This window comes from Gordionus sp. m RMFG-2023, chromosome 5 (genome assembly GCF_954871325.1).
Source record: "Gordionus sp. m RMFG-2023 chromosome 5, tfGorSpeb1-WG-v2, whole genome shotgun sequence".
In the NCBI taxonomy this organism is placed as follows: domain Eukaryota; kingdom Metazoa; phylum Nematomorpha; class Gordioida; order Chordodea; family Parachordodidae; genus Gordionus; species Gordionus sp. m RMFG-2023.
In genome coordinates, this window is record NC_088779.1 from 23206357 (window position 1) to 23326481 (window position 120125).

General features: G+C 26.3%; 5 protein-coding genes, 3 long non-coding RNA genes and 3 other non-coding genes across 12 annotated transcripts in view; 2 read left to right on the top strand and 9 right to left on the bottom strand.

The window, feature by feature from the left end:
• LOC135929576 (coiled-coil domain-containing protein 12-like) overlaps positions 1-7925 on the top strand; it is an 8009-nt gene extending 84 nt beyond the window's left edge. The window contains exons 1-5 of the mRNA XM_065466228.1: positions 1-100; positions 178-254; positions 479-552; positions 7529-7640; positions 7711-7925. The exon at positions 1-100 is cut by the window's left edge and continues 84 nt beyond it. Of these exons, the coding sequence (XP_065322300.1) occupies positions 1-100; positions 178-254; positions 479-552; positions 7529-7640; positions 7711-7769 (422 nt within the window). The 3' untranslated portion in view covers positions 7770-7925. The remainder of the gene's footprint in view (positions 101-177; positions 255-478; positions 553-7528; positions 7641-7710) is intronic.
• A 2756-nt stretch (positions 7926-10681) lies between these two features.
• Trnah-gug (transfer RNA histidin (anticodon GUG)) lies at positions 10682-10753 on the bottom strand. Its single transcript has one exon. It is a non-coding gene; the product is annotated as a tRNA-His (tRNA).
• Positions 10754-14483: 3730 nt separating this feature from the next.
• LOC135929424 (uncharacterized) lies at positions 14484-33790 on the bottom strand. 2 transcript variants are annotated; one of them, XM_065465994.1, is made up of 10 exons: positions 33543-33790; positions 32046-32335; positions 22659-23750; positions 22234-22292; positions 21527-21910; positions 20847-20999; positions 19337-19501; positions 18583-18700; positions 16992-17206; positions 14484-15007 (listed from the first exon to the last, which is right to left on the bottom strand). In XM_065465994.1, exons 1-10 carry the CDS (start codon positions 33701-33703, stop codon positions 14630-14632), a joined length of 3015 nt encoding a protein of 1004 aa, XP_065322066.1. In that variant the 5' UTR covers positions 33704-33790; the 3' UTR covers positions 14484-14629. The 2 variants fall into 2 exon arrangements, with proteins under 2 accessions (XP_065322066.1, XP_065322067.1); XM_065465995.1 differs by having other exon boundaries at positions 22665-23750; positions 33543-33788.
• A 14021-nt stretch (positions 33791-47811) lies between these two features.
• On the bottom strand, positions 47812-47884 carry Trnaf-gaa (transfer RNA phenylalanine (anticodon GAA)). Its single transcript has one exon. It is a non-coding gene; the product is annotated as a tRNA-Phe (tRNA).
• Positions 47885-48830: 946 nt separating this feature from the next.
• Positions 48831-48903, bottom strand: Trnak-uuu (transfer RNA lysine (anticodon UUU)). The gene has a single exon. It is a non-coding gene; the product is annotated as a tRNA-Lys (tRNA).
• A 1935-nt stretch (positions 48904-50838) lies between these two features.
• LOC135930541 (paraplegin-like) lies at positions 50839-68018 on the bottom strand. The gene is made up of 15 exons (XM_065467351.1): positions 68003-68018; positions 67705-67960; positions 67403-67663; positions 66701-66921; positions 66222-66355; positions 63778-63880; positions 61883-62029; positions 61419-61560; positions 60778-60969; positions 59897-60130; positions 58699-58925; positions 56685-56859; positions 55329-55501; positions 54018-54095; positions 50839-51074 (listed from the first exon to the last, which is right to left on the bottom strand). Exons 3-15 carry the CDS (start codon positions 67482-67484, stop codon positions 50886-50888), a joined length of 2097 nt encoding a protein of 698 aa, XP_065323423.1. The 5' UTR covers positions 67485-67663; positions 67705-67960; positions 68003-68018; the 3' UTR covers positions 50839-50885.
• Positions 68019-79208: 11190 nt separating this feature from the next.
• On the bottom strand, positions 79209-81229 carry LOC135930017 (uncharacterized). The gene is made up of 3 exons (XR_010572706.1): positions 81132-81229; positions 81005-81058; positions 79209-79398 (listed from the first exon to the last, which is right to left on the bottom strand). It is a non-coding gene; the product is annotated as an uncharacterized LOC135930017 (long non-coding RNA).
• A 9173-nt stretch (positions 81230-90402) lies between these two features.
• LOC135930426 (uncharacterized) lies at positions 90403-93466 on the bottom strand. Its single transcript, XR_010572763.1, has 3 exons — positions 93373-93466; positions 93262-93321; positions 90403-90601 (listed from the first exon to the last, which is right to left on the bottom strand). It is a non-coding gene; the product is annotated as an uncharacterized LOC135930426 (long non-coding RNA).
• Positions 93467-95021: 1555 nt separating this feature from the next.
• Positions 95022-95964, bottom strand: LOC135929659 (uncharacterized). The gene is made up of 3 exons (XR_010572628.1): positions 95886-95964; positions 95773-95832; positions 95022-95055 (listed from the first exon to the last, which is right to left on the bottom strand). It is a non-coding gene; the product is annotated as an uncharacterized LOC135929659 (long non-coding RNA).
• Positions 95965-103572: 7608 nt separating this feature from the next.
• On the bottom strand, positions 103573-112406 carry LOC135930526 (epimerase family protein SDR39U1-like). Its single transcript, XM_065467326.1, has 8 exons — positions 112342-112406; positions 112267-112300; positions 112149-112221; positions 112063-112105; positions 111786-112018; positions 111154-111443; positions 111031-111076; positions 103573-104464 (listed from the first exon to the last, which is right to left on the bottom strand). Exons 5-8 carry the CDS (start codon positions 111994-111996, stop codon positions 103779-103781), a joined length of 1233 nt encoding a protein of 410 aa, XP_065323398.1. The 5' UTR covers positions 111997-112018; positions 112063-112105; positions 112149-112221; positions 112267-112300; positions 112342-112406; the 3' UTR covers positions 103573-103778.
• A 5544-nt stretch (positions 112407-117950) lies between these two features.
• Positions 117951-119384, top strand: LOC135930260 (uncharacterized). The gene has a single exon (XM_065467040.1). It carries the CDS (start codon positions 117951-117953, stop codon positions 119382-119384), a length of 1434 nt encoding a protein of 477 aa, XP_065323112.1.
• The last annotated feature ends 741 nt before the right edge of the window (positions 119385-120125 follow it).

Genomic DNA, 120125 nt, shown 5'->3' on the forward strand with positions numbered 1-120125 from the left:
TAGCAGATGAGGCTCGCAAAAGAAAACAAAAACTGTTTGAATTAAAGAAGAAAAAGCAAGAGAATAATGAGAATTCAGAAAATTTAATAAAACACAAAAAGTAATTATATATTAGTTAATGATTTATCTATATTAAATTGTATTTTTATTATTCGTGAAATATTTATTCAATATTAGGCCAATATTTCGAAACTATGCTCCAACTGATACAGAATTACAATCTTCTATGCTTCCCAAAGTCAAACCCTCTGCTCGTAAAATTTTTACTCTCAAATTATTTCATCATGTTTCAACTGAGATAAATTTATTAGTTATATTAATATTTTTATTTGAAATATTAGAATTTAGATTCATGTTTACCTTTAATTAAATTTATTTTTTGATTATGAGATTTGTTGTTAGATGTTTTAAATTATAATAAACAGTAAATTTAATAAATAGCAATGGCATTTATAATATTTTTATCTTTACTCAAAAGTTGATGAAAAAATTGAAGAACAAATTTCTCTTACAACTCAACCTGAAGAAAAATTAACTAATAAAATTGAAATGGTAAATAATTGACTTGTATAAAATATTAAGGTAAATGATTTCTAATATAGTTAAGAATAAATCTGCTCTTTTATGTAATAATTATTAATATAATTAATATCACCATTTAATAGAGCATATAATAAATTGCTGGATGATAAAATTGCCCATTTATGATTTTTATTTGAGAAGATATTACATTAGCTTTCATATTATTGATTTTTAATGATATCTTAAAAATTCTATACAAAATTGTAAAATTTCACAGATAATATTGTTAAATATCTCAATTTTTTAAAATGGCTCATTCATTATTTTAGTAAGATAGTATAACCTATAGAATCCTTGAAAAATACCTTATGAATGTAATTAAAAAACTCATTTTCTTCAATTACTATATCTTCGTTGTCTAAAAAACTTATATTCACTTTTTTGCTTTATGTAATGTCATTTTTAAAATAAAAACAGTTTAAATGGATGATGTTAATTTTTTCAGTAACTCAGGTCACAAATTTAATATTAAACAAAAAAAAACTTGGTTTATAAAGATAAAAAAGTATTTATATATGCATTCTAAAAATTGTGATATCTTAATAAATACAAAATACTTGTTTTTAGTATTTAAAATGTAAATACTACTTCCTAAAATATTCAAATAAATACCAATTACAAATACAAAAGAGTATTTTATTTAGTATTTTAAATACAAGTATCAAAATTTTATTTACGGAGTTCCAATTTGGAAAGTGAATAATTTATTTGTGAATGACTTAATTATTAGGTGTTTAAAAACAAAGTTGCTGAATGTTTCTCTTTGTAGGCACACTTAGCAACATTCAGTAGCATTTTGATTTATGGTTGTGGGAAATGAATATACCTAAAACGAATTATTTGTTATTCATTCGATTCGTATTTTACGAATACGAATAACACAATTATTCGATTTGAAAGTACGATCGAATTCGAATAAGGAAAATATATTATTTGTCGAATAATTTTTTTTTCTATTATTCGATCGAATTATTCAAGATTATTCGACTAAAATAATTTATAGTATTATATTAATAAATGTTGAAAAATAATTTTATAAATATATGTATTAGATAATTAAGAATTACTTGAAATTATTCTTATTTAATAAAATTTCCTAGTGGAATATTGAAGAAGCATTTTATATTTTAAAAATTTTTAATAACTTCATAATCCAAAACAACTTCAAAAAATTCTTTTATGGACGAAGGTATTTATTTTATGGAATTAATAACACATACACAATTATAATGAACTAGTAGCTAGCCCGTCAAGAATGACGGGCGATGCAGATATTTCTCCTTTGTTTGATGATGGAGAAATCATAAATTTTACTTTTTGCCTAAATTTTTACCACTTTATTTGTAAAATATTGCTAGATGTGAGTATTGTATTTTTAGATTGCATAGCTTTTTGACAATCTATTATTCCCTACAATTATTTGTACTCATATACAAGGTACTAATAATATATTAACTTTTTTAAAATAATGTTGGGGTAATTTATAAATTTGAACAGTTTTTATATTAAAACCTATAAATCCAAATTATTTTTGTAAAAAATATTTTATAAGTAAATGTGTATAAAATTTAATATACGTACATGTAATAGTATTTTTTAAACTTATATTAAAATTCACTAAATATGTATTATCATTTTGTGATAAATTTTTTAAAAGCTATCATCTCATCTACATTTGGTGAGTATAAACTCCTAAATATAGCTATTGTTTTTGAAGAATTGGTTGTTGTCAGATATGTCATATACATGATATAAATATTATATTTATTTTTCTACATTATATATAAATATATTATATATGTATGCTTCTATTTTATCTTACTAATAAAATTTGTTTGTCTTTTATCCATAGTTAAATTTTACAAAATAAATTTTATAATCGATCTTTTTTAATTTATTGTTAAATAAAATTTTCGAATAAATCGAATAAGCATTTTATTATTCGTACGAATACGAATAATTCTATTATTCAATTAGAATCGAACTCGAATAATGCAATTATTCGATTCGTATTTTTATAGGTATAGAAATGAATATCTAAATATTTTTTTTTGAGTTTTAAAGAATATTTTACACTATTTAAATTTGTTACAATGAAGTTACATGATTCCAAATTGATCTTAATTATGACCATAATATTATTCAAAATTTGATTGTTAACTAAATGCCTCTTGTGAGCAATTTTTTCTTATTATAAATGGAATCTATAATTTTTTTCTCAGCTTCAGCCTTAAAAAATTATTAAAAAAATAACATTATTTTCATAGAATAAAGATAGGAAATTTGAGTAAAATTTACTGGTTTATATGTATTTCCATTCTGATTTCATGAAAAGAAAGAAAGAGATATTAAAAAATTTTAAAATTGGTTTTAAAGCTTTTACTCAAAATTTCTTATTTTATATTTAGGAAATTTTATATAATATTATCATTTGAATTATCTTTCAATATTTTTCATCATATTTTTGAAGTATAGGATTTTTTTTATAAATTTCATTTACATAATCAGGAAAAAAAATGGCTTAAAATGACATTTGTGGAATCGTTAACAATCATTGTTGTTCATAATCAAGATATCTTGGAGTTGATTCTAATACAAAAGATTTTACGATTCTCACAGATATTTGTTCTTTTCGATAGATTTAACAATTAATTAGTTAAAAATCTCATTGTATTTTGAATATAGTTATATCTTCAAAAATGTTGATAATGAATGAATTTCATATTAGGACGCAGCCATAAGCACGAAGTTAGTCAAACTTTTGAAAGCACTAACTTTAAGACATAGGGCCAATAATATGTAATACTTTAATGGAATTTTGTTTTCCTCTCGCAAATTTTAAAACTTAGGTCATGACATGACATCCATTTGGAGATTATCATTACACTTATCAATTCTATTTTACTATATCCCCTATTCTTTTGATTTTCTCATTCTTGTTTTAAAAAAAATTTAGTCTAGTATTCTACTTATACACATCAAGCTATGAGTTATTTATAAAAAGCGATTTTTTATGATATTTTTGGTCGAACCTTTCTCCCCGTTTACTCTTTTTAAGTGATGTTAAATCACCTGACTTTCTCGGACTCCAGAAGGGCCTCGCCAAGTTTTTATCCTGAAAAAAAATACTTATATTAGGGCATATCTCCAACCCTTTAGGGTTAGGGTCTTAGTTCTAAGAGTAGATAGCTGTTTTAGTAAATTCTAATGCACTTACCTCCTTGTTTACCTTGGTTCAATTATTTTGAGTTAGATTTTAGGATTTATTATTTTTTGGACCATCTTATACGCGTGTTAGATTGTTGGGTATACCTTCATTTTACTTTTTAAAATGACGGAACGCCTGTTTGCAGAAAATATTATGTTAAATAAGATTAAATAAAAACATTTAAAATTTATATCCCTTATTTTTAAATAGATTTTTATTAACCATAAAATTTAAACAGTTGATTTATATTATGGTATAAAAAATCGAATTATTACGTTACATAATATAATTAGCTTATATATTATAAAAAAAAATCATTTTTAAATAAGCGACGATGTGTTGTATTTTCAACTTTAAATCATTTTTTAAACGCGTTTTTTTCAAATTTATAAATCTAGCATGTCTAGAAATAACTACCCTATGAATTTCAGACATTTGTGTTAAATTAGTTTTAAAGTTCAAAAATTTATGAATAAGAGTCGGTTTTCTAGACATGCTAGAATATAATTTCTGTAAAATCATTTTTTTAAATATAATTTAAAAATAAACGAACTTAAAAAATGATTTAAGTTGAAAAATAACACATTAAAACACCTTATAATAGGATCACGACTCGCGACATGTAACAACTGTTAGATTAAAACAAGAAGGTATCTAGGTTCAGATTTATATTTAATTATAATCCGGACCTTAAGCCTAACCCGGGTTCAGGTAGAGCTTTCAACCTTGAACCAAACCTACCTCTTGTTTTTTGCCTTGAACCGTAACTGATCTAAAAATTTTAGCGGGTTCGCAAGCCTGAATTTATACTTTTTAATAAAATTCTACTCCCTTTTACTAGTGAAGGTCACGGTCCGGTCTTTGTAAAAAAAGATCGATCCAGACCGTGGTCCTAAATAAAAAGACCGGTCCAGGACCGGTCTTTTTATTTGTTTAAAAAACTTTTTTTTTAACCTAATTTAATTTGTTTTATCATTTTATTAAATATAAGAGTATTATATAAACAATATAAAATTAATTATGAATAATATAATAATTAATACAAATATTTAATTTAAATAAATGCTAATGTCTTTGTTTGTAGAACTTCCTTGGAAGGAATTAGAAGAGGGACTTAATGGAGGCGGTAGATCTATTCCATTCTTTAACCAAGAGCTCATACACATCAAAGCTTGTATTGTTTGTTTGAAAGCCTATTCCTTTTTTTTAGTGACAAGATCTCCTGCTTTCGAAAATATTTGTTCATAGGGGACAGATGTTGCTTGAATTGCTAAAAAATTTCTAGCTGCTAATGAGAAGACTGGAAATCTATATAATAAACTATATTGACTATTTAAAAAATATAAAAGACCTTTCACTATTGGCTTTCCACCATACTAATATGTCATCCTTTAATGAAACAAGAGGTTCATTCAAATAGGTGAGAAGTTCTGATATATTTTCTTCAATGATTTCTGACGATATATAATCCCCTTCTGAATTTCTTTTTTGGGATAAAATTCTTTCTAAAAACTAAATTCATTGATTTCCTCTTGGCACAAATGTTTGAAAATTAGGATTTAATAAATAAATATTAAAAATATACCTGAGAATCCGTTATTCCTGTATTTTTTTTATTTTCTATTTTCCTTAAATATTTTGAAAATTTGGTCATATACTCAATTCTATTAAGAGTATTAGGCATGTAAACTTGTTTTAATCTCGGATCCAATAATGTTGAGACATATGATTCATAGCAAAATAATTCTTTGAGATATTTCTGCATTTTAACCAGCATGTTATTAAGAATTTCTTTTCTTGTATTGTTATTATCCTTTTTTATATTATTTAAAATTTCATTATTTATATTCTCCATATATAACATGGAAATCCCAACTGTAGGATATTTGGATCCTGATAAATCAAGTGTGGTTTATAGAAGGGCCTTAGAAAATCTACAGCCTCTTTAAGGTCTTCTTTTTCACACTCAGTAAAGAAAACCCCTTTAAGTTGTTTGTAATTCAAAAAAGTACTTCTTCTATAGCATCCATGTTCTAAAAATTAAATATTTTTTAAAAATAATTGGATAAAAATGTAAATACCTCATAAATTGTATTCATCATTAAATAGGAGCTATTCCATCTAATAGGGATAACCCTTGTTTTCACATATTTGTACATATGCTTGATTTATTTTGGGTGATTTATTTATAGAAAAGGCTATGTCTCTACACTTTTCTAGTATAGTTGTAAAATATGATAAACCTTCCTGACATATTAGGTTTAGAATATGGGCACAGCATCTAAAGCCTTTAAATTTTTGTTCCTTATAAATATTCTGCAAAATATCCATGCTTTTTAGGATGTTATTGGCATTATCTGTAGTACAGGCCAGTATATTCTCCTCCAATTGATATACATCAATTCTTCTTTTATAGCTAAGGATATTTCTTCAGAAGTATGAGGAAATGGGATATGATTTATATCAAGTAAAATATTTTTTAATGTAAAAGAAGAATCAATATAATGTGCAGTAATGGCTATAAATGAAATTTTATTTATATTGCTCCACATATCTGTGGTAAAGCTTATTAAAGAATTATTTTTATTTAAAATATCTTTTAGAGAATTTCTTAGTTTCTCAAAATTAGCTGTATAAAAATTTTTAACTTTGTTTTTTGACCAAATTGTAGCAGTTGAGTTTAAATATTTGATTAAATTATGAAGATCTGAACTTTCAAAAGTCTTCATTGGCAGAGAGTCCATTATTACCCATTTTATAATGAGTTGGCTCATATGATCTGTTTGGAATTTATCCAATGGTATTGAAGAAAGTGATTTTGTACTTGTGGAGGGCATATTTAAATTAAGAGTAGATTGTGTTTTTGAGATATTTTCATTTTCATTATTAGAAGTATAAATTTTATGTTTTATCAAATGTCTGCTTAAGGTAACTAATTATTTTATTAAGAATAAGGTTAAATTATTTTGACAATGAATTATTCAGACAGTTTCTTAAGAAAAAATAGATATATAAATAAAAACCAAAATATTTTAATAATAATACTGCTTATTTTGATTAATTTATTGCTTAAAAAATTATAAACAATTATTTTGTTACTTGTTGCTGACGATATGTTAAATTTGGTATTACAGTGAACACATATTCTATGTTTTTTATTAGGACTATAAGTAAAATGTTTCTTGGACAAACTTATGGTTTTCATATTGTAAAAAAAAAATTAACAAAATCTAAAATAACACCTCTAGAAAAATATCATAAAATAAAATATACAAAAAAATTATATTAATTGAATAGTAACCTAAACTTAAATATTAATAAAAGACCGGTCCGGACCGCGGTTCGGACCGTAAAAAATAAAAAAACCTGAACGGACCACGGTCCTCAACAAAAAGATCGGTCCGGTCCCGGTCTAAGACCGATAGGACCGGACCGTTGACCTTCACTACCTTTTACTGAGATAGTGAGGGGGATGAAAGAACTGTACTTTTTTTTACTAGCTTAGAATAATATTTACGAAGACTTGCAAATTTGCTAAGGAAGCTTTCTCCCCCCACCCCTTCCCCTTAGTGAATTGGGGCTATCGGATAACCTCTATTTTGCAAATATTTCTTAAATAATAAAAAAAATATTAACTTGTGCATTTGATTTTAATTTTTTTTAAATTGTAAGGTATTATTTTTGGTCGGTTAATAAAGCTGTATTATTAATTTTTTTTTCTACTAATGACAATATTAGAATTTATCAACTTTGGCTCCTAGGAAAATTGATTGGGATCTTAAGAGAGATATATCCAAAAAATTGGAGAAGCTGGAACGAAAAACCCAACAGGCTATATCCGAACTTATTAGTTTGATATTATAATTAATTTTTCCTTTTAAAAAATATTAATTTAAATTTTTTTAAAAATTTTTTTATAGGAGAACAAATAATGCAAACCAAGGATCTCTCCTCTATGCCCGATATGGATACTACGTGAGACATAATGAAGGACCAAATTTTTTTTTAGATAAACATTTTTATCTATTTTATTTGAAAGCAACACTTTATATTATAATGTAAAAAAAAATAATAATTTTGAAATGTCCTATTTTAATGATAATTATTATTTAATTAAAATGCATAACAGATACAAGTGTTATTGTTAAATTAATTAAAAAAGAATGTTAAGTAGATTATAGAGAAACATAATCTACATTATCAGAGTTATTAAAGTATCACGACGATAATGAACGATAGTATTATCATTGGTATGATATCTTTTTAAATTTATAATAGTTATTTCTCTATTTTTCAATAAAATATATTCACATAATATTAAAATTGTGTATTTGATTTAAAATAATTATCCCAAATTATTTATAGTTTTATTTTTTTTAATATATAAATTTAGAAATATTTTTATAAATTATTTATATTTTCACATAATACATCACAACTTATTAGTATAAATATTAAGTATTAAAAGTTGTTTATTATAAAGTTAAATTAATTAATCCTAGTTATTTAACCTGTTTTATCTTAATAAATATTAAATTACAAATTATTTGATGAAAAAAATTTAGATAGCATAAAGAGTAAAAAATTTGCCATTTTTAATAATTTTCAATATTTTATTTATTATTAAATATACTTACCATTCCTTCCAGCTCAACAGTTTAGTGCCTTTAAATATGTTTTTACAGGAGAAAAGATATCTCCTTAATAAAAACTTTGAAAATGTTTTATAACAATAATATTTAGTGATGATGTTAATTTGTTAATATTTTATATAAAATATCTATTACTATTAATGTATTTGTTCATTATTAATAAATTATTTTTAAAAATGTCGAATAGTATAGATGATTTTATGTACTATTTCCGACACATTTGAGGGAAAAGCATTTGTATCAACTGACTTGTTTATAATTTAAATTCATTTTAATACTTTGTAAAAGTATCGTTAACACGTCTGTATATTATATTTTAATACTATAACTAATTTTATAGTTGGTATTCGATATTTTATTAAAGATAAGGGAAAAAGAATTGGGAAATATTGCGAATTTTTCTAGTCAACATTATATTATATAATGGGAGCGTCATACGAGATGTAATAAATATTTAAGGGATGTTGAATTTTACATTTAAAACACATTGTTTGGGTCGACTTCTAAAAATATAAATAAACTTTAATAACTCCATAGGTTTCAATTATATTTATTTTCCAGATTTTTTAGTTTAATATTTTATGTTAAAAAGTAGAATAATTCCTGATATATATAATATTCCCACCATTACAGTTCCGATTTTGAACTAGGATCCACTCAATATTTTTTGTTAATATATATTTCGACTTGTACTAAAAAACCAAATTGGCAGCGGTATCTTTTTTCTAAACAATTGGCTGGTAGCGATACACCAAATTCTTCTTGGCTAAAAACAATTTTTTATAGTATTTGTCAGTTTATATGTAAATTACAAATCATAATTATTATAACATAGCAATTTTATCAGTTTAAAATAATTTGGAGGGCGTGAGTATAATAAATATCTTCTAGAGATCAAAATGAGCCAACCAAGCTATATAAAAATATATTTGCTGAGTGTGCTTGTGTTTGGAACATAGAATTTTCTAGCTAGAAATGAAATTTTGCACTCTTGTTCTAAAAATATTCAAATTTCTATGTTGCTTTGAGTTTGAGGTTGGGGTAATCAAATATGATTTTTGGGCTGGATTGCCTATTGGTATTGGGGGGGGGGAGTACGATGTAAGATCCGCATTCGAATTAGAAGGGGATAGATAGTTGTGGAGATCAGTGGCCTGCAAATGAATTTTTAGGCCCGGCCCTGAGGGAATTTAGAAAATGCCTGACTGCTTAGTTTCAATTTTACTAAAGTTGACAAGGCCCTTTTTTTAAATACAAGGCCTAAACCAAAATATATATTGTTGAACACCAAACAACTATTTATAATCTTGGGAATTAAAAACACTACTTTATGAATTAACACGACATGTAATATCAGAATACATTAAATATATATACAAATAAAAAAAAATTCAGACATTACTTGGGCTAGACATTGCAGATCTCTGGAGATATCTTCATTAGTAGGGGTAGTTTTGATTTCCTTTCATATTTTGCCAGTTTTGGTTTGAATTTTATTTGGTAGGAATTACATACAAATCGTTATTGGCCTAGGAGGGTATTAAAGTTCCTGCGAAATAATTTTTTCAAAAGTTTACAAATTTTTTAATTAATTAAATTTATGTCTTACCTTCATAAAAAATTATTAAGGGTGAACAACTTTTGTAAATTTATTTTACGGGCTGGACTAATTTATTTTTGGAAAATTTTTTATGAGCGAGTGTGGCCAGACCAGGTTGCTATACTGAATATTGCAGATAAAATGGTTAGTAGTGAAATTCTTTAAAATATCTCATTCTAAAATATTCACAGTAACTCTGCTATGTTGTACATAACGTTAAGTTACAAAGAGATAGTTTGTTTGCATGTAAATAAACTGACTGTCAATATTATCATACATTACCGGAAAATCATTCTAGCAATGGGTATGGTATGGTATAGACACAAACATCTAAAATATAAATTTTAATTATAAAAATAAGCTATTAATAGGACTCAACCCAAGATGTCTTCTATACAAGCAATAAGTCATAATATTTTTCCACCTAGAAAAATTATAGCTCACATTGTATAAAAAATGACTTATTTAAATTATATGGTGATATAATTGTGTTTGCACTTGGATAAATAGTATGATAATATAAAAAAAATTGTGTTTGTACCTGAAGGCGCATAAAACAATTTTATATATCGAAATGTATATAATTAAATATGTACTTTAAAAAAATAAAATTTTATGTAAAAAAAAATTATAAAAAATTGCCGTGACCAGGATTCGAACCTGGGTTAATGCGGCCACAACGCAATGTACTAACCACTATACGATCACGGCACATATAAAAATTAACAGAATTATTGTTTATATACAAAATAAATAATTAGTAACAAACATTTATGTAAAAAAATATTATAATATACAAATTACTTTGAATTACTTGTATCTGGCATAAATTTCATGTAAATAATTATTTTTTATATATAGCAATTTATATTAAAAATATGAGATTTATTAATTCGCTTATTAACAATTATTAATAGTTTGTATTAATCATAAATAAATTTTAATTAATCCCAAAATATATGCGGCATTAATATTTGAGAAGTCAACTTGAATCCAAAATATTATAAATTTTAAGGTGTTCAATTAAAATCTGCCATACGAACCCAATTTTAACAATATATTAAGAAGTAAAAAAATAGTAATCACTACATTTAAGAGTGAGAATGATTGTTTTTATTATTCCTAAGATGAGGCAATTGTAGTTTGAAGCGAGATATGTATTCTGTTACACAAAGCAAATGAAAAAACCTTGACATAAAAAAAGTCTATATATTAATAGATTTATTTATTTAACATTAATAAATTCCAAACTTATACTTTTATCTATTTTCATATTTATATAGTCAATCTATCTAAATCACAAATAATTCAACCAATTTCACCAAAATAGGCTTGCGCTCACTCAATGGTTAAAGGACACCTTATTTCTTCTAACATTAATTAACGATATATAGAATTAAATATATGGATTGGCAAATATCGTGGAAAGATTTTTATCAAGCTTTTCGAAAAGATCTTATAGCTTGTATCCAAGATGCAAATCTTTATCTTAAACAACTTTGTACAAATGATATTGATACGTTAAAAATAATTTATATTGGTTAATTTAAATTGTATTTAAATATTATTTTAAAATTTAATCCGAGTTAAGATATTTAAGATAGGAATGGTATATGATGTTGGTCATATAGCAATTTGCTAAATTAAAATCACCATACTACACCCATGATTCTCAAAATAAAATTAGGAACTAAGTAATCGGAAAGTTAAAACAATGATGCTACACATGGATAATAAAATTGCAAATTAAACATATTAAATAAAAAAAAATTTAAAGTCAACCAACATGAACATATCAATATAATAATTATTGCAGTGTAAAGAATGCCATAATTATAAGTGGCTGTGCAAACCCGTTAACTAATTTATCAAACATCTAAAAGTAATTTTTTTAAATATCACATTTATATTGATATTCATTTCATATTCAATATCATTCGTTTGCTAAATATAAAATTTTTAAAATATATTTAAAGTATTAAGTGCTGATGAAATGATTATAAAAAATCATCTAGAATTGACAAGAAATATTGATAAATATATTTAAAATAAAAGAATAATAAAAAAATCTCTATTCTAAAATATTTTATTTATGTTTTACTGAATGTAAAAATTACATGAATCATCATAAAGTATTACATAAAATGAAATGGCAGAAAAATTAACTCAATAAACCCTAGTTTCAGAGTTGTTAACGCTCCTTTTTAAAAGTAGCTAGCTCTCGCTCCCGCTCCTACCTTCTCAAAAGGAGCTAGCTCCCACTACTTCATTTTTAAAAGGAGCTAGCTCCCGCTACAAGTAATGGAGCGCCACTCCATAACCACTCCTTAGATTTTTATTTTTTTAGAAGGTACGAGAAACAAAATCATATTTTTTATCAAAAGCTTTTATTTATATTAAATGATCTATCAAAATATTTATAATCTTTTATTAGCCTTTAAAAATAATAAATTTTCTAAATTAGAATCTAAAAAAAATCCATGCTTCTCCCCTATGACCTGTTTTGCAAGACTAAATAAAGCGCTCCACAGGAACACTAGAGGGGAGCGGGGTATTGTATTTTATAAAGATATTTTTTAGGTATAAAAAAAGAGGTTAAACAAGTAATGAGAAAATATAAATAAATATTAAAATATATTTTAAAAAGCATAATATCTAACAACGGCTCAACTATAATGAATTGCCCAAAAATAATTATAACCATTTTAAAATAAATTATTCCAAAATAAAAAAATCTAGTTATCATTTTGTATTTAAAAGAAAGATTTTTTTACTTTTAAATGCTTTTTTAGATTGATGCTGCTCGCTTTGAAAATGAAGCACTTTTACTTAACCACAAAAGGCATTTTGCCCTTAAATTTGTTTGATCATTTGGATCAACATCTTTTAGAAGTTTAAAATATTTTTTGTATGATGTAAATGGAAATTCAATTTCTTCTTCTATAATCTCTCCATAATATCTAAAACTATTTTTTATTATATATCTATAAAATGAATATTAATATGATTTACAAGATTTTCCAAAAAAATTTCAATTATAACAATGAAAAACTTGATGTATAGTATTTAAAATGATTAGATGAAAAACCAATATAAAACTCGGCTCAACATTTATTAATGTATAAATTTAAATAAAATAAAATTTCATTTTTATTGAATTTTATTTTACAAACATTATTAATATTAAAAAAATAATTTAATTTATACCTTAAATTTAAAGGAGCGGCGCTTCTCCACTCCAGCCCTAAAAGGAGATAGCTCCCGCTCCTAATTTTTAAATTTGAAAAAATGTAGCGGCGCTCCAGGAGCGCCGCTCCGCTCCTTAACAACTCTGCCTAGTTTTTAAATAATAAAAAGAAAACAATATCTCTGGAAAAAATTAAATTTCCATTGACTTCGTTTGTTGTTAAAGGGATGTATATATTATTCTAAGTTGAATACTGATACATTTCGATTTTGATTATTTAAGCTTTTAAAAAAAGGTATCTTGTATCTTAAATACAAAATTTTAAAAATTAGTATCCGGATACAATTTTCTGGAAATTTCTCCAACCCTGACTCCACAACATGTTTACAAATTCCTACAGGCTTTTGCCCAAAATTCCAAAAAAACTCTTAAAATAATTAATCTACATTACATCACATATTGTTTAACCAACAAGTACATCGCATATAGGTGTTACAATCATTGGTTTAAGAATCTCATAAGTCGTAAATCAATCCTCTATCAAATAATGTAATATGAATTCCACCCCTAACTAACTATCAATACAAATATCTCCACTCATGATAGGTTTGTAATCTGTCAAATCGATCTAGTTTCTCATATATCTAAGCACAAAATTTAAGAAACAAGATTTCATCTCATAAGTCTCAAATGTGTTTTATTTTGATCTAAATACAACAAAACTTTATTCTTTTAAGATTGTGCCCAACATAATGTTAAAGTGTTAAAAATTTTAAGTTTCCGAATTAAATTTATTGATGTTTTGGACACATGTTAAAGAAATATGTAATCCATAAATAAATGAAGTTTCTATTCTAAGGAGTTTCAGCCTTCCCTTAAAAATTATATAATTGTGCATTCATAATAGTCAATTTTTTTAAATTAAATATGTTTTATTAAATGTAGGACCCGACTTTCCAAGTGCGAGGGATTGCTTTACATAATTTAGAAATAATTATTAATGGAAAAAGGTATAAAGATATTTAAAAATTTAAAAAATAATTTTTATTAAATCAATAAAGATCATAAAATTGAATATATTGATATATATAGGATTTCAAAGGCACCGTGGTGATGAGCAAATATAAAAATGCCTAAATATAAAATCTTATAAAATTATTATCTACAATAAATAAAATATAATTTTGTATAATATTTTAATAAATTATTAAACTATAAAATTAAAAAAAAAATTTAAAATTAATTGTTGTTGCACTCATTTATATAAGAAGGTTAAAATTTAATTGTTAAAGATAATATAATTTTTTATAATTACATTTATCTGAGTATTATAATTTAAGCATTAACAATTATTTTTTATAAATTAATTTGAATGATTTATACACATAATTTCATCCTATTCATGTTAAATTATCATTCGTGAGGCTCAGGTTAGATAGGCTCTTTAAAAGCACGTTTTGGGAAACGAAATTTTTGAGTTTATATTTGATTTGTTTTTTCAAATGCGATATTCCTCCATTCATTTGACGGTCACTTCGAATTTTATTGTCATTACATTTTACAGCTTCATTTGTTTTTATGCTATAATCATGATTCGAAACGCCTTGAGTGTTGGATATATTATAGTTATCGTCCTTGATTTTGTAAGGATGTGGATGTCCTATTGATTTTTGGCGAGTCAACGAATGTTTAAAACTATTTCGGCGCATCTTATTATTGTTTAGAGATTCGGTGGAAGAAATAGACGAACTTTTCGAAAACTTCCGCGTGTTTTTAATCTATTATTTAAAAATAAAATAGCAGGTTTTTTAATATTTAAAATTACAATAACAATTATATAAAATTGAGTTCTTAGATCATGACCTAAATTAGTTGGGCAATGACCACATGCGACTACAGGAGAAAATCTATTTATTACACTAAGGCGTTTTATTTTTGGCGTTTAAAATTACAATAACAATTATATAAAATTGAGTTCTTAGATCATAATCTAAATTAGTTGGGTAATGACCACATGCGACTACAGGCGAAAATCTATTTATTATACTAAGGCGTATTAGTTTCTTTCAAATTTGAGCTGCTATGTTTTTAAGAAAAACTCTAGCCAGCTAAAAATTGGCTAAAGAAAAATATAGTAATTACACAACTATGCCTAAAACGAAATAATTCGATTCGAAAGAATAAGGAAAATATATAATCTGCAGAAGAATTTTTTTTTTATCTATTATTCGTATAATTCAAAATTATCAATTTGTAAATATCGGAAATTATTCTTAAATATTCAAAATTATTTGCAAATATTCGAAATTATTCGTAATTTTTCTTATGTATTTAACATTCTTGTGAAATTTTTTTTTTTAACTTCTATTTTCAACAGCTAGAAATCACTTTTTTTTAAATTTTAATTTTGAAACGAATATTTGAACAACAAATCGAGTAATGTTTTTATTATTCGTGCGAATATGAATACAATTATTTGATTCGAAAATACAAACCGAATATAAATAATGCAAATATTAGATTTAGTGTTTATCAAAAACTAATATTAGTACTTTGCTATTAAAACAATAAGAGCAATTTTTATTTATTTTTTTCTTAAAATGAAGAATGATTTATTTCGTTAAATTAAATACTTAGGGATCTCTGCAAAATCGAAAATTATTTTTTATTTGTGGTAAGGTCATAATTTTTTTTTTCTAGTGGATTGATCGGGTTTAAAAATATTTTTGCTACAATCAGTTATATCAATAAATCATGCTTTGATTCAGTGAGTGGAAATATAATCAATTTGATTTAAAGAATATTATCAAAAATTATCGCATAATCACGTGACATTTTACTACAAATAACGTTTAAATATCACTTAAACTTAATTATAGCCATTTTATAAGTAAAATTATTGGTCTTTTTCTATTGCCAAAAATTATAAATAATATTAAATATTTTATCAATTTATAAAAAGTATTTTTTTTCATTAAATGTAAATTTTAATAATAACAAAATATGTAAGGTATTATCATTTTAAAATATTTTAAATGTTGGATCACCCTTGATTAAAAAAAAATAAATAATACGAAATTATTAAAATTAACAAGTATTTCTGGTCTAAGCAAATAACCTGTTTCCCAAATTTAATGGACCAGTCTAAAAACATTCTTTCTTTTGAAGATAAAGAATCTGTTACACCAAAAGGTTAACTAAAGGCGAAAGATGATTTCTTTCTTATTATCAACAAAAATTCTATTTTAGAATCTCCACCACTTAAGATTCGTATGGAAAGGTGAAAACATTATTTTATTTAACATTTCTAATTTGTTTCGTTATCTTTATTAAAAAAAAGAAATCAGTCTTTGTTTGACACAATCTGTTATGTTCGATAATTATTATTTTTTGCAATACATCCAAGGATTTTGTGATTAAAATTAGTATATAGATCTTTTGAGGCTGATTTAGCTATTTGGTAAATTTTTTTGTCAATATTTTTCCAGTTTTCTACAGGGTAGGTAATACGGAATCAATTTTATGTTCGAGTCAAATCAAGTCGGGTTTTTTAAAAAATCAGGTTGGGTCCGGAAAATGTTTTTCCCTCTAAGGGTCGAGTCGAATAGGGTGGAAAAAATTCGTTTTTTGCAGGTCTCTGTCTTTTTAATAAATGTAGCTTATTTAACACTTAAATTTTATTCACATCGATTATGACACTATCTTTATACACAAAAAAAATTGAAAGATGGCAATGATCGCTATGTATGTAATTTCTTTTACCTTATATTGATGTTTAATCATCGATTGGTCGTCCATGTTAAAGTAAAATGGAACCCGCCGCGATTCTAAGTCCCTTTGATCGTATTCACTTTGAAAATCGGGTCGACATTGGTCTGTGTCAAAATTATGTGGCACGTGATGTTTTTTGACAATATCCATTTCCATCGAATTTGTCGGATGATTTAATTGTAAATCGTAATTGGAATCATCAAAGCCTTTTTTATAGTTGGTTCATCCGAAAATTAGGGAATTAAAAAGATTTAAACATATGAATTTAGCGGGCTAAAAACTCTCATTCAATTATAAAAATGACTCCAAAAATTTGCTTGTTCTCATAAATATCATTTTAAGCTAATATAAATTTCCCGCTACAACCTCCCCCTCTTCTCCAAAAATGTATACAATATCAATATAAACAAGGATCTGAAAAAAAAATTAATGTTAATTATTATTTTTAAAATAACGACTATAATTCAATTTTTTTATAAAAAAACACAAAAATTATTTTTATAGAAATTATCCAGGGCATATCCAAGATTTTCCGATAGATGGGGTGGGGGGATGATAAAAATTTTTTTGGGGGACTTTGCTCCCCAAATCTCTTATTACCTGGCATTCGGCAGGGTCCCTCCTATATAAAAATTCTTATATATTATTGATTTTTAGGTGGTCTTCATATAATCAGAGTTAGGTTCGCTGAATAAGCCCTAATTCTAAAATATGACAATGTTTTGTGCTTAATCAGTATCTACTTTAACCAGTGTAATAGCCAGTATAAAGGAAAAAATTATTGATAGTAAGATTTTGGTCAACATAAAGATTAAAAAGTGTCTGAAGGCATTTATTCTGTAAATTTTATCAATGCTTAGAGCTTTGTTATTTTTTCTTTTCAGTTTGTTAAATAAATTACGAAGTAAAAATCTCATTAAACAAGATAGAACGAAAATTCTTGAAGCATAAAAGCAATTAAAAAATTTAAATAAACGAAATATCGAAAATAAGTTTTCTTATTATCATTATAAAAAATTCTATTATCTTTTAAAATATGAGACTTGATGTGATGTAGCTTTGATACTTTAACATTTAATAGCGGCATAAAAAAAGGTAGTCAAATTAAATTGTGGCATATCTGTGCTTAACATTTGATGAAATAGGAATAAATTAATAATTGTTTCATCATAATGAAATTGACAAAGTAGATTTTTTTAAAAAAGGAAATGACAAATTGGACAAGTTTTTTACAAAATAATTTTAAAAATATATAAATAATCAAATATTGTAGATCAAATTATTTATAAATAAAAAACATAAAAATAGTTGTTTTTATATTTTAGGCATTTATATTCAATTTGGTAAATTAAAATTTTTTCATTTTTTCATGAGGGGGGGGGGGTTGAACCCTTAAACCCCCGTGCCTACGTCACTGAATATAGTCAAGGGTCTTACCTAAAGACCTACTATAAAATTTATGGAGAAACCTCCAACACCCCTCCTCTCCTTGACAAAATCCTGGCTACGCCTATGCATGAAAAAAATAATTAATTGTAGTTTTAGAATAGATATATTGGATAATTATGAAAATTTTTATTACCTTTAAATTTTTTGCTCTTTAGAATTTCTAACCCATGGATAGTCTTGATATGTTTCCTCAAAGAACTAGGATCTGTGTACCGTTTATCGCAACCTTGGATTTGACAAGCATAGGGTTTCTTCAATGAAAAGCAAATAATAATGAGTGCTCATAAAATAAAAATATAAATTAACAATCTGCAAAGCCCGGCCCGGTCGAAAGCTTTGCCCGCGAGCCCGGCAGAGAAATTAGTGCATAAAAAATTTTCGAGGGCCAGATAATTTATATGTAAATATCAGGTAGGCCTCGAAAAATCTCTGATTTTTGGTAAAAATTTTAAATAGATTTTAATATTATTTTTTTTAATTTCAAGCTAATATTTTGATTACTATTAATTAAAATAGAAAATTCATTAAAAAATTAAACAATTTATTTATGATATGATTACAAAGCACAATATTTGGGATCAACTTTTCGTAAAAACTTTAACGGACCTTAAAGTTTTTACGGGTCGAACCGGGCCAGACAACTTGCTCGAAAATATTTAACGAACCAAAGCGGGCCGGGCTTTGCAGACCTCGAATATAAACTAGCTAATCCTTAGAATAACGAATAAGATAAGGTTAGTTTACGCGTTATTCGTATAAAGGTAAGGTATTAGTTTTCTTTTCATACATCACCAATAAAAAATAACTATTGTTTTGTGGAAATTTTAAATATTGGCTTGTTTAAATTGTCTTTAAACACTTTTATAAAAATATATATATATATTTACAGCGGTAGAATGTGTTCTATTTTGATGTTTAGCTCTATCAGATGCGTTGGTAAAGGCTTTGACACAACCTTCCACTTCGCAATGATATGGTTTTTCTCCGGTATGCGATCTAATATGGGTTTTCAAGTTTTCGAGTCGTGAATATGCCTTAGAACAATTTGGAAACTTTTTTTTTTTAAAAATAACAATTGTATAGAAATGTATGGGTGATTTTCTTTCGAAAAATAATAATATAAGCTTTATTTTTGTTCCAATTTCTAGTTTTCAATACTCAAATATATTCAAGTTTAATACATTTCAAGAGCCCCCTTCTTTTTCTTTTTGTAAAAACATATGCGTGGCTTATAATTTTTTTAGAGCAAGAAAAGAAAAATAAATTAGCCCCTTATGAGCTGAGTGCCATGAAGTCTCTATAGATATTTATTATATAATAATAATCTTACATATTATTTTAGTTAAAAAAATTTTTCTATTAAGAAGCTGTATCAATAAATAATATGGAAAAAAAACGATCTTGTAATAAGTAAATAATGGCCATTCCAGGTTTGGCTAAAAAAATTTTTACCTAGAATATTGGGTTAGCCATTTTAAAATCGAGCCGTTTAACAAAAATCCAACCGTAAACAATAAGAAGTTCGAAAAAAAATTTTTAAACCAGAACAATTTCTATAAAGAAGTATATAATTTTTATCACATCAACTCATCAAACATTGACCAAAAAGACTTATGATATGCAAGATGCAACACCCGAAAAAAAATTTGGGGCCGGAAAAAATGTCAAGATGTCTGTTGTAAACGGCTCGATTTTTTAAAACGGCTAACCAAATATTTTAGCCAACAAAAAAAATACACAAACCTCTAGATTTTGTTAATAGATGCCCAAATCTTTCTGCCATCTTTGAGCATCTCCAGGCTTGCCTAGTATTTTTTTCATCTAAAATATTGGGTTAGCTCTTTTAAAAAATCGAGCCTTTTAACAACATTAGCCCTGTCCGCTTTGTTAAAATAATATTTTCTTCTATTGGCTTATAATTTTAATGATGACATTGGCGGCAGAAATAGGACATATTTTGTAAAGTAATTAGACTTATTGATGAATTCTGATATTCGATAGAAGCCATAATCCATAAAGTATCTGGTTAATTGTTTATTTTGGTGATTTCTACTACTGCAAATATTTCTGGTTAGGTCTTACATTTACAAAAAGCGATTTAAAAATCGGGTCGGGCAACTGTAGTAAAAAAATTGAAACCGGGACGGACAAAAATCTATGGACTTCAAAGATTCTTTGCTCAAAATTTTTGGAAAAGATTTTTTTTTCAAAACTCTGTTTAAAACTTAGCTTCATATTTCAGGTGATTTGTAAAAAGTAATAAACGAAAATTAATTACTTTGATGATTTGACCTTAATTTCAATTAGAAACTTTAAAACTACTGTGAAAAAAAAACATGATTTTTGGGGGTTTTTTTTCATTCCCATTTTATCCATTTTCAAAGAAAAGTAAATTACCGAACATTTATGGGGCTTTTCGCCAGTGTGTTTCCTCATATGCACGATTAACATGTATTGAGCTTTGAAAGGTTTTCTACCCCTCTCGCAATCTAGCCAAAGGCACACAAAATTCTTGTTTTTGTTCATCCTGATGTGGTATTCGTTTATGTGCTATATATATATTTTTTTTAAATAATTTATTATGGTATTAGCTTATTTATATTCAGAGTTAGGGGAACATAGACTAAAAATGGTTCAATTTCATGTTCCGTTTCCGATTTCTAGAGATTTATCCCGGTTCCAAGAGTTCAGGTGCTATTAAAAACTCTTGCTAATAATACATAATTCAAAATTTCAATTTTTGATTAATCCCTTAACAATAATTTTACAAGAATTAAATCGAAAGCCCTATATGTATAAATAAGTTTTTATTTTAAATAAACAAAATCAAACACTTATTTGTAGCTATTCAAATTAAAACATTTAATTTCCGTTAAGATATTAGACATAGGTCTATGCGAAACCGGAGAGGTTCAAAATACATTTTTTTAAACAATTGTATAGAGTCGGGCATCGGGCCTGTTTTATAGAATCTCCACCTTATAACAGTGAACATGATACTAAGAAAAAAATGGTCGTCAAATGGTCACCTACGGGTACCTTGGATATCTTATATGTTTTTAAACGACATTTATTACGTGAACGAAATGGTCCAATCTGAAGAAAATGGTTTCGCAACGTTCCCAGCAGCATTTTCTTTCGGCGAAATCATTCTCGTCTGGATATTTTATAGTAAGGGGGCATTCTTTTGTCAATTCCTTTTTGATAGATTTTGTGGTATCTATTGCTACTTTAGCTCTCTTGCCACCACCATTCGAACTATCGATATTTAGTTTGGTCTCCATCTTTTCCTTTTTTTTACTTCTCAATTTTCCCAATAAATCCCGTTTAAAGGTAAAGAATTTATTTCTAGAAGGATCCTTTGAAGAAGTTATCACGTTTTCTTGTTCGGTTTGTTTAGGTAACGGTGAAACATCCACTGGATTATGTGGATTGAAAGATTTATCGATTTCTATATTAGTCTGGGTGCCAAATATCATAAATAATTTTAAGTCTATCTACTATTGCAAAATTTGTCATTTTTAAAGTAATATTTATAAAAAGAAATACTAAGGCCATGTTCTGATTTGTCTTATTTCTAAAAAAAGGCTGTTCACCGTCTATATTTCCTGTAAAGTGCCTTTAAAAAAAATGGCTATTTAACCAAAATAATTGTATAATGTATACACTTTAAAACAAATAACCATAAATAGAATGTCCCAAGTTCAAAATCCGTTTAGCCTAAGTTTTAAAATATGACGAATCAAGGATATACGGCCTTATAAATTTAAAATGAATTATTTACCAAAGAATTTTTGAAAGAACGAGGCTGTATAGATGTCGTTTGAGGGATTGAATTTTCATCTAAAAATTAAGTATAATATAATAAAGTTATAGAAGGTTTAAAAAATTTTTTTATTTAAAATCGTCTGTTGAGAGTTTTTTGAAGTGGACTCAAGAATATAACACATGATTTAGGCCTCATTTATAGTAAACGCGTAAGCGATGCAATATTAAACCCTGCGTTATTTACAAAATCGAGCAAATAAATAGGTATAATTTATAAATATGGAGAGATACGATGAAGACGTTAAAAAAAAATTTGAAAAACGCGACTTATATTTCAAAAATTATTATCACTGTGGAGAATCAGCTGTGATTTAGATTAAATACCGCACCGCTTGAACAAAACGCGTTTACCATAAAAGAGGTGTTATTAATAAAATTAACTTTCACTTTCCATTCCCCGAGTCCTTGCGATGTCCTCGTCGATTTTTATCACGTGATCGTTTAGCATATTATTTTCGGCTCCGTAGTCACCACAACAAACTTCACGCTTTTGGTGGAAATTTGCCGGAATGAATCCCAAAGGATAATTATTATTATGATTTAAATAATTACGATGTTGTTGTTGCATCAAATGCATTGCACCGGTATCGGAATAGTTATTGATGTCGAGTGGCAAAGACCCGAAGGATCGGAAGGAGGAGAATGAATCGAAAGATGAAAATCTTCCGTTCCCTCCGGCGTAGAGTCTAAGCAGGGATGAAGAACGGCTCTTGCGCTGGCAAAACCAGTCTTCTATAGAGAGTCTCCATGAATCCTGTGAGCTGTCCCTAGAGTCGTGGTTTTTAACGTCACTTATGTTTAAAAATGGAGGGGGATGTACTAAAAACGGATTATGCTGAATGTGACTGGGGGGAGTATTTATGATTTGATTATTGGGATCAAAATGGTTATTATTATCACGATAATGGTTTAAAGGCGGAGGCGATGGCTGAAAATAATACCAATAAGGGTTTTGGTGTGGGGGAATCAAATGTCTCGGATCCATTGTCGGCGGATAATTTCTTACGTGATGATTGGGTGCTACGTAATTTGGATAAATAGATGTGGGAACTGACGAGATGTTTTCTTGAGATTTTATTTCAGGATTGTAGAGATCTTTCGATATAGCTATAACTTGAGGGTATAACGAGGTTGGTTCTTGCGTGCATTTCAACGTACTACCTTTATCGGTAGCTGTAGGAAGAAGCGATGATATGGAATAATCGGAAAACGAGGAAGAAAGGGCCCTTTTAAGGCCAGACGTTTTGTCAAAAGGTTTGTGTGGCAATGCTTCGGTCGGAATTGCTAGGCTATCTGTCATCAAAATAGTGTTTTTAGCGCCATAATATAAGGGATTATTGGAGGTATATGGGAAATGTTGTTCCATGGGGAATGAGAGCGAAGTAGGACCACCATAATGGGAAGAAAAATGATCTATTTCTTTAGCATCCTGAGTCGTTTCATGTGTAGGCTGGATATCGTGTTTATAGATGTCTATGATTAAATATTAATCATTAAAATAGAATTACCTTGCAATATATTAAATTATTATTTATGCTAATCAAACAATGTTAACAAACCATAGTATTAAAACACATTCCTAACATATGAAATATTTATCGAGTAAGAATGTTTTGACGTTTACCCTAGGTGGTATATTACCAAGGGGAGGGAGGAGCAAAGTGGCAAAATTAATAAAATGACCAACAAAAAAATATTTTTCACATTAACCTATTTAGCATTCAAATAAAGATCCTTGAATTAAGATAATTTGTCATGAAGTCAAATTTCTTTTATATATTATTAGGCTATTTTTAGATTAGATAATTAATATTTACATAATATATGTTAGGGGCAATGTGTTTTTTCGGGCAGTATTTTATTTTTCAACTTTAAAGCATTTTTTGAGGGTTTTTTTTAATTTAAAAGGTCTAATTTTATCGGAAATGTATTGCATCATTTTTGTTATCCTACCTTAAGAATTTCAAACAATTTTGCCATGAACTTTTGAGCTTCGTTTTTTCAATTTCCTAAATAAAATTATAAAAGATTAAAATGTAAACGGTTAATTTGCATATAATTCATAAGATAGGTATTCTAAGTAAGCATGCTGGAATACATTTCCGGTAAAATCAGATTTTTAAATTTAAAATAAAAACGCGCTCCAAAAAATTTTAATTTGAAAAAATAACATTGCCGAAAAAAAACAGAATGCAGCTAACATATATATAAATACAAACCAAATTATCAAAATATTTCTATTTAGTTAAATTTTAAAACGTATTAAAAATTTGGGGTTTCGAAAATCGTATCAGCTAATTTTTAGGACGAATAATTTTAAAATTCTTAATTAAATACTCAATTTTTTTTATGAATTTTTTTATAGCACCCTAAAAGTTAAATCGATCTGTGTTATAGCGTGTTCATAGCATTTGATCCCTCCCTATCTGAGGCAAGCCAGTACAAGCTAAGAGTTAAAAAGATGGTGTAGTTGGCCAGCACGGTTCCACGTCTTTATAGAGAAACCATTATAGAGAATGTATTTTATAGAGAAACATTTATAGAGAAAACAATTATAGAGAATGCATTTATAGAGAATTGTTTTATAGAGAATGTTTTATAGAGAATGTTTTATATAGAGAATAATTTTTATAGAGAATTAATTTATAGAGAATGATTTTATAGAGAATGCCGTTTATAGAGAATGGTTTTATAGAGAATGCCGTTTATAGAGAATGGTTTTATAGAGAATGTAATTTATAGAGAATGATTTTAAAGAGAATTATTTTATAGAGAATGTCCTTTATAGAGAATGACTTCAAAGAGAATGATTTTATAGAGAATGTTGTTTATAGAGAATTATTTTGTGGAAAGTTATATTGTAGAAAATTACATTGTAGAGAATTATTTTGTAGAGAATTATTTGTAGATCTTCATTTTATAGAGAAATATTATATATGGGACAATTATAGAGTTCAAAAACTTTATGCGGGATTTGAAAAAAACACCCCCCCCCCCCCTTTCAACAGAAAAGTTTGAAAAAATAATTAGTCGTAATGATACGAAGAAATTTAAATATTAATGATAAATATACTTGCTTATAACCAGATCTATCTACCAATAATAAAAGGACACTTAACCATTCAAACAATGTTAAACAGGACCTTTTACCACAGGGTAAGGGGTTATAATTCAAGTTAGACATTGAAATTAAAAGGGGTAGTTTGTATTTGGAATTCCGTTTTGTTTAACAAGTGCAAAAAACCTATAAAAAACATTTTAAACTTTTTAGATTCATCTTTCTCTAAACTGATAAGGAGTTTACGGCTTGTAATAAGAAATTTTCATTTTACTAAAATCAATTTAGAGAAAAAGGTGTATTATTTTAAATTTTGTCGATGTATAATTTTTAGGTAAGAGTTTGAACTATCATTTTGTATTTTGTAAATTCAGATACAATTATTTTCGGACCTATGACGATTTTGACAGAAATTGATCCAACCACCCCCTGGTCTTCCCTGCCTACCCTGTGAATATTAGACAGTACTCTAATGATCTTTTAACTAAACCTTAATTTTGGTAAGGCGATAGTTTAATGGGTAATGTTTTATTTTTTGTTATTATTTGCATTTAAAATCATTAATTGAGTGCGTTTTATTAAATTTAAAAATCTGATTTTGCCAGAAATGCACCTGAATAAGTGTAGAATACCCACCCTTAATGTTGCGCAATCGGTTAATTTTAGGCAATTCCAAAACGGTTAGCCAAGTTTTTAGATTAAAAAATCGGCTAAGCATAATTAGGCTTAGCATAAAAATAGCGAAAACGAATAGTCAAAAATTAGGCATCGGCTAAGGAGCTCCGTTAATCACTCGTCATATATCGTTACATAATAAATTTATAAAATAATTTTAATAAAGGCTAGGCTTAGTGTTGCATAACGCTGACGGGCGATTAGCCTAGCTCCCAGTCCCTACATTTTGTCTAATTAGTTTTAGGCGATTTTTCGGTTAACCCAAATTAGGTTTAGCTGATTTTTAGGCTACTAACATTACTTATAAATTTCAGATTAATGTAAAGTAAAATTTCTTCAGAAGTTCAATATAAAATCTTCTGAAATTTATAGGGTGGGTATTCTACACATATTGGAATGCATTTTCGGCAAAATCAGATTTAAAATTTAATAAAACGCGCTCAATTTATGATTTAAAATGCAAAAAATAGAACAAGAATACCCATCAAACTATCGCCCTTACCTTAATTTTTACTAAATTATATAGATTTTCATTATAAATTATTAAATACAAAAAATTTTGGCATAATCGTATGAAATTCCCAGGGTAGATTCTCTTCGGAATAGATTTGGTAAAATCAGATTTATCAGGGAAATTAGAAACGCGCACTATAAATCAGAGACCTACAGGCCCTTTGAATCCGGCCCGGATACACGGACTGGGCTGTATTTTAATTTTTTTAAATATACCCGGGCCGAGTCTAAAATTTTATTTTTTTAAATACACGGGCCGGGTCAAAAAAGCTTTTTTTTTAAAAACCCGGGCCAGGCCATATATTTTAAAACCAAATATTTTAAATCACCATTATTATCTAGGCAAAAATATATAATATATTTTTAAAAAATCGGGGCCGGGCCATGCAGATTAAAATAATGCACAAAGCAACTAAATATTGACAAAATTTTCTAAAAAAATTGGCGTAAGGCTGGCTTTGTTGCTAATAGTTTTTTTTTTAAATTGCTACTCTACTAGTTAAAGCAAAGCACTAATAGAAACTAATGCATATATACATTGTATATAAATATAAATTTAATTATATAATTTAAATATATAATTTAAACATTTAAATTAATATTGTGAGACAATGCCCTTAGGTAATCTAACATGGGCCTTGAATAGTAATCTTCGACTATTCTATACACCCGTTGAGCTCTTTCTATTAAAAATATATTTAAGGATAATTATTTGGAAAATCTACTCAATAAGAGGCTAAGGATATTTAATCTGGAAAATCTACTCGAGGAGACATGGATAGGCAAAATGATAGCAATGGAGAGGAGATCCCCATTGTTTAGTATTTCATTATGGAATTGCTATGATTCCACTCTGATGCGAGCTCCAAATACCAACAATGCAGTAGAAGGTTGGCACCGGAGTTTTTCTTCCCATATAAGTTCCCATCATCCAACCATTTGGAAATTTATCAAAAGTATGAAATATATATTATATTAAAATATTTTAAAAATCTTATTTAATTTTTAGCTCTCAAAGATGAAGATAGCCTTAATTGCTATAAATTAGAGCAATATTCTTTGGGACTATTGGCTCCACTCTCAAAGAAACAATATCGGGAAAGAGCTCAACGGGTATATAGAATAGTCGAAGATTACTATTCAAGGCCCATGTTAGATTACCTAAGGGCATTGTCTCACAATATTAATTTAAATGTTTAAATTATATTTTTAAATTATATAATTAAATTTATATTTATATACAATGTATTTATGCATTTGTTATGAATAAAAATTATATATTTTGGATTATGGAACAATTTTGAATTAATTTTATTTGATCGAAAAAATTTGAAAATTTGAATAAAGAATTTATGCAATAAAATGTTAAGTTATTAAGATTATTACTAACTTAGTAATTATTTATTTTTGTGAATAACTTAATTTTTCCAACTTATCTTATTGCTTTCCAAGTGATGGTGTAGGACATTGCTTTTTTGGAAATTTTTCTTAAGCCTACTTTGATGTTTTCCTTTTCTAAATGTATTTGATATTTCGCATCAAATATATATAATAATAAAATATTCTTCATTGTAATTAAAAAAAATCTCAAAGCCTCTTATTGAGTAGATTTTCCAGATTAAATACCCTTAGCCTCTTATTGAGTATATTTTCCAGATTAAATATCCTTAGCCTCTTATTGAGTAGATTTTCCAAATAAATATCCTTAAATATATTTTTAATAAATTATATTAGATTAAATCTGATTTAATAAGTGCCAAAAAAAAAAGAATTAGACGGTAAATGGTCATATTTGAGAAAATTTATTTCTTAAAATAATTCATTTTCTATAAAATCATTCTCTGTAAAATTCTTCAATATAAAATTATTAATCCTTCCCTATAAAATAATTCGCACTAAAACAATTCTCTGTAAAACAATTCTCTGAAAAAATATTCTCTATAAAATCATTCTCTATAAAAGAGATTCTCTATAAAATCATTCTCTGTAAATGGATTCTCTATAATTGTTTTCTCTTTAAAAGTTTCTCTATAAAATAAATTATCTATAAAATCATTCTCTATAAACGAGATTCTGTACAAAATCATTCTCTATAAACGAGATTCTCAACAAAATCATTCTCTATAAATGAAATTCTTTATAAACGACATTCTCCATAATTGTTTTCTCTTTAAAAGTTTCTCTACAAAATAAATTCTCTATAAAATCATTCTCTATAAACGATATTCTTTATAAACGACATTCTCTACAATTGTTTTCTCTATATTTGCATTCTCTATAAAAGATTCTCTGGTAAAGACGGGATACCGGCCAGCACGGATATAAGGGTAGGGTTGATATATATATATCAAATAAAAGGTGGCCTCTGTTTAGTTAATTAAGCTACGTTATATAATATGGACAAAAGCTAAAATTTCTACCCTTTTTAAAAAAATTATTGTTAAATTTTTATTCTGAGCCTTTATTAGTGTTGTTAAATGACTCTTTTTGAGACGATTTTTAAAAGGCTAACTCAATATTTCATCAAGAAAAAATAATGCAAAACTGCGAATTCATATATAAAAACCAGCGAATTCATATATACAGTGTTGTTGATGATTTAATGTAACATATTGACGATTAAATTTAAACCCATTCATATAAAATGTTAATATTTGCAAAAATAATTAAAATATAGAAAAAGAAGCATTATTGAAATTTCTTTTATTATTGTTTTGTTGTACATTTGTAAAGATTATAATTATATATGCATGTGTTTAAATTAAATCGTCAATATGTTACATTTAATCATCACAACACTGTAAAAACCAGCGAATTCATATATAAAAAGCTGTGAATTAATAAATAAAAAACTGCGAATTCATATATAAAAACCAGCGAATTCATATATAAAAAATTGTGAATTCATTTTAAAAAAACTGCGAATTCATATATAAAAAACTGCGAATTCATATATAAAAACCAGGGAATTCATATATAAAAAAGTGTGAATTCATATATAAAAACCAGGGATTTCATATATAAAAACCAGGGAATTTAAATATAAAAAATATAAATTCAGTTTTTTATATATGAATTCATTATTATATATATAAATTCAGTTTTTTATATATGAATTCAGTTTTTCATCAGTTTTTATATATAAATTCTTTTTATATATGAATTAAGTTTTTTATATATAAATTCAGTTTTTTATATATGAATTCATTATTTTATATATGAATTCAGTTTTTTATATATGAATTCAGTTTTTTATATAAGAATTCAGTTTTTTATATATGAATTCAGTTTTTTGTATATGAATTCAGTCTTTTATATATGAATTCAGTTTTTTATATATAAATTCAGTTTTTTATATATGAATTCAGTTTTTTATATATGAATTCAGTTTTTTATATAAGAATTCAGTTTTTTATATATAAATTCAGTTTTTTGTATATGAATTCAGTTTTTTGTAAATGAATTCAGTTTTTTATATATGAATTCAGTTTTTAATATAAGAATTCAGTTTTTTATATATGAATTCAGTTTTTGATATATATATATTCAGTTTTTTTATATATGAATTCAGTTTTTGATATATATATATTCAGTTTTTTTATATATGAATTCAGTTTTTTATATATGAATTCAGTTTTTTATATATGAATTCAGTTTTTTATATATGAATTCAGTTTTTTATAAATGAATTCATTATTTTATATATAAATTCAGTTTTTTATATATGAATTCAGTTTTTTATATATTAATTCAATTTTTTTATATATGAATTCAGTTTTTATATAAGAATTCAGTTTTTTATATATAAATTCAGCCTTTTATATATGAATTCAGTTTTTTATATATGAATTCAATTTTTTTATATATGAATTCAGTTTTTAATATATAAAATCATTTTTTATATATGAATTCATTATTTTATATAGTTTTTTATATATGAATTCAGTTTTTTATATATGAATTCAGTTTTTTATATAAGAATTCAGTTTTTTATATATAAATTCAGTTTTTTATATATGAATTCATTATTTTATATATAAATTCAGTTTTTTATATATGAATTCAGTTATTTTATATATGAATTCAGTTTTTTATATGAATTCAATTTTTTTATATATGAATTCAGTTTTTTATATATGAATTCAGTTTTTTATATATGAATTCAGTTTTTTTATATATGAATTCAGTTTTTTATATATGAATTCAGTTTTTTATATATGAATTCAGTTTATATATAAATTTAGTTTTTATATATGAATTCAGTTTTTTATATATGAATTCAGTTTTTTATATATGAATTTAGTTTTTTATATATGAATTCAGTTTTTTATATATGAATTCAGTTTTTTATTTATGAATTCAGTTTTTTATTTTGTACCATATTCGTTTATAAGTGATGTGTTTTTTTTATATTACCATTTATATTTTTCTTTGTTTGTACGATATTCGCTTATATCGAGCCTGTTTTGATTTTATCCTCATAACTGGTTCTAGCCAGTTTTCGAGATTGCGAGCACATGTAATATTTTATTATGGTTGTTGATTGTAAAAGGGGTACTATATAAAGTCCCCCCTAAAATGAATTAATGGCATTAAAAAATTCTACGTCGTAAATTCTTTTTCTTTGACATATGCGTGTTACGGTAAATTCCCGTTTGATTGTTGACACGATAAACCTCCAGCCAAATCCAGTCCCCTCTATCGACCATCCCGGACCCACTCCGTTAATATCTTCCCCTCCCCGATGGTTCATATATAAAAAACTGTGAATTCATATAAAAAACTGCGAATTCATATAAAAAACTGCGAATTCATATAAAAAACTGCGAATTCATATAAAAACTGCGAATTCATTTATATATAACTTCGAATTCATATATAAAACCAGGTAATTAAAATTTGAATAAAGGAGGGAAAATGTTTTTGTCAAAAATACCAAAGGAAAAAAAGGCACTTGATAAAAATACCCGCAAATTTTAAAAAATTTCTAAAATTAGGGTATTTTTTTATGGAGTACATAATATTTCTGTCCTAGATTCTGAAAATTTAGATCCGCGTTGGCTTTTCTCTAATGATTTATATATATTTTAAAAAAATCCTAAATATTGAAATTATAAATGGCAGTAACAAATAATTATACCAATTTTAAGCGAGATACATGGGCTACTGCGTAAATGTTTTTTTGATATGTCAATAAACTTCTATATTACCTCCTCTCTCATATCAAATCAAAATTAGCAAAAAAATCAAATTTCAATCTCAATCTTGTGTCATGCCCTCTCCCCCCGAGTAAAAATTCTTAGTTATGTCACCAGTACAGAAGGATATTCCGATTTTTTCACAATGTGGCAGGAAGGGGTTGTCCTTCTGGTAAGTTTTACATGGGATTTGGACTCATATATAGGGTTTTAAAGTTCAGAGTCAGAATCTTAATTTCCTATCTCCTTCCCTGGCTATGCTTATGCTGTTTCGATCATCCTCTACTAATTTATTTATACTTAATCAAAATAATAATCAATAACCTGACTCCACCATCTTTTGGAAATCTAAAACGTTCCGGTTCCTAAAATCTTTGAGGGGAAATTGATTTTTTCGCGATTTTCTAGAGTATTTCTGGAAAGCATTGTCATTTACACAATGACCATGATGAAGATTATTGTTGATACTCTGCCCAGTATTTAGATATTTAGGATTAGGATCAGGATGGCAATAAAACATAGCTTGGGGGTGATTGTAAGGCGAATACGATTGATAATAAGGATAAAATGGAGCCATTCTACCATAGATATCGTTTTGAGGTGATCCCAACATTCTATATTTATAAATATATATTTTGAATCAAGATTCGTAAATTAAAATGCATCATTTTCCATAAGTAACTTTTATACTTTTGCAAATTTTTATTAAAATAGAATTATAAATTATGAAGATTTTTTTGTTCACTTTTCAAGATTTTCTTTTTTTGCTCTAAACATACAAAAATAAATTATTTTGAACATTCAAAAAAAAAACCATTGTTTTAAAAAATGAAATAATACAATAATTAATGATATAATAAAATAAAATAAAATAAAAAGAGTTGGAGAGTTAAGAAACATAAATAAGCAACTTAAAATATCGAAATAGGATTGTTAGTGTAAAAAAAATGTAATGATTAATTTATTTTTATTTTATAAAATACAGGCCAAAATTATTTATACATTCTTTTTTTCTCGAGCTGATTTCAATGTCCTAAATAAATATTCTAGCCAGAAAAATATTACCTAAACCTCGAAATTTTCAAAGTAGATGTCCAAACCTTTGTGCCATGCCATATATGAGCAAAATCTTCAGGTTTGCTTAATATTTTTCTGGATAAAATAGTGAGTTGGGCGTCCTTAAAAATCGGCTCAAATCGAGCCATTTAACAACAATTTTTATCGATTTAAATCTAAGTGTATATAATAGTCTGCCAACTATCCTTCCGAGCTCGATACACTAAGACCCCGATAGTCTGGCAAGAATATCAAAATTTGCAAGCACCCCAGGGGATCTCAACGTCATTCATAAGCTCAAGGGGAGATAAAGGGTACTATTTAGAGCATGTCCGTTTCGGATTTTATGGTAACTAAAAAAATCTTCAATGAAAGATTTTTTTAAAAGTATAAAGAAATGTGGTAAAAATCAAATATTTAGTTTTGTTGATTTATTTAATTGAACAATCATTAAATAAGTGGGATTGATAAGGAAGTTAAGTTAAAGCTAGTTTTACCCAAACGTAATTGTAATATATAATTTTTAATTTATATCCTCTGCATTAGAATCGAGTCTATAAAACAAATGGTTTTTATTATTTTATCTGCAATAAACGTCGATCGTCTGACAATATTCTAACTTAATCTAAATGCAGACGATCATTTAAAAAGGGAGATGGGATTAGGTCCTAACTGACCTGGGGCTGACTCGATACCAAACAAAGAATTTATATTAAATAAATTATATAAAATTAACTTCTTTTTTTCATTATACAATAAACTAACCCATTTATAGGAGGCGAATCCACCATAAAATTAGGAATATTGCGATAACAATTGCCAGAATCGGGGTTAAAGTTGTGGTAATTAGGAGAATAAAATTCCTTAGATCCTCGAGGAAAATGGTTATGATGGCCCATAACTGAATAATATAAATCGTTCATCATAACACTCTATACATATAGATATTATTATTTACAAATTAAAAGCGTCGCACAGAAATAATTTTTTTTTTAAATATATCACTTAGTTGTCATGTTGTCCAACAACCATACGTTTATCATTTTATTTATATTAGAGCATAGCGACCTTTTGGGAAAGTATAAAAATAATTGGGCTGAAAAGAAAAATAAATGTCGGGTTATTTTTAACTATTATGAAAGAAAAAAGTATTTTATTTTTAACTAAAAATGTTAGCTCGTTAGACATGTTAAAAATTTAAGAATATATTATAATAAAATTAATAAATATTTATATTTTTAAGCAAAACTTAACGAGTATATTAAAATGAATTAAATAGGATACTCCTTCGCCTTCCTCTAGGGATAAAGTTTTATTTTATTATATTTTTTTTAAAAAAAAACATCTTTATTATAAATTTTAAAAATAATATAATAATAATAATAAAAAAAAATTAAATTTTGTCTGTAAATTTTTGTTATTTTTAAAATTAGCCTAAAATTCTCGGAAAAAAAAGAAATTTATAAAACTTATGTCTCACTCACTCAAAAGCTCAAAACTCAACACTAGGAATATAATTTTAAAAAAAATATTTATAATTTAATTTTCAAATACTTCATCCACTTAAGTCAACATTTGTTTATTTCTTTCCTTTTTTTAAAATCTTTTTCTATTCTTTTTCTGTGTTCTTTTCTTTTTCTGTGTTCTTTTCTTTAATCATTTTTTTTTGTAATCGAATTATGCGAAAAAAAAATTTATTTTGCCCTTAAAGTATATAAATATTTTTATTTTAAATTAGAAAACAGGAATTTTATAGAATAATTTTTATTTATCATTAATTCAAAATAAATTTTTTACAACCCTTGACAAACAAAATCCTTTTTTTTTGTGAGACTTTTTTGTTCCATAAAATAAATTTAAAGATAAAATTTTTAGTCAAAAGAAAAGGATTATATTTTTAAAGAATTTTTCCCTTTTATGCATTCCACATTATATTTGCGTTTTTTTTTTGAGAAATATTGACCCAAAACTGTTCTAAAACTAAAAATTTTTGAGCAAAAAATCTTATGAAAAATTGGGAATTTTATGTAAATTTTATTTAGATGAAATTTGATTAAAAATTAATTTTGAGAATTCTTAAAAAATATTAAATCTTTGAAATTTTACCAGGAAAAATAACGTTTAAAATCTCTGAAAATTTAAGAAAAAAAATGTTTCTACCACATTTTTTAATCTTCCATTTAAAAAAAAAGTTTATCGCGTGTTTTTCAATAAAGTTATAAAAGTTTTGGAATTATTTTATGTTTTGGACGTAAATTTAAAAAATTTTTTTTAAACTCTTTGATGATTGGATTGAATTTAAAATTTAACCAAAAAAGTAAAGACAAAAGATGGAAAACAATAATAAATGAAGAATGAACGAAAAAAATGGATTTAGTAAAAAAAATAAAAATATTTATATCTTCAAATAATTATTATTTTATACAGATGATTTTAATATTTATGATCTTAATTTTTTTAAAAAAATATTAATATTAAAATATAAATTATATAAATCAAAAATAGCTTTAGATTAAATGATAAAGATAAAAAAAAATTGTAATCATTCCTTTTATAAATTATAAATATAATGTACTATGCAAGAGATTAAATAATTTTATATCTTTCAAGAGTTCAGTTTTAGCTTCAGTTTTGAAATTTTGAAACATTAAAAGAAAAATAATCTTGTAAAAGAAGCAATTAGCAACATAAAAGTTCTATATTATCAGATATAATATTTTATTTTATAATTAAATTAGATGAATTAAATATTGTATTATATAATATATATTTGAATTAGGTCTTAAACTGAACATATTCTATATAATACCTTCCCTTACACCTCTTTCTACCAATTTATGAAACATTTTTTATATACTTTTTTATATCAAATTATCAATTTGAGACTTTTAGTCACTCTCAATCTCAACCACATTCTCTAAACAAAATATATAATTTTTCCTTATGTAAAAGATATTAAATATTTTTGTTATTCTTGAGGAGACATGGATTCTTTTTCAATAATTACTATTTTTAAATTTATTATCAATCAAATAAGATAAGCTAATAGCCATTTTGACTAAGGATTCTCATTTTCATTGGTTATTATTTGTTTGTTCTAGTCTTTCCATATTATGTTTTATTATATAAGTTCGGTATTTGCAATTAGTTATATAATTTCACTTAACATTACACTTTTTTTTAAGTTTTTTTTAAAGAAAATTTTGGGGCTAATTTAAAAGTTTTTCTCTAAAAATGGAACGATTACTCTCAACTAAATTTAGGCGCTTCGAGTTTTGCACCATACAAAAAAATATATAAAATTTTAAATAAGCAAAAAAAATTTAACTTTATTGAGTGGCCCAGGTCATTAATTTTATCGAGATTTAATTTATTTGATTTTTAGCAAAACTTAACAAATTTACCACTTAATAATTATTACAAAACTTGTTTAAAATTTTTAATTATAATAAAATATGGTTTTTATCAATAAATTATTAAAAGAAATCAAATCACATACACATTTATTATTTAAAGAAATCAAATCACATACACATTTATTATTTAAAGAAATTGTATATGTAATTATAACAAGAAGTCTACATGGAATATTATATATCTCAGTTGTTGAAAATGGAACTTTAATTTTTTTTAAATTGTCAATTTTAATTGTTCGTCCATGTATATATATGTGGAAAAAACAGTTGTCGCGTAAAGTAAAATATATTAAAAAATGCCTTAAATTACAATTAACTTATGCAAGAAAGCAACACTTAAATTGCAGGCGGCATTTTACAAAATTGTTCGTATCATCGCTTCGCCGAAATTTTATTGTTTTATCTGTTACAATTTGTATAAACAATTATGCTAGAAAAAAAAGATGAACACAAAAAGAAGCATACTTACCCATAAATATTCCCTTTTATTGGAAATTCAAAAAGTTTTTTTAAACAAAATTAACATATGGTCTTATTTTTCATAAAATAAAATAAAAATTAACAAAATTTTTCCGAATAAAAAATAAATATAATGTATTAATTTTTATGAAAAAGAAACGGTTTAACTTTAACGAAAAAAGTGCCATGTGATTTACTTCTTCTTATCTTCTATTTTAAAATATTGGGTAATAAAGTTTAATAAAGGGATAATTTATTAAACATCTCAGAACTTCATAAAAGATGAAAGGTTAGATTAGGGATTTAATTAAATTAGAATTTTTTTAGTTTTTAAATATAAAAACTATATTTTATAGCTTAGTTTTATTTAAATTAATTTTTTTTTAAATATTTTGTTAATGATTTAAAGATAACCAACCATAAAAGAAAAGCTTCCGGAAATTTTATAAATATTCTTTCCCATACTATAGGAATACTTATAAAAGAGATGATAAAAAGAAATAGAGGAAAGCGATTAAACTCTGTATTGCATGTAATATTGCAATACCAAAAAGAAATAGTATAAAGTGGTCAAACCATATGTTTTCTTACGGCTATTATGAATTGGAGAACTTAAATGTCCTAGACAAAAATATCTAATAAAAACACTCAAGGATTAAAAAAACATCGGACAAAAATACCATAATTTTAATAAATATGGTTTTTTTCAAAAAATTATTTATTTTATACTTAGGTTTCAAGCTAAATAAAATATAGAATATTTTAAGCGATAAATTTATGATAATACGATACAAATTGTTCATACATATACTTTAGTGTAGGAGGGTATTGGTTAGACCTGTGCGCCGATGTATCAATCGACGGCGGCGGCATTTTTTAATTTTTTCATCAGCATTCGACGGCGCACTGATTTCGCTGCCGCCTACTAAATTGACGGTGGCGCGATATTTATTTTAAAAAAAATTTTTAATGAATTTAATTTATAAATTAATGTATATTAAATTTTTTTATAATTTATTCGGTAGCTCTTTTCTTCATTTCTTAAATTATTTCCTGTCTCAATTAAATTTATATATCTCATTCTCAAAAGTCGATCCACTTTTATTAAGATCAGAGTCACATAAACAACATATATTAGTAATATTCTATGATTTTTATTATATCAAATTAAAATATAAATTTGGAATGCAAGCAAAATATAAAGTATGAAATATAATAAATCAGAATCAGATTTATCAAAGTTATAATTGTCATGAATAAATAGTATTTTATCAAGATTCGTAAAGAAGTACTTTTTGCAATTAATCCAGTAATGAAAAAAATACTCGCTAAGTGTAGTGGTTACAGATATATACAGTCCTAGCTAAATTAGCAATCCTATGAAGTTCCACTCGCTTTTTCTTCCAAAAGGTTAATGCATTCTCTTCAGGGATATTATGTTGGCTGAGCAAAATATGACATTCTTGTTCTGGATTACTAATGTTATTATAATAGTGGCTTGGAAGGGAATGTTTACGAGCTATTTTATCTATATAAGAACTGGATGTTTGCCCATTATCTTCAACTTAAATCTCACTCTGTGCATTTCTATCATGCTCTAAAAGTTTTAAATGTTTAATTGAGATTGCAATGATGTCGTAGAATTCGAATTTAAATATTCTGAAACAATTTTTAGATTTTGAAATCTGAATTTTCAAAATAAAGCTTAATAAATGTAATTTAATAAACCAGTTATAAATTTAATAAAAACCTAAGAGCCATTTTTATCTTTTATATTGTTGCTACATCTTAGTGTTGGCTTTAAAAACATTTTTAGACTTTTAATGGATTTATTATTATTAATTTTTCTGATATTTTATTAACATTTACTAAGTACCGAGAAAGGTTACTTGTACTTATATTTTTACTAAAAAAATTTATTTCATAACTAAAATAAATTATATATAAATATAAGTCAAATTACTGTGAAAATGGATTATGTTTATCCGAATCTTATTCATCATTGTTTCCCCAATTTTAAGCTAGGTTCACAATAATTATAATCAGGCATTTTTGTGCTTTTCTTATTTCATTCTACAAAATAAGATTTCCAAAGTACCTCTAGACATAACTTGATTTATGATTAGTAGAGGGAGTTGTTATTTCATAATTGAATATAGGGTTGTTTAAAACATGCAAGTCCTTAAAAATATATGTATTGTTTGTTTAAATGAAATATGATTTAGGAATGAATGTAAATGCTATACACTATTTTAAACGTCTAAACCACACATTTATTCATAAAAAACAGAATCTAAACAGTATCATAAACGATAATATAAATTACTATTAATAGGTAAACACATAACCAATAACTGAAATCTTCACAATCTCCTCCATTCATTGTTCCACCAGCTGGCATCATGTGATCTCCCATTTTCTCTTCTTCCCCCAAGGAAAATTAATTATTCATGTCATAAAAATGACTGACATTTAGTATATTATATTAAATTTATTTCTTCTTTTTTTCTAACTGCTACAACACGCCTTTCACAAGCCCAGCGTCCCCCTCTCTCTCTCGTGGAATTGTATCGAATCGCCCAGTTGAATTTTATCAACTTTCGGTACGCCTTGGAAAAGTTCAGGGAATTTGTCGAATCGTCTCCCTTTATGATGATTTATAGTATAATATCTCCGATACATTTCAATATATAATCGCTGGAAAACATATTATCAATAATGACATTTACATCGTGGTGTTCGTATTTATAATCTATGGAACATTAATACTGACAATGTAATATCAGCGAAACATAATAATTCATTCATTTTTAAGACATTTGGAAAATATAAGTTATAATATACATTATTCGGGGTCTAATTAATGAGAATTAGGAAATAATGATCTTACATATAATACTGTAATGTGAACAAATGGTCTATGTGTGAAATGCAATTTCAACACATGTAATTTTCCTTCTGTCATGTAAAAAAAACAAAGCTACATTTTTTATAAATATCTCCTAAAATAGATAAAAAAACCCATTTTTAGGTATTAAATAATTGCGAAAATTTTTCGAACAAAGATTTTAAATAAAATTACAAGGAACATGTATAAAAATAAATTTAATATTTTATAGAGAGGAAAAGATATACGTAGAAAATACAATATTTTCCATCTAGGAATTACTCAGTATCCTAAGAAAAATATACCATTTCTACCTAACTCTGCCATCACAATTAGCACAAATTCACAGAAATGTAGAATGCAAAGTAACAAAAATTGAGAATATAATGGGCTATATGGTATATATGTAAAGAATTTTTAATATATTCACAATATAAAATAATTTGAATCTTTTTCCTTTTTTTTTAAATAAAACATGTTCATAATATAAATAGTAAAATGTGATGTGCTAGATAAACAAAAATGTAATACAAAATAAATTTACAAAAAAAAATTTTTTTTTAAACTCTCTCAAGTATTTAAACTAAACAATATTTCCATCTTAAGGCCTACCCATCAACACACGGCTGACCTTATCTATCAAAATATTTTCCTTTTAGTATAATACATGCAAACAAAATTTTTATAAAATTTTATAATTTAAAACAAAATACATTAAATATAAAGATTTCCTAAATTAAAAAAAAACTAAGTACCATAATTTCCACCAATACATCATATAAATATCCATGTCACATTTACATATATACATCAACAATATCAAACTTATACCAATATATCATACAAATTTATACCAAATTTATATATATCAAACTTATACCAATATATCATATAAATTCATACCAAATTTATATATATATATCAAACTTATACCGATATATCATATAAATTCGTACCAAATTTATATATATATAACAAATTCATATTTTGCCCATATATCATATAAATCCATACAAATTTATATATATATACCAAATTCATATTTTGCCCATATATCATATATATCATATAAATCCATGCCAAATTTATATGTATCTCAAATTCATACATTAAATCAAAAATAATTAAATATAACATATGTGTAGTACACATTACACCATATTTCATAAAAATGGTTAAAATAATATATCAACCTTAATTGAAACTGGATTACATAATATAGTAACATTAATTAATAATAATCTATCCCACACATGTCCATCCCTTTAAAAACCCACAATGCATAATTATATAACAAATACTATATGACCAAAATCCACTTCTATATATTTCCATAAATCCCCAATATTTAAATATATAGCAATCCTTTCTGTCCTGCATATCTTGAGGTCTAATCTTCCTAAGACGGAATACCTATAACACTATTCAATAAGTCGTAAGGCCTACCAAATAATAAGACCATACCTGCTGTCAAAATTGGATGTACAATATACATCTAGACATATAATATAACCAATATTATTGTCTTAAATTCCTGATCTTATTTTCATATTCCGGCCTAATACTCATTACATACTTTCTATATTGGGCTTTATAAGCTAAACATTTAAAAAAAGTCAAAATTTATCATATAATATATATATATCACAAAAATTTTGTTTTACCTTTAAAACCGAATCACTCTAAATCTTCCAATCCTGGTCAGCTGGCAACAATTTAAACGTCCAAACTACACATTTATTCATAAAAAAACAGAATCTAAACAGTATCATAAACGATAATATAAACAGTACTATTAATAGGTAAACACATAACCAATAACTGAAATCTTCACAATCTCCTCCATTCTTTGTTCTTCACCAGCTGGCATCATGTGATCTCCCATTCTCTCTTCTTCCTCCGAGGAAAATTAATTATTCGTGTCATGAAAATGACTGACATTTAGTCTATTATATTAAATTTATTTCTTCTTTTTTCTAACTGCTACAACAACTATTTTATTATATATAGCTATAGAATACAATTCATATTTTCATTTTATTAAATTCAAATTTAAATAATAACAATTTAATATTCAAATTTAAATAATAACATTTAATATATAAATATAATTAAACAGCATTCTAAAAATTATACATGCCGCGCCGCCGCCATAAAAATAATCGGCGGCGAGCCAGCTTGCGCAGCTGGTCTCAATCGGCGGCTTTTCAGGCGTAAATAAAATTACGGCGCTGCAGGCATGAGCCGGCGGGGCACAGATCTAGTATTGGTCCGACTCAAAAAAATTGCAGTTACAACGGCTGTTATATTTAAATATATAATCTCTTTTTATAAACAGTGATCAAATTTGACAAATTATTAATTAAAAAAATTATGATTTAATTTTATTAAAACCTATTTTTAATATATCGTAACCCTAACCCTTTAATTAACCCACATCTCTTTAACCTTTAATCCCACTATTTACTTTACTCCGGATAAATTTTAATAATCTATCCAATTTAAAAAAAAACTCCTTCAGTTGAACATTCCTTTAATTGAGCTATTAACAATATGGATATAAATTACTAAATTTTGTTAAACCATTTTTGTGCTGGCTTGCTACCATTTCTATAACCTTTAGCTCACTAGTAATACTGGGGCTGATTTGCTTTCCGGAAAAATGCGCCCTGCCAATGGAATGCACAAACAAGGAATAATTAGGTTAAATTAGCTTAGCTTACCTATCGAGACTGGGCAAAGACTTTTGGCGGCCCTCTAAAAACCCCTCATTTAAAAAAAACTCACTTGTCATTTTCAAATAAAATTAATAAATAAGAAGTTTATTTTTAAAAAATACGAATTTGTTTCGTTTTTATTTACTAAAAATTGAACAACACGTTCACGTTCAACGTTCATTTACAAAAAAACACCTTCATTTCAAAATCAAATCTATAAATATTTTAAAAATGCCAGAAATAATATCATTTAGCCTTTGGATTTAATTACTTAATTTTGTATATAATATAGGAAATTGTGTATATGTGAGCGGCAATGTGTTTCCACTGCAATGTGTTATTTTTACAACTTTAAATAATTTTTACTAGCGTTTTTTTTAAATTTAAAAATCTGATTTTACCGTAAATATATTCCATCATGTTTGGAATATCTAACCTATGAATTTCAGATAATTTTGCCATGAGCCTTAAAACTTAATATAATTTATATTAGTTTTTTTCAGTAAATGTTTATATAAATTATAAATGACTCAAAATATTAAAGTTAAAATTGTCTACTATTTATAAGATCTGCGAGAATACATTTTAGGTAAAGTCAAATTTTAAAATTAAAAAAAAACGGTTAAAAATTTGAATTAAAGTTGAAAAAATAACACGTTGCCGCTAACATATGATTTGGCCGACCCGTGTTTTAATTTTTTTTAATATACCAGGGCCAAATTATTTTTCTAAAATACCCGGGCTGCGCCTAATATTTTAAAACCAATTTTTTTTAAACCAAATATTTAAATACCACATTGCCAATATTAACTATCAATATTAAAAATGAATATAATATATCTAAAAAAAATTCCGGCCAGGCCTGAAAATATAAAATCCGGGCCGAGCAATGCAAATGGTACCTATGCATGTTTCTGATAAAAATATAAAAACAACAATAAAATGTGATTTAAAAAATGAATTATATTTTTTAAATAATTTTTATTATGTTTAATAATAGTTGCTTATCAAAATATTTACGCCTGATAAGAAAAGAGAGCTAAGCTATGTACATAATTAGAAGGGAATTTTCTGCGTTAACAGTGCGTTTAACAAAAGATAAAGATGAAATTACCACCCCCCCCCTTTCCCCCCGTAAAATTTAATCAATGCGAATCTTATTTCAGAAAATTTATTTAACAAATATTTAAATCTTTTGTCTAATAATTTATGGTCGAAAAAAAAAACAAGATTTCAGAATTTACATTTTGCGCTCAAGCTTCTTTAGTTCTATTTCTATCCGTGATCCGTGATATAAAGCGCTCTGACGTTGAATAAACAACAGAGCTACGCTAGGTATTCCTCATTTCCATCTAATTGGAACATAAGTTAATTGGGGTGAAAGTTTAAAAAAATAATATGAGGAGCCCTCTACACCAGACGTCCATAGGCTTTAAGAAAAAGAGCCGGGCAAAAAAAGAGCCTATGCCCAAAAACTGCAGTATAAGTTAATTACTTTAAAGGTGGGTTATGGCTGATTTTAAATTTATTTTTTTTATAATTAAAGCTATGAATTTATACTAAAAAAAAAATTTTAAAGAGCATACCAATTTTATTTTTACCAAAAAAAAAAACCATGTCATCATTTCGTTTTTCTCCCCTCTACCAGGAAACACTGATTCTCCTGTCAGAAAATAACTGACATTTTATATATTATATTAGATTTAATTCTTCCTTTTTTTCAACAGCTACAACAATCTTATTAATCAGTTGACTTGAGTTTTTTTTTAAAATGGATTATTCAATGATTATGAATGATAATGTTTTTTACACTTTAATTTTATATAGTTAAAAGATATATTTTGCGAATTTTATTTCAGCATTTATTAAAATACCAAAATAAAAGTAGAAAAATTTAAATACTTGTGGACTTTAAATTATCTAACGATTTCTTTAAAATAATTTTATTTTTTATCATCTCTGTCGTAGATTTGTCGTAGATTTACATTATATTTAATTTTTTTATAATATCTTATGACAATCAAATAATTTATGCGTGACAAATATCAATATTATGTCAATCATAATTAATTAGAATCTATAAGGGTAGGATTTTGAATTCCAATGTCATGGATAAATTACAATTATGAAAGTGTAAATTAATGTTATTACAATATGTGAATGCGTAAATTATATATTAATTCATGTACTATCTCAATTTCGTTTTGTGGATTTCTAATCTAAGGCAATTCGAGGTTAAATGCTGAATGTAATGTATAATATAAAAATTAACTATGAAATTACTATATCAAATTAGAATAAAAAACTAGTCAAAAATGGATGCATGGTAGAAAATATCTTTTATCTTTAGGAAACTGGCAGAGCTGCGATTATTTTAAATTTTTCAAAAATTTGTTTAAACATAAAAAAAACGAACGCGTTTGTTAAAAAAAATGAATACTTTCAGGTTCAAAATTTGTCGAGTACCATCAAAAAAGGTAATTTTAGATAATGTTGGCTCAAAAAAGGTAATTTTGAAAAAGTTTCGGGCCGGACTGGACTTGAAAAATTAGGCCCGATACAGATCACGAATTTAAATATAATTTATGTAATATTTTCTAATTTTTTAAAAAAATTATAATTTACTTCTTAAAATGCATAAGACAAAATTTGTCCACCCTTGTTGTAAAAATTTAATTTTGGTAGACCTAGGCGGCTGCCCCTACCGTTCCCTCATTAGAACCAGTCTATTTTAGCACCTTGGATGCTCCAAAATATTCATGAAAAAAATTTTATTTTTTAAATATAATGACTAAATTTATATAAACCCTTTTTTAATTACCTATTCTATTAATCCTATGCCGAGTGCTAGTGTTGATATTTACTTTGCGTATCTTTCTATCTTAACCTTAAACTACCCCCTAACATGGTCCACAAGCTTTGATATTAGGCTTTAGGCTGTAGCGTAGTTTGATAAAAACTAATGAATACTTATTGGTTGATTCGTGCTGATCAGCAGGATTAGATGTTATTAAACCACATTTTAATATTTATTAACCCTACCCCCGTATCCGTGATAGCTTTCTTCCATCTCTTAACTCTTAACTATTTGATTACGCTAACCAGCTTATAAAAAAAATGGAACCCAAAACACGAGATAGTTAAGATGTATTAACCTACCTTTTTGCCCATTATATAACTAGGATGCTTCAAAATATTCAAAAATCCATGCTGGATAATTACCATGTCTGATCTTTTGCTGCTGTCTAGTTTTAGAAAAAGTGGTCTCGAACCCGACCTTTCACTTCACTGATGGTAATAGAATAATATATTTAAAATAGTTTTTCTGGGTTTAAAATATAAAATGGCTGCCAAAATATTTGAAATGAGGATCAAATGCTTTTTAAAAAATTAAAATGGTCGCTAATATATATAAAGATATGTATATATATATTCTATCAAAAATTAATCGTGGGTGTTGACATTTAGTTTTGTTACCAAATTTTATTGCACCCTTTTTTTGTGTATATTAATATCTTTCTATTCGTAATCCTAACCAAGCGCAAGGTAGCTCGGCTTTAGACAGTAGCCTGAACCGCGCAGTTTGGTAAAAACTAAGATATTTATTGGCAACGCTGCTCAGCACCCCTAAGTATGTAATAATAATCTAATAATGAATAAAATTATAAAATTTAAAAAAAAGATGATCTAATCCGACCCGCCTAAAAAAGACCAAATCAAACTTGCAATAAAAATTAATCACAATAATTTTACCCAGTATGGGATAATAGGTGGGTTGATTTTATCAGGTTGTCCGGTTTTAATGACTACTTTGGACATATGTGTGGCTACGATTTAATAAAAGAATACTTTTTGATAAATGTGTAATACCTTCATCGGGTAATAGATATTTCGAATGAAAATATCTTTTTAAAAAAAGTTTCGCAGTTATCTAAAGATTGAAAATTTACATTCGGTGAGTCGAGATGTTCATTGTATTTAATTGTATCACAAAAAAGAATGCCTCGCTGGAATGTGATGAATAATATTGGGGTTAGGGTATTTTTTTGGTCCTATTTATTTGGTTATTTAAGAAGAATTTATTTTGATATTTATAATAATTATAGAGGAAGTGGGTCTTTTCAACACTGCCAATGGATTAACATCAATAGATGTTATGTGCATAGAACAAGATAAGATTCTCTCATCTTAGGATACGAAGGTCATGAATTTTGATTTTATCAGAATTACATTTTGAGCTGTAACATTGTTGGATTGAAAGACAAAAGATATTCGTGGTTGATGGATTTACAAATTTTTTTTTAAATCTAAATTCGATTATAAAAAATATAACATTAATTACAAAAAAAATATATCTAGAATAATAACAAAACTTATTATTTAAGTTAAATCAGTATGATTTGAAGATCCATGTATAGAAATCAGAGACCTTCACGGGCTGGATTTTCTAGGCGCTGGGTTAGAAAAAATTTTAAGTTGGCTTGGGGCTTAAATATTTTTCATTAAATTAATCATATTTATAATAGTTGCTAACTTAAAAAAAAATATTACAATACTCAGTATTGCTAACATAATGATCCCCTAAATATACTGAAATATTGTCGATTTTCATTAAATACAATAAATGAAATTTTTAGATATGGGCTTGAGAAAATTTTTTGAAACTATTATGGACTTAGGCCGGGCTTGGGAATTTTTATATAAAAAATAAACCTAGCTAGGCCTGGGCAAAATTTACGGCGAGCCTGGGCTAGGTCTGATCAAAAAATCAAGGTCTATAAAGGTCTCTAATAGAAATACAGTTGGATTAGCAAATTTCGATGAATATTCTTTGCCAGGTAAACCCCTTCCTTTGGGTCGCCTGTGATTCCTTATAGTTTTTCCCTGTTATAAAAAGTTTATGGCTTGTCCAAATGAACCATAGGTGTTTGATACAACCTTAATTAACAGTAACTTGTTTAAATGGATGTATTTATTAGTTTTAAGTTTTCTGTTATTGTGATGGAGTTAGTAGAATAAGATTTGCAAAATCTAAGCGTGTTAATTCCAAGCAAGGGGTATACATTGGTTTCATAGGATTACGGTTATCATGGAACTGGTTTGGCAGAGTTGTAGCTTACCATACCATATGAAAAGAGACAATATGTGTAGGATGGTGGTTTATTATTAAACTCTATTTTTTAAAAACAATAAAACAAAACTAGTTAAGATAAATTATTTCCTATTTTTTGGTCACAGGAGTAGATAAAGAAGTATGTAATTTAAAAAAATAGGTTTAACCTTTATTTTAATATTTGTCTTCGCCCGACCTTCATTGATACCGAGAAATTTGATAAAATACAGGATTTGATTTGGTATGGAATTAAAGATTTAGTCAGAATTTTATTTTTAAAAACATTAATTTAATATTAAAATGACTTACATTAAAAAAAAATTTTTTGACTTTAGACGCTACCCTATATTGGCTCGTTTCAATTTTAAACAGTTTAATAAAAAAATTAATTAAGGTAAGTTGCATATTCAAAAAAACATTTTTAAAAAAATTAAAAAATTTTTGCCGAAACCCGGGATTGAACCAGGGACCTTTAGATCTTCAGTCTAACGCTCTCCCAACTGAGCTATTTCGGCAAGTTGTAATTTAGTGTAAAATTTGTGTTTATATTTCATTAATATAATTGATACAAAATTAATATTCGAATTTCTTAATATTATTTAAAATATGGTAACTAATTACTTCCAAAAAATAAGTTTGTTATTAATTATTTTATTATCGATATGATGCTGAAATGGTTATGCTTATATGTACAGTATCAATATGATTTGTTGTAAAACATATCAATATGATGTTGAAATGGTTATGCATACAGTATCAATATGATTTGTTGTAAAACACTTTTATATTTTATATAAATTATCAATATGATGTTGAAATGGTATGTTATAAGTACAGTATCAATATGATTTGTTGTAAAACATTTTTGTATTTTATATAAACTATCAATATGATGTTGAAATGGTTATGCTTATATGTACAGTATCAATATGAGTTGTAAAACATTTTTGTATTTTATATAAATTATCAATATGATGTTGAAATGAAATGGTTATGCTTAAATGTACAGTATCAAATCAATATGATTTGTTGTAAAACATTTTTTTTATATTTGTAACAACTTAAAATATTGCTTAACTTGCTGTAATTATTTTATTTTAAATGTTATTTATGTTTTTTTACAATAATTAGCAAATCAAACAATTTTATAAATAAGTTATAAATATATAGAAATGTTTTGCAAAAAATCAAACACACACTGTAAACAATTTTTGAATTGCCTAAAAATATGCTCTTCTCACTGCAACTATAAAAAGAATTTTTTAATGCTACAAAAATTAATGTGCATATACCTCAAATTTACCCTCATTAAATTTTTTTGTTAATATTATGTTTTGGGAGAGATACAAAATATTGGAAAAAAGAAAGCAAAAATCAAATCATCCATGGCATAGATTCATATTTTGAACTTAATCAAAATTCCTAATTGCAAAAAAAATTATACCCTAAATTAAAAAATAACGCCCTGGTTGGGGCTCGAACCCAAGACCGTTAGGTTAAAAGCCTAACGCTCTACCGACTGAGCTACCAGGGCTTGTAGAATTTGGCTAATAAATTATTTTTATATCTTACTTTTTATTTTTTATCGAAATATAATTAATAAATTCATATGTAAACAGGGTTGCCAGATATTTTTCACTCGAAAACGTGAATTTTTCTTTTATAGGCCCATATAATACCCCCCCCCCCCCCAATTTGCGTTCAGCTTATTGATATAGGATACTTATACTTAATGTTATATGCAACAAGATTTTTAATCTGAATCTATATTGAATTTATAATTAATAGTAGTAACTTTTTAAAATTCATCAAATGCGGGAATCTTCTAATGACAGGGCTAAGATTAAGATATTTCCCTATATTATCTATAATATCATAGCCTTATTTCTATATATTCTATATTTTCTACAAACATCTTTGATTCATTTTTGAAAAGCTAAGATATCTTTTGATTGTAGTTATAATAAAGTGCTAACGTTAGGGACAATGACTAAATATGTGTCTAAAATTAAATATTGTCATCTTTTTTAAATTGCAAATTGGTATACTGGGAGAATTATTCAATGAATGGAAAGATATAGTATTATTGATAAATGATTATACTGATATTTTATTTAATCATATGTATTGTTACTAGGCTCTCACTGTGAGAGTCTCACAATGAATTAAAATTTAATGAGATTTCATAAATAGAGTAATGTGGAAAGTCATAATCGACTTAGATGAAATGGAAACTAATATATAATATTCTTATTTCATTCTATATTATTGATGTGGTAATTATATGAATTCAAAATTGATAAGATTACAAAATTTATATCTCCTTTTATAATTATAATTTTACTACTCACTACTTTACCTTCTTCCAAAATTCATATTAATTATTAAAAAAATATAAATGTTTCTATTTATCCTTCAATTAAAAATAATCTTAATCTTTTTTAATAAATATTCTTGATTTTCCTCATATTAAACTAACTACATATTAATAAATATTCTATGAATACATCAATTTTTTTTCTTTTTTAAAATTACTACTTATAATCACTTGCTTTTATTAATTCTTTAATTTAATTATAACCACTATTTACTTTATATATTTATTCAATTAACCTTGCTTATTCCTAATATTTTTTCTTAAAATTTATTTATTTCACTCCATATTTATTTTTGCCACCACACTTTTCTTTTACAAATTATTACAATTTCTAAAAAATGTTCTATTTTATTTACTTTTACTCTTTTTATTTATTTTTACATATTTAATTTTCCCAAGACATATTTTTCCATTATCAGAATTTTTGTTTATTTATTAGTTTATACCTTAATGTATTTTCTTTTGTTCACCACTTTTTATTTATTCTTATTTTTAATTTCTCTATCTTATTATATATTTACTTGAATCATTAAAGCTTAAACTAAAGAATTTAAAATCAGCTACCACCCACCCTTAAAGTAATTAAATTATATTGTAGTTCTCGGGTATAGGCTTTTGTTTTGCCCAACTCTTCTGTTATAAACCTATAGACATTTAAACAACACTTCTCGGACTGTTTTGGTACGTGCGGCTAGCCCTCAACGTGTGAAGGGCTCCTCATTTTCACCCCTAAATTAAATCCAGTTTGATGAATTTGAGGAAAATCTAGCGTAGTTCTGACGTATCACGATATTAAATATTGATCAATCAATATAATTGGTTGGTTGGACTATTAACAAATACTACATTTTTTTAAATATCAAACATTATTAGTTAAAAACTTTATAATTGTTTTTAAAATATTTTGAAAAAATTTAAGCGTAAAAAACTGATTGAATAAAAAATTTGGTATGAAATCGTGACATCTGCAACCTTGCATATAGCTCATTTTCAAACTATTTTTTATTATGCTACCAAACACATTAATACAAAATGATTTTATTTATTTCACACTTAAAAAAGTATTCATTTACAATTATTCATTTTGTGCAATTAATACAAATAATCATTACATAATATAATGAAATAAATATACTATCTTAAATCTTCACATTGATATCTTCATTTTCGATTTTATTCCCATTTGAATAAGGTTTGACAGTCAAAACTTCTGCAGTTAATATATTTTCTAGGTTTGCGGGTTTCTTTTTAGGATATGGAGGTGGCCCTATCAACTTTTCAATATCTTCATACGCAAGGGTTTCATGAGCTAGAAGGGCTTCTGATAACTATATGCAATAAATTGTTAAATACTGATATTTATTTGCCGTGGACAGTAAAAGGTTATGATTTTAAAAATTTAAGCCAGGCTTAAGAATTTATAGAAATTACATGGCCAAATTAAAACAAATTTAAATTGCATGAATGATTTAGCCGATTTTTTCAAAGAGCCAAATAATTATTATCTAAGTCTCAAAAATATGACAAAGAGGTTTGGCTTTTTTTTAGTAAAATTTTGAGGCTTATCTTTTTGGGCCAAATCTTGATTTAGCAGTTTTTTAACATTTCACTCTGAGTCTGACCAACCTAAGACATTATCTTGTCGGCCTTTGATTTTAAAATTATAATTCAAACTGGAACTCAATAAAATATATTTGTTTTTCTAATGTTTAAAAAATTTTCTTTTCAAGAATAACATTTATATCATACTTTCTCAATAGTCCAATAAAAAGAATTTGAGATCACTAAAATAAATTTTAGATTGGATTGCTATATTATTATGTTTAACAACCAGGGTTGGGAATAATTATTCACACACTGTAAAGGTTGGCAGGGAGTAAGGAAGATAAGACAAAAAATTTTTATTAAATAAATATATTTAAAAAATATTTAACTACAATTTAACTAAAAAACTATAATAAATTTATCCTTTATATATACAAAAAATCTATTAAACAATTAAATGAAACTATTAAGTAAAGTTAATATAAATGGTCTTAATTTAATGAATGTAAGATACAAAAATTTGCGCTAAATAATAACCATTATAATAAAATAATAATCCATGTTCAACATTCCACCCTCTACAGGAACCCCGCCTAGGTTCTCTTTAGACGTAAATCTTTAGTGTTCAAGGAGTTTCCCATCTATTTCGATCATAAAATCTGTCATAGTTTCGTCTTGGTAAATGATAGTTATTTTGGTTGTAAAATCTTATCTTGCCTTGCTCCCTCCAAATCTTTAAAAAAATGGTTTAGTATGTGATTCGATTTTGTCATCCTTCTGTTAATTATTATCATAATTTGTTATTGAATAATTTTAGAATATATGTATTATTGAATAAGAATCGCCGAATAATCGAAATAGATGGAAAACTCCTTGAACATGAAAGATTTACGTTTAAAGAGAACCTAGGCGGGGTTTCTGTAGAGGGTGGAATGTTGAACATGGATTATTATTTTATTATAATGGTTATTATTTAGCGTAAATTTTTGTATCTTATATTCATTAAATTAACACCATTTATATTAACTTTACTTAATAGTTTTATTTAATTGTTTAATAGATTTTTTGTATAAAGGATAAATTTATTATAGTTTTTTATTAAGTAAAGTTAATATAAATGGTGTTAATTTAATGAATGTAAGATACAAAAATTTGCACTAAATAATAACCATTATAATAAAATAATATTCCATGTTCAACACACACAAATAGCAAATAATTACTAATTATTACCAATTCCATTCCTTTTTTTAAATGGTAATTACTAATTACATGTAATTGTGATTTAATTACAAAATTAAAGCAGGATTTGATAAAAAATCACAAAAAATAACGAGAAACTTTAATTAACAGCATATAATATAATTATAATAATATATATTTCTTTATTACTTTTTTATCTTTGAAAAATATAAAGATTTTACTCGTTCAATATCAGAGACCCTACCCTAAAGCCCTGGTCTAGACCGTATTTTATTTATTTTTTTAAATACCCGAATCGATCAAATTTTTTTATAAAAAAAAATACCCGGGCTGGGCCATATTAAATCGCCATTATTATCCGTAAAATTTTTTTAAAAAACCCGGGCCAGGTCTGGAAATATAAAACCCAAGACATGCTGGGCTGAAATTTTTTTTTTATAAAAAAAATATCTGAGCCAAGCTTATTGACAAATTAAAATTATCTTTATCTGAATGAAAGATCGTATAAAAGGATTAGGAGTTATCGTCTGAGGAATTTATTATTTTATGTTATGGCCAAATTGTTTGCAATTATTACGCGTTTCACATAAAACTTAATTATAAATGTATTAGTATTTTTAATAAATTATAACTAATTCCTTATTACATGCCTGAAAAAAATAATTAATAATAATTAATCCCTTTTTTTTAAAGTGGAATTAATTACAGTTACTAAATACAAATGTTGAATTGTAATTATAGTAATTACATATGTAATTAATTACTGATCAACTTTGTTTGCAATAATCATCAGTCTATTTATATAACATTCATAATACTAAAGTTTTCAAAAAAACGAATCATGAAGATAATCGAATAATTTAGCATTCGCATTAGGCCATTTCCAGGCAAAGCGTTTTTTTCTTAGCGGTTTGCTAGACATGTCTCCAGCAATTTTTAAATTTATCTGTTTTTATTAACAATTAAATGGCGTCTGAGGGAATAGTCTAGATAACCGGTTTGAATAAAATTTTCTGTCTGGAAATGGCCGCTAAGGCGACTTTCAAAATGATCTATTTCGATAAATTGTTTATTTTAATTTATTTTCCATATTATTATAAATTTCAGAGACCTGCAGAGGTCATTTGCACGGCCAGGTCCGGATTCTTTTTTAAAAATTTTAAAGCCCGGGTATTTAAAAAAACGGGCCGGACCTGTAGGTCTCTGATAAATTTCTCAAAAATTATTTTTGTGTTGAGAAATTATCAAATAAATGTATATTTATTCTTACGATCTTTATACACATCATCATAACCCCTCTTTTCCTCCTAATCCAAAAGTTTAAGTATGATCCTCTTTACAGTAAGCGCGATATGACTCTACATAAAGATGCCAAATCGCAAATACATAACTATTTTTAAAGCGATATCTTATCGCACTATTTTTGCGCCTACTAATTGCAGCCTTACTACTAGATTAAATCTCGTAATTGAATTAATAAACAAAGAGCATAAAATATTCATTCATAATCATGTACTTTAAACCTTGTTAACTTTGTCTATATTTTCTTTCAACACCTTCTCTGTATGATTAAATGCTTTGACCAATAAATTTCTAGCTTCCTATTTAAATTATTTAACATATAAAAATAAATTTAAACAATGAAATTCAAAATATTTGTTTTATTTCTGATTTAATCGCGTGATTGTTATAGAGTTCTAACTGCGCATTTGGTCGAAATTAAGTTACAATGAAAATCCCCCTATAACAATGCTCTATACCTAGCCAAAATTTCCCATGTGCCCGCCCCTAAGGTAAGGGAGGAGAAAGGTAAATTTTTTGTGGACTTTGGCCAATTGGCGACGCAGATTATAACGTTGCATAAACAATAATTTATTTGGGATATAGTTAATCGAAATAAAATATTGATTTGTTAGTTCAGGTGGTGTCGTGTCCAGATATTATTTATATATATATATTTAAGGGTGATATTTTATTTAAAATTAAGCGTCGGGTGTGTATTAAGTAATCACATAACATGTAGCCATATAAATTTTGAGAAACGTATGCTGCCAAATGTTATAAGATTCTAAAAATCTGTATATGCTGAATTTATGAAATTATATCTAACGTTATAATAAATTCATAACCAAATTAATTTTACCATTAATCCCTTTCCTATAAATTTTACAAAACTATGCCTTACCCTTGCTCATTGAATAGAATAAAAAATCATTAAATACTTATATATTTTTTTTTGTAGGCATTAATTGCGTTACTCGGCGTCTTCACAAAAAAAATATTTTGGCGTTAATATGACTAGACTCCTCTCCCAATTTTTAATTTGGCCCCACTCCTTAACAGATATATGGCAGTAAATAACTCTTAGACCTTACCCCCCCCCCCCAATCATATATATAGTGGTGTTACTATTTTTACTATAATAAAACGATATTTTTCTTTTAGAAAACTTCGATGATTTTTTAATTATTGGCCTCTAAAAAGTGTTGGTCTTGTTGACGGTAATTAATTAAGCTACTATAGTAAAACCAGATAGCACGGCGTTATTTTTTAAAAGTCGCTCTCCAAAAGAAAAACTCATTGCTGTGAAATGTTAAAAAAGAATCCTATAAGAATCATACGACAATAAAAAAAAATAAATATAAACGAAATCAAAATCTAATCCATATGTCCAAAACGGTTTTTTTCAACTTATAATTTTCATTAAGCTCTGACATATTTTCAATGCAATTGATAGACAGTTGAATCAAAAATAGATTAGAAGAGATAATGAGAAGTAAAGAGCTAAATAGTTTTGGCCATATGGTAAATGAGAGTTTAAATAAAAATTAAACTTGATCGATAATATTCCCTAATCTTTTACTATAGGGTTTAGGAGCGAACTCGGATGTCTCATAATCATCGGAAAAAGATTCGAAGGACAAAGAGCCAACTTTTTCATTCATCCCAAATTTTTTTATCGTCGAGTAAGCTAATTTGCTAGCCCGTTTTAAATCATTTTCCCCACCTTAGTTTAAATTTATATATATTTTTTAAAATACAATTTATCCCTAGTTCAATAATGTGAGGACCCTGCATTCAAAGTTAGAGCGAATTTGCGGCAGAATGCAGGGTTAAGATCTGCAAAGTTAGGCCCGGCCCGTACATGGCCCGAAGCCCTTGGGCCTAATTTTATTTAAAATAAACACGTTCGGGCCGGGCCTAATATTTTTAAAAAAAATTCGAACCGGGTCGGGTCGGACCTTGGAAATTTTTTTAAAATGTATCTAAATTTATCAATTTTATATTGAATTTTTTTATGTAAAATATAAATATTTGATTTTATATATTGAAACTAAACGACATATAACATATGTCTTTTATTTTGAGTAATTATAAAAATTAATTTCTATATTTAAATAAATTCGGGCTGGGCCGGGTGTGTAAATTTTTTTAAAAAATATTTCGGGTTCGGGCCGGCAAATTTTTTAAAAAAATTTTGGGTTCGGGCCGGGCCGGTAAAACTTTTTTAAAAAAATTTCGGGCCGGACTTGAAAATTAGGCCCGATGCAGATCACTAGTTAATCTATCGTTTGCTTATTCTCTTTAGCTGAGATTTGCCTGATGAAAAGAAAGAAATGACAAAAATTAAATTTAGTTATAGGAAGGTAAAATTTTAGTGGCTTTCCAATGTTAAATTCGATTGCGCGTGGATTAATTATTTTGTAAATCGGAGTGAAATCACTAACCCAAACGGATATTTTCATCTAACTAGACATTAAGAATTAAGCAAATCAATTATTACAAACTTCCTCGATATATTAGCTTATAATTTAAGCCCAGATCACTTGCCCGAGTACAAAAATTAATAGCCAAAAAATATTATCTCAACCTAAAGATTTTCAGAAGAATAGCTCAACCATGAGAGAAACCTAAAAATTTTTGGCAAAAACTTTAAGATTGAGCCCGATTAGCTGATTTCAACACTAAGTGGGTACAAGACTCATCGTGCATTCACAGTTAGCGCTAATTATTATGAATGCATAATCCCTCATTCACATTAATGCAAATTAGAGGCCGAAATACAAATATAGAGCATATTTATACAATTAGCTACCAATTCGCGCTAACTATGAACGAAGGATTAAAGGAAGTTTTATGGCGGTCAATTTAAAAAAGAAGTAATTATTATATACAAAAAGTATTAATACTGTTAGTGATCTTGCCGAGTATCAAATTCTCAGCTACCTTTCCGGCAAGATTCTGGCAAATTTTTTCAAATATTTCGTTTTCGGTGTAAAGAGTTTTGTCGGAAAATGTAAAAGGGGAGGATAGGTGAGTGTAACCGGATATGGCATCTTTACTGATTCGAGGTACTATCGAAACCTTAAAATGTGCGAATAGAATAGTAATGGCTTATTTATATATAGATTATAAATACTTGTATCTTAGATATAAGTAACTTTTGTATCATATCTAAGATGTACTCTATATTTTTTTTAAAGAAAGAAGAAAATTGATACCCTCTTTTAAAATTAATTGGTAGCGAAATACATTTAAAAATTTCCGTGAAATAGGTTCTAACTAGTAATTCATATATAATATTTATGTTTAATATGTTGCGTGATTCCCTTCAGAAGGTTTATTTATTGCCAAATATGCCAAAATTAGAAAATTTTTGAAAAATAGTGTAATTTTTCAAGTTTTTATTGTTACTCTTTTTTAAAAAAAGGTGGATATATTAAAAAACAAATAAAGCGAAATTCTTTAATTATAATTATTTTTTTTAAAAAATCAACAGTTGTCGTATGTAAGATGTATAAAAGTTTATATAATAAATTAAGAAACTGGGGTTCAAAATTTTAAGTTTAAAAACGGCCAACTCAATATTTTATCTGCGAAAAATATTTACCACAAGCCTGAAGAGTTTTTCTCAGAGTTGGCACAAATGTTTGGACATAGATTATGCGAAATCTCAAGGCTTAGACAATATTTTTCTGGCCAATAGAGCCCTTCAAAAATGCTAGGCAGAGGTGTCCAAAACTCAGATATGTTGGCTTATACTTTCGATCAAATTAATTTTTTACCTTTAAAAATGACCCTAAGAGTTTAATCTAAAATTGAGTGGTTTATAATCCGTGGATCTTTGTAAATATTTAAATTTGTTTTCAATTCACTTTCCATTGAAAACGATTCACATGTCGGTAAGCCTTTCATGGGTCATAGTAAACCTTAAATAAGTTTCTTTTAAAATAATATTTTAAACTTGAAAAGCTTACTTCTTTTTAACAAGGAGCGAAATATATTTGCGTAAGAAAAAAAATTAACAGAAAATAATATTTTTTCATTTACTTTTTTAACTTAAAATTTTTTTTAACAAAAAATGCATGAGGGAATAATTGGAATTAAAAAAGGAATTGGTAAGGTATTGAGTATAAGGGATGACTGCTTGATGAGAGGGCATGGGAATTGTAATACACAGTAAGTTGAGAGAAAGGACCTTGTTAAGTCCTGCAGTCTAAACATCGAGGCACGAACGGAATGATAAAAGAAGCGTCCCGGTGCTTCGGGCAAATGCCAATAAGGCTCAAGCCCTGTGCCGGCGCGGGTTTTATTTTTTATGTGCTTTAAAAAAAAGTATGAAGTCGGAATTAAACCTTAAACCCTCGGATCCGGGTTAAATTTAGAAATCGGAACCCACTTTATAATTTTTTTAAGAACCAGAACAGGAAACCATTTAGGCTTTAAGTTATGATCTAACACTCTTCGATTTAAAATTAGTAATTAAAAATTAATATTTATTTTTAATAAAAAATAATATTCAATTCGTATATAATAATTTTCTACATTTTTACTTATTTTTTTTAAAAAATATTTATCTACTCCCCCCACAAAACTTAATTTTCTTACCAGAGTTTGAAAGAAAAAATCTTTCATAAATTCTTTGAAGATTTTTTTTAAGCCCACTTTAAAGATCTCAAATTATTTTTTGAAAAATTTGCATAAACATTGTAAAAGATTTTTTTCCAAGAAAATAATTGGGATTTTAGGTTAAATTTGATCAAAAATTTTGTTTGAGCAATATCTAAAAAAATTATTTGAAATATCAAATTCCATGTATTTGTCTTTCTTAATAATAATTTAGTTTTCATTAGCTTTCATTAGCTTTCTTTGCTTTTTACAAAAAATTCTTTATTTCATCTTTTTAAGGTAAAAAGAAAAAACCTTTAAAACAGCTGGCAAACTAGCGGAAAGCCACACAAAAAGGGCGTGCCCAGTCTCGTGAACAGCCAGAGATCGTTTTTCTTCGTTGGTTATGGTAGAGGTTTTTTTAGAAGACCCGCTAATTATTCGATCCAAAGCGTACTGCAAATGATAACCAGATACCGTTTTAGCCCCCAAACGGGCCGCAAGTAACGCGGCTTCATTGCAAACGTTCGAAATATCGGCGCCTTGATATTTATAGAAGATTAAAAACATAAATATATTTTATTTTATCTTATATGTATAATGATAATATTGAGTAGTGGTTTTAAACGGTTTGATTTTTTAAAAAAGCCTGGGAATTTTGCTTATAGAGCATAAAGTTTGGACATTTAACGAGATCTCGAGACTCGCGTAATATTATTTTGGCAAAAATCTTAATTTAAAATCGGGCTAAATAGAGCCGTTTAATATCATTAATATTGAGTGCATTGTCAATGTAATGTGTTATTTATTAATGTTTTTTAGAAATTCGTGTTCTTTTTTGAGTCATCAATCTCTTATAAAATTGATAGTGCATTAGGAAGGATGATTTTCATATTAACTGATTAGTTGGATGAATACTCAAATAATATATATTATATATTTTTTTAAAAGAAATACCCTCAACTTTAATTTTAAAAATAAAATAATTGCCGTCAATTGTGAGGAAAAAAAAATCGTGGATTAATTTGGCAATCTCTACCAGAGACCTGCAGGCCCGGCTCTAAGCCAAAGTACTTGGGCCGGGCTGAATTTTTTTAAATGAGGGCTGGGTTGAGCCGTTCAAATGGTACCTCTGCAGGTCTCTCATCTCTCTACCAAGTGGTTTAAATATGGAAAATTTATATAACGAAAGAATGATTTGGAAAAAGAAGAGTTTTTTTTGGATGACTTGATATCGTTCATATTTTTAAAAATTATACTTCCTCCAAATATATAATAATAATTGGTGTAATTTTTAATATCTGGAAAACAACATAAATGACCTTAAATCGATTACGAGTTATACCCAATAGAATGATGTATGTAAGTTTACTTTGCAAAAAATAAGAGTTTAAAAATAAGATGTTTTTCAATATCTTTTATTTACATCCAAAAAATTTGTTAGTAAAATATTTATTTAATGCGCTGGTAGTAAAAAAAAAGATAATTGATTAAATAATAATGATATACGTACCACTCATTCCAGGGGTCATGGCGGCTAAAACGGGGGCGAATACGTCAGGACTTTTGCCGCTATCTAGTTTGAGGCCTTTCATGGCCAATTTGAAAATATCTACCCGCTCGGAATAGGATGGAAAGTCTACCAATATGTGCCTATCGAATCGACCGGGCCTTAAAAGAGCCCTGTCTAAGATGTCGGCTCGGTTTGTCGAGGCTAATACTATGACGTTTTGTTGGGTGTTTATGCCTTATAAAAGAGATACATTTTTGAAAGAAATGAAGAAAGGATAATCTAATAAGTAAGAAAAAAATTGAGGGCGATGACATTAATACCAACCTAGACTAACAATTCATTCACTAAAATGCATTAAGAAATGTACCCATTGAAAAACATTTAGACGAAATTTGAAAGACATTTAAATAGCGAGCCAATCACTAAGGCTGACTTAATGTATAAACACTTTTAAGTCAGTCTATGTTTGAATTAATGTCATTGTGGAAGGCATAGGCGTGCCCATTTTCTTGTAGGAGGGGGCGGCACTATCAGTGCCATAAATTTTATTTGGGAGGAAGGTCTTTATCCATTTAGTAAGTTGGCTAACGCCTATAGTTGAAGGTGTATTAGCTGAGTTAAGTCAAAGAAATCAAATTTAATTTCTACTTATTTTTGTATTATTTTGCAATCAAAATACCGAGAAGAAAAACATAAAAAAGAGAAATGTGGTATCAAACGATTTGAAAAGGGTGTCTATTATGATCATGATACAAAAAATTCTAGATTAAACTAAATTATTTTTCCAAAACAATTTATCCCTCGTTAATTTAATTGAAAGATAACCATGATTTTCAACTTTTAGATAATATTATTATAAAATGGTAATATCGGGTTTAAACCATCCATCTCGACTAGCAACTGATTGAGGGTCTGTTCTTCCTCTCCGTTCGAAGATCCATATCCCGAACCTCCACCTTCGGTTGCGGAACGCTTGCGACCGACGGCGTCGATCTCGTCTATATAGACTATGCAGGGGGCTCGTTTGCGAGCCTCTTTAAATAGATCACGAACGCGGGCCGCACCTAGTCCACCTTTATTATTCATTTGAATAAATTAAAAATGTTGTCTAAAGTCGCTTAGACGGAGTCCTTGATGTACTTAAATCCCCTAAGCTTACCTATTTTTATTTTGTAACTTTTAACAATGATGGCAATCATTTTAGGACTTATAAATCTAGAATGGTAGTGATTGGCGTCAATGTTAAAAGGTACAAAATAATAGTAAGGAGTTAGAAATTTAGTATATCGAAAACTCCAATATATAATATCGTCACCCGAGAATTCGAGCATTCCATATCCTTTATTTTGTCAAAAAATTTTTTTTAACATAAATCTATTTATTTACTTAAAAAAATCTGATATATTTATAAAATAAGTAAATCATACCGTTGAAAATAATAGAAACTTAATTTAGAGATAAAATGAACTAATTTTCAGGCAAATATATTGCTATATTTGGTTTTCATAGTTGTTATTATAACCTATCATTTCAACGAACTCGGGTCCAGCCATAACTAGGAAAGGTACATCAGCCTCAGTAGCCGTAGCCTTGGCTAAAAGTGTTTTACCGCAACCCGGGGGCCCCAATAGCAAGGCTCCCTTAGGAACTTTGGCTCCTAATTCCTGCGGAGTGATTTTATATATTATATAAAATGGAAAATAAAGTGAGTAGTTTTTTAACAAAAAATTTCGCGAAAAATAAAATCCTAATTCTTAATTATGACTGAAAACTAATTTTGAATAGAGTAACTAAAAAATAATAATATATATATTAAAAATTAATTTCCAATTTCATTCACGTGGTATTACAGTACAGAATCAATTACCCTGGGTTTTAAATATATTAAATAATGTTCCCCCAAATCATTCAATTCATTGGGGGAAAATAATTATGGGAATTACGGTAAGCTAATATAACAATATTTATAAATAAATATTTACAAACTTGAAATCTCTTAGGATTTTTCAGGTAATCTACGAATTCCATGATCTCTAATTTAGCTTCTTGCAATCCTGCCACGTCACTAAACTTGATACCTCCGCCGCCTACCAATGGATCGACCAATTTAAATTTAGCTTTAGTTAATTGACTCTTAAATAATGTATTTTTAAATAAAAACACATTATAGAAAAAAATAACAGAAAGATATATTTTTTTTAAATCAAGTTATGACCAGATAAATGACAGAAAATATTTTTTCTTAAATCAAGTATTATTAACCAGAAAAAAAGAAAAAAAAGTTTTCTTAATAAATGACGAAAGAAAATATATAAAATGGCAATATAATTTGATAAAACACTTAAATTTTTTTAAAAAATAATCTATCTTTATCCTGATTTTAGAAGTTTATTAACTAAAATAAGCTATTACAATTCAAGATAACTTTAAAATAGGTGTATAGACGTGGCCAGTATGATCAATATTTTAGTTATGATATCCCTTTAGTATCATGCAAAATGCTTATGATTCGATATTTTATCAATATGATCCTTTTTTTTTGGTACATAATATTGAAAATCTTTGATACATCTCACGACTAGGTTATTATCTTTTAAAATTTGTGACCTACCTTATCAGAAAATTTTGATATAAAAAGCACACACTATCTATAAAAAAGTTCTATACTTTTTTGTAGAAAGTATAGGCAAGCCATCTCCCTTTTTTGAAATCAAGACTGCTGAAAGTGTAAATCTTTGGGTTTTTATTGATATATTTCTAGGAAAATCTAAATCTCATAACATAAGTGGTATATTACATATTTTTCAATATCAAGTCAATGCCATCACTAATGATAATGCCATTTATTGATTAGTAACTTGCTACTTATACAATACTTAGCAAAGAATCTTAAAGTCATGTGACTTACCCCAAACTAAAAGTGATATGAGTGTGTAAACCTATAAAAAATATATTTATGTATATTTTCTATATTAAATTTATAAACGTAATTGAAGGTTAGATATTCTTAAATATCCTAAATGATCTAACATCTGAAAAAAAGTGTGTGGCAAACTTACCATGGAAATCTAGAAAAGTTTCAAGAAAATAACTCCATTGTTGTGGAACATGGGGTTACGAATCAGTCTCAGCTTTTTAAATATAGAAATGTAGCACTAAGATGTGATTATACAACTAATGATTGAATTCATGGATTTCCTCGAGAATAAATAGGTCAGCAGATGAGAAAGCAACACATATAATTGAACAGTCTGACTTCATTTTTATAGATTGTATAAAATACAATAGTAAAATTATTTTATTATATCCAACATCCATTTTATGTAAAATCTTGCTCAACAAACTTACAGACGTCTCTGGCATAGCTGAAAAAGATAAAATATTACCTTATTGAAATTGTATTGATGAATTATGTAGCTACAAAAAAATAATATCTTTTTGTTTGCCATTTATATATTTTCCTTTTTCAATGACGGAATCGTAATTTTTAAAGCACTTTAATGTATGATCTCCTAAAGTATTAGTAATCATTTAAATAGAAATGCTATTAGTTAGTAAAATTATTTCTTAACTTTGTTATTTTAAAAAAATTGAAATTCACCACTTTTAAAAAAAACCATTTTGGGGGGTTTCCTAAATTTCTGAAAAACTAATTATCTCGTATAATTCATAGTTTAAGTTAATCCATAATAATTTTCCTGAGATTTCGGGAGATATGGTACAAACGAAATTTAATCAATAACCACAACTATCGATGGTTTATTATGACCTCTTTCTTTCTTTCCTTCCTTTTTATAAATAACAAAATTAAAATATTGTTTAATAATATCGAGAAAAGATATTATAATTAAATTAATAATTGTAATATATATTTTTTTTACCAAAAAATCGCTTCCCAAGGGTTGTTTAAAGCGAAAGTTTTTGCGGAAAGAAGAAAGCAAGGCTCCAGCAAGTACAACGATAAGTAGTAAAGTGAACCATCCGCTATATAACCATTTTGTAATGTAATTATGTTAAGAAGTAAAGTATTATGCTCACGATACTGCCATAGAACTTAATTAGATGTTAGACCGAAATTTATAAAAAAATATTCAATAGGTTTCTGAGGCAGTTTTTATTAGGGCCCCATCTATCCACAATTTTTTCATCGATTCCAATATTTGCCCACATTTATTTCAAACGGCACCGATGCCGTTATTTATATTGATTTTTCCCCATTATTTTTGAATAGAATATAAGATAATGGAATAATAATCCTTTTAATCAGAACATTATTGACTTATCGTAACTCTTAAAAATTAAAAAAAGTCTCTGGCTGTGTCCTAGGTAGGCTTAATTTGGATACTTTGCTTTTTAGTATAGACTAAAAAGTATTTTAACAAGCACCCTATTTTAGTTTGTCTTAAGTATTTGTGGCAATTGCTATTTTTCGTATTTTATATTCTCGTTTTTTTGTTTTTTTTTATTTATTTTACTTTTTGGGTATTTAGCCGATATTAATATTTAATATTAAGCCAACCTAGAACACGGCCTCGAAGTTTTAAAATTCTAAAAATATGTCTATAAATTTGTAGTTTAAGGTTTTTATTTATAAGATATATTTTAAATAATGTATTCGCTTATTAAGTTGTAGCTCTTTAGAGAATAATTACACATATAGTTCGAATATTATTTTTTTAATGATGATCAGAATTTTCACTTATCCATTTTATCCTTAATACAAATAAGTATAAATTTATATGCTATTCATATTAAATTTTAAATTTTCTGCATAACAAACTATTTATCTTTATTTGAATAAAAAGTAAAAAACAAATTAAATATCAATTAATAACATAATATAGTAATGAAATATAAAATAATTAAAATTATAATAGGATAATTTTTTTTATAGAAATAAGAGTCTCAAGTTTATGTGATAATAAGTGTCTCCTATGAGTGATCTATCTATATCTAGTGTTGTTAAGTGGCTCGATTTGAGCCGATTTTTAAAAACGGCTAACTCATTGTTTTATACAGAAAAATCACAAATTTTGGTCATAGATAGCCCATATGATTGGAATTCTATTAGCGAAATCTCGAGGCTTGGACGATATTTTTCTGGCTAAAATATTGAGTTAGCCGTTTTAAAAAATGGACTCAAATCAAGCCGTTAAACAAAGCCATCTTTACCACCGGCTGTGCGGAAAACTGATTCTGACGGGACCTTCGTTGGAAGAGATGCCAAATACTTAGGTGCAAGGTTTGCCGAAATTGGAAACCTTTAAGCATTAACTAGCCAATAACCAAGAAAATCGATCTGAGATAAAATATTGATTTCTTTATTAATTAATCAAATTTAAATTCGCATGATTTTTATTTACTTTAAGTTTTTTTTTAATAAAAAAAACAATAGAATATACAATAGACAAAATAAAAATACACAAAAATTTTGGGTAATTTTCTTTTATATTTCTTTTATCAATATACATTACTCCTTCTATAGTTAAAAAATATATATATTCAAAAAAACATTAAACATTTATATTTAATAAACACACTTTTTTTATAGGAGTTATGAAGATTTATTACGAGAAAGAAAGGGAAATTAGTTCAAAAATGAAAATATGCATAAAATCGATAATCAGTTTTAAAAAATCGGCTAATCCGATAATCCGATATCCTTTTAAAAGTCCAATATCGGCGCTGATTCGATACCGATATTTAATATCGGCACAACCCTAGTTTTTATGTAAATACAGTTGTATGGTAAATCGCAATTTATTAATTTAACTGGTATAATTATGGCTTATATTGAAATGGAATTATATATTTATCTCTAGGACTGTATCGATATTAATTATGGAATAGGGGCATATATTAAACGTTTTTTTTTAAATTATCGGATCTTGTCAATATTTATTAAAAAATTGATCCGATTTTTCTAAAAATTTAATATTATTTTTAAGTTATATTATCTGCAACAAGGATTTAAACAAAAATCAATATAAATATCGGTATCGGTTTTGTGGTAATATCTGAAAATGTCGGATTGGTGAAAATTTTAAGATCTTCACTGCCCTATTTATTTCCTTTCTATTGCCTTGACCCACCATTTCTTCTTATAGGTATGGTGCAATATTTGCCAGGACAGATTAAATATTTAAATTGATTTATAATGATTTTATCTAAATATATTTTTAAAAAAGAGTTATAAGAATGACTTTTTTTCGGCCTTCTTTGTTCAAAAGTGAGTTAAAATTATTAGCTTTAGTTCATTTTATTTATTTTAACATTTTTTTAAAAATAATCTAAGGCCATTTCATCAATATTTTTTTTATAAAACCTTTCTTCATTGTGTTCATAGACAACAGGAATACTATTTTCAGGTTTGATCCCCATTTGATTTTCCACTTTTCTTAGCTTCTCTTCGAATTTATCAATTTCAGGGATGGCCATGTAATAAGTCAAAATATTTGTCTTTGAAACGATAATCGCATAATATTTTAGGTGGTATAAAACAAATGTTTTTAAAAAAATATATATAATATTGCCTTATATTAATTAGGAGCTAAGAAAATATGAATTGGGTAAATTAATTATTTGTATTTGATTCAAATAATCGTGGTATTGCTATTCATATAAAAAATAAAAACAGAATATTATAGAAACAATAAGCCAACTTCATGTTAATAAATATATTAAAACTTAATTACTAAAAAAAATTAATAACGATTTATAGCAATCTTAAGAAGAAAAACGTTTTTTTTAAAACCCATACATTTATCCTTATTGCATTGATTATTACAGATTTAAAAAATAAACCTTTTTCCCATTAATCACAGCTCCAGGGTACAAGTGTATGATGGCTGTTTCATGCTCGGGTTTAATAGTTATTTCTTGTACTTCTCCTTTGGCCAACATGATACTAACAAAATCATTCCAAGATATGATCAGACTTTTTGGACTAACATCTGGATTAAAATTGTGGGGGTAGTGGTGGGCCTTTGTATTTGAGTTATTTTTGTCAAATGGATAATCCACATCTGATTATTTTAAGAAAATTTTAATTATTTTGGTTAAATACTTAAAAGATAGCATAATATTTAATTTATTTAAATATTAAATCTGATCTTTTAATTTTTTCAAAAAAATATATAAATGTTAATTATTTTGATAAAAAAAACTAATAATAAAGAAAAATACATAATAATTATTTAAATTATTAAATAAAAAATATTGAAAATAAAATTTTGGAGTATTTGACCACATTTGACTGATTAATATACTTTTTATCAATTGATATATTACCAGTCAATTAATGAGCTTGCCAATCTTGTTAAAAATTATAAAAAATATATAATAAGTTCTTAATTTGGGAATCATTATCACTCAAGTGATGCATAATTCATTTCTAAACAATAGAATAAATATAATACATTATGTATTTTGATATTCCTCATTGAGTAAAACCACAGTATTTTGTGGCTACTCTAAAAGCCTACAATTTTATAGGATAAAATTAACCTTTATCAAGATGACTAGGAGCTCTAAATCCATTTGTTATAAAAGAAAGCAAAAATAAGGCTACGTAAGCTCCTAAAAACATTAATAATGCTTGAGAAAGAGGTGAATCCACAAATGAAGATTCTTTATCTTTATCCTTCTCATTATTCAAATTTTTGTTTTGCTTCTCTTTGTCATCTTCCTCTTTCTCATTATAAGAATTTTTGTTTTGTTTCTCTTTGACATTTTTTTCTTCATCATTAGGGACTTGTGGTGAACTACCTTTTTTATAGATAATAATGAATTTTTCTATAATTTATTACTTTGATTTGACTTTGAGGCATTTTCATGAGACTTTTTGTCTTGATAAAAATAAATTCTATTAAGAAGTGTCAATGATATTGGTATAATGAATTTTGAAGGGATTGCATTTAGTTTTAAATGTTTTAACACTTCAAGGTCAAAACACAATTTATTTTTAGTTAAATATATGCTCCTTGGAATTAAATAATTTCTCAAACATTTAGATTTCCTTTGATACAAATTATTCAATATTTGAATGTATTTCTTGAAATTTTTCTACACATTAATATAAATATTATTTCATTGCTTTTAACTTACGCTTGCAGATGAATTAACCGAGTACATAAGAGGTAATTTTTACTTTTTTTTTCGTAATCATATGTTTTTTTTGGAAAATGATGTTTTATATGTTAGGTTAAAAAACTGTTCAGTATTAATCTCAAGGTATTATAATATGAATTTAATTAAGAAAATTTTTTACACTGGAAAAATTTATCTAAACAAAATAACCCACAAAATTTGAATCTTTTCCTTCATTTAAGATTTTATTGAATAGATTTTGTTTTTCTAATGCTTGGTTAAATGTTAGTTTTATTAAAATTTCAATTTTTTCCTTCACTTAAGATTTTGTTGAATAGATTTTGTTTTTTTAATGCTTAATGTTAGTTTTATTAAAATATGAATTATATGGGAATAAGATCCACAAATAATTAGGAAAAAAAATAAAATTATTTTAATCTACCCAAATAATATTATATCCCTTACGTTTTGGGATCTGTGACTTGAGATCATGCAAACTCTAGAAATATTTTTGCCTCAATTGCCACATTATTTTTTATATTTATGCGATAGTTATGGTTATAAATTATAAAATATGAAATTCAAAAATGAAACAGTTTTTGTTATGGAGACAGAAATTTACTACTGAGATGGTCATAATTCCTTTTTTATGGTGATTAGTTTTAAATGACTTGATTTGAGCTACTTTTAAAAATAGCTAACTTAATAAATTTTAGCAAAAAAATATTGATTAAGTTTCAAAATCTGGCTACAAATTTAAGCCATCTACAAGAAAATCTTTAGGCTCGCATAATATCGGCTAGCCGTTCAACAACTGTTAACGACAAGTGAGTTAAAAATTATTTTTGGATTTTATTTTCCAAATAAAAAATAACGCTAATATTCCTATAAAGTAATATCAATCAAGGTTGTAGACAGGAATTTTGCCTAAGAACATAAAAATTTTTAATTTTTAAAGACAACTTCAAAATTAATAAATTAATTCTCAACTAATACTAACAATTATTATACCTCTAAATTATAAATATATATATATGTATATCTATATTTTCTGAATCCTCAATTTATATTTAATAATTAATTTCAGAATCCCCAATTTATATTTAATAATTAATTTCAGAATCCCTAATTTCTAGTTAATATGTATATAATTTAGTAGATACATTGTATTGTATTCATTTTAAAAATATAAAATTATAATTATAGCATCGTAAATTTTATTAAACATTTTGTAATAATATATATTATCTAGATTTGTTAAAATGCCCGATTAAATTTTTAACCAAAATATTATTATGTTTGTACCTCTTTTGCCAAATATCGGGCCCTTTATAAGACTAAAATCCTAATCGCAACGTTATTAAAAATCGACACAAATCGACCCGTTTAGCAATACCACTTGAGGCCTGGTATTATAATCTAAACATTATTCCCCAGGTAGATAATATAATTATGTAAAATATCAAGATCAATATTTAAATTTTTAACAAAATATACAAAGTGAAGTTTTAGTTTCACTTTCAGAATAAGAGATATTAGAATTTAAATAAACTTTTATTATATGTAGATCATTACCAAAAACTCTTTTTTTATAATTATCTAATAAAAAGAAAAATTTGCGTAAACATAATTGAGTTTTTCCATTAAATTGAATATCTAAAAAAGTTTTTAGTTTAATTTTTTATGCAAAAAATAAAAAGTTGTTACTTAGCTAATTTTTTGAACGATAAAAAGTAACGCGTTAAACAGAGGCGTCGCCAGCCCACAATCTCAGGGGGCTCAAATAAAAATATTTTTATGAGGGGCTTCGCCTATATTATACTTTTTTAAAATTTGTTAACTCTAAACAATTATTCTGATTTTCATATTTTGTCATTTATTATAATATGCATACAAAATAAACTGGCATATAAAAAATCACATAATGCAATAATATAATTCTTAGCAACTTACATTGACAAAAGGTTATCAAACTAATATAATTCTCTGTAACCATTTTAGACAATGTTTTATAGAATGGACTAATAAGGAAAAATTTATAGGCCTTAACCAAATCAGCAATTTTTGTAGGAGAGAGTATAAGCGACCAATCAAAATCATAAAACTATATGGTGGTTAGAGCTTCCTCTTAGGTGACATTATGGAAGCTAGATAAGTAATCGAGAAAATTATTGAGAGAAAAGATTATCTTCCATTTTAAATGATATATAAACGACTACACAGTTGATCATTATTGTTTATCTAAAATAAGCAATTATATGCTCTCAGCCGTTACAGTAATAATCTTAAATTACATAGGAACACAAATAATAGATGCGGTTAATTTGCAGTAATAGCCATGACACTCACGATGTAAACTAATATCAGAATTTATATGTTGGATAAATTGGTAAAATAAAAACACTAAAAATCGTTGGAAGAAATAATTATGCAAATATATTGAAGCCTGGAGTTATTTACACGGTAATGCCATATTAGAAATGAAACATTTTCTAACTATAAAATAAGGACCAGTATTTAATTACATTTATTTATCACATTCATCTACTAAGTTATTTTACCAATTAATTTCGATTTCAAGTTTTCCATGGCGTAATTTACCTATTATTTTCAAATTTTAGTGGCGTAATATTTATTTAAATTTCTAGTCAAACAATAATTATCTCTGAAACTCCTTGTCCAACAGGGAGAAAGAAATTGCAAGCTTGCCCAACGAGATCGAGTCTCCACCATCAAGAAGTAACAGCTTTTATGGAGTTAGAAGAGCCGATTATTAATGCTATTACGAAATATCACAATGGCTTGAAAGAAATATTTCCTCAGAAGCAAGAAAATTATTGCAATACATATTCCAAATTTTTTTTCTCTTTAGAATGTATTATTTAATTATATTATACAACTATATTATGTAATACTTTTCAAAAACATAACATTGACTTGATTAAGAAGATGAGAATAGCGTATTTTATATGTTATTGTTGAGTCAAAAGTAGAGCTATACGTGTTTAATATTTGCCCCACTCGACTTGCAGCAAGCAAGCTCATCGTCAAAACATTAATATGGGATCAGTAGAAGAGTATTATAAAACAAATGTCCCCTCTACCAAACTTTTTATAATGGTGATAGAAAAAAAATATAAATATTTGTTAGATTTTTATCTGAAGATGTTAAAATATCTTATAATTCCTTATAGCTGAATAACTATGATTAAAAGATTAACTATGGTTGATACAATCCCAAAAAATGCTATGGATGCTTTGCATTATTTCAAACACATTTTAGATTATACTCCCAATGTATTAAAATGGCTATATATATAATAGCAGATCTTTAGTAAACTAATGAGAGAACATTCTCTTTTTTAAGAAGAATAACAGAGCCTTGCAGAGGTACCATTGGCAGGACAAGGCCCAGATTTTTAAGAAATTTTTTCCGGCCCGGGTTTTTTTTATAAAAAATTTCAGGCCCGGCCAGGCTTTTTTGAAAATAAAATTTTCAGGCCCGGCCAGAATTTTTTTAAACTAAACTATATATATTTTTGATTTTTATAGCTAATAATGGCGATTTCAAATATTTGGTTTTATATATACAGCTCGGCCCGGATATTTTTTCTAAAAAAATTTTCAAGCCCAACCCGGGTGTTTTTTTTAAAAAAAATTACGGGCCCTGCCCAGGTATATTTAAAAAAATTAAAATACGGTCCGGCTCGGGGGCCGGGCCAAGTCTGTGAAAAACACACCTATGAAATACAACATCTGAAAGTTGATTGAATGATTTGGATCTTTTGAATATTCATAGGCATTTAACGCCAAGCAAGGGTAGATAATTGAAAAATTAGCTCAAAACTTACAAAATACAATTATTCCTAAGAAACTTTTTGTGTATTAATTTATATTTCCAACATTTAAATTTTTTATACTTTATATATTTTAAAAGCTCAAAAAATTCAAATTTCAATTTTAGGTCATTTAAGTGATTCATATCGTGGGTTATATTCACTTTATATTTTATAATTCACATTTATTTTATAGTTTCTCAATGCCGGTTTATATATATAATTTTTTTAATTCACATTAGTTTAAAATTGTGTATTAGAAAAGTTATTAGTCCTAATAAATTTATGCTTAGTATTTTTAATTAACAATAATATTACTTAAAAAATTTTATTATCCCCTCCCCCCCCCCCCCCAACCTAAATTCCTGCGTACGCGCCTGATCATAAGTAAAATATAATTATAAAATTATTGATAAAATTAAATTATAAATTAAATAATTAAAACTAATGCACAAAACAATGGAATATTATGTGTGGTAGATTTACAGTACATCTAAATTTTATATATAATCGTATGACAATTAAATAATTTTTACCAATAATGAATTATATATTTTGCAGAAGACTATAAAATATTGATAAGACATCAGAAAATATATTTTAAAGAATGTAAATGAAAAAAAATTCTATATTTCAGTAGCGTCAACATCTAATAAGGTACATCCATTATGAGATGAATAATATGATGATTAATTTTAAATATTATTTTTTTAAAAATAGATGGCGTTAAAGAGTTGAATGCAATTATTGCTTATATTTATTATCAAAAACAAAACATTGATTAGTAAAGTTTGTTAAAATATAAACTGTATTGTAATATATTCTATAACTGTCAAATATGTCTTTAAAAGTGGAATTTTACTTTATATTTTGTAACCAATTCTATATAATAGAGATATATCAACAATATGACTATTTTTTATAGAAAAATTTCTTATACTTGTTTCAAATAATTACCATTCTTTTGTATTAATATATATATGTGTGTAATTTATTATAATTTATATAAATTAACAAAAAATTTTATATTTGTTTCAGGCTTATTTTTTGATATAATCTCTTACAACATATATATTTTAAATAAAGATAATATTTTTTTATATTTAAATTAACCTCCAATATTGTAAAAATGACTAAATATAGACTAAGAAAACCCGACCCAAGGCTTTTTTAATCCCCCTCCTTCCTTAGGAAAACCTTGGCCACGAACCCTTGCTAAGATTTTAATCAGCTGTATTGCGTTTATTATTATTAAAGTAATGTAATAATACCTATAACAATTAGATACACAATCATACCTGTCAGAAATTTTATATTTAACAAAACCTAATGAACTATGTCTTTAATAAATTTATATAATATGACTATTATATATTATTATAATGATAAATTTACCTTATAAACTATATTGGCAGAGCTTAAATTCTAGTAAATGAATTTAGATTGCCAATATAAAATTATATATATATACCTTTTAAATAAACAGGGATAATTAATTTAAAGATATTAAAAATAAAAAACTTTGGTTCTATATCCTAGATCGATTATGTAGGCCGACTTAAACATATGTAATACACTGCAAGCCTAAGTTACTTTTATTATTGTTAAACGATTTGGGTTTTAATAATGGTCCGATTAAGATTTTAGCCAAAATAATTATGTAAACCTCGAGATTTGGAAATACTAATTATTTTCAAAAAAAAATAATTTAGATTATAAGATGTATAATTCAATAATTAAAGAAACCATTTATAAATTCTTTATTTTAAATCAGAAATTAACTCTAAAAATTTTCGTCTAAATGGCCTCGTCCTTAACTTATTTTTAATCGCATTAATTAAAATAATTTCTTAACTGCTGCAGAAGATGAAAATATTTTATTAAACTGAGAAAAACTTCTTTTAACTGATGGATCCTTAAAAATAATATTCAATATGAAGGATCTCTCAAATATTGTTAAACTTCCAATTCTATTTGATTTTATTAAAACTAACATTTAACTCTCGTAAAATAATGAAGCCTTAAATGAAAAAATCCATAACCCTCAGCAGATAATTATTAATTATTATAATTGGGACTTTGCACTTTTATTTTAAGCGCTAAAGCTTTATTAACAGGTAGATTTGTACATGTCTGCTCCTTAATTTATAATATGTATGCGATATTACGGTAAAAATGTTCTATTTAGATTCGCATAAATTTAAAAATAAGTTTAATTTCAACTTCAATCCGCTTAAAGTTGCGTTTGGGATAGTTGAACAATGTTTAAGAGTAGTTGCTTATAAAAATTTTTAACTGTCTTTTATTTGTTATCATAAATAGAATAAGTTCTAGCCCCTCAGTAAAACTAATATTGGTTATGAAGTTTTTCTAAGAGATTTTTCTACAAATTCAAATTCCGTTGGTTTCAAGTTTAGTAGATTAAATTTTATCCAATTACGATGGATTCTTTATTACCTTAAATAAAACGTCATATGAACCCTTTTAACTAGGTGGGCAAATCTCATATTGTTTAGATATTGGTCTTCCTGAGCAATTCCATTTGTCATAACATAGTCTTTTTTATTATTCCATAGAGCTAAGACCTAATTTGAACGATCGAGCGATTGATCTATTTAATATAAATTTTTGGAAAATATTAAAAAATTAACATTGAAATACTCTATCGTTAAACTGGAGTTAGTAAATAAAATTAGTTAAGGCTTAAAATTTATTTTCCACTTTTAACATATCACTATCTTTACTATATTATAGATATTAACGTTTTTCAGTATATATGAAGGAGGTAATATGGATTATAAAAATCATGTGTTCCTTTGAATAATATTATGGCCCAATATTTTAATTGAAAGTCAGAATTATCTCGATCGATATTTGCGAAAATAGTGATGTGAGAATTATATTGTGAAGTTGTTATAGAGGTTCTTTATATCAACCACTTCGATTCAATTCTCCTTAATAATCATATTATTCTATTTCGTAACACAATTACCCCCCATTTTTCGCGCCTAATAAAAGGGTGGATGATATATATTACAGCCTATAAATCCCAAGTATCCTACAAAAAAGTAGTTAGTAACCAAAATCGAACTTTTGATTAACGTGCTAACAGTTAAATTCCCCCCCCCCCCATCCTTTTAATGATTAGTCACATAATACCTTTCACCATCCCATTTCTTGTATATAATTTTGCCCTTTCACCATCCTCAATTGCATTTTTGAATAACTCAATTGTTTAATTTATTTACTTTTGCATATTAATTAATAATATAGGAATTATAGTATGTAGATCCCCCCCCCCCATTCATAAAATAAATACTTTATAAACATTTTTATTATTAATTTTTTGCTTCTTTTTATCTACAATATTACTAACGTTTTACTTCTTGTGAAGAAATTTTAATACATATGTTATTGCATATTAATATTTTTGTTTACCCGCGCCCCCCCCCCAATTGTAATTTTACTATTTTATTATATAAATACATAAAGAATTATATATCACCATTGGCGTACGCAGCGAGGGGGGAAGGGGAGCAGGGAGAACCCCCCCCCCCCCCCCCCCAAAAAAAAAAAAATTGCAGATGCCGGATATATTTTTCAAAAATATTATTGTTTATATTAATTTATATTTGTTAATATTTATTCCTATCTCATATATCTATTTAATTACATTTATTTATCACATTTATCTACTAAGTTATTTTATCAATTCATTTCGATTTCAAGTTTTCCGGCTTAATATTTACATATTATTTTCAAATTTTTAGTGGAGTAATATTTATCTACCCTTTTCAAATTTCTAGTCAAATAATAATTATTTCTGAAACTTCTTGTCCAACAGGGAAAAAGAAATTGCAACCTTGTCCAACGAGATAGAGTCTCTGCCATCAAGCAGTAACAGCTTTTAAGGAGTTAGAAGAGCCAATTATTTGCTATTACTGAAATATCATAATGGCTGAAAAAAATATATTCCTCAGAAGCAAGAAAATTATTGGATTCAATGCTTATTCCAAATTTTATTTCTCATTAGAATGTATTATTCAACTATTTTAAGTATTACTTTTCAAAAACATGACATTGACTTGATTAAGAAGATGAGAATAGCGGAGAGCATTTTATCACAACTCAAGGAAATTAGGGCTAATGTTGATGAAGAATTTCATAATTTATATTTTATTGTTGAGTCAAAAGCAGAGCTATATGTGTTTAATATTTGTCTCCCTCTACTTGTAGCAAGGCAAGCTCATCGTTAAAACATTAATATAGGATCAGTAGAGGAGTATATCTTAAATACAGATACATTTATAAGCCAAATAAATGAATTTTTAATTCATAATGCAGTTACTAATCTGCAAATATTACTTCCCAACCTTTTTCAGATGGTGATAGAAAAAAAAATATATATTAGATTTTTATCTTAAGGATGTTAATGTATCTTATGATGCCTTACTAGCTGAATAACTATGTTTATAAGATTAACTATGGATGCTCTGCATTATTTCAAACAAAGTATTAAAAGGGTTTTAAACTAATGAGAGAAAATTCTCTTTTTTAAGAAGAATAACAGAGGCCCGAAGTACCATTTGCAGGGCACGGGCCGGATTTTTTTTAAAGATTTTTTACGGCCCGGCCTGGGTTTTTTTTTAAAAATTTTCAGGCCCGACTTGGCTATTTTAAAAAAAATTTCAGGCCCGGGCCGGCTTTTTTTAAAATAAAATTTTCAGGCCCGGCCCGGATTTTTTAAAAATAAATTATATTTATTTTTGATTTTTATTGCTAATAATAACGATTTCAAATATAGGCTGTTTTTAATATAGCCCGGATTGGGTGTTTTTTTAAAATAATTAAGGGCTTGGGTGTTTTTTTCAAAAAATTTCGGGCCCGGCCTGGGTATATTTAAAAAAATTAAAATACTGTCCGGCCCGGGAGCCGGGCCTCTGTAGGTCTCTGAAAAACATACCAAGAAGTACAACATCTCCTTCCTTCCTTCCTTCTTTCCTTCCATTGAAAAGTTTGGATCTTTTGAATATTCATAGGCATTTGATGACAAGCAAAGATGAGGTAATTGAAAAATTAGCTCAATCACAACGAAGATTGAATTTTATATTGTAAATATAACATACAAAATGCAATTATTCCTAAGAAACTTTTTGTGTAAAGGCTCAAAAAATTCAAATCTCTATTTTGGGTCATTTAAGTGATTCTTTACATATAATTTTTTTATAATTCACATTAATTTAAAATTGTATATTAGAAATAGTTATTAGTCCTAATAAATTTATGCTTGATATTTTTTAAAACAATAATATTTCTTAAAAAATTTTATTATCCCCCCCCCCCCCAGACCAAATTCCTGCGTACGCGCCTGTATATCACATGTAAAAAGTTATTATCTCATGCACTTATTATGCACCTCTAGTAATGTTTACAAAATATTTTTAAAACATAGTCCGCTTTATACCCATAATAGACCCTTCTCTAATTGGTATTTCTCCCATCTGTATGCACTAAGGTCTAAATAATGCTTATTAATTGAGCATTGTTTACCCACCCCTAATCTAAACGTACTGTTTTCCTCTAAGGCCCTAAGTCAATGAGTCGTACTCTCTGTGAAACTGAGTGCATAGCGAAGCGAACAGTGATTTTAATAATTATAACATTTCACAAGGAAAAGAGAAAAAATATTGATACTCGCTAAACGTTGAAGGGTGATAATACAATTATAATAATTAGTATAAACTTAATACGACAACGTTTTTGAGTGGAAACATTTGACAAATCTGAATGACACAATGAATTTTAGTTCATGGAGATTAATTTTATCTAAAAAAATATTCACCCTATTCATCGATTGTTATAATTTTTCAATATCCAATATTTTAAGAATAAAATTTTTATTGTAACATATTGTCAAGTTATTTAATCGCATACTTGTTAAATGGAGCTAAGCATTAATTAGCTTGGGAACCTCAATGTTTTCCACATTACAATATAGACCTCTAAAAAATCGATTCATGTGATAAAATATTTGTTTTCAATTCATAAATTTGGAATCGAATAATATAGTATTCGTTTTTGTGCCAATTGATAATTATACTATTCGTATTCGTACCAATCAAATAATTCATTATTCGTATACAATCAACAACATTATTCGATTTTTTTTTCTTCAAAAAACTATTTTTCGGATATTTTATTTTGTAAACCACAATAAAAAAACAAAAGGTAAAACTAAAATATTTTATATAATAATAATAATTAAAAACTAATTTATAAAAAAAGAAGCAATTCCTTCTGAAATAACGTTTTCCCAATTATTTCTTATTTTCTTTGATAATCATATTTGTGCCTATAAAAATAAACTCTCACAAGAAATGGAAGAACCTTATTTATTTACTCATTTCTGATTGTATTCTCTTACAAATTTATAAATATTTAGATTATTCGTCAAGTTAGTTGTTAAACAGCTCGATTTGAGTCGATTATTAAAAATGGCTAATTCAATATATTACCACGAAAAAGATTGTCTAAGTATTGAGATTTCACTAATACATGTGTAAACCTTTGTGCCATCTATGAGAAAAACCTTTGGTTAGGCTAATATTTTCTTGATAAAATATTGAGTTAGCTATCTTTAAAAATCGACTCAAATCGAACCGTTTAACAATACTAGTCATGATATTTAAATATATTTATTCGTCTCAGAATTCTTAATTATTACTTCGAATTCTATTTAAATTTTCTTAATATTTGTATTTTTTAATTTCGAATCGAATAATTATAATAATTTTCGATAAACCTAAATATAGGTTTGGTTAGAAATATCACTAGCTTATATATATATATTAAGGTACAATTTCAATTTTCTTCGATATCTAGCTAGGATAAAATAAGATATCCTTTCACCCCTTTTTTTACATAATTATATTTATTATCATAATAACTTTGGGGTGAATAATTTATAAGAATATATAGTATTTATTAGGTAATTTTTTTTATAACTAATGCCGGATAATATGAGTAAAAATTAAAGGTGTACTTTTTTGGAGGTTTCAAATGTTAAATATTTGAAACAATGAACCATAAAATCACCTAAAATTTTGACCTATATGCTTATGCACATTTCTTACATTTCTTACATTTGTTATAATGAATGATGACGAACCTTAATTGTATACTTTGATAATGGAAAAAATTATCACTTAATTATAGAATATAGTTTGTGTATTTAATGATTTGATAACAATATTTATTTTTTATAAATTTAGCATGCTAATAAGTGTTTTTACATTTTCTAAAAAATATTATAGCTTTTTTTGTTGGATAATTTTAAAAAGAAATATGGATTAATTTTCACCCAACTTTTATAAGAGATTATGCTTAGAAGTTTTACATTTGTTCTTTAGTGAATTGATCTATGACATCTTCTCCTACAATCCATTAAGGTTTTAAAATTATTTGCATTTCCTTGACAACCACCATAAATAAATCGCATGCATTTTCGCGTATTTCTGTTGTAATACCATCTAGTGAAATGAGCTCTACAAGGTCCTGGGGCTTTCGGTAAATTGCATACTATTATTAAAAAGATAAAAAATACAATTCTTAAAATAGTTAAAATTATTGTAAAGATAAAGAATAATCAAAGTAATTATTTTTTTTTAAATAATGATAGGAAGTTCCAGAATTAATGGAGAATCATGTAAGGGGTTCCATTTTAGATACTTTTATTAAAATGCTTTCAATGCCATCGATGTTATGATTTTTAAAAATTATAGTAGCAAAAATATTTCATCTTTAATTTGAATTTGTTTCTATGTTTTAATTATAGTATAAAAAGAATATTAACCTACTTTATATACCTTTTAAAATTCGAAATTTGTTCTGAATTGTGAGTAACTATTGCTTTTGCAAATAATTATTTTTTATATCTAAAACTAATTTTCTTTATTAGAATTAGAGATCTGCTCAGACCGGGCTCGGGCCTAATTCTATTAAAAATAATCGGGTTCGGGCTGGGCCTAATATTTTTTAAAAAATTCGGGCCGGGTCGGGTCGGACCTTGGAAATATTTTTTAAATATATTTAAATTTATCAATTTTATATTGAATTTTTTATGTAAAATAAAAATATTTGATTTTATTTATTGAAACTAAACGACATATAACATATATGTCTTTTATTTTGATTAATTATAAAAATTAATCTCTATATTTAAATAAATTCGGGCCGGGTCGGGTCGGTAATTTTTTAAAAAAAATTTCAGGTTCGGACGGGCCGGCAAAACTTTTTTAAAAAATTTTCGTGCCGGGCTTGAAAAATTAGGCCTGATGCAGACCACTAATTAGAATACAGTTATAATATAAAACTCATCTAAATTTATTTGAAAGTTTATAAGCTAATGACTTATTTACAGTCTGGTTGACAACATGATTTATAACGCTCTAGTAATAATGATTTAATTGGCTTTTAGATAGAGCCAATACAAAAAACTTCCGAATTTTATGCTTTTATTGAAGAAAGATAGAGTTTGGAAGTGATGGGCAAACGTAAAAAAAGAAGGCCAAAACTTCAATGGGGCCATAAAGTTAGAGCCAATATAAAGAAGTATAAATTAGATAAAAGAGATTGTATGAATAACATTAAGTGGAGAGAGATGTTGAAGGAGCTTACCACCAGAAAAGGTGAAAGCTAAAGAGAAAAAAAAATTGAAGAAAGATTATAAATTAAAGTCTAAAAGAATAGAACTTTAAAAAACTATAATTATTATTAATTTTTGAAAATTTTAATCATAATGGATGTATAGTTATTTTTATTCAATATTTATAAAGAAAATTAAGCAAGCAATAATATTATTTTTTTCAACTGAGGGAAATTTCAAACAAGAACGACAATATAAACTTTAATAATATATATTTTTACTATGCTTATTAATTCGCAACAATAAATCTTGAGTATTTTACTTTTTTGATCAAATAAATAGGGTAGAGATTAAGGATTTTAATATTGTTATTCAATTTAGTGTAATGATAAATATATATATAATAACATGTAAGAACTGAAAATATTTATAATGATGATCAATATGGAAAAATTAATAAAGATATTCTAAACATAAAGCAAAAATAAAAAGTCCATCATTTAAAGTAAGTCACCATTCTTATAAAAGTTATAATTTTACTTAAATTAGGTCTAAGTTGCATTTCCATGGGTACCATTTGACACGATATTAAGGCTATTGAAAAATATTTGTTTAATATTTTTTAACGCATGCTTATGATATATTTAATATAATTAAATATATATACCTATGATATTAATCAGATAAAGAATAAATCTTATCATGAATTTCATTTTTGATTGCTCGTAATTTTTGTTTTAAAAAAAGGAAGAAAAATATATAAACTTTATAATGATAAAACTTTTAAATATAAAAATGATAAATAGATTTCACCTTATAATCTATTGGCAGAGCTTTCACGACAAAATTAAAATGTAAAGATTGCCAACATTTTGAATTTATATATATATTTTTTTGAAATAAATAAAATTAAAACAAATATATAAATTTTAAAAAAGAAAGAAAAAATGAGGTTGGATGGGTACACTTTAAAATTCTCTAATCTTGATTAAGTTATTATTTCAATTAAGATTTAGATTCGACTATTAAATGTTTATTTAATATATTAATATGCTAGTTTCAGACTTTTAAAAAATAACAAACTAGATTAATATATAAAAATACTTTTAGTGAATTAAATTGTTAGGAGACGCCATATAATCTTTTATTTCATAACCATAGAATTTAAATGGGAAATAAACTTGATTCAGGTACTAAGAAACTATGAAAGAAACGCAAGGCTACATTTATTAATTCTCAAAAAGGTTTAAAACATTTTAAAAATGAAAATAAAATTTGACATCATGCGCAACAAGTGTGAAATGTCAGAAACCATCTAACTCTGAGACACATTAATATTCTTATGGCCAATCATGAAGTTCCAACAGAATTTTCTGGTTCACATATTGTTTCTTTAATCATGATGATCCCACAGAGATCGCTGGGTTACATATTTTCCTCTCTCATGGTATAAGGGAACCAGAGCAGATTACAACATAGTTAAGTAAAGTTCCTCTAAATATTTTAAAAGAAACTGGGACGATATAAGTGAAAGGCCATTTTGGATAACTGATAATCTGGGAATGTTTTAGTAGAAAAAGCACAAAACGAATCGAGAATTTTAATTTTCCACTAAACCAAAATGTTAAACATTTTTCTGTTTCATTTCATAAGCGAAAACTTTCGAATAATCAATTAGTTTATAATCGTTGGCTAGTGTAATCTATAAAGAAATATTTATTGTAAAATATTTTCAAATTTGAAAAATAAATTTTGAATGAATTGAAGGCTATAATAAAGTCTGCACCAATGAATTGAGCTAAATAATTGTATTAACAAATATCAAATAATTGATAAAGAAAAGAACATTTCAACCATTCGTCGAATTAAAAGGCTGAAATTCATCGTCATTACCTTGGAAATCGAATTCAAAATGAAATTATTAACTTTGATAGGAGATAAAATCGTAAAAAAAATTAAGCAATATAATTTTCCTTAATATTAGATCGACTTAGCGATGGCAAATTTTGAAGGATCCTATTTTAAACAAATTTGCCATATCCAAAATGTAAACGAATTATAAGGCCAAATAAAAACATGGCGCCTTAAGCTTGAGATCAGTCTTCTGAAAGCATTAACTTTACTTACAAATGGAAGATTTTCCTTAAAGTTTTATAAATACGTATAGGTTGAAGATACAGTTTTTTGTCTAACGAGCTAATTAACTTAAACAATGGTATATCAAATCTATACCAAATAGGTTTTATCAAAGTTCTTGTATGCAGTAGTATGGCATGTAAGAGGGGCACAGGGGCTAAATCTCCCTGAAAAAAGAGCCTCTCAAAATTTTTAATTCCCTTTATACCTAATATAATTTTGAAAATGTTAGCTAAAAAAAGAGGTAATTTTGGATAATGTAAGAAGATAATTTGTATAATGTTTCTAAAAAAAATTTTAATAAAAAATTTAATAATGAAATACTTTAGAATAAAAATTAAAATTTAAAAGTCAGAGAAAAATTGTTTCAAACATTTCCTCCCACAGCTCAAAAATGTTTTAAAGTTATTCCAATTTCCTTAGCAACTACCATTAATAAAGCTTTAAAACTTTCTTCTTGTTTGGGATGTATATCACCTAATAAAATAGGCGTAACATGGTCCAGTGGCTTTCGGGAGATGACACACATCTGTTAATAAAATGACAAACATAACATATATAATTAAATATCACAACTAAATAGCCTTACGAAGTGTGCTAGTCAACATCGAGCTGTCAAATCAAGGACTTAGCTAGAGCCTAATTTTTTTTTATAAATTGGACGAGTGTACGAGTGAGCGGGTTTTTTATTTAAAACCCGCTCTTGCAGATCCCTAATGAAGATATATATATTTATTTTTAATTAAAAAAATTGGGTTGGGCAAAATGAAAATTTTTTGGCGGGTCAGTCCAAACTTGGGCCGAAAATGGAAATTTTTTGGCAGGGTCAGTCCAAACTTGGGCCGAAAATGAAAATTTTGATCGGACTATTTGAAAAATTGAATATTTACATCTTTTCACATCCAAATGGAATGTCGTAACGATAGTGATTATATTGAAAATTAAAATTAGATCATTTTGTCATTGCAAAATAAGCAAAAATTAAACAATATCTATATTATAATGGAATAGAAGATCCGTGGATTATGAAATATAGAGTTAAGGGCTTTTTCCAAAATCGAAATATAAAATCATGAATTAATTTATGTTTGAATGTTAGTTTGAACACTATGTATTTAGAAACTGATACTGTACAACTAAAAGCAATATACTCAAAATCTAGAGGCTAGTTTGCTAAAATCTTGATTTAGCCATTTTTTTAAAAAAAAAACACTTAAATTAAGGTTTTTGACAACAAGCAGATGCATACGTAAGCAATTTAAGAACAATATTTAAATCTCAATAAGAACTGAAAATATTTAAGATGATGGTTATCAAATATAAACATATATAGAATCCCATATAATTATGCAAAGTTTGAACGTTTTAAAAGTGATAAATACAAGATTAAATTTTTTATTATTGTTAAAATTATAAATCTTTTTGTCTTATATGTATATTATACAATTTTTATAATATGATATTTACATATAAAAAATTTAAGAAAAGAAGAATTTTACAAAATTTAAGAAGAATTTATTTTTAGGTTAAAGAAAAAGAATTTATTTTAAAGTTTTTACTGTGTTGTTAAACGGCTCGTTTTGAGCCGATTTTTTAAAACGGCTAACTCAATATTTTAGCCAGAAAAATATCGTCAAAATTACCACGAAAAAGATTGTCTAAGTAGTGAGATTTCACTAATACATGTCTTAACCTTTGTGCCATCTATGAGAAAAACCTTTGGTCTAGGCTAATATTTTCTTGATAAAATCATGAGTTAGCTATCTTTAAAAATCAACTCAAATCGAACCTTTTAACAATACTAGGCATGATATTTAAATTTATTATTCGTCTCAGAATTCTTAATTATTATTTCGAATTCGAATTAAATTTTTTTAATCGAATATATTTATTTTTTAATTTCGAATCGAATATTATAATAATTTTCGATAAACCTAAATATAGGTGTGGTTAGAAATATAATTATATTATTGCAATGAAATATATAGTAATATATATATGCTATAAGGTTCTTTTCAATTTTCTTCATTATTGCGTTAGGAATTTTAAGATATCCTTTCACTTCTTTTTACATTTTCACCCCTTTTTACATCATTACATTCATTAACATAAATGAGGTGAATAATTTATCAGAATAATAGTATTTATTTGGTAATTTTTTCTTATATAAATGCCGGATGAAATTTAAGTAAAATTAAAAGTATATACTTTTTTTGGAAATAATTTAAACAAGACCCATAAAATTATCTTTTAAATATATTCCTATGCGCATTTCTTATATTTATTATCATGTATGATGATGAACTTTAATTGCATACTTTGATAATTATATTAAAAATAATTATTTTGTTATGAATATAGTTTGTATATTTAATGATTTGAAAACAATATTCATTTTTTATAAATTTAACTGGTCAATAAGTGTTTTTACATTTCAAAAAATATAATATTGCTTTAGAATATTTTTAAAAAGAAATATGGATTAATTTTCACCCAACTTTTATAATAGATTATGCTTAGAAGTATTACATTTCTTCTTTAGTGAATTGATCTGTGACATTTCCTACATTCCTTCAAGGTTTTAAATCTATTCGCATTTCCTTGACATCCACCATAAATAAATAGCATGCATTTTCGCGTGTGTTTGTTGTAATACCACCTAGGAAAATGACCCTTACAACGTCCTGGGTCTCTCGGTAAATCACACACTTCTATTAAAAAGATAAAAAAAATATACAATTCTTAAAATAGTTTAATATTTTGTAAAGATAAAGAATAATTAAAGTAATTATTTATTCTTTTTTATAATGATGGGAAGCTCCAGAAATTATGGAGAATCATATAAAGGGTTTTATTTTAGAGGCTTTTATCAAAATGCTTTCATATCATTAATGTTCACAGCCTAAATGCTAATTATGATTCTACAAAATTATAGAAGCAAAAACATTTCACCATTTAGATTTAATCGTTTATATATTATCTTATATATAGTATAAAACGATAATTAATCTACTTTATATGCCTTTTTAAATTCGAAATTTTCTGAATTTCCATTGCTTTTACAAATTTTTATTTCTTATATCTAACTAATGTTCTTCACTGGGGCAAATACAGTTATAATATAACATAATATAAAACTCATCTGTATATATATATTTGAAAGTTAATATGTTAATGACTTATTTGACAGTCTGGCTGAGCTTACAGCATAATTTTATTAAAACGCTAAAGGAATAATGATTTTGGCGTTTGGAAAGAGCTAATATTTTACGATGGGAGAAGAGTGAGTGAATTAAAAATCTTCGGAATTTAATGTATTGAAGAAAAATTATAAATTAGACTGTCAAAAAAGGAGTTGAACTTTGAAAAAACTACAATTATTAATTATTGAAAATTTAATCATAATGGAAGTATAGTTATTTTTATTCAAAATTTATAAAGAAATTAAAGCTAGTAATAGATTGGGAAATTTCAAACAAGAAAGTCGATACAAACTTTGAATTTTTATATTTTTAATACGATTATTAATTCGTCACAATAAACCTTGAATAGTTAACTCTTTTGATCAAATAAATAGGCTACGATAAAGGATTTTAAGATTGCTATTCAATTTAGAGTAATGAAAAATATTTATTTAATCACATATTCGATAAAAACACTGAAAATATTTAAGATGATGATCAATATAAAAAAAATAAATATAGATATACTAAATATAAAACAAACAAATTATTTTTTAAACTTGAAATATGAAATAAAATTAGAAAGTCCATCATTTAAAGTAAATTGTGACTTTTATTTATGATTTTACTTATAGGTTTAGTACTAAGTGGCCAAACCATGGATACCATTTGACACGATATTGGGGCTATTTAAAAATATTTGTTTAATATTTTTTACACATGCTTTAATATATTTAATATACCTATAATACCAATCAGATAAACAAGAAATCTTACATTGAATTTCATTTTTGACTGCTCGGAAATTCTTTATGGGTTATGTTTTAAAAGGAGGAAAATATATGATATATAACCTTTGTTATCAAAATGATAAATATATGATTTCACCTTTACAACAAAATTAAAATGTAAAGATTGCCAATATTTTAAATTATAGTTAATATATTTTTATGAAATAAACAAAATTAAAACAGCATATAAATTTTAAAAAAAATAAAAAGAAAGAAAGATGTTGGATGGGTACACTTTAAATTGCTTTAATCTAGATTGAGTTATTATTTTAATTAAGATTTAGATTCGAAACGTTTCTTGATCCCGCAGAGATCGCTGGTTCACATATTTTTCTCTCTAATGATGTAGGAGAATCCAGAGAAGATTACAATATAGTTAACAATAGTTCTTCAAAATATTTTAAAACAAACTGTAGACGATACAGGTGAAGGGCCATTGTGGTATGCTGATAATCTGCTAATGTTTTAGTAGAAAAAAGGCACAACAATAGAGAATTCTAATTTTCCACTAAACCAAAAATTTTCTGCTTCATTCATAAGCAAAAACTTTCCAATAATCAACTAGTCTATAGTCGTTGACTAATGTACTCGATAAAGAAATATTTGTTGTAAACTTTTTTTTAAATATGACAAATAAATTTTTTAATCGTTGGCCATAATTAGTGTTGTTAAACGGCTCATTTTGAGCCGATTTTTAAAAATGGCTAACTCAAGATTTTATTGGGAGAAATATTATACAAGCCTTAAGATTTTGCTCATAGGTGGGTTTGATCTTTTGATTAAATCTCGAGGCTTAGACAATATTTTTTTGGCTAAAATATTGAGTTAGCCGTTTTTAAATATCGGCTCAAATCAAGCAGTTTAACAACACTACCTATGATAACTGGAAACATTTTTGAGATCGAGTAAAGGATCATGAATACTTTCATAAACATGTTGATAGTCTGCACCAATAAATTGAGCTAAAATATCGTGGCAAAAATCAAATAATTGATTAAAAAAACATGAACAACATGGCTTGCAGTTTTGGATAGGATCATAGCAATCATTCTCTTTTTAGCCGAAATTTACCTTTTCGAGGAAGCATAGAAAACTCTACCGTCAAAAAAATATAAATTTTATAGATTAAATCATTTATTATCGAAATTATAACCACATCCGTCGAATTAAGAAGAGTGAAATTCATAATCATTACCTTGGAATCGAATTCAAAATAAAATTATTAACTTTGATACGAGAATAATCGTTAAAAAAATTAAGGAAAAATATTTTTCCTTAATATTAGATGTGTCGACTTAGCGATAACAAATTTTGAAGGATCCTTATGTAATGCCTGATTAGTACTTACTAATTTATCAAAGTCTTTTTACTAAATAAAAATATATTTTTGAAGGAAAACCATCTGGCAATCCTGAATGTCACTTATTGAATTTTACATATCGAGATATAGACATCTAAATTTTATTTAAAAAAAAATTAAGTATTCACCATATTTACATAATTATAATGTTTTATAGTTTTTCAATACCTAATGATCTAAAGAACTCATAATCATTGGAACATATTACCAAGTTATTTAATCTATCTTGCATCATTGTTAAATGAAGATAAGTTTTGTTTAACTAAAACCTGAGAAGCCTAAGGTTTGCTACTCTAAGGTACACATCTACAAAGAATTGATTCGAATAATAAAATATTCGCGATTCATAAATCTTGAATCGAATAATTTAATATAATTTATTTTTCGTAAAGAATTTAAATTTATTATTCGCCAAATAATTATTTTATTATTATTCGTAATCAGTTCCAAATTTTTTGAATCGAATAATTTGTTATGTTATTCGTATTTAAAAAATTGATTAAATTACATTAATTATTATTTTTTAAATTGTTCATAATACAATATGTTATTTTTACAATAATTACAACATGTCAAACAATCTTATGAGTAAGTTGTTACAAATATATGGAAATGCTTTACAAATTATATTAGTAGTGTATAATATATAATAGTAATAGTATATAAGATAGGTCCAATATCAATTTAAATTATCTTCGTTGAGTTAGGCTAAAAATTTTAAGATTTCCCCTCTTTTTACATTATAAATAATTTTTCTTAGGAAGAATAATTTATCAGAGCATAATATTTATTAGGTAATATTTTTTAAACTAATGCCGGATAAAGAAGCAAAGGTTAAAAGGATACTTCTTGGAACCACACCACTCTATGTGCCTTTATATATTTTTTATAATAAATCGTAATCCTATACTTTGAATTATATATATATAATTTATTTATAAATTTTATGTGTTGCTAATAGTGTCCATATATTTTCTAAAAATATAATTTAGATTTTTTTCGTTGAATAATATAAAAAAATATGGATTAATTTTCAATCAAATTTTTATAATAGATCATGCTTAAGGAGTTCTTTAAAAAAAATCAGAAAATTGGTCTCAGAAAATTGATCTTTCACATCTCCTCTTTTAAGAAAATTATTCGCATTTCATTGGCAATCAATATAAATAAATCACTAGTACTTTTTCTTGTTTCCTAATCGTAATACCATCTTCTGAAAAAGACGCTACATGGTACTGTTAGTACCTTTCGGTAAATGACACTACACTGAAAATTTTCTAAGAGTAAATTAAAAATCATCTAAATTGAAGTATATTAAAAATAAAATAATTTTTGTTTCACTGATAGAGACGTCATCTAGAATATAAAAATTATATGAATCATCATAAAGTATTGAAGAAACAGAAAAACAAAAAAAAAATTTTGAAAACTTCAATAACATTAACTCAAAAAACCCTAAAGGCTTTAATTATAAAATACCTCAGGAAAAATTTAATAATCTTTTAACTTCGTATAAAGTTAAAGAAATTCATCCATTAGTGTTAAAAAGTTAGATTTCAATCGATTTTTCAAAAGCATCAAGATTTGGCAAATAGATGCCCAATCATTTCTGCCAGCTATGATGCTTATACAAAATGCTATTTTTGTCATAATCTTAATTTGAGGCGTTTAAAATCGACCCGAATTAGGCTTTTTAATAATACTAGCATCCATTATCTATAGTTGAAGAAGAAGAATTTGTAAAAATGATGGAAGGTAAATTTAATTCAATAGTTTTCTCTAATCCTTATCTTTTGCTTATCAATTTATTATAACTATTATCTTACAAAAGGGTCCAAGTAAGATTTTGGCAAAATAATATTATCTAAGCCTAGAGATTTTTTAATTGATGGCAAATAGGTTAACTTATCTGCCTAATCTCGAGGCTTACATAATATTATTTTTGCTGAAATTTTAATTAGGCCGCTTTTAAAAATTGAGCTACAAAATAATTCTCGAAGATCTTTTCAAAGAAAAATTGATGAAGGCTTTAATTATGAAACTGATAATTTAAATCAGTATCCCAGACATATATTTGCGCTACTGCAGATATTTGGTCTATTATACTAGTACTTAAAGTTTTCAAAAAAAAATTATTTTGTATCTTACACAAATTTCTTAAATAAGTTACAAGTATCTTATATCATATTAAAATATTTGCTAAGTATTTTGTATTTTAGATTAAAAATCTTAAAATGCATCTGTAACTATATCCGGATATTTTCCGAAAATTATAAACATTACAATATGTTATAAATTTTTTAAATTGCGATCATGATGGGAAGGGCGTACTAAACAATGTTAGTATTCATTGATAAGAATTTACATGTAAGAATATGTGAAATCATAATTTTTTGTTGTTTATTATAATAAGTTTTGTGATTATAAATATTAAAAAAATCGAATAGAATTGCAAATACGATATATAACAAAAAAAATTGGAAAAATCGTGAACATTATGAAGATTTCCGACAGACTTTTTGACAAATTTTCAAGGAAAAATAGTTATTTTTACTTCCTCTGCGACCACCGTAAGTAAAGGGAAGACACTTTTTATCATCTTTACTATAATACCATCTTCTTAAGCTAAGTAAACCAGGCCCTGGAACTTTCGTTAATAGACATATCGCTTTTAGCATAAATTTAGTATATAAATAAAATTCTTATTAAAACAAATATTGAATAAATTAAAGTTTAACCTATGACTTATAATTTAAAATACCTCAAAAAATTATAAACTTCGTATATTTATAAAATTATGAAGCATGTATAAAATCTTCCATTAAAATTTTTTCTTAAAGTTTTGTAAATTTGTAAATTTGTAAATTTAAAATTCCTACCAAATTTTTATACTTCCTATATTTAAATATTTCCCTTAAACTGCCTATTTCATATTATAATTTGAAAGATATAGATTAATACCGCTTATTTCTTCTCAAAATCACAAATTTAATTTCTCTATCTTTAAAAAATATATAAAATTTCGTAAATTCGAAATAATGATTTAGACCATATTTTATTTTTCATTAAAAATAAGTTTATTTCCATTTTTCATTATAAAGTTATGAAATTTAATTTTTTTTTTTTCGATTTTTAGATCACAGCCTTTTAAGGTAACTTATGGCCTCATTTTGTTATATACATATATTATGTATCGATTCTTTAAATACCTTATCGACTCGGTTCCATAATTAATATTTTTAAGACTATCGGCTAACGGGTTAAATTGAGGTCTCCATATCAAAATTGCAGTAAAAAATTGATACAATGTTAACATTGAATTATGTACGATATAATTATTTTCTCTTAAAATTAAAATTTAGAGTTTAGAATAATTACTAAGTATAATATAAATGATTATAAATATTTCAATAATATACAATCAAATCTGTCAAATTTAGGCTCTTGATAATTAGGAGAACTCACTAATTTGACCAATAAGTTTGAACCCCAATAAAATTTTCCATTGTCCCCTCTAATAAAATGCCTTGAATAACTTTTGAAAAGTGGAAAGGTTTTTTTAATATATTTATTATCCATTTGTGTAAGACCTCTAAAAAATTGGAATTCGTTGTTTTTTGTGTCATTCATTCATTAATATTATAAAATTTTTATCCTTTTAAAACTATTCATATCAAACAGTAACGTAACTGGGGGAGGGGCGCAGGGTCTCAAACCTCCTGAAAAATTTGAAGAGCCCTCTCAAAATTTTGAAATTTTTTTTAATACCAAATATAATTTTGGATAAGGTTAGCTAAAACAAAATAGGCAATAAAACTTTTTTGAACTCCTTGAAAGATTGGTGACGCCCCTGATGTCAAAACAAAATTAATAAAGAAAACAAACATAACGAGTTATCATTAAAAATTTAGATTATTACTTTTTAAATCATCATGCTCAAAAAGAATGTGCTAAAATATTTTCTAAAGGAATTGTTCAAAATATTCGTAAATCCAAAGAAGACATTATCAATCAAATTAAACATATTTCACCAAATAAATAAGCAAATTATTTAATAAATTTTTATTCTTATTTTGTATGCAAACATTTTATAATAATGTTATAGAATCTTATTTTACGAGGGTTTCCTTTGATCGTATTTAGGTCCATTTTCGGTCAAAATGGTGGATATCATTATTCATAAAAATTTATTAATATGAATTTATTTATATTCGAGTAAATATTCGATATATGTATTTATATATCAGATAATTCTAAATAATTTTTAACAATATTTAAGATATAATCTTAATTTACTGCTATTAAATAAGCCAATCATAAAAGTGTAAGAATTTTCGATCATAGTTAGACAAATCGATTTTACTCATGACATTGATGAATAAAATGATTATTTGAAAATGGTTAAATATAATCTCACTTTTTGCTAAATTAAGAATTTAACAGATAGTAGTAATAAGTTTTGATTACACAAATTAGACAGGTTTGATTGTATAATATATATATATATCAGAAACCTACAGAGGTTATAAAACCCGGGCCGGTCCGAAAAATATTTTTGGAAAATAAATCCTGGACGGGCCGAGCCTTGCAAATGGTACCTCTGCAGGGATATGATATATGTTAGAGTCAAAATGTTACTTCAGTCAATGTGTTATTTTCAATAAATCATTTTTTGAGCGCGTTTTTTTAAATTTAAAAAGATTGGATTTTACGAAATGCATTCTATGATGTTTGGAATACCTATCTTATGAATTGTAGACAATTTTGCCGTTATCCTTTGAGTCATTTATAATTTATATAAAAATATATATGGAAAATCTGATAAAATTATATTAAGTATAAAAAATATATGAAAAATCTGATAAAATTATATTAAGTATAAAAGTTTATGTAAAAATTGTTTGAAATTCATATGGTATTCCAAACATGATGGAATACATTTTCGGTAAAAATCGCTCACAAAATGACTTAGAGTTGAAAAATAATACATTCCCGGAAAAAACACATTTGACTCTAATATATATATATATATACTTTTAGTTAATATAAAAATATAGGCAAATAGAAAATAAAAATATTTAAAATATTGAAATTGCTATTTTACAAACTTACAATACAATCATACAAAAATATTTTTGACAATTTATGAGAAAAAAAAACTCCAATAAAATGACTGAATATGAGAGAGGAAAAGGGAACTAAATACATCCGGAAGGTAGATAATCATATCTAAGTACATTAATGCCCACGTAAAGTAAATAAACATAGCCATAAATGACAAAAAAAAATGGAAAATATATATTATTTAATAAATTTATTATCAAGTACGATTAATTCTGTTGGCTGAATTGCTTGATACGGAGGCTCCTGAGTAATATTGGTGCACATCTAAGTAGAAATGTTAATTATTTCAACAATATATATTAATAATTAATTTACCAATGGTGATAAGACAAATTAGACAAATGTATATTATATATTTGTATTTCATATTATGAGAAAGATTTCAGAAGAAAAAGAATTAAATAAAGCATTAATTAATTTTTATAATAACTCATAATTAATATATAAAATTTTATTATTTATTATTATATATTAGCGTTATTTTTTAGATTAAATAATTTTTTCAAAGTTATAGATATTTATAGGTGTTAAAAAAAATATTTGAAACATGCTAAACGAATTTAATTATGGATCAGGGTCATTTTTTTTAAAAAATTCATTTTAATCTTTGAAGGTTTATCTCTATTTTGAATTAAGAATAAATATAGCCGGTTTTCTCCCAGCCCCGGCAAAATCAAATTTTTCTCTATTTAAATAAATTCGGGCTGGAGCCGGGAGAAAACAAATTTCTTTATTTCGGGTGCGGCTTTTCGAGGCAAATAAAAAGTCCAAGCTGGTCCAAAAATTTTAATCGATGCAGTGATGCCCATATCCAAGAAATCCACCCCCCCCCCCACCTCCTGAAGAATAATGCAAATTTCTACTTTGGATATTTGGTTGGTTTTGGTCTTAAAAACCGGCTTCCTGGTTCGGGTGGGTTTTTACATATGATATAATAGTTCAAGGCTTGTGGAATGAAGAAAATTTTCAACCTTATTATTCGAATATTAATATATTTATTTATTGTTATCAGGTCCTTGAAAACTTCTTTTTTTTAGTTATAGGGTAGCTAGCAAAAAAAAATTTTTTTTTTTTAAAAAAAGATTTCTTTGTTTTGCTATAATAAGTGATAAAAAATGGTTGATGCAAACTTTGAATTTACATAAATAAATACTTTAATAACTTTATGGTTGCTAAAAATAAATTACGGGTATACTAATTTTTATTTTAGGAATTTCTGACCGTTTAGTCCCTCCCATCAGTAGCGCCACCAAGGGGCTCAGGGGATCGAGCCCCCGAAAAAATTTGAAGAACCCCTTCAAAATTATGAATTTATTTTTTTTATACTCAATATAATTTTGATAATGTTAGCTAAAAAAAAATGTAGGTAATTTTGAAAATAATTTTAAAATTAATTTTTGATCCCCGTGAAATTGTAAAGGCTAGTGACACCCCTATCTCCCATCTTATCCATGAGTGTTACTGCTTTCAAAATACATCTAAAAAACTTAATTTTATAACAATGAGATTTTGTGAGACCCATGATTTAGTTTGGCTTTGAAAATCGGTCTCCTACTTTTAGAATTATTCATATTTAGTTATCTACAATAAATTAATTTAAATAAATTACTTAAATGAAATGGCAAACATGATGAGAAGGCTATAAACAATGTTAATAATTTTTTTTTTATTAAAATTAGAGATTACATATAAGAATATGTTAAATCATAATCATAAATTGTTTAATATAATATAAAATAAATAATTAAAAGCTAAATTGAATTCTGAATGCGAAATATATATAGCGAGAGTATCGAAAAATAATCATGAAAAGAGTGTGAGCTATGAAAATTTATCTCGGACATGCCTTTTGACAGCTTATTAAGGTGGGAAAATTATTTTTATTGCCTCCGCGACCACAGAAAGTAAAGGCAATACATCTTTTTTGATTTTGATTATGATACCATCTTTTCAATTTAAGTGGACCTGACCCAGGACTTTTCGGTAGCCGACATATCGCTTTTAGCATAAATAAGTAGTATATATATAAAAAAAAAATTTTATCAAAGCAATTATTGAGTATAAAGTGAAAATTTAGTTTAAGAAATTAATACTAATAATGGCCATATTTTTATGCTTATATTATCTACCAATTCTTCAAATATCTTATCGGATCAGTTCTATTGTTCATTCGTATTTCTAAGAATATCGGGTTACGGGTTAAATTAATCACCTCTTTTATATCAAAAATGGGGATAAAACAAAAAATTGATAAAGTATTAATATTGAAATTATTAAAATAATTAGAGGATTAGAATAAAATATTTTAATAAAATACTTATTTTATTTGTTAATGCAAAATTGTAGGAATATATGAAAATATTGGAAGAATTACTACCAATTACAATCATTTTAAAAGGAATTTGTGTGTGAAGGAAAAACCACAATAAAATGACCAAATATGAGAATAAAAAAGATACTAAAAAAATGCTCTATATACAAAATTGATATATTCATATCTTAATGCATTATACATGAGTAAATGAGCTCTATAGCCATAAATGACAAAAAAAGGGGGAGGAGGCTCTAAAAAATGACTTAAAGACTATTAAATATTTTTTTTTAAATAGTTTTGCCCAGTGGGTAATAGATATTTACAAATAAAGAGACAGATAATATTGTAATCGTTTTTAAAACAAAATAAAACCTTCATTCATCAAAAAAAAATATATATACGATTGATTCTGTTAAGGGCATTGCATGATATGGAGACCCCTGAGTAATGTTGGTGCAAATCTAAAGAAGAAAATTTAATCATCTACAATATATTATATTAATAATAAATTTACCAATTGTAATCAAGCATATTAGACAAAAGTATGTTAGACATTTGTAGTTCATATTATAAGATTAATTTTTAGAAAAAAAGTTAGTAATATGATTTAATTCATAAGTAATTTTTCGTATTTTTATATAAAAATCTTATCTCTCAATATTATATTTGCATTATTAAGATTTAGATATTTTTATATATATTTACAATATTTGAAACAAACTTAAAGAATTTTAAAGTACACTCTATTTACCATATCTAAAGAATTGTTTATATGGCTATAATTATCACTTGTTGCTTGATTAAAGTTTTAATTAGCTATGCTATTTTTTTACGTCTTATTTTTAATTTATAGATAAATTTACAATATTTGAATCAACTTAACGAATTTTAAATAGTATATACTTTATCATTATATCAAAAGTATTACGCTATTATTATTATACTACTAGATTAGAGTTTTAATCAGTTTGGTTTGCCGTTATTACCTATGTTTTATTTTAATTTTTTTATTATTATTTCAAATGGTATAATCATTGATCATGATCAGGGTCGTATATTTTTTTAAAAATTGATTATTAATTTTTGAAGGTTTATAGCCACATTAAATAAAGAATAATAGATATGGATTGATCAGGGTCTTATTCGACCGGTTCGAGTGCTTCCGATAGACATTCTCGCAGACTCGGTCGAATCAGTGTCATTGTTACGACATTTGTTTCGGGCAGGACCCTCTGACTCGGACCTCGACTAAATTTTAAATTATTATGTTGTCCCCTAATGATGCAAGAACAAATATTGTTATTATCGTTCTGCTTTCAAAATTTTTCCGCTCTATCTGAAATATTGGATACTCCCCTTAATTTTTTCTAGAATCAGATCTGTCCTAAACATATGTTTGATGGTAAAAGGAAAAAAAATTCCTGTAGACAAAAGGGGGAAAAACCTTCCGGAAAAATAAACTGCGATAAAAGAGATCTTAAAGAAAAAAAGATAATTGCCGGAAGAAAAAAGTTCAAAATAAAAAAAAAACTATGGAAAAAATAATAAATATGTACTATTAAAAAGAAATAATTGCAACAAAAAAATACTATTTAAATAAATGGAGAAAACATTTTTTAAGGTTTGGAATTATTATTAAAAAATGAGTGATCTGGAACAGATCGTTTCCTAGAACCTAGCTTTAAGTAAATTTATGGAACGAGAATGGAACCAAAACTTTTCTGGAACTGTAGAACGTTCCTAAAATATATTAAAATTGTTATATGGAAATGGATAAATTTTTATTTCACTATATTGCTTAGTTCTCTTAATAATTATTTAAAAATTTATATTAATTAATATGTAGATTAATAAATTTATTATAATAATATTATTGTTTAATACTGTTAAATTAAGAGAAAATAAATTTGGAAAAAATTAAATTTATCTTTAATTGCTTCAATGTGATAATTGAATTCATATTAATGGTCAAATAGAGATTGATGAGAAAAAATATATTAAGTTAGATATTTTTTTCTTTGAACATTCCAGAACTTCTAAATACAGGAACTTCCGGGATCATTAATAATTTCCTTGCAACTTTTTTTATTAATGAACATATTGTTTTTAATTATTTTTTTTTGGAATAAATAATTGAAATCGGATTCAGGAATTTCGCTGTCAATGGTACTTAGGGTGAATAGAAAATATAAAGAATTTAATGACTAAATAAGGTAATATTAATCATCTTATCAAGGATAGTTTATGCAATAGTAAGGGTAATTTATAATATATATTTTTTTTATGTCATTCACTTCTAAGTGTAGGTGTATGAAAATGACCCAAAAGGCAAAATTTGAAGGGGGGGTTGTAAAAATTTACCCTAATAAGCAGAGTTCTGGTATAGATAAAAGGTATAATTTGATAATTCTCGAATATTTTTTCAAATCCAAATTTCTGATAGTGTAAATAATTATATTATATTTAAAAAAAAATTCAGATATGAGGTCAAAAATAATTTTTTTTAAATATCGGCTTGGTGAGAAAAATATAGTCTCTGTATTTTTCTTTTTTAGACCAGCCCATATTTTTAAAATATTATGATCCAAGCTTGCAGACTGATCTATTAAGTGCCATTTAATATTATTAAAATTGCAAAAATCAAAAAATCAAAAAAGCCAAGTTTGGTTCATAACTCTGAAAATTAAAAAAAATAAATAAATAAAAATCAAATTAGACTGAGATAAGGACAACAATTAATTTCATATAACCTTAATAAAAAATACTATTACATTTATAATTTTCAATTAAAAATTTTGGGACAGGCTCGGTCATGAATAGTTAGAATTTGCAGTTCCAGTATGCATCACCACAATATTCGAAAGATCTCACCATTTGTAATCTTATAAATCCTATCTTTCTTTATTTTTTATCTATTAACCCCCATTATTTTGTATCACATAACCATGATATTTAAATCTGTCGATTGGCTTTGATATTCTTCAATTTCTGATTCATTTATGTTGTTCTCCCCTTGTCGCCATCCTCAAACATTTTGCCTTTTCGCGATTTAAACTAAGTTAGTGCTACTATATTAGGACATTGCTCCTTCTATCACCATATATTTGCATAAAATTAGTTTCATATTCTCCGTTGATGGATAAGAATAACTATTTAAATTTATTTAACCATTAACATCGAAATATGACTTTGACAAGTCCTCATAGAATTTCTTAATTATTTATTATCTAATCTTTATTACCCACCCTCATTCGTTGATTACACAAAATACGATGAGTTTGGAATGAAGGGTTATCTCGCCGCGAATTGGTGCTAACAGTGAATACAGGCTTATATACCTTTAATTTAGGCTCCATTTATTTTTCGATTGAATATTTTTTAATTAATATGCTAAAATTTATATTATATTAAACTAGTGACGAGATATTGTCAAAAATAATTATTAGCACTATGTAATGCTAATCACATTTTTATCGTTACATTGGAACGATATGAAAAAAATATAACAATAATTTTGAAAAGAAAAAAAGGAACCTCTATTACAAACATTTAGTATTTTATTTTGTAATCATTATAGAATATTTTAATTCATTCTTATTCTAGATATTTCGAAATATCGCGGGTCATTTTACATCAAAATGTTCTCCATTTTACTTCTATGTAAGTATCAATTTTTTTTAAATCAACCCTTTTAAAAATAACCATCTTAATCTCTTTATTTTCACGTAGTTATGACATCAGCATAAACCCCTTTAAAGCAAAACAACAAAGCCTTTTACTTCCTTTTTAAGAGGCAGTTCTATATCATCTATTTTTTGCTCATTTAACAGCTGATTTATGTTTTCTTAAAATTTTTGTAACCATACATAATATAATATTAAATTATCACTAATTCTAACATAAATTAGGAAACTTACATAAGTTATTTTTATTCCATTTAAAGTTATTTTTAAAAATCATCTAAATAATAATTATAGCAAAATGTATAGTTAGCGTTCAACCACTGATAATATTAAAAAAATTTCTCCAATTTCAACGTATAGAGTAGCGGCAGTTTGTTGCTTATCTTTTAAATTTGTCGTTTCTACAAGCATTATAAATGTTTAAAAAAAGGAAATGAACTAGGACTATCTCCTATAATTATGCTATTTATATCATGCCGCTTCTATTATATTCATATTATTGCTTCAAAGTTTTAGGTAGAGCTCTGTACGAACATCGAGTCCAATGACAGATAGATTCTCTCAGACTTGGTCACGTTCCGAACTTTTATTTTAAAATTATTCAAATTAAAGCTTCATCTTACAGTCGGAAAATTTGTCCATTTTTTCGGATCATACTTATATACTCTATATGAAGTTGGCCTGGACATTTCTAATAATAATTGTTAGGCTCAAACATAAAATTATAAAAAATCATAGATAGAACTGGACATGGAAAGAGATGCTATCAGCTTTTATACTGTTATTTATCTTGCGTTTAATTATCTAGTGTGGGCGATATCGAAAGAGACTTCCTCGATATTTTTGCAGAGATCATATGATCCCCTTACAGGAAGATGCGAAACATTCGAATACAGGAGTTATCGATGCGTGACTTTGACTAATTTGTATGACAGTTTAAGCGAATGTAGAGAAAGCTGCCACGTGTACTCAATCACCCGGGAAAAGAGGAGTAAAACTTTTCATTTTATATAGATTTCCTGGTTAATAGCTTGTGATATATTTTTTAGATCATAGATAATTCTGTACTGTTAAAAAATCCCTATAAAGCGAGTGATTGACAATAGGCGTATTTTATTAAAAACCAGTTACTTTAACTTAAAATCTTTTACTCATTTTTCAAATATAATTAAATGAGTATTAATATAAGTAAAGGCTAAACGTCCGTTCTGTTCCACAAAATATAACGCGTCGATGGGAATCTCGTCCTGGGTCCAGCCATACTTTAAAGTGTCGAATAATATATTTTAAAAAATAAAATTTATTTCCTAACATCCTTTTTCCAATCATCATTTATCAATTTTTTTAAAAAATAGTGTCTTTGTGTACTTTTTGAATGGAAAAGAATAAGTTGATCACCTTACATAAATAAAACTTTTTACAAGCCCCCAAATCATAGAATTTAAAACTAAATATTTTTACATAATTATCATAAAAAATCATCTACTATCCTTATTTAATATATTTTTAAGCAAAATTAAAATTAATTGATTTGTTCTTCAAAAGACAAATTTAAGAAACTAGATTCTAAAAGCCCTCTTTTAAAATTTATAAGAACCCATACTGCACCGAATTTTCCTCACTAAATTGACGTGATACCAAAATTTTCAGTCAGTTCTAACAAAAGTGCTAGTAATTAATATATATTTTTAAAATATTGTGTGGAACTATATTTATTTTTTTTAAATTTTATGTTTTGATTAAACAAAGTTTTGAAACCAGAAAAACTGTGTAAAATTTAAGAACCAGAAGTAGAAATCTTTTAAACATTTTCAGGAACTGAAAACACTTTAAAAATATATATTAACAGAAAACGGAACCCTTTTATCCAAGAAAAAAAATTCTAATACATAGACATAGCAATGTGGCGGAAAAATTATGATAGGATCGGGTCTGGAAGCGTCTTTTAAAAGTGCCCCATCTAGACCTGTACATTAGCTCACACCGAAATGACCGCCGATTGAGTTGAGCCTCGCTGTGTTCTCTGCCCATTTTTAACAAAAAGGCGTGAAACAATTTTAAAATGCTATAAATAGTTTATTGCAACATTCATTTTTATATTAAATTCTCATTTTCTATATTTAGAATACGAAAATTAAATATGATTTTTATTTGATGTCTAGGCTATTCATCTCCGTTTAATTTCGAATAATTCATACGACAAACTTGAATGGCCCCTAGTAGATTGGAACACACTGTTTATAACTACTAAATAATAACGCTCTCTAATAAAATAATATAACAAGTCAAGTGTGTGGAGACCGTAAACTTATTTTAAAGAATGAAAATTACCATACCTGAATTCATAGTTATCGCGAATTCTCGGCCAAATGTATCATATTTTTGTATTCAAGCTATTCAATTCAGAATGTAAGATTGTATATCTTATGAACCTTGCTTAAAATTGGCGAAAAAAAGATTAAGAAAAAATCTGATAACCCAATTTTATTTTCATAGTAATTTATTTTAATTTTAAACTATTATATAAATGAACATGTTCCAAGATTTTATATGTAACAAATTTTGCCACGCCATTAATTAAGCAGCTAAAACTTATTGATTATGATAAAAATGGAGATATTTCTATGATTTAATACTTTAATGTAATTTTTCACTTTTCTCAAAAGTATTGCTAAGGTATCTGTATTGTACTACATCCGTTAAAAAATATATGGCCAAGATTTGAGAAAATACATATAGAAATTGACACTGTAATTCTACCTACCGAGAAGGGTTTAACTCTGTTGGCGGCTTCTCTTAACTTATTTAGCTAGAAAAAAAATTCTTTGCATAACTGCAACTGCACTAGTAAAAGAATTTTAGTCTATCCTTGGATTCATTCTTAGCCACAAAAAAAATATCATTGTTCGCCATTTAGCTAAATTCGATATTCATATTTCACTCGAAATATATCACAGCTAAAATATAAGATAGTTATAAATGTGTTTTATTATTAAAACTAATAAAAGAAAAAGAAATTTTTTTAAAATTATTTTGTCATCAATCTATTTTCGGAGAATAAGAAAAATTACATAACTTTATATAGGGTTGGACAACGAAAAATATTTAAGAACTATTACCAATAATGAAAAAAGAGTTCTCAAATAAAAATACATTTGAATTAATAAAATATGTGCGTCGCATCGGCACCGAATCGGCGCAGACAACCGTCAATAAAAAAAAATGATAAACCACAACCGATTTATATCTTGACGCAAAGGTCCTAGTCCCATTCAAGATATATTAAAGACAAGGGGCGGATGTTTGATCTATATTGAAGTACAATTATCCTCTTCATTTATAACCGATTTTTATGATCTTATTTTAATGTAAAAACTGTAGGAAGAAGCTTCGACAAGTACTTCTATTCGCCCATGACCCTGAGTTGTAGATTATTTGAAGGATACTGCAAAGGCAATGTCAATCTTTTCACGACGGACAGCGCTTGCAAAAAAAATTGTGGGGCTAGCCCCAAAAATTTGGCCATAAAATATTTGCTCAAATATTGAAGCACCTTTAAATTATTTATAAAATAATCATACAATAAGTTATAAAATTTAATATTTTATTGCGATGATCTCAAACCTAAATCCTTAAGTCGATTTTAAGTTTATAAGTAAATTTAAGATATAAATTTAGATTTTATTTTTGAATTTTATTTTCCATGTTCAAGGAAACCCGCGAAGTCCCAGAGTAACAATCGGTTAATTGACCAAAAAATACTTGTTAACAGATGGACTGCATCTCAGAGATAAGTAAAGAAACTAGTGAGTTAGTTTGATACAAAAACTAGAAACTTTGAAATTATTAAGCCACCCAAGCTAATATTTATTTATAAAAACTCTGCAATAAATTTGGTATATTTAATATCCAAAATGCTTATAAATATGCAATTACTTCCTGAAGAAAAAAAAGCTTTGGTAACAAATCTCTAAAATAAATACCCACCTATTAAGGGAAATTTCCAATATTTTAACTAAACCCTTGTTAGTTCGGTATCTTCTTCCATTTGCATTTTTTGAAGAAAGAAAAAAAATATTTTGAATTACGCGATAAATCTAAGGAAGATAAATAAGAAAGTGTGGCTAAGTCATATTTTTTAAACCCAACACTAATATATTTCTATATAAGAAGATTGAAAAGGCTCATCAGAATAGAAAGAAAGTAGGTAAAAAGAAAGAAATAAAATTTTTTGATCTCTAGGATTTTCTGCTCAAAATATTGGAAGAAAAAAATCTTCAAAAAATCTTAGAAGAGTTTTTTTTCAGACTATGTAAAAAACTTAGGAAGGTTTAAAAAAAACAAAATATACATTCTTATTGATACCTGCTTGACAATAAACTTCACAATTCCATCTTTTAAAACTTTATCCGAGATTTATTTTAATATAATTTTTATTATACCGATAGATTTTCAAAATTCTATTCGTTAAATTTATTATATAATTTTTTATAAATATTATAATGATTTATCAATTGGATATTGTGAAAAGAAATAATTATAACTCTCCTATAGCAAGCCTATTTAAATACACTAAAAATAGTCACGCGATGCGAATTTATAATAAAACTTAGGAAACACATAATTATGAAGAGTAAAAGTCAATATATCATCTTAGTATTTTTTTTCACAATTTTGAATATATTTTTTTAAGAACTTATATAATTGCTTTCTCTTATTTCAATTCATTTTTCGCTATGGCACATTTCCTCGAAAGCCTGCCGAAGTTTGGGATATTTAAACTGGTATTTCAAAATATCGATCGTATTTCTCGGTATAACTTTTTGCCCTTTAGTCAGAAGTTGAGCCATAACTGGACCTAACATCAACGATAAAATCGATTCGGGTATCGGAGGAAACCATAATGGCTTGTGTAATACATTGGCTAAGGTTGCATGAAAATCCCTATTTTTGGAAGGGTTAGGCGATGTTCCATTGAATATTAGCAAGTTGGTGTCAATTGTATTCGAGGTAGCATGATCGAGATGAGTGTTGGGTTTTCTTTCTTCAAAATTGACAGTAGAAGTTTCGTTTTTCTCGTATAATTCGGTACTTCTTAAATTTGATTTGTTTTTCGGTTTGGATTTCAAAATGTATTCTGAGGAATTCGAATCTGAAGGTTTAGCGAAAGCAGCGTCACTAGCGGATGAATATCCTACTTTCAAATCTGTATCCGATTTTTTTCGGATAATGTTTAGGTTGTTATCGGGGTGCATATCTATAACGCATTTCAGCATTATACCCACTATATCGCTTATATGTATCCAGGACATCCATTGCTCGCCAGAACCGATAGCTTTGTTACCCAGATAAAATTTGAAGGCCGGCAACATTTTTTTCATCATAAACCCGTCCTTTCCCAAAACAAGACCTTTGATAATATAGCAAAAAAAAATTTTAAAAAATCCTGAAATTTTTCGTTCTTTAGAAATAAATAAAACATGGAGGGGTTTATTCATAAAATTGAAAGCAAAAAAAAAAGGATCTCTATATATGGTTAAATATTTCAAAAATAAATAAACACACATAAAGATAAGTTCTTTTTAGGAAATTTTTTGTTTCTAAAGATATTGTAATTGTTTATCTTTTTAAAAAATAGTATTTTAAAAATCAAGGACTATTAAATAGAAAGTAGAGGGTAATTCCATACCAAATCGATAACTTTTAGGCCCGACATTTTTAATTTTGATAAAATTCTGATTAATGGAGTTGTTAAACCTAAAAAGAGTGATGTTAAAAAGAATTTTTCGCAGCATTCTTTTAAAAGCGCAGAGTCAGGACACTCGCTGCAGAGGGTTACAAATCATTCTGCCTATAACATCTCTATAAGTAGACCGCGTTGCTAATTCATGACCTAAAACCATAAGTTTAATATTCTGATGTATGCTAAACACATACACAATGTTCCACTAGCCCATTCTAATACACAATTTTGGGTCTTAAGCTGAAAATTTTTAAAATCCAATTGTTATGTTAGCATTAAAACTATTTTTTTTGAGAGTCCATTCGTTCCCCCTTTTCAATGATAGGTATGTAATTTTTTTCCCCTGGTAATAGCCCACTAACATCATCATTGCAATAAAAATTTTTTAACAATATCAACTGTTTTTTGATTGAGATATTTAGAAGTCTCTCGATTTGGAGTTGAAAGAGTCCCCTCTTCCAAGATAATTTTGGAATTATATGCCATATGATGTGTAGCGTTGAGTTCCGATTTTTATTTTATTTGTGCTCCAATTATGAGGCAGAATGGTCAATTGATATTTTTTGATAAATTTGTAATTTCATAACGTTTGCACCCGATTCTGGGGGATAAAAAATTAATAGCAGGGTGCCTGATAACTCGCTTTTATCCTTCAACAATTATTATATTTTCTTGTAGGTAGAAGATATTGGAATCGTAACCCTCTTTTTAGGAAATTTAATCATTTATTATAAAAACAAATAATTTTTACAATTCATCAATAGTAATAACTATTAATAATAGGTAAGCCTATCAATGGTGAATTAGATAATATTGTTTCATGAATCGTGATCAGGGTTGCCAGGTCAAAATTTTCAAATTGTGAGAGAAATTAGGTATTTTGTGGGAGAAATATAAAAATTGTGGGAGAAGGCCTGCAAAGGACCGGGATTTAGAATTGACTTAGTTATCCACTTATTATTTTTTATAAATATAAAATCTAATCTATTTCCCAAAATAAAATAGGTAATTATTTTTCAAAATAAAATAGCTAACTTTTTTTAAAATAAAATAGCTAACTTTTTTTAAAATAAAATAGCTAACTTTTTTTCAAAATAAAATAGCCAACTATTTTTCAAAATAAAATAGCCAACTATTTTTCAAAATAAAATAGCCAACTATTTTTCAAAATAAAATATCCAACTCTTTTTCAAAATAAAATAGCCTAACTATTTTTCAAAAAAAAATATCCAACTCTTTTTCAAAATAAAATAGTTAACTATTTTCCAAAATAAAATAGTTAACTATTTTCCAAAATAAAATACCCAACTATTTTTCAAAATAGGTAATTACTGTACGACACAAAATTTCTTAGAGTACTATCTTTATTATTAAAAAAACATATTGATTTATTATAATATATTAATTTTGTTTAAAAATATAACCAACGATCTTTTTTAAATACAAAAGAATGTAAACAAGATAAAATTTTATAAAAAATTGTAATATTACAATGTAAAAAAATAAATGGGGGAAGGGAATATGATATTTTGAGGTATCAAAAATCTTCAAAGCATAAATCAGTACAGGGCATTCTATCAACATCTATTTCAAAAGAAAAATATTCTTCAAAAATAAGAAATAATATAGATGCAACTACAGTTGCGGAAATGGTAAATACCTATCATGCAGTACAACATTCAGAGAGTTACTCAACATCTCAATGTTGGTAGAATCTTTCCCCATAATATTTAACGACTAATATAAATGAATAGAATACTTTGTAGAACACAAAATGAGCAAGGCTATCAACAATGTTTTAGGATATAAATCCAGAAGGTCAATTCTTGACGATTTGAAAGATGTGCAAACATATGCAATTCTAACAGATGCATCTAATAAGGAGATATCAAAACATTTCCCTTGATCCTCCCCTATTTCAACAAAATTAATGTCATTTTAATAAAACTATTAAAAAAAATTTCTCCAGATATGAAATATCCAAAGACATAGCTAACCATAAATAATGGTAAATATGGCAGATTTGGCATTACCAATGAATTGCATGGTAGCTTTCTGATCTGATAATTCCTCAGTGAATTTGGCAAAAACCAGAGTGTATTTACAGAATTGAGTCAGCATAATGTTGGTTGACAGGTTCCTCCTAATACGCGCCATTGTAGAATTTTAAAATACAAACCTTTAAAAAATAAATAGATTATAAAAGCTGTCCTATTTGAAAATAATTTTCAAAAATAAATGGCAGAAGTATATTTAGGAATTTTACATATAGGAAATCTACTATATGCTGTTAATATGCAGTTGCAATCAGAAGAATATAATTTAATAAAGGCTCACTAAATTATGCTGCAGAAATACCAAAGTAAGAATATTACTATTATCGGATAATTATTAATAAGATTTAATATGATGTCATGTTTGAGGAGATTGTAATGCTTCTTTATTTTTATGATTTGCCAAAATATTCAAAATATTAATTTTACAATGTAAAAAATAAATTTATTTGATTTTATGCAAATGTATAAATAAGATTTTATAAAATATAGAAAGTCAAATAGTTATAGTTAATTATATTTTATATGAGATTTAAATAATGGAACTAAACGTTTACCGTCGTTATTAAGATATTTAATCCTGGCATGACATTTTATAATTTTGTTTAACCATTAAATCGGCCTCTTAGGATATCTTAAGCTTAGATTAAAGATGATTAAGATAATAATATTTTCTAAGATGAGTTCCACTTTCATTGCTAATTTTTAAAAATATTACTTCTAATATTAATAATATATTTTTTAATATATAATAGTACATAAGCAATTTATATTGAAAATAATTTTTCTTTTTATATATTTAATTATAACATTTTATTGTCCAAAAAACAACATCAGTATTGGAAACTAGTGCTTTAACCTCAAAACAATCTAAATCTCACCTAGAAGATAACTATCATGGTATATATAAATAAAAATATAAAAAAAGCACTAGTTTCCCATACTATTCTAACTTCAAATTTTGAAAATGTCGAATGGATTGGATTGGATGGAGAATTTAAAATTAGCGGAAAAATAAAATAAAAGAACTAGACATATTTTTCGAATAAATATTTAAAATTTATTTTAAAAATATAAAAATAATCAAATACTGTCTCTCAAAATTATTATTTATATATTAAAAACATTAAAATGCTAAAAAAAAATTGTGGGAGATTGTGGGAGATTTCTAATTGTGGGAGTTTTGTGGGAGTGAGATGTATGTGGGTAAACTAAAAAATTGTGGGAGACTCCCACTGATGGGGGGAGGCATGGCAACCCTGATCATGATACTGATGCTGAAAAATCTTATTATTTATGTTTAAAAATAGAAAAATGAATATAAAATAGATATAATATAAGTAAATAATAAAATATTAAATTCAAAGAAATTCGAAGAGCAAAGCACCTTAGCTCACAGGTTCAAAAGTTATAACGCAGATAAAAACGGCAACATTAGTATTTTAAAAAATTCTAGAATATTTAATAAAAAGCCTTTAATGGGTTAAAAAATTGCATCTAATTTTTATTTTCAGCAACATTATTTTTTAACTATTTGAAATCGTATTTTTGCCAAAAAGGCCATTTTTGGCACTTTTGACCATTGATATCTCAAGAACTATTAGTACTAAGAGGCTAATTTTGGATTCGATGCTTTCTAATGATGTTATGCAAAATTTTAAGGTCGAGTCGAACAGTTATTGATTTGATATGGAATTACCCTAGTATGAAAAGTTTAGATTTATTAAGATTTACATATTAAGGCGGGGTCAAATATATTTTGCCTTTTACTTGTATAGGGGGTGGAGGAGGGGGGGGGGTGTAAACATAAAGTTTGCGCTAGTACTTTATTTTGCAAAATATATATCCACAAAAATAAAAACTTTTTAAAATAAAGTATAAAGTATAATGAAAGAATGTGGGGGAAATACAAGTGCCAAAATTTGAAACTTAATTAAAAATTATAAAAATGATTGTAAAAAATTTAAATAACCATGATTAAATACTAATTATAGAAGTTTTTACAATAAAACGACGTGCAAACAGGAAGCAAAGAACGGCTAATATAACAAAATATAAGAATATTAATAAAATTTAAGTACCGATACCACTTTTTGGAGGCCGATCTGATAAATCGTTTCATTTGGGTCGATTTTTAATAACGGCTAACTCACCATTTTATCAGGAAATATTACGTAAACCTGAAGATTTTGCTCATAGATGGCACAAAGGTTTAAACATCTGTTGTCGAAATCTCGAGGGTCAGGCAATATTTAATTGGAAAAAATATAGTTAGCCGCTTTTAAAAATTGGCTAGAGTGATTAAGCATCGCTACATACATCTACTCATCTCATATACATTTTAATATTATAAAAACATCTAAATTTAACTAGTGTTGTGAACGAACCCGTTCGTGAACGAAGTTCGTTTTTTTGAAAAAAATTATGAACGGTGTTCCCTTTATTTTTGACGAACTTTGAACGTGAACGCGTTCCTTTTTTATGATGAACGCGTTCGAATTTAACGTTCGTTCAATTTGAAAAATTATATTTTTATTTATTTAAAAAATTTAATTTCCGAATTTTTTTTAAAAAAAGTATTATTTATATTTTTTAATCGGCTGTGTATTTCCTTTTCACATTTCAATTTTTTTAACACGTAGTTTATTAATTTGAATATTATTGTTTTAATTTAATTTATTAGCATAAGCATGGATATTATTATTTAATCCTCATCATCTGATTCTGAAAATCCAAATTCAGATGAATTATCATTACCATGGCCAAATATGATAAATGTTTTACATTAACATCCTATATTGAAGGAACTAATCCAATGTTTGCTAAGTGTAAAATGTGGCCAAAAAGTATTATAAAATCTTCAGGTTCCAATTTAAAACGACATTTGATTTTAATATTAATTATTTGATTTTATATGATATAACTAAGTTAAATCATTAAATTTGAAGAAATAATGCATTTGAGATATTTGACCCCAACAATAACGAAGTTATTTTAAAATAAAAAAAATTAGTGGCCTCAAATATGCTCAACCATTGATAGACGCCGTATTAGATGGGATTAATAAAAAATATTAAACCTATTACTCTCAATTAATTACATATATTTTATTTTTTTTAAAGATTTGAACATATATATATATATGAAGATCAATATGTTCTTTCTGCAATTATAGATCCACTATTCAGGCTTCAATGGCCATGGATAAAACTTCCACAGAACGAACTTATTAAAAATAAACTTATAGCGTCATTGAAAAAAATGCTATGAAAACCCTAGAGAACTGTTAATTTCGAGATATCCTTTTTTTGTCGTGAGTAGAGAATGGATCAGAGGAGGATAACTTATCTCAATTTTTTGCAAATAACAAAACAATATTTTTTTAATTAATTCACCACGTTAAAAGAACTGTTTATTAAGTATAATACCACAATACCCTCATCTGCCCCTGTAGAGCGCGTTTTTAGTATAGCTAATGCCGTATTAACTGCCAAGTGTTCCTGTCTATCAGATAAATATTTTGAAACCAATTGTTATTAAAATTTAATAAGAAAAATTTTTTATAAATAAAAATATCTTTTAATTCGCTATATTATATTTTATTTATAATTATATTATCAAAATAAAACTATATAATTTTTTAACATGGCTAAAATATATTGTATTAAAAAATATAAGTTTATTTATATTAAATTTAATTTAAAAAAATTTATCATAAAATTTTTAACGCATTCCTTTTTTTTGAACATGAACTTGAACAGGAACGCATTCGATTTTTGTCAATGAGAACGTTGAACGCATTCAATTTTTTTAGAAATGTTTACAGCACTAAATTTAACCATACCATAATATAAGTCATTTAAATATATTATGATCTGTTATAGTTTATATTCATGAATCTATAGGTATATAAAAAAAATTTGTTAATAAATTATTTATATAACATTAATCTATTTACATAATAAGTAACAAATTTATTAAGAAATTTAAAATAATTTATTTATATATAACATTAATCTATTTACTTAATAAGTAACAAATATATTGTGAAATTTGAAAGTGGATTTTTAAAATTAAGATGCTATTTTATTGGATCAGAAAATTATATAATATTAGCCAATACCCAATATTTAAAAAAAGCTGAAATATTGGTACATCTTTAATAAAATTGTAACAGACCTGTGCGGATTATGATTGTTCTTAAGTCATTGTGAGGAATTTTAATCTGAATTAAATATTTAAAGATAACAGCTTAAATAATATGAAAACAATATTTTTTTAATTAACTAATTAAATATTAACTTGAGAAGGATCATCAATAGCTGCCCTTTCCCATTCTTGGCAAAGCTTTGTTAAAAAAAGAACTTCTTCTCCTTTAGGGAATTGTTTAAAATTCTGATCAAATATATCTGGGATAAAAGTTTCATCGTAAATTTTGGAAGGATGTGGTGGATAAAAACTAAGTGCTGAAGAAGAAACAAATAATTTGGTGCATTTACTTTTGTTGATGGCATTCTTTAGGAGCCTAGTTGTATTGACTCTACTTTCCCATAATTTATTCTGAAAAGATTCTGACCATCGCTTGGTAAAATCTTTTTATACAAGCAAATTTTATATTAAAAATCATATAATTATGATGTATTATATGCTATTGTTAAACCTAATGTTAACTTTTTTATATTATTATTATAATTTTCAATCTTAAAATTAATTTAATATCAATATAAATTATGTCATACAAATAATTTTACTTTTTAAAAAAAGTAGAATTTTGTACAATAAATTAAAAAAATATAGTCATTTAGGAAATATCAATTAAAATAATAAAGACAACCTACTGTTTATATTGTATATATATATGAAAAAAATAAGAAAAACTGAAAGGTTAATTCTCAACAAGTTTCATTTAATAATTTGCAATATAAAGTCTATACCCATAATATTTTGCCCTTGAAGACCAATAATTGCATGACACTTAGGGAGGTCTCCTGATTTGATCTCTTCCCATGTTATATTTTTAACATTTCCTTTGTTATTATATCTGCTAATTAATTTTGTTTTAAATCCATTATTATGTAAGGCCTGATTTAAATGTGAGCCTATAAATCCAGTACCTCCTGCTATAATTACAAGTTTTTTGTCCATCTAAAACTTCTTTGGGGTATTCCTTAAAATTTTATATAAACAATAATATTATGAGAAAGATATTACCTTGATTCAAATGATTTAGTTATCGCTTTAATATTTTCTTGACCTGCAAGAGAGTATGTATTAAATTACAGTAATATAGAAATTACCAATCTCCTTACATCTTAAAAGAGCATAAACCGATAGTTGAGCAGCGCGTCTTATGAGATATGACCTTGATAGCTTAAAATAATTTTAATCTTTAAAATATTTTATAATAAATATTACCTTCTCTATTATATCTTCTTGTTGTGCAAGGATTCTTTAAAATAATTTAAATTTGATATAAAAGATCATTTTAACCTAAATAGATAATTTAGCCTGTTGAACATAAATGGGTGAATGAAATTTTTCTATGCGGTTCTGTGCTAAACTGTGATCGATCAAATCCCATTAATGTGTATTATATATATATATTGATATTGACTAATCATTAAAGCAAACAAAAATGCCATGATAATTTAGGTAGAAATTTTTATTTCCAAAATTTGGCCGCTTTCACAATTTAAATAAAATTCCGAATATGCGGTCCTCTTAATTCATCATACCCTAAAATATAAACCATAAGGCTGCATTCATAGTGGAGACGGATCCGTTTTTACATCCGTTCCGTCAAAAGTCAAACTCATTAAAAATGATATAAATGTTCATAGACTATAAAAAAATTGTAAGTAGCGTTATAACGCTCTATAAGATTTGCCGGATAAAAAATTCAAAATGTTTTGACTTCAAAATTGGCCAGATCCGTTTTTAAGACGTAAGGTATCGGAACGGACGCACTATGAACATATATATCATTTTTAATGAGATTGACTTTTGACGGAACGGATGTAAAAATCGGATCCGTCTCCACTATGAATGCAGCCTAAAAGTAGTAATTCGGCCTGCGATTTTATTTGGGAAGAACAAAAATGAGGGAGTAAACAGAAAGACCTCATTAGTAGACAAATATTAAGAAGCCTAGATATGTCATCAAAAAATTGATTAACATACGCGATGGTTTCGGACACAGTAATTATAATGTGCAACTCGATGCTTATGGTGAAGAAAAAAGAGAGGTAGCTTTTAAAATGAAGGGAACGCATGATAAAAATTTTTATATTAGGAAAAAAGGTAAATATTAAAACCGCGTGCAAGGGATTTTTAAAAAAAACTCATCTTAAAGGAGGTAATCGACATTTAAATATGATTTTATCATGAATAAGAACATAAGCGTGTTTAAATTAGAACTTTTATCCATCCTTAAAGCAGGCGCGTAAACAATGAGGGGAGGCCCATCGCAAATTTGACTGTTTTCATAAATATAATTTTAAAATAATAAAAATTTTACCCCCATCCCCCCACCCCCTATTCTCATCAAAATTTTGCAATATCAATCAGAGTTTATCTTTGCTGCAAGTTGCATTAATAAATTATTTTCCTATAGCTCACTACTTTGTAGAAATTTACAAAAACCAGTTTTAGATTTGGTTTAGATTATTGATTTGGAGTAAAATGTTTTTAAACAGGTAAATAAAAATTAATCTAAATAAGTATTTTCATAATATTTATCTGACGTTGAATCATAAGCTAAATCTTATGATATAAATTAAACCTCGTCTAGCACCTAAGCAATTTATGTAATATAAATGTTGACAACTGAAGAATATTATATAATATCCATTTTAATTTCATTCTTTTCTTATCGCAAATTAAAATACATTTTTTAGATAAAAAAGACTTTAGCAATCTTCAAATTTTATTAACTAAAGATCCTTCTTCGTTTTCAGATGCCACTATTGGTAAAATTAAATATTTAGCAAAATTTTATTCCTATGATATTGATAAATCAATTTAATCAGTTGATTCGAATTGTGGTATAAATATTTACTACGTTTGGTTATTTTACTTCAGCTAAATCGATGTAAGGAAACCTTGGCTCAATTTCCTAATATTTCGAAGTTGTTTTATATTCTTGCATATTTGTCTATTACAACATAATGAAAGGACCTTTTGCAACTTGAGAAGATTAAAAACTTATTTACAAAATACTAATTCCGAATCTCGGCTAAATGAGTGAGCTCTGTTAAATATCCACAGAGATTTGGTTCTAACGACAAACGAAATTCTTGATGAATTGGCAAATTTCCCATGAAAATTAAAAATCAATTATAATTATAGTATTTAATAAATTTTTTGTACAATATTGTATTTGATAAGAAATTATAAACTCGTTTTATAAATTATTTCCTACTCACACTTAATATTTTCAATAAAAATAATTTCTTATTTATATCGTATGTGAATTTAAGCTGAGGCTATAAAGCCATTTCATAAAAAAAAATGTCACTAAACTTTATATCAATTTTATATTTGATTTTTTAATAATATACCTAACTTAAAATAATAAAAAATTGGGTTATGACCTTTATTTCTTCTTTAAATATCCATAAGCGTTAATTAGTAAATAAAAACATATTGATATAATTATTATTGAATTATTAATAATTTAAAAGAATAGCTCAAAAGAAAAGTGGCCAACGGCCAACTAAAGAGAGTTTAAGGGCGAAACACCCCCCCCCCCAAAAAAAAAAATTACCCCCTAAGGAAAATCCTAAATATGCCACTGCCTTAGTGACACCATTAACTAGCTCTTAATACCTAAAGCCATGTGCTGGTTCGTCTTATTTTTTAACATGGCATCTTTCCTTTAGACTCTCTAAATGAAGCTATATAGAAGGCTAAATAGGCGACTTTATAAACTAGATAAATATGGTCCAGAGACACTAAATCTTTTGATCAAACTCCGCCCAGGCCCGAAGTTAAAAAATTTTAAGCCCAGGCTTGTATTTAATTATAAAAAAACATATCCAATAATTTATTGTGTTTAATGAGAATTCAAATTTATGTGTATTTATATTTCGGCAATCATTTGTTGGACTGTAATTTATTGTTATTGGAAGAAAAATATAGCAATATTTTTTTAGGATGTTATCTAAATTTAAATTTTCAAAAATTCAGGCCCGCTAAAAATATAATAGGTTCATTCTCAGCCCATGAACCGCGGACCGGCCCAGCCCTATGAAGGTCTCTGACCAAGACACGGCCTAACCATTTTTTGAATATTCTATTTTCTTAGTGGAAGTTAGTGTTACAAAAGTATTTATTAACTCATTCGGATTTTTTTTTTTATAGATTTATGAAAATATTCATAAACTGATAAACTTGTATTTTATTTATATTTTATTTACTTTGTTTAACTACTATTTCTATTTTATTTTTCTATAGACTTTGAATATATTTCTAGTCATTTATTTACAGATTTATGAAAATAATTTTTTTGATATACTTGATTTATGATTATTTTTATATTTTTATATATACTTTATATATTTCAAAGTATTTCAAAGAATCTCCGAATAATGTTTATTTATATTTTAAATATGGATCTATGAATCTGTCTGGAAAACTTAGAAAACTTAGGAAAACAAAATTTTCTTTGTCCAAATTTTTAATAATAATTTTCTATCATATTTTATTTACTTTGTTTAACTACTATTTTTATTTTATTTTTCTATAGACTTTGAATATATTTCTAGTCATTTATTTATAGATTTATGAAAATAATTTTTTTGATATACTTGATTTATGATTATTTTTATATTTTTACATATACTTTTTCAAAGTATTTCAAAGAATCTCCGAATAATGTTTATTTATATTTTAAATATGGATCTATGAATCTGTCTGGAAAACTTAGAAAACTTAGGAAAACAAAATTTTCTTTGTCCAAATTTTTAATAATAATTTTCTATCATATTTATTTTTATTAAAATTTATGAATTATTATTTAAATTTTACTTTTCTTATACTGAAATATTTTTCCATTTAACTTTAATTTATTTACTTCAACGTTGAGATTCCATTTAACCTTATTTTTTCTTTACAACATATTGCTGAGAACTCATACTTTTAACTCGGTGGAGGTAAAAAAAAATAAAATTATTTGATTAAAACTTATATTTTAATTTTACTTGGTACTTACTTTATTTTTCTATTTAACTTTAATTTCTTTTCATTTAACTTTAATTACGTTATATCTTCACGTTTGAGAACTTGTAACTCCATGTTGGTAAATACTTAATTTAATACTCTAATAACACACCTAATTTAAATTCAGTATTATTTAGATAAATATTTTCTTAGTTTCTTAATTTAAATTTTCTTGTAGTTAAATATTTCTAATACTTTTTTAATATAACGAACTTCTACAAATTTGAATTTCTTTTATGACCTAAATAAAACTTCTACATTCTTGATCTCCTATTTCTCTCATACATTATATAGAGTATGATACGCTGAGAACTTATACTTTTAACTCATTGATAGGTAAATCTAAGTACTAAATTTGTATACTTAATCTAAATTTCCCTATTACTTGGTCAATTATTTTAATACGATTATGGGAATCTATTAAACTTTAATCTCTTTACATCATAACGCTAGAACTTATATCTTTCACTCAATGGTAGGCATATACTAAATTTAATTTCAGTATTTCTTAGTTAAATTTTTTTCTAGATACTTAATTTAAATACCTAATTTAAATTCTCTTGTAGTTAAATATTTTTAATACTTTCTTAGTATAACGAACCTTTACAAATTTGAAGTTCTTTTATGACCTAAATTAAAATAAAACTTTTACTTTCTTGATTTTCTATTTCTCTCATACATTATATAAAGTATGATACGCTGAGAACTTATACTTTTAACCCAAATGATAGGTAAATCTAAGTGCTAAATTTGTATACTTAATTTAAATTTTCCTATTACTTAGTCAATTATTCTAATACGATTTTGTGAATCTATTTAACTTTAATCTCTTCACGTCATAACGCTAGAACTTATATCTTTTACTCAATGTTAGGCATATACTTAATTTAAATTCTGTATGACTTAGTTAAAAAAATTTTTCTAGATACTTAATTTAAATACCTAATTTTAATTTTTCTTGTAGTTAAATATTTTTAATACTTTCTGGTATAACGAACTTTTACAAATTTGAAATTCTTCTTGACCTAAATTAGAATAAAACTTTTACATTCTTGTTTTTTCTATTTCTCTCATACATTATATAAAGTATGATTCGCTGAGAACTTATACTTTTAACTCGTTAGGTAAACCTAAGTACTAAATTTGTATACTTAATTTTAAACTTTCCTATTACTTAGTCAATTATTTTAATACTTAAATACTTGATCTAAATACTTAATATAAATTACCTAATTTAAATATTTAATTTAAATACTTAATTTAAATTTTCTAATCACTTAATTAAATATTTTTTTCTTTTTTATTAATACTCAGTTAGTATCAACGAACTTTTACGAATTTAAATATTTCTAACTTGTAATATTTTGATTCCCCTTGGGCGCTTAAGTATATGGCTTTGCCACCTTGCGTATAGGACACCTACGCGTGTAGGAAACTGTGACTCGCCCGAAAGTGGATTAAATTATTTTCCCTCCTTATTCCTGGAGCCCCCTTTTATTCTTTTTATTTTTTCTTCTTTTCCCTTTCCTTTAGATTGAATTTCATTGAACTTTCCTTCAAATTAAAATGCAAATTTTTAAATAATATTTAAAAACAGAAAACTATTTGTTTTCTGAAGACATTTTAATAACATGAATATTATACAGTACTATTCTTAAGAAATAACTTTATATCAAATTTAATACTTTGTTCCTCCATACTAACTTTAAATTTAACTCTTAAATTTTATTGTAACAATTAGTCTCTTAAAATAGGTTGAAAGATCTCCCCTTCTCTTAACTATCAATTATAGTAAGAACCCTTTGAATCCTTGAATATAATTTAATTAATCTCCTTATATTGAATCTCATTGTACCCAGTTGATATATTTAAGTTGAACCATGCATAAACTAAATGGAAAATTACTTATCTCTTCTTTGAACATAAATGGTCTACGTGATAAACTTGCTATTTTACTAAAAATGATGACAGATGAGAAAATTGATATAATTACAATACATGAAACCCATAGTCAGGGAAACACCTATGCCACGTTTAACCATTTCATATTGTATGGTTCAGGCACTACTCTTAACAGCTGGTCTGGTGTTGGCTTCCTGATAAACAAAAAAATATATAATTATATTGTTAAATTTATACCTATCTCGGAAAGATGTGGGCTTTTATACGTTAACACCAATTTCAGACCAACTATTCTGGTGAATATATATGCACCTCCGAAGAGAAGAGATAGATTACATTTTCTTGATGACCTAGGAAATATTATCAATACCTTACCCAAAAGATACAACATTATTTTGATGGGTGATCTAAACACTAGAATTGGTTTGGAAGAAAGCTATATAAGAAGGGGGATCATCGGTAATGCATCTATTGTTCAGCCAAATTGCGAGGATAGCAGGAAAATACTGGATCTATGTAGTAGTAAAAACCTTACAATTGAAAATACCTTTTTCTCTCATAGGGAGGTGGACACCTTTACCTTTAAAAGAGGGGGTTACAGATCACAAATTGACTTTTTCATATCGAATGTTCATTGGTGGTTTAAGGACGTAGTAGCCATGAGGAGTATTAACATATCAGACCATAGAATGATCAAGGCCAAAATATGGATTAGGAACCTATGGAGAGTCTCAGCAGGACCCAGTTATACCCCACACCAACCAACAAACGGTCTTAGAAGACAAAGTATTAGGAACCTCCAAATGCCCGAAATTAGAGATCTTTTTGATCAGAAACTTCGAGAAAAGGTAACTAGGTTTGTAAATATATCCAAATTCAATACTTTGGAGGAATGCTGGATGCTGTTTAAAGGTGACATTCATGAAGCAAGCAAAGTCTTAGTAACTAACAATTCCTTGGCAAGGAATGAATGGATATCCACAAATACCCTACAAAAAATTGAGGAGCTTCGCTCTAGTAACTGCTTTGATAGGGAACTTTGGAAAATCATTCAAAGATCTCTAAGAAGCGACAGAAGAATCTTTACTGCTAGGAAAGCATATGAGATTGATGTAGACATGCGAGGAAACAGACTCTTTGACGCCTATAACAAACTCAAGCATTTTTGTAAATCAAAAATTTTTAGAGAGTTACCATCCATCCGGTTAGATAATAATAAAGTTATATTCGACCAGGATGATCAAATGGCACTCTGGACAGATTACTACATGAACATCTTCGAATCCAGGAAACCCGTGAGGTTGACATGTGAACAATATACTTCTTCTCAATCTACCTCCCAATTTACACTTAATGAAATTACCACTGCTCTAAAGAAACTAAAAAACCACAAAGCTCCCGGGCTCAGATAACATTACAGGAGAACAACTTAAAGCTTCACTAGACACCATACCACGATTTTTGCTCATTATCTTCAACAAAATATGGTCTTCGGGGATGACTCCTAAAGATTGGAATCTCTCCACTCTTTGCAACTTCCCCAAGATCTCAAACCCTACGAATTTTCGTGACTACAGGGCTATTGCACTTACATCGACGGCGTTCAAGATTTTTATGGTCCTACTCAAGACCCGTATTCTACGATCATCGCATAACCTCTTTGCTAAATATATTTGTGCGTATCGTCCTGGTAAAAATATTATGGAGCCTTTTCTTACCCTCAAAATCATCATTCAAAAATGCGATAGATATAAACTACCATTCCTTTTCACCTTTATCGATTTTAAACGTGCCTTCGAAAATGTCAATCATAATGCTCTTTGGCGAATCTTATCAAAAGTTGGAGTGGACGGAAACATAATTAGGATTCTGAGGAACCATTACAATAATCTGCAAACCACATGTAGACTTAATAATATAACCTCCCCACCGTTTAGAATAAATAAAGGAGTTAAACAGGGCTGTGTTCTCTCTCCTATCCTGTTTAACATTGTAATAAACAAAATATTGAAGGATACCCTAGATGCTGCAGATCTACTAGAACTAGGGGTGGGACCAATACCAATATAATATTGGTTTACAATACCAATACCAATATAAACCAATATATATTTAAATATTGGTATTGCTTTTACAACCAATACCAATACCAA

What these genes read in the sequence shown, in the direction of transcription:
- LOC135929424 (XM_065465994.1), bottom strand. Translation starts at nt 33,703, where the DNA reads ATGATGAACGATTTATATTATTCAGTTATGGGCCATCATAACCATTTT. An exon ending in GATTCGCCTCCTATAAATGG is followed by an intron (nt 32,336 to 33,542) that starts GTTAGTTTATTG and finishes TTATAAATATAG; the next exon opens with AATGTTGGGATCACCTCAAA. An exon ending in AAAAGCCCCATAAATGTTCG is followed by an intron (nt 19,502 to 20,846) that starts GTAATTTACTTT and finishes AAAAAAAAAAAG; the next exon opens with TTTCCAAATTGTTCTAAGGC.
- LOC135930541 (XM_065467351.1), bottom strand. Translation starts at nt 67,484, where the DNA reads ATGTTTTTAGGAGCTTACGTAGCCTTATTTTTGCTTTCTTTTATAACA. An exon ending in CTGTGATTAATGGGAAAAAG is followed by an intron (nt 66,356 to 66,700) that starts GTTTATTTTTTA and finishes ATCGTTTCAAAG; the next exon opens with ACAAATATTTTGACTTATTA. An exon ending in GTTGCTAGTCGAGATGGATG is followed by an intron (nt 60,131 to 60,777) that starts GTTTAAACCCGA and finishes CTCTTTTATAAG; the next exon opens with GCATAAACACCCAACAAAAC.
- LOC135930526 (XM_065467326.1), bottom strand. Translation starts at nt 111,996, where the DNA reads ATGGACAAAAAACTTGTAATTATAGCAGGAGGTACTGGATTTATAGGC. An exon ending in CTATTGATGATCCTTCTCAA is followed by an intron (nt 111,077 to 111,153) that starts GTTAATATTTAA and finishes TATTTAATTCAG; the next exon opens with ATTAAAATTCCTCACAATGA. An exon ending in AACAATCATAATCCGCACAG is followed by an intron (nt 104,465 to 111,030) that starts GTCTGTTACAAT and finishes ATATTATCAAAG; the next exon opens with GTCTTGTTTTGGGAAAGGAC.
- LOC135930260 (XM_065467040.1), top strand. Translation starts at nt 117,951, where the DNA reads ATGCATAAACTAAATGGAAAATTACTTATCTCTTCTTTGAACATAAAT.